This window comes from Dermacentor variabilis, chromosome 3 (assembly GCF_050947875.1).
Source record: "Dermacentor variabilis isolate Ectoservices chromosome 3, ASM5094787v1, whole genome shotgun sequence".
NCBI lineage: Eukaryota > Metazoa > Arthropoda > Arachnida > Ixodida > Ixodidae > Dermacentor > Dermacentor variabilis.
This window is the reverse complement of record NC_134570.1, coordinates 147,755,753-147,884,411: the sequence shown is the minus strand read 5'-3', so window position 1 is coordinate 147,884,411 and position 128,659 is coordinate 147,755,753. Positions and strand designations below refer to the sequence as shown.

General features: G+C 45.7%; 2 protein-coding genes across 4 annotated transcripts; one reads left to right on the top strand and one right to left on the bottom strand.

Moving 5' to 3' along the window:
* Window positions 1–9,353: 9,353 nt before the first annotated feature.
* On the bottom strand, window positions 9,354–67,071 carry LOC142576381 (kelch-like protein 17). 3 transcript variants are annotated; one of them, XM_075686490.1, is made up of 12 exons: window positions 66,289–66,304; window positions 65,259–65,376; window positions 64,297–64,373; window positions 53,905–54,155; window positions 48,163–48,284; window positions 43,985–44,206; window positions 40,281–40,397; window positions 32,962–33,175; window positions 31,282–31,426; window positions 26,134–26,390; window positions 23,666–23,921; window positions 9,354–21,976 (listed from the first exon to the last, which is right to left on the bottom strand). In XM_075686490.1, the coding sequence occupies exons 4-12, from the start codon at window positions 54,026–54,028 to the stop codon at window positions 21,739–21,741; spliced, it is 1,695 nt and encodes a 564-aa protein (XP_075542605.1). In that variant the 5' UTR covers window positions 54,029–54,155; window positions 64,297–64,373; window positions 65,259–65,376; window positions 66,289–66,304; the 3' UTR covers window positions 9,354–21,738. The 3 variants fall into 3 exon arrangements, with proteins under 3 accessions (XP_075542605.1, XP_075542604.1, XP_075542603.1); XM_075686489.1 differs by having other exon boundaries at window positions 64,301–64,373; XM_075686488.1 differs by lacking the exon at window positions 64,297–64,373 and having other exon boundaries at window positions 66,289–67,071.
* Window positions 67,072–67,502: 431 nt separating this feature from the next.
* Window positions 67,503–111,224, top strand: mRpL47 (mitochondrial ribosomal protein L47). Its single transcript, XM_075686487.1, has 6 exons — window positions 67,503–67,677; window positions 67,812–67,921; window positions 75,427–75,487; window positions 89,943–90,039; window positions 100,634–100,764; window positions 110,853–111,224. The coding sequence occupies exons 1-6, from the start codon at window positions 67,583–67,585 to the stop codon at window positions 111,142–111,144; spliced, it is 786 nt and encodes a 261-aa protein (XP_075542602.1). The 5' UTR covers window positions 67,503–67,582; the 3' UTR covers window positions 111,145–111,224.
* The last annotated feature ends 17,435 nt before the right edge of the window (window positions 111,225–128,659 follow it).

Here is a 128,659-nt window from a genome sequence, read left to right as displayed (position 1 = left end):
TTTTTGCAGGAGTGTAATCGATAACGCATTGTTTTTGTAAATGTTTAAAATGTTTTATTTTTGGTTGGAGCAATATTAACGCTTTATTTGGCTGGTTAAGCTCTGCACCAACGGGTGGCTGGACCGTGCCGACCGATCAAGCCGCTCACATATGTCTACGCTAAAGTTTCTTCATCAGCTTGAGTTTATGCCTCCAGCCATCCATCGAAATGCCCAGCTCACCTACCGGAATGACAGATCTACCGGAATGACAGATACGTTCGGTGCTGCAACAGAATGCTCGCAATGTACGCTTCTTCGATAGCTCTTGCTTGGGGTTGACTGCCAAGCAGCCAGGGCCAGATTAAAAAATATGGGGGCCCTGGGCTAATGCGCATGCAGGCCCCCTTTTCCTATACTGAACCCCCCCCCCCCCCGTCACCTGTTATGCTACTGGAAATATGCCGTGTTTCATTTTCATTCCACCAAATTAAAAAGAATGAAGTGTTATCAACGGTATTATTATTATTGTTATTATTATTATAAGGAAAACAACAAAACTTCCTTGAAACGCACGCTGTTGTAAACACCAACACATATGCTCACTTTGTGATTAATCTGCAGCGCATTCTGTTTTCAGCAAAAGCTAGGCTTTAAGGAAAAGTTTAGTGCACTCAAGACGAACAAGAAAATAGAAAAGACGACACAGCTCAGATGTCCATCCTTCTCAAGCTTGGCTTTCTTTGCATCACTAAGTTTAATCCCATGAGGAGACGCGTGGTTGTATCCAAAACATTCTTTATTAAAATTCAAGCATCAGACTGCAGTAATTGTTATAAACGTTACTCTATAAATATGCAATAGATATATACAATACTTAAGGCAACACAAACACCATCAGAATGCACTAAATACAGATGAAAATTACCAACTGTAGTTACAAAACATTATTTGAAAATATTTTCGTTAAAGGTAAGACAAGCAAGGGCGACACCAAATAAACGTGGCACTATCAAAAACAACAAAAATACAGTTCTTTATAAGCACGCTAAATATCACAAGAAGAACAAACAATAGACGAACAACGAAGATTTGCATATCTTGAATTACACTGCTCAGCGTTTCATTGGCAACGTGGAGGCTGGGAGGTGACACGACGAACTTATTGGAACTATTCATGTAAAGTGCAAACAGTTCTCTCTTAAAATGGCATCTTTCGCGCCTTCGCTTTGGCGAAATCAGATATAGTCTGTTCGAAGGACAGGTCGCGGAGGAGGTCGCTTTCAATAGACATGACAGCAAGCGAGTTCACCTTGTCGTCAAGGAGGCTCGAACGAAGGCAATTTTTTATCAGAGACAACTTGGAAAACGATCGTTCGGTCTCACATTCGGTCTCACAAGTACATTCGCAAAGCAATAGAAAGGTTCGGAAACACATCAATAAGCTTTCTTTCGTGCACCAACTTCATTATTCCCAGGGGACTCGTGTCCTGGCACACAGAGTTGTGCAGAAAGTTTGCAAACTGAACGATTTCAGCGGAAAATGCTGGCTAGAAATAATTTTTTGTAGGTTTTCACCAACTTCTCAACTTGCTGTGCCAGAGAGGCCGCGCTTCCAACTTCTGTCAGAAATTTTAAGAATTTGAACCTTTCGCAGAGTTCAGTGTAGGCAGCCTTTCGCACTCGCAAAGCAGAGCCTGGACTGTCAAGTACAACATTGTAGGTTTCTACGATAAACTTTTTTCTACCTTGTAGCGCACTATCGCTTTTTCCGTCTGGGTGCTTACTCAAAACAATGCGTTTGCCCTCATTCTGATAACATTGATTGGTACTTGGCGTGCATGCTCTCTCTTCGAAGGTATCAAAGAGAAGTCGCAAAGAATTAACAAAGCCTTCTAGGTAGCCCAGCAGGTCTACAGCAGTTGAAATGTCTAGGCCTGGTTTCTGAAGTGCTACGCTCATTTTGTCAAAACACTCCAAGGTTTCACTCTGGAAAATCGCCATGATTGCAGTCTCTAGTTTTGTCATTTTCTTGAAGAGAGAGTGTGCTTCGTTCCTAATGTCACCGTTTTCTTTCTCGTTCTTTGATATAGCTTCAAGGCAACACAAGACTGCATCGAAATTTTTCAGAATGGCCTTACATGATTCAGCGTGTCTTGACCGCCTGGTCTCAGAGAGACTTTTCAAAACAAGCTGCTGGCCAGTTCTGCCCATGCTGTTCAAAAGATACCTCCATCGCTTAGGTGAGGCAGCAAAGAACACATACAGTCTCTGAATTACAGTGAAAAATTTGACTGCTTCAAGGCAACTGTCAACGCTACACGCGCCAACTAAGTTCAGTGAATGACCAGCGCACGGTACATAGACTGCCAATTAGTTCAGGTGTTTGATTTGAGCTTGCAGTCATTTATATTTTCCTGACATATTACTCGCATTATCATAAGCTTGGCCCCTAGAATCATCAAGTGAGATGCCATTGGTTGTCAAGAGGGACATCACGGTATCGAAAAGATACAAACTGGTATGCGATTCAATGGGAACAAATCCAAGAAAGCGTTCGTACACTTTCCCATTTAAATAGTATTGTAAAACAACCGACAGCTGATCAAAGTAAGTAAGGTCCGGAGTCAAATCAACAATTAAAGAGAAGTATTTTGCGTGTTTCACTTCGTCAACGAGACGTTCCTTGATAGCCTTTGCCATGTGCTTGATAAATTCATCATAAATGGTTTTTGACAGATACAATGGGTGACCTTTTCCTTTGTTCCTGTAGCGTTTGATGTGCTCCTCTAGAAAGGGATCAAACTTGGCAAAGTCCTGAAGTGCTCCCATATAATTGCCATTTCTTGCTGAACTAAAAATCTTCTCACTGCCCCTAAACGCTAGGTTGCGCTCAGCTAGAAGCTTAACTACAACAACTATGCATTTCAACACCTCTGTCCAGCAAGCGGTCTCAGTGACAAGATGCTTAACCAGCTCCTTGTCAATTGTGCTGCTCGAGTTAGAGCGGGCGAGCCATGCTGCCACGTAGTTCTGGTACTCGACGCTATTTTCATGTGTGCAAACCTTTCCTTCTGCTCTTTTCCAATCAGAAAAGCCGTGCGTGGTGAAAGCACTGGGGCTGCTAGAAATTGAAAATAGTTTGCACATGAAACAGTAAACGGAACCTCTGGACTCCAAGTACATTAACCAGTGTCGCTCGTACGCCTCCCCATTTACAGCCTTTCTGCATGGAAAGATGAGGTGACATATAACGTTTCTGAGTTTTGTATTGCCTTTCGGAAGACAAAAAATTTTCTGCCCAATTTTAAAAATACAAAGGCCCTTTCTCAAGGCATACACTCTGAAAGCTGTCAGTAAACACGTTCGGCCACTTAGCAAGGTCACTTCGGAGAAGTCTGTACTTCTCTGTTGCCGCAACGAGCAACGAGAAGCTGTCTCATTCATCCTCTCGAGGCACACTTTATGGGTGGGAACATGATTATTTGAAGCCAAACTAACAGGAAACAAGTGAGTCAGTTCTTGGAGTGTTGTTTCCTGGTGCTCGTCAGTAGAAGGAGGCTCATCGGGAAGGTTTGGAACCTGTTGATCAGGAGTAGTAGAAATTGGACGTGGCGGACCGGACACCTGGAGCACTGTGGCAGGGGCACAGCCAAGTAGCATAGACGTTGCTAACTCAGGAACAGGACAGGGTCCTGTTAGCATCGGTTGCTCAGAAATATGGACGACCAAGGTTGGCACCGTTTTCACAGGATCCAGACAACCAAGATGAATCAAACCTTGCTTCTTGCCAGGAAACCGTGGTGATGGAGTTGGCAAGTCCTCCGCAGAAGCACAGTCGGTACTATTGGGAGTTTGACACGGACTCTGGGTAGAGCGATCATACTGCTCCGCGGAAGCTGCATTCAGTAGGTGCTTTGTCATCTTTGGTAGCTTCTTTTCATGCTCTCCTCTTTCTAACTTCGCCTTTCGTTTAGACACACCGCTTTGATGCTTCCCACATACCGACCATTTTCGCATGAATGGATGCTAATTGTTCACCGGGCACTTCGTCAGTCCGACGCGACCGCAGGTGTCCAACGGTGGCCATCCCGATGATTGGCGCACGCTGCCTGGATGGTCCGTGGCTGGCCGAGAGTTGTGCGTCCCCCGAGAGATCTTCAGCGGGTGGTCTTATGCAAGCTTAACCGGCGGCTCGGGGCTGAATCACAGCCCTCGATCAACTTCCTTTTATAGACGCGCGCCGCGTCTGTCTGTTACTAGCGCCAAAGCAGGCATTCACATACGCATAGAGTTCCTTGTACAAATTCCCTCCTTCTCCGTACAAACTCACTCCTTCTCCCGTTCCGGTCTCGTCTTCCTATTGGCTAGGAGCAATCGTCTGTTCTGGGAGGTTCTCGATTTTTCTTTCGCCTCATCGACGCCGAGCGCGAGAACGAAGGGGAAAGGGCGACTCCTAGCGCGGGAGAAGTTATGCGTCCTCCGTCGCCTCTGAGTCATCTTTTTGTAGTTCTTTCTGGAAAGTTCGGCGGCCAGTGTGACCTACTTTTTCCGTCGAGCGCGCGCGAGGGTGTGCAGCCACTAGGCAGGAATGAGCCCTGGAGACAGGCCTTTGTGTCCGACTCTCCGACTTCTTCCTTCACTCTTCCACAATCGTAGCCTGAATAGTGAACATTCCATGCCCCATGGCACGCGGACAAAAGCACATGTGACGTCTTGTTTCCTTTCCTGTCTAGACTCTGCCATCAGACTCATCATCATCCGCTGTCGGACTCATCCTCCCCACCCAAATTACCATCACGGTAAAGAAAAGTCGAATGGGAGGCACTGTTGGGTACTGCAGCAAATCCTTTCCATGAGAAGGACAGTGGCAGAACTATTTGAGAGGCGGGGTGGTGACGAGGGGCAAGTGAGATTTAGGTCCTCATCCTACATTACATGTTTTAGGTGTTTCCCCCTTGCCCCTCCTCTCCAGACAGCACTGGACAGACGGAGTGACAGGAAACCATGAAAACTCTTCCAAGCAAACACACCTTGCTTCATAAGAAAGAGGGCACCACAGGGGTGGCGGCGGATTCCTGTTTTTGCAGCTCAACAAGCTCTCCCCAAAAGGCTAAACGCATGCTGTTACATTAGGCGGGGGGCCCCGTCTGCTCGTTCTGGTTTTCTCGCTTCATACATGTCGCTTGAAGTTCTGTTGCCCATGGTTCCATATACTAAGCAGGTTAGAATAAATGGGCCCCCTTCTCCTACTGTGCGAGGTGAGGCCCTGGGCTGCAGCCCCCTTAGCCCCCCCCACTCCTTGATCCAGCGCTGCAAGCTGGCGGAGAGTTTGGAGAGGCTTCACGCGCTTGCTCCTAGAAAACCGGAAGTTGACAACACGATGTGCCATCATGACGCAGAGCCAGTGAAAGCGGAGCTTTACCCCGATCTCTCGGTGAACGAGTTGAGGAGAAAATGCATGTCTATAGAGGAGGGTAACTTGTAATCATCCGTAGCTTTCTTAATACGAGTCCCTTCACACAAATTGTGGTACGAATGATTAACTTTAGCTGTACCCTACTTGTTTACAAAATCTGTCCGAACCATTTCAGGGACCTTTCAACACTGTGCGCCCAGTACTTTGCATGATGAACCACATGCATGTTATCAGCTTGACATAGCATTCTGGACAAAATATTGTAGTGAGTACAGAGTTTTCAGAAAAGGAAACGCAAGCAAGACACACTCTTAAAAAAGTTTGGACCCTTTGGGGCTTATCTTGTCCAACCACAATAATCACCATCTGCCTTGCTCGCGTTTCCTTTCTTGGGGACCCTGCGCTCGCTACTTTCCTGTTAAGAATGTTCTTTCACGCAGGTAACGTGCATGCCATTCGTTATCTGGAAGTACTGGGCACACAGCGTTAATGAAAACAAATGTGGACAAGGCAGATGATGATTATCGTTGCGGGCCAAGATAAGCCCAAAGGATGCAATCTTCTTTGAGAGTGCAGGTGACGATTATTTTTGCGGGACAAGGACACACCTTGAAAGGTGTAAAAAAATGCGATTTAAGAAGGAAAGTGGAACAGAGCCGAGTGAAGTAAGGATCTTGCTTTGCCCAGTTCTATGCATTCGCCTACCAATGTTTCAGACACAGGTGGGGCCACAAAAATGTCTAAACACTGTGGCAGTCCGAAACAAAAAAAAGGTTCAATGGTAAAATCAATTTAGTTTTTTGCAACGCGAAAAAATTACTTTATGGAACTCTGCTGTAGTTGGACATAATTGAAATAATATCTACACAAAATTTCATGATTATTGAGACACTGCATGCAGATGTCGAGACCACATGTGTGCTTTTGACCACAAGTTTGCCTTTCTCTCAGCCTGATGTGCGTTGTCTCAAAGTGCAGATATTGTGCGCAGCAGTGTAGCCAGCAGGTGGCACACAGGGCACGTAACCCGTCAAAAAAAATGTTTTTGCAAGCACGTCAGTTTGATAAATTGAGCGACACACCATACGTGACACTAGAGATAGGTTCAATGGAGCAGGTTGCAATGCTGCGGGAAAGTTTGAATACCACTGAGCCGATACGAAAAATCAGGTATGCGAAAAATTTATTTGCAAGACATTCGTGCTGTGTGTTTTCCTTGTGCATATTTAGCCAGCTGGTGGCACTCATGGGAAAGGTGCAGCTTGCCTATAAAATAGTCGCCATTCAACCCAAATATACCAACACATTTCACCAGGTCCACAGACAATGTTGGATTCAAAGTAGATTCGATATATAAATGCGTAAGCATTTCTATGCCTGCCCAATGAGAAAACCCATCCGTCCGTCGCTTAAGATGATCACTTTCAAGATGGGGCTCGCAGCAGCAAGCGAATTCACCTTCGTGCTGCCTCTCGCTTCAACGCAAACTAAGTGGCGAGAACACAGCAATCATGAAGCTATCAGTCGCCACCGCAGATCGCTTTCAAGATAGGGCCCGCACGGCCACGCCAAAGGCAGTGGCTGCAGGAGTACGGTTGATCACAGTTGATAATGGTTTGCATCGAGAGGAGGCAGTGTCATCGACCACATCTACGTACGAGGTCCATCAAATGTGATGCTGTTCAATTATGTCATGTACGCCCACGTACATGTCATGTACATGTACAGGCGCCCAAATCTTTAACTGGCGCGCGCGAGCGGCGACTTTTCCGTGCGTCAGCGCCGTATGACGGGGCGCGGCTGCAAAGAGTCTGAGGCTAAGTGCATACGGACAAAGCGCGCTCAGCTGGGCCCATCGTCTGCTAAGCTGTTTCCAGCCTCGCCCCGTCATACGGCGCTGACGCACGGAAAAGTTGCCGCTCGCGCACGCCAGTTAAAGATTTGGGCGCCTGTACATGTCATGTCCACGCGTCAGCCAGTACTCATCTTCCACAAAGCAGCACCATCATCCAAATGCACCGTCATATAACATTAGTGAACAATGCGTCTTCGCCGTCTCATGCTCGGTTAACATTTCGGTGTCACAACCACACTCCTCCGTGTCACGATTATTTCGCAGCGTTTCTTGCAATTACACCAAACACAGCAACATATGATGACAGAACAGCAGGTTATTAGTAGCAAATGCTTATGCATCATTTAAATAACTAGCACAGAAGATTCTGCATATAATTTTATTCACTTTCTCTTTATGGCGTACTGTTCACTTAACAACAAACTTATAACCTGGAGCCTAAGTGCTTTCTGCTTTACAATAACTAATGCCTAACAAAGTGTTTAAAGTTTTCATTATATCATGCACCTAAATTTGGTGCCAGAGCGATTGCCTAGGGTGCCCATATACCTTGGAACAGTGCTCCATCCTTGTTCTTTATGGCTGCCATTTCAAATCGCACCTCCTTGCCCCATGTTGATTTTGGCTAAAAACCAGAAAGCTATTTGGCAAAGTATGTTGTTTGCCCCCCTCCCCCCCCTCCCACACACACACTTTCGAAAGCTGGCACTACCGGCTGCACACTGACAACTCCAACAAAATAGCCGAGGTGAAGTTTTCTCTTAGAACAGCGGCCGCGCAAGTATTGCTTCTTTATTACATATCTCCTGCTTGGGCAATGAGGATTGCAATTTGTGCTTCGAGCGCAATCTGCCTTGCATGCCTGCTTTGCAGAGGATGCTGCAGATGAATGTTCCCCACCAAAGATAACTTTCACCTTGTGCCGCTTCCATCATCCCAAGTTCCTGGCAAGTCCAGCCATCGTTGAGAACACAAAGATAGCGTTGATATTTTACTTAAGGGCAGGGAATGGGTCCGGGAAAAGTAATAGTATAATTTTCCAGTCCCTAATGGGTCGCTATATAATTGATTAATAGTCAGATGTGTTAATTATCAAAAAACTATATCCGACACATTTACAGGCTCTTTATTTTATAGCAATGGTAATCTGCAAACGTTATATATATATATATATATATATTATATATATATATATGAGAGAGGGGGTCAGAAGAAGGCTTGCGGCTTGCCTCCCCCCCCATTTCAACTCGAGAACTAGTTGCTACAGCAATGCGACAAATATTGTCCATTGTGTTCAATAGCGTGTTGATACTTTACAAGCACTTTCTCATTTAACTGTTCACACATTTTACGTACAAATCGGCTCCCTATAAGTAAGCACCTGAACTTATCACTTACCTTAATGCACATGTGCTTATTAACCATATATATATAACCTTTCACCACTTGCTATTTTATTGGTCTTGTACAAGCCAGTCTCTCAACAAGGTGGCTGAAGGTTTGTACAAATGACCAACGGAATGATGGGGCCAAACAACCGTACTTTCAGTAGTGGCTAAACCGTCATTGCAATTTCTGCGTTAGAAGAATCTCCACAATTTAATTTAAATAAGCATACCACAAGGCAAACTTAATGGAAACAGCTATTGCTAGGGCTTTCATATTAATTATGACAACTTGGGTTTCTTTAATGTGCACCTAAATTAGAATACAGCATCATTATTGTACATTGCGCTCTACTAAAAAAGGCACACACATGCCTCGTACACTATTCCTATATGGTCACAACCATATAGGAACATACTGTGGCAATATAAACCCATTATCAGATGGGGTCATAAGAGACTATGCAGGTTTTCCTTCCCAATGAATATAAGCAATATGGGTCACAAGTTATTTTTTCAGTAGGGCGCACCCACAGAAATGTACTTGCAATGGCAGGAACGAAACCTGCAACCTCATGCTTGGCGGCAGAACTACCAGCATGCACTGGCGGGTACATACCGGTATGTAGTTACATGTACCCGTCAAAACTGTGTTTACTGCACAAAGTGTAAGGAAATGGCCGGTACACTACAGAAGAAAACAAATGCGCAGAGGTACTGTTTCACAATTTGCAAATTTATTCACTCGAAGCAGTGTCCAGCACTGCCAAAAGGGGTTTTGTAAATACCGGGCATGTTACACACAATTTCATTCCAGGTTACGAAAAAAAAAAAATATCTTTGTACACCGTACACAGGGCAAAGGAATGCATTAGAGAGGGACAGTGAGAAGTGTTCCACAAACACTGTGTTAAGTAAAATGTACGCAGAAAAAAAAAACCATCAGTTTAAGTAAGATTTGCGCACATCTTTACGTCACACGAACCAATGTACAACAATGCACAAATAATTCAGCCAAAGCAAACCCATTAAGATCTCATTTGCTTATCAGAGAGACATTAGGAGCCTTTACTAATGATGTCAGTGGCATTAGTTGCTGCTGCACTGTGCACTTATGTGCCACAAAGCTGTAAAAAAAAGAAAAAGCAGGCACCCTTGTATTTTGCCCAATGCAGCTGCTTGTAAAAGTTTGCCAAATGTGAAATCTGTGACAAAAACCTTGCAGCCTAAGCATAGAGCAAGTCATTACGCAACTGCATCCACATTCAGTCACACCAGGGGTATTTGAACACTGAAATTTTCAAACACCGACCTCCCCCCCTTTTTTTTGCTTTTAAAAGTAGGAAAAGAACCATGAAGAACAAGCATGGTAAAAAAAAAGTAATCTCATGTGTTCCGTTAAATAGGGTAATGCTGTTGGGAAGTCTGTTCAACTGGGTGGTTTCACAAGTGGCCTGCGAAATAGATGCATGGGCCCTTTACTGAGGTACGCAGCCTGTAACGATTGTTTCTACCTCGCACTTTTGGCCAAAAACACTGAATATTGATTTCTCAAACTGAACACCGACTCGTAACAAATATTTCACTTCTATTTATAACGTAGAATAGTTGTACACTTGTAGCGTAAACCCTTGCAAGTTACTTAGTCCCTATGCCACGCTGTGTACTCGGGAGATGACAAAATTGCAACTTTTTCACACCTTCTGGTATTTTGGAAGCTTCTGCGACCAGCTGACCGTCCACTGTAGACTAATGGAATGTGCAAGTGTGCTGTTTGTCTCGCAGGTGAGAAGAGACACGCTTCATGGAGATGACTTTCCCAACAGCAGCAGCAGTGTTGGACAATTAGAACATAAGCTAAAAGTTCTTGCAATAATATCTATTTCTCCAGAAAGGATCTTTGACTTGAAGAGTGAAACATTCCTTTCACCCCATTTACTACAACAGTTCAATGGCTCAAAGCTCCCCCCTCTCACCCCTTGCTTGTTGGCCAACCTTACTTTGGTAGGTGATCTGCATAGACTTAGAACCGAGCTATGTTCATAAACATGAAAATGTCGCTACAAGCTTGTTAGGTTCCTTTAAATAATTTGTTTTAATAGATGTCGAAATTTACCTGTCACTCAAGATTTAGGAAAGGTGTAGGCACTAACCTAGGCTCGAGCTGTGCCAAATTCTAGTCCACCATGAATTCACAGCAAGGGTAGGTTAAACATACCAAATTGTGTGCTTAAAAGTAAATTTGATTATTGGTATTTTACGCATGACATTCGCATGCCTGTTTTATGGGAATGAACTTGCTAATCAATAACACTAAAGTTAAGGTCAGTCGCTAATGCAGGTACATACTCTTAACGTAAGCAACTCGCAAAGCACCCATGTACGAGACACAAATGTGACAAGTTGTCCCCCACTACGGCGTGCCTCATAATCAAATCGTGGTTTTGGCACGTAAAACCCCAGAATTCGATGCGGCACGTTAGGGGCGACATTTAAGAGTTACAAGTAATGGCTTCCCACACTCGCAGGTACAGAGCATGTGCAAAATTTTTCTGCCATTAATTGCACAATCACCCAGCTTTGCAGCTTTCTACATGTCTGTTCAACGCACTGGCACAGCTGCAGCTGGCATGTGCAGGTACAGCAACATTAAAATGAGAAGCGCACATTAGAGCGTTCCCTTTAACAGTTGACTGCACTGTAAATGCAGGCTCATTCTGAAGGGAGAAAAATTAAACCGAAACTGGTACATTCAAATGTGCATTAAGATTTCTTGAGAGACTTTGAATGAGAGCCAAGCATAAAAGATTCTTTGTGTTGCATTTGCCACTACAAATTGCGCTTCGCAACCATAATGTACTTTCCTGTCGCCTACTTTCGCGAGCTTATTCAAGTGCACTGATGAGTACCAGGATTGTACACTGATGCCGCAAAGGTGCTCAAAGATGTTATTTAAAGCCAGTTAATGTTTCCTTAAATTGTGTCTTTATCCAGACGGTGATGGATATTAGAAAAAAAAATATTACATAAACCCAAACGTAGGATGAAGCACAATACTGAAAGTGCTAAAGTAAAATTTTCACCAATGTTTTATGTGACAAATATGAACATCCATCGAATTTATTGACACAATGCTCAAAAGATCCTTTTTGTCATGAACAGTAATAAACAGTGCTAACAGATTGTACAGAAGAATCAAAGGTGCTCCAAAATTATGATTTTTTTTAAAATTGAAGTTTATTCAAGTGTGACAGTTTATCTGCATTATCTGCTTACAGTAGAGCTTCATGTGAACTTCAGAATTTTATTTGTCTGATCTACTCATTGGTGTTTATTAGGAACCAGTTCACCCAAAATAAAACTTTGTTGCTGCTGTTGGTCATTCATTCCATCCTACGAATGCACTTTGTATGGTAGCTCATTCCTGCACACGGCCTGCAATATTGGAACTTTAAAAGCTCATTTAGGTTCCCGCTAGAATGCCTGAAAATCTCCCAATATAGAAATATAATACAAGGTGCGATATTCATGAGCAAATATCAAACAAGTTCTCGTATTATATGCAGACAGGTTTTTAGAGCTGCTGGCCTTACCAAATTTTTTCGCACGAAGTTCCTTGTTTGTCAAGTAAATGTGCATGCAAAAATGCTGCATGGAGGGGCAAGAACGTAATATTTTGGTGGGTTACAGATTTTACTAGGCTAACAATAGTGGCAGTAGTTCTGGGTGACCCAACTAAATAAAGGCAGTGTGAATACTGAGCAGTTCTTGTTTTCTGTTGCACTTCGACTTTTACTGAAATCGTTCTTCAATAATCAGATGTGATGTGGGGGCTTACACAAACAGACGAAAGCATGTTCAAGCTCACTGCACATATAAAATATACACATTCTGTGGCTCAGTTCCGACATAAAAAAAAACAAAAAAAACATTTGCTGCATGGGGCAGTGTGTGCTCGGTTACTGGTTGATACCCACACGTATGCTTCACACAGATTTCTCAACATGCAAACAGACAAACAGGTGGACCGAGTTCCAGCCGAAATCACCGGGCTTTCCTTTCAAAAGTGCGGTATTTTTCACAAAATTCTGACGCCGTTCAGCAGATGACCAGATTTGCGGTTGATTGACTGAATTGCAGGGTTTAACATCCGAAATCGCAGCACAACATCATTCTTGTGCTTTGCCCATATTTAAATGCAGCCACCGCGGCTAAGAATCGAGCCTCCAACCAGTGGTGCTGCAGGGCTTGTGAAGCGAGTGTTCCGATGGTCAGGCCATAGGCACACCATCCTTCCAAAGTGCCGGGGCGTTGGAGCAACATGTGTTCTATAGGTTGCTGTGGAAACTGGTCACGCCCATTAGCTTGAAAACTTGTGGCAAGGACTCTACATACATAAGCGTGGTGATTACACGCACACACACACGAAAAAAAAAAGAAACAGGATAAGCACTGCTATATATTGTAAGTGTGCACATCTATTCAAGTAAGACCGTATGGCTTCTCTTCCTCTGTTCACATTCTAGATGGGCACACCACAGTGCACCTGTACAGGTGGTTCAGTTCCACCAACGAGAGTGCACGGACAACACACAATTCTCTCCACGTCATCACACAGAACACACATGTCACACAACGTACAACACACGCAAACTCTGCGCAAGCTCTGAACGTGCTGTGCCTTGGGGCACAACTTTCGAGCGGGTGCGGCAAAGTGTAGATTGCTTCTTTCCCAGCCATATTTCAAGGACACATACTATATGTTATGCACACACACAAAAAAAAGGGCACGGCGCTAAAGCTCTATCACAGCTCCTAGAAACAACAAGCTTCGACCAAATTGAAGATTCACTCAAACAAAAAGATGTGAAAGTAATGTGCCATCTATAGCTTGCTTACAAATGCTGCAGGCAAATCTTTACTATTACGCGAGCTAATGGTCACCTGTCATATAAGGGGAAGAAAATGAGCCCACTAAAGGCGTGGACACGAAGGAGGTAGGTCGAGGACATTTGAACGTAGAAACATAGCCCCAATTAAAATAAACTCTACTTGGAGCATTGGAGCTCTTGCACTGGAACCATCACTGAGACATGCAACCATGTTGAGACTCGGTGTAGTGGGGTAGACGAGAAATGTGTAGTTTATAATCCTAAGCAATCAAGACGACAATACACCGTATCTAAATGCGCCCCAAAAGTATAGCTCAGAGCAGAGCATACACAGTATCCAGTGTCTAAAAACAAGCTCAACATACCCGAGGTGAATATGAAAAAAAAGGGGGGGAGGGGAAAATAATTATACCCAATAGAGGGTTCAACTGACAATTAACTTTGAGACCATTGTGCATGAATAACCATAAGACCACTTCTTTTGATACACTGATGCCGAATGACTTTGAACTTCAAAGAATGGGGAAAAAGAAAGCAATCGCAGACAGAGAGAGATGCAAAAACGACAGGAATGCGCAACTATGTTAGTGTGAAAACTGTTGCACCGCCGTGTTCTTGTCGTTCTTGTATCTTTCTTTGTCCATGTATTTTTTGGCGCTGTCTTTATGAACCAGTGGCAACTATCCCAGTTGACCATATTCCTAAAGGGGGAACAAGAAATCTGCTTTACAGTTGCACGTTGGAGGGAATGTCAAAGCTGAAGGACATTACCTCATGTGACTACTACTGCAAGGGGTGGGTGGGAACGTGACGGGGAGACAGCGGTGCATTTCCTCTATGAAAGGCCAGCGGTCCTGGCATCTGAGAAGCATGACTAGATGTGCACCGCTTGGGCTAGATAAAGTCAGTGCGAAGGTAGAACCAAAAGTGCACAAGGGTACATTGCAAAGAGGCGGGTGACAGAAATTTCTTTCCCTTTGTATTTATGTTTTCCCAAGCAATGGCCCGAAATGCCCCCCCCCCCCCCACACAGCAGGTGCAATAATTTACCACACATGCGATGCACGACGAAGACACGGCAAGTATAAAACGGCAGCTTCATAAGGTCACCGGGAAGTAGAAAAAATTTATCACAACCGTTGGTTCCACAAAAAGAACAAAGCATTTTGAAGACACATCACAAGGAGCCTACAAATGCTGCAGTGCGCCAAGAACAACAGACTAGATGAGAAACTGCTCGTTACAAATTGCTTGCAGGTGGTTGCGACTTCCGTAGCGCAAATGGGAAGGCAAGGTGCGGTAAAAAAATGGCTGAATATATGTCTTGCTAGTTGAGCTAAGCGAGTGTTAGGTTAATAGGTTAATTGCCCCTCAGGGCTGCCCACAAATACAATACCACAGACCCAGGAAAGGGGGATGGGGAAGGTCGAATGTGTGCAAGTTGTCTTGCAGCTAGCCTAAGCGCACAAGACTACTGCAGATGCATTACCGGCCCGGCACACGTTTTACTTTAAAAAAAAAAAGCGCAAAGCCGGCAGTGAAGGCGCACAACATCCAGGCCACCTCTGCCACCGGTGGCTGGGCAGATAGCCAAGCACCACAAGATGTGTTGGTCCACGCTGAAACCAAGCGAATGGTTTTGGTACGAGAAACATGTTCGGTAATTTACTGTCATATTCACGAACTGGCCTCGGTTCAAAGCCGTTCCTCGACTGCTGAGTGCAGCGCTACACCGGTCCTTCACCGAGAAAAGCACTGCTCTTCAACAAGGCTCCTCAGCAACTACGAGTTGCTTGATGAACGCCCCTCCATTACAGTGCATCTGAGTAGACGCCAAGAGCAACCAGTTACAACAGTTTGACTCAGTAACGGCCGAGGAGCGTTATCCAAGCACAGCAACTGTCGTTTGAGAGGCGACGCTGCCGTCATCTTCTGAACGTGGAACCTTGAGCAAAGGAGCATTCTGGAACACGAAAGGCAGTTCAGATTTGGATGGAAAGCTTACCACTAACACGTCGGGACTAGGTTCTCATACGTCGAACATGGAAGGCAGATTTCACACTCTCTGTACCTCAAAGTGAGAGCTCTACACTGAAGCATTAGCTACTACTAAGCTACTTAAATATGGATACTGGACACATGGCATTAGAAACAGCTGAGTGCAGTGTGTTTACACGAGTGGTTCTGTACAAAAGACAATAAGCTGCATTGAAATCGTAACAGCCACAACACAGAGCACCTACTAAAACTACTTTTGATTTCCCCGTTCCATTTCTCATTCGGTATACGTGAACTGCACCAAGTGCACAATAACGTTAGCTGACAAGACTGTGGAAACATAGGCAGAGCAGAAACAGCAAGACATAAGTCCGCCAACATGTCTAGATGTTGATCCTGAAAGTCTGCAGTGCTAATGGCAAGTCATGCCACCAACTCTCGCTCTGCATGCAGAACATGAGAGACGCCTTTCTTTTTTTATATATATATAAAGGCCATTCAGGGCAGTTAATGCGAGTGTCAGTATATTGGTAGTCAAAGGCTCTTATGCACCAGAAGAGACAGACAGGGCACAACAAGCAGCAACTTCTACCAGTGCACTTCACTGAAAACTGCCTGCATGGCCGAGGACCCCCGCGATCACACTGCTGTCCTTGTAGACAGTGGCGACAACATGTGTGCAATGGAGGAGATGCTTGCACATGTAATACTCGCAGATGAACAAGTAGATTGACATGGGTGACAAATAGGCAGTGTAGAAAGCGAAGTGGACAGAAACCATCAGAAGGTGCACACAAGACAAGTGCTCATTTTAACTGTATCAGCGAATCCCTTTCGTCCACTTTCTTTTTTTAGCCGTTTTCTAGCTTTGCACACACATCGTTGAAAGTGCTCACAGTGAACTTGACCTAAATGGTTTTACCTCTCCCTTTGTCCTCTATGTAGGGCCCAGTGTTGCCACGTTTGCAGATGTTCTGCTAGGTCAAGCACATCTACAGGTTGTTTAGCGGCAAAAAAAATTTGCGTCTACAAGACATTGAACTTTTTTAGCAAGATTTCAAATCAAGTTTTTCGTCGTGGCTTCTTGTTAGATATATGGAGGTACTTGGTGCATAGAATATCATGAATGCTGCTTTATCGGATGGAACCTTTGGAAGAAAATGCACTGACACCACCTTGTTGTGCCCTTTGTTGCGCATCACTACACGGACAGCATGCTGTACTTTCACTCCATTGTGAACAAAAGACCTGTACAGCGCCCAAAATGTCAATTAAAAAAAAAAATTCTCCCTTGGAGAGTGTTAGTTCTTTTCTGTCAATATTTGCTTCCCACCAGACAACGTTTCGTCGAACCCATGACTATAAGAACACAGACATTTTAATATCTGTCCACAGAACTGATGTAGCTCAATCTTTGAAAGAAACATTTTTTTTAAGCAGATACAATAAGTACTGTGTCGTAGACACCAGCAAATGTGGCCCTGCACCAATCTAAGTACTCGTGTTACTTCCTATTATTTCCAGTTTCTATTGCAATTTGACAATCACACTACTTAGTGTCTGATTAGGATTGTTAATTTCTTGCCACAATCTCCCACAGCCAATTTTTAACATATTCACAAACCAGGCTTAGCGAATGTCACTTCCGAATGTTGTTTTAGCAGAATCTTCGCAAAAGCGGCAGCACTGGTCGAGGCGAAACTTCCTGGAGAGACTTGTAAATGTAGACTTTTGCGGCAGTTTGTGCAGCACCGAATGTGAAAAGCAAAAGCAGCTCACCAAATCACAAAATTCTGCACCCTTCTCTCTCTCTCAAGGCCTGAACCAGCAACTCAACCACTGCCTCCCCATCAGACTTTTTAACGCTCTGCACTCGCGACAAACTGGATGCACACCCGAAAACTTTCGTCCACAAACTCTTTTCTTGCAACATTTGACGTTTGGGACAACGGCCCATCCCACAGTGCGAGCAAAAAATGGCCATGCCACACAGTCACACAGACAAAAGCTTTACAAGAGGACACGTATGCTCCTGGGACTACACCTTCACTGCTCGCAGATTCGGTATGGGGTCGTCATCTCTCCTTGGGCACAGCAGGAGCAGTGGTGAGTCTACTGATCATAAACACGGAGGTCACCACACAAATCACTGCAGACACACACTATGGGAAAAAAAATAAAAGGCCACGACGGTGGCCGTTGGTCTAAGCTGTGCTCACTGCAGTCAACGGTGCTCCACTCACTGCTGAAGCGACGAGATATGGAAAATGCCAATTGCCGATTTGGAAAAGATCCATCTTTGCATTTCTACCCATGCCAAACTGTGCGGCTGCACGTAGAGCTATTCATCTTCGGGAGCAGCTCGTGGTTTTCCTCCGCTCCATCGAGAGCTTGTCCTTCTCAAATCTTGACAAATTACTCCTGTCTAGATAAGGATGACCATTAAACGAGAAAACGGGGAACAGACAATTTTTACAGGCAAACAGACTGGTAGCCAAACCGCTGTCTGAATTGACTGAAACCGGCAGCACTATGATCCAACTGCACGCAAGCGTACGTGGTCAAAATGAGCTAACGCATCCCTCGACCACTACTTAATTCGTGCCTGCTATAACACAGAAGTGGGAGGGAGGGCCTGCACCGATGCACCGAGCACAGCCTAAGCAAACAGGAAAGTCATCAAGTGTTATCACAAAAGATGATCAAGCACGTTCATCTAGGAATCTAGCACACATCGTCACCATCGTTAAACCTCTCGTACTTGCATAATACTGCATTTCAATACTTGCGTCATGCCAGTTTTGCTAGCTTGCTCTGGCTACAGCAATACTACTAAAGAATGTGATTCTTTACTTTTGTCAGTCGGTAATGGCAGAAAGGAGGGCAAGAATAACCAGCAAATTTACGAAAGACGGAAGGGTGACAATGAGCTACAGTTTTTGAAGCGGTAGGAGTGGTAGTAAAACAGACAGCTACGGGTATATAATTTTTGCAACAGTGCAAATGTGGGCTTGAGTTCGTCTTTTATGTGGGTGCGGGCTCAAAGGCCCTGCAGTTTCTCCCAACCTTTCTTTCATTCTATTCTCATTCTGCTCCTGCAACACTATACCTAGGCTAGCGCGATATGTTACCATCAATGGTGCCCGAAAACAATTGGATCTTGTGCAGCATGTGCTGGCCATCAATGCTTCTAAAGCTTGAAGATTACAAAGTCACTTCAGGCTTACTGTTTTGTAAATGACAAGCTAACAAACTGTTTCAGGAGGCTAGAAAGACGCAGTGCACACGCTTGCTCGCACCTAGGAACATTGAAGACTGCAAAGATGATGGTAGATGGTGGTCGACTACATGCCCTGTGCAATGAAAAACCAAAAACAACGGGCAGAAAAAGCGCACGGATACTTCTCTTTTTCTTCAGAAAATCAAGTCCGAACGCCCAAGCAAATGCAACACATGGTGCTCAATACAGCAAAGCAAACTCAAAAAAAAAAAAAAAGAAGTTATATACAGGTTAGCAAAGGGCGTACCGGGATGGCACCTCACTCGGGAGTTTGAGGACAGAAAAATCAAATCAATGTGGAATGTGACAGGAAACACTGCAAAAGCTTCAAAGCACAATGTGCTGATGATAATAATAATAATAACAACAACAATAATAATAATAATAAAAAAAAAACATGCTGCACATTGCTGGCCAGGTGACAAAAAGCAAAGGCTGTATTCTTGAGTGATCGCTTTTGTGGCCACTTCTGCAAGATTTTGCATAACTTGGCACCCGGCGTATCGGCATATATGGCTGACCGGTACTGTGTGTGGCAAGCTTGCCATCTTCACACTGGACACCGACGCACACAGCGTCGAGTCACACGGAATTTCACGAAAGTGATTATATCGTCGAAAGTAATTGACTGGTAATGGTGCTCCAGATGAGACTTACACATGACTGGAGCATAAGTCAGCCATGGTCCTACGGTGTATCGTTCAGGCAGCCTCGTTCACATTTTTCTCTCTCCTGCTTGAAGATATACAGACATCTAGGCGACGCAATGCAGTATGGCTGTGCCATAATCCTGAGGTGTATGAAACAGTGCCAATTAAAAAATGTTTAGTCTATGCCAAAAAATATTCTCAGTTCTATAGTGAACCAGGTGAGAAACCTAGCAGTGCCACGCTAACAGCCCAACATACAGGCTTCTCTGAATTTACTAAAAGATCTTAACACGAAACGTCTGCAGTGCTTTCAAGCAGATATTGTCCAACAAATGCCTTTGCTTTAAGTAGGACACAATTAATTTAACAGTAGATTGGCGCAAGAACAAATAAGAATGTCATGCATCGTCATCATGGCATTTTAAGTTTTTGCTTCAAGTTCTCTTACTGTATAGCAATTTATTTGCGGAAATATGCTTTGAACAGAGCGCACCTAACTAGTCTTTATTATTACTATCTTTTTGCAATGTGTTTGTGAAATGCCATAACACAATGCCACTCCTACTTTGTGAGCTTCGAATCGTGGGAATATCCTCGGCACTCGTGTTTAGCACACAAGGCTTTATTGACAACATAATGTCTTTGGAAAAGCCAGACAGAGCTTTCATGTGTTTTTAGTGGCTAAGTGAGATGGTGTCATTCACAGCACAAATGAACTAAGCTCAGCGCCATCTGGGTAAAATTCCCATGCATCAGATGCATTTTCCAGGGTACTTTAGCTGACTAAGCGCTAACCAAGTCGTCATGCCCAGTATGTTTGACATGCAAAATGCAAAAAGAAAGAAAGAGCATTCTGCCAGATGTACATGCTCGTGTGCACATAATGTGATGAGCACACAACAATACAGCCATAATTTTAAATGCTTGTGAATGCCTGCATGTTTCATTCATTGCAGTAACAGGGTAACCTTAAAAACATTGTTGCGGTATTTCACTCTACATTCAAACACTTTCAAGCGCCAACAATTTGCCCATCATATCTAGAAAATAACATGCCTAGTCGAACATAATCGTAATCAAGCTTAAAGTTCCCTTTGGAGATTACAAACACAAAATTTACAAAGCTTCGAATTAAACGCAATAACATTATGCTTTGAAACAATAAACCTGAATAAGAAAAGTGCAGAATAGTCTATTAAATAAGTTAACAGGCCTTCCAGCTTTTAACAAGTATTTACAACACTACTTGGGAAACAAAAATAAAGACAGGAAGTACACAAAGCATAACAAAATTCCATTATGAGAAAAATCACTTTCTTTTCTCTCAACCGCTAGTATAAGTTATGGTAAGAAAAAATAATGTATGTTGCATCGACCAAAATATCAGGTTGGGAAGCTACTCCCATCAAAGACATTAATTCAACGACTCACCGGTATCGCGCATAATGCACTGTCAAGCACTCACAAGTGCTTATACCATATCGAGCACTAAGTGAGAGGAAACTCTTTCCATGCTCTCATACTTCACAAGCTAAGACAAAGGCCAGGCAGCTGGCATCTGGCATCGCTTATTGGTTTACTCTCTCTAGACTTCAGGAGTTTCGGCAGAAGATGAATGGGGATGATCCAAAGCACACATCTTCCTACAAAAAACACACTAACATGCACTCCTAACATCACACATGTGAGACGTGTCCATGTGACAACTAGGTGGGTGAAGCAACAGATGATCAGGGAATGTACATGACGAGGCCCTAACTTTCCAACCAGCGAGCAGCCAGCTTTTGAAGACTATTGACGCTAAGGGTCTCGCACCTTAGTCACACTAGAACATCTAACAGAGCAGCCATTCGTCAGAGAATGGCTCTGAAACACACGCACAGAACTATCCCTCGTGGTTGAACTGGTTTTCACTCGGGTATGAAGGTGCCGAGGAAATGGGAATTCTCGAAGGTACCACTCGCAGGTCATACCTGTGAGTCAACATTCAGGACGATCACATGTAATGCTGCTAAACTAAGGAAGTGACGTGAATGTTTGAAGCACCCAAACCGAGAAACTCTGCGCTCTGCTGAAGAACGCAGAATTAAGGCGATCCCATTGTCACATCGCTGTGGGTCACGTTGGCGAAGTGGTGGGTGAAATGCAAAAGCTGACTCATCCTTGGCAAGCAGTGAGAGCACTGCCAAAGCACAACAGTTTCGACGCTGTGTGGCCCCCATACGCAACAAAAAAACAATGCGCTTCAGCAAATCATGAGAAAGGCTGGAAGCATGCGCCTCAGGGCTCGGAAGAGGCGCCAATAACCGAAGCAAATGACGTAGAGTTTGCGCGTTCCAGTATGGGGCACTCTAGCACGGCAGCGCCGACACTACTTCGTCGAAGCATCATGGCAGTGACGAGCATCCACTTGTTGTGACGCGGGTCGTAGCGCTCGACAGTGTTGAGGCTTGAGCTGCCGTCATTGCCACCGACGGCGTAGAGGAAGCCGTCGGCTTGTACCACCTCGTGTGTCGTCCTGCGTGGAGAGATCGGTTTCGGTCAAGGAAAAGATTTTCAGCTCGGAGCTGCCATTTGCAGTTTGGTTTAAAGGTTGTCTGGACCCGTGATTAGCTTTCAGTTCAATATGTGATGAATCACTGCCAGATCTAGAGGGGGACCCTAATGTCACGAAACATCCTGGGTCTGGCAAGTCAAAAAAAAAAGCATGAACGAAAACCAGCTGGCAAAGCTGCTTAGAATCCCTGCACCACCTCTTCATGAGAATTTAAGAAATGATCAATAAAGTACAGTCAACTTCAGTCAATTTGAACTTGATGGGGCTGACAAAAGCAGAAGAATTATCCTGCACGTTGAATATGTCAGAACGGGGCAAGTACTGCCGAATGAAGTAGCAGTTTGTAGTGTTTGGGAGTTTCTTTCCCCTCTTTTTTTAAAGAAAAGGAAAAAAATCAAGCAACAAACCACTGCTTCACATGGCACTTGCCTGATTTGGACATGCCCCAGAATCTAAAGAGCAGCCAGTTTTTATGAGCTCAAAGTAAAAGTGAACACAGAAATGATACAGCTCCTAAGCAAAGTGGAAATCCAACATGGACACAATTTTTAATTAGATAAATGTAGCATACCTCTGATTTGGGCAATCAGAAAAAGATGAAACCAGCAAAGTTTACCTTCAGACTGGTAATTTATTTACACTTAATGTCCTTCATCATTACTCTGATACAACACTTAATCGCTCCCTGTGGAACACGTGTCGCCTCCCATAATGCACATTTATTGAACCCCACAACTAGGATGGTAGCCCACGCCAAGACTAACCAATTTGCTAGTTTATCCGGTGGTGCATGCAATTCTGCAGAATGCCAAGAAGACCTGACTTGACTCTGCTGCGGCTAGTTTGGCATGAAAAATAAAATGTTTTGAATGAACTTCTATAATCAAAAATCAAATCCTACACAAGAACTTGTTCTTTCACCATCTTGTGATGACGATGGTAATGAGTCCGAGTGGGTTGTTGCAGATGTCACGAGTGATGTTTTATATCTGACTGCACCGTACAAGAAATTTTCGGACTTAACATGCTTTTCAACAATGCACACATTAGAAACGGGTAAGTACGGGAATTGTTCATTGCGAGCTGCCAGTTGTCGTCTGAACATCTTTCTAGGGTAGGCCAAAAATGGGAGTTTTCGACAGGAATCAGATGCTGCAGCCAGTTAGGTCAGGACTGAAGCAACCATTTGTGCCAGGTGCATTCGTTCCAACCAACCGTGTTCTAAGTACTCAGTGACAGTCAATTTCAGGATCTAAATAAAGTTTTGGCTCATGGAAATGTGTGGGCATGGTTGGGATCGACCCAACTAAAAAATCGAATCAACCGAAGTCAAATTAACGAAAACCTACTGTATTACTATACACTTGCAAGTGTTCAGACACCTAGCGTGGCAACGTTCTCAAAACATTTCCCATTAAAAAAAAGCATGAAATTGACAAAAACGCAGCAAAATATGCAGTGTCGCATTGAAGATGTTCAAAGAGAAACTTGGTCCATTTTTCTTCCGTTAATAATCAATGTCTTTCACCCAAACGTATGCAGATACAGTCTGGAAGAAACACCCAATTGGTCTCCCAGATTTGATTACTGTTTTCCTTTAGTAAGCATTCGAGAAACAAGGAGGTAACAGAAGAGAAATGAGTGACTTACCTGCGGGAGTGCATGGAGCCGACGTGGTCCCACATGTTGGCGGCCAGGTCGAAGCGCTCGGCGCTGCTGAGGCAGAGGCTGCCGTCGTTACCACCGACAGCGTAGAGGGACCGGTCCAGGACGGCCACGCCGCAGCTGTTGCGCCGGCTGTGCATCGACGGCAGCAGCCGCCAGCGGCCCTCCCGTGGGTCCAGCCGCTCCACTGACGACTGGTAGTTGGCCCCGTCGTGGCCCCCCACAGCGTACAGGCAGTCCTCTGCAAGGGGACACTGTGCTCACTCACAGGCAGAGACTCGTGCCAGAAGATCCTTTTGTCTTGCCAGATGTTGAGCTTAGCATGAATGCAGTTAGTGTTTGGGAAGCTGAGCATCTGTGCGCTGATTAGCTTGTCAGATTCAGCGTAGTTTGTCTTTAAAGGATGTCTAGTGCAGCTTGATTAAAGAAGTGACATTTGTAGGTAGATAAAAAGACGACTTTGCACAGCCAAGAGTCGGTCAAGGAGCAAGAGTCATTTTTTTTTTTAAATCTGTTTACACCATTGGCCAATGAAAGCAGCTTTGAATTGGTGGCTTCAAAGAGTGTGGTTTTTTGCCTGCCTGGTGGTTGACCACATTATAATCATCCAACATTGCACAGGCAGACTGCTGCCTGCATGTGGACGTGCCTTGCAACTTGATTGACTCGACGACATAAATGAGTGAATGTGAGGTCCACGAGCAAGGCTCATAGGCCAGTGTTCACTGCTTCAATAATGGCCATGGACTGGCCATTTTCTTTTACTGTTGAGTGCCATCTGTATAAATGCAGTAGTTGCCAGCCACCACATAATCATATTCTTTGCTGGGCCTCCCAGCAAAATATACTCCCATGCAATCCAATAGAGAAAAAAGTCGCAGTTTCGTCCGAAAAGCGAAGCATCGTTTGTGATAGCAAATTAGCGGACAGCTATATGAAGTAAAGATAGTAGTTTAGTCAGCCGTATAAACTTGTAAACATAGGCACACTAACTAAATTAACAAGCATGGTGTCAAGTGAGCATAAGCAAACATGAACGCACCTGACTCGACAACCGCGGAAATGTGCTGCTGGCATGAGGAAATGCAACAGCAGTAGAGAGCGAAGTGACATTTTTACTGTCTACAGCTTCAACGAAAAGTGGGTGCCGAGAACACACAGCACGCACAAAGCTACGAGCTGCCGCCGTACCTAGACTCTGCCCCAATGCAGATTGCTCTCAAGATACGGCCGGGCAACCACGTGCAGCTGCCACATGCGAATTTGCCGGCGGAGTTTAATGCCTCCTCTCTCCCTCCTTCCCCTCCCCTCGGTGCCTCACAACAGTGGATGCCTCATGCGCCACAGAAGACGGCGCACTTCCTCTCTGCTTCCGCCCCTTTCGCGCAGGCGAGATTGAGCCACGAGCGTCGTCTCCCCTCACATGCTTTCACTCGCGCATACAGCACAGAGTGCATGGCGACGATGTCATCGCCCTCTGACTTTATACGAAACCTGACGGCAACGACGGCAGTGCACTTGGAGTGTCCATATAATTGCTATCGCAATAAAAAAATACAGCGCTTTGCATGCAGATATGGCCTAGATAGCAGCAAGTATGCAGGAGGTAAGTTTCAGCTTAGGTGACCTGCCAAATGACAGCCTCCTACGAACTGTTGTTGGTAGTGATTGCATATGGCATGAGGGAGCAGCGTCTTATCACGGGAGTCTTGAGTAGTGTTACCAAAACGCAGCGATTGCTCTAGCTGTGCAACCGTGCATCCATTCAGCAGAGTTAAGGTCGTGAATTACAGGAACTAGAAGCGTTGTAATTTTAACACAAGATTAACCAATCTGCACAAAGAAAATCTATTGGTTTTATCTACCATAACTATAGTCACAGTTCCTTACTGACACAGACACTGCAGTCGCTCACTAATTCTCTAAAATTCTTTTACGTCACCATTAACTCCATCTGTGGCTTTTGTGACTGCAACTGTATCGTACTCACTCAAAAAAGTTGTACTAGAAAAAAAAAACGGAAAAGAAAATTTGTGCGGAAACCATCGACAATGACTCAATGTAAGTGAATAACCAAACGCTTCAAGATAGCTACTCACTATATTAAAGGAATGGGGCACTTGACAGTGCGTATTTGTTGCAATGAGGACAGTTAGATAGCGTTTGTTGTTTCACTGCATAATTTCGTAGAGAACACAGGTGTTAACCAGCACGTCTGCTGCACTAGTATAGGTGGACAGCACATGCGTCTCAAGAGTGCTTGTTGGTGTTCGGCAACAAACATGCCACCCCGCAACTCTTTTGCATGAGCACACACACCCTTTTCACCAGTGCCTTTGTATCGGCGGTGAAAGCCCAAGCTCCAGCTACCAACCGCCGACAACAAAAACAGATGAACAAGCCAAAGAAAGCCGTCTGCTTAAAAATGTTTCTTGCACGGACAGCAGACGCACCGAGGACGGCTAGGCGGCAGTATCGCCGACGATACTCCATGGCAGCCACGGAGGTCCAAGCACCAACGAGGGGGTCAAACTGTTCCACGCTGCTCAGGCAGGACGTCCCGTCGTAGCCACCAGCCACATAGATGAGGCCACGCAGGGCTCCCACTCCGAGGCAGCTGCGTCGGCTGCCCAATCCCGGGAGCAGTGACCACGTGTTACGCACAGGGTCGTAGCATTCCACCGACGACAGGTCTCGTGTGCCGTCGAAGCTGCGAGGCGGGAGCAACAGGAAAATGGCGAAATTGAGCAAAATGCAACCTCACTTCCATTACACACCCTTGGTTTAATTAAGAGTGGCTAAAGAGAAAAATTCATCTGAAGGGTAATAGTACATTACCCTTCTACAATACCAGTAAAACCACTAAACACACAAAGAAGCTTGGCAAGTAAGAAAAGATGCTAAAACGAAAAACGGGCAGCAATGCCGCCTTTAAGATTCCGCACCAGCTAAGCATGATGTCATGGATTTTGACGGAGTGTGTTCAGGCCTAGCTAATTCTTTCATCAGTCAAGGTGTACTACAATGCATTAAAAAAGAGCAAAATATTAAACTTGACAAGGTTCGAGAAGTTTCGCTGCAACACAATGGCCCAGCTATTAATAAATACTTAGAAATTCATGATGTCACAGTGACGTACTAGCACTAAATTTCCGAACTTTGATCTTTATTTACGCTCCTAACATCCAACCTATTACTGTGAAGTTGATGAAGAGTTTTGAAAAAATAACTTCTCAGTTTAAAGGGCCCCTGAAACGGTTCGGACAAATTTTGTAGACGCGTAGGGTACAGCTTAAGTAGAACATTCGCACCACAATTTAAGTGAAGCGTTACGTATTAATGGAGCTACAAGCGATTAGAAGTTACCCTCCTCCCTAGCCATGCTTTTCCTCCTCAACTCGTTCGCCGAGCGAGCGGGGCTAAGCTCCGCCTTCACTGGTTCAGCGTCACGATGCGACGTCACATCGTCCACTTCCGGTTGTTTTGGAGCCCGCCCACGCCCGCGCGAGACCGCTCCGCTAGCCGCTTGGCCGTCGACCCCAAGCGAGAGCTATCGAAGCAGCGTGCGTTGCGAGCATTCTGTCGTAGCGCCGAACGTGTCTTGTATTCCGGTAACCACAGGCAAGCTGGTCATTTCGGCAAATGACTGTAGGCATAAACTCAAGCTGATGAAGGAACTTTAGCGTAGACGTACGTGAGCGGCCTGATCGGTCTGCACGGTCCATACACTTGTTGGTGCAGAGCTTAACCAGCCAAACAAAGCACTAATATTGCTCTAACCAAGTGTAAAACATTTTAAACATTTATAAAAACAACGTGTTAATGATTACACTCCTGCGAAAAATACACACCAGCAGCAAAGAAGAATACACTTCGTTGCCGCTACTCTGTATGGTTGAGCTCTGTGCCACCAGGTGGCTGCACCGTGCAGACCATTCGCATTTGCCCTTCTGCTCATCTCATGGCTCATCCCGTTACGGCAAAGTCAAGCGGCCAGACTCTGTCCCCTTGCGCTTGCGTTTTCCCTAATACCGGACTCGCGAAACGCTATTGCGTTAGTAATCTTCCGGTGTAAAGTGACGGCCACAAACGCGCAAATCCTGGCGCCGATCGGATAGCGGCAGTCCGATGCGCAGCAGCCAATTCACTCGTATGATGCCTTACAGAGGGACACGATGTCGCAGCTTGGCATATTGCCAGTCGCTACGTTTGCAGTCCACAAGGCAACAAAGTCGAATCATAGTGCTCGCGAAAAGACTGAGACCTACTCTGACCGCGGAGCTCTCTTCAAAATGGAGTACGTTGTAACACAAGCAGACGACACACGCTGTGTGCCGGAAGTGCTTAAGTGTACTGAAAAATTATTCTTGTGCATTCTCTTTATGTTACTTTCTTTTCATAAAAACAAATTAACTAACATTCCAACTATTACGAAGATCATTTGTTTATCATAAAATTGGAAAAATTATCGATCACGCGCCCTTGTCAGCCAATCGGATAGCTCGCCCCACTGACGTCGTATGGGCGATTTCGGTCATATGGGTAGGGGCGGCTTAAAATTCCGCCGAGCAGTGTGCTGCGATCGGCAGCGATGTGCACTTTGAAAACCTTATAATAAATTACACGCTTTACGCGGAGCACTTAGATGCGCCAATTAATGATCAGAAGGACCTACTCTAACGACTCAGTACGTTTGTAGAAAATCGTCAAAAGCGTTTCAGGGTCCCTTTAACTTGATTTCGCGATTCTCTTTAGTGCCCTTTTAAGTACCTAATTTTATTTCCATGAGGCATCACTGCAAATGAGTTTTGCAATGCCTGCACAAAGAGCGTCATCAAGTGCAGCCGGCTATGTACCATTTGAGTGCGCAGTGCTTGAAGCACTTTTCTGCGAAATTAAAACGCCTCATTGCAAGGCGTTATAACGACCACAAAATGGTTTCCATTGAATGTTAGAGAATGATAATAACACTGAGAGTATCACTCAAACAATGTTCTGTAACAAAAATTTCAATGCTGCGCATCACATCAAAGACTACGACTGGGCGACTAAACACTACACCACTTTTCAAGTCTTAAACCTTACACGTCGCACTATATTACTGCAATGGCCACAGCTACATTCTGCCTGCCTATTCATCGTGTTGCCCTGTGATATGAGTATTGCGGTTTCCAGCAAATTTTGATGTGCATGTTCCTGCATTGCATCTTGCTGCACTTGGTCTAGCTTGACGAGTCTCACCCGTCGCAGTAACTCAGTAGACATGACATTGTGCAGACGAGCAGGAGGTCACGGGTTCGATTTTGGTCGTCGCGGCCGCATTACGATGGGTATGAAATGCAAAATATGCTCATGCACCCAATGCATCACAGAAACATTGGGCCACTGAGTCTGTGCCCAAACAGACAACTTCGGCGATGGGTACACGCCACTGGGTATGCAGCCATTCTGGGTCAATCCTGCGCCACTGTGACAAGTGCTACGATGCCTCAAATGTACAGTAAGATCACATTAATTTGGATTTCATGGAAAAGAACAAAAAAAAAATGTCTGAATTAAGTGAATGTAGAATTATCAAGGGTATCAAGAAAATAATAAAGAAATGCATACTGTGTTAACACGCTTTTGCTTACTGAATTAATCAGAAAATCCTGTATCTATGTTGCACAAAAGAAGTGCGGCAGCTGCAATTCTCATCATCTCGTGACTGACTGGCACTTGCAACATCTTGCAGTGGCAGACTTCCTAACTTCCTTTGCAGCGCGGCTATGGCAGCATGAGTCTTCATCTGAAACATGCTTTTCACTATAATGCGTACATCCCGATTACTTTTTCATCGGTGAGCTGGTAGCCAACAGATCGTCCATTTATCCATGCTCTTCATCCTTGACAGCTTCCGGCATGTTCGTGAGATGAAACGTGCTACCATCGTGTTTAGTCAAAACGGGTCTACTGCTTGTGACCTCTGCAGAACAAACCACAGCCGCTACCGATGCGATCGTGGACGGTTCTGATCATGGACGCAGTTCTGAAGGCACGTGGCTGAGGCATGCATCTGGTCAAAACGAATGTTTGCCGCAACCGCTGTGGATGAAACTGCATCTGCTATCGACACGATCATGGTTGGTGACTACGGAGTTATGAAAGCCCACGACTGACGTGGTGTTACGCACTGTGATAAACGCAAGTACAAAGACTATAAAGCCACAAATAGGCATGAGGCATTCTGGCATCCCTGTCATTCATATAATATTTCTGCTGATGACTATGATGATTTGGGCTCTGCAGTTTTGTTTCTGATGGACACCAGCGCCCCCTATTACTCTTTTGCATCACACATTTGTGGCGTTCTGTGCTCTCCGAGCTCTGAGAGTTGTCCGAATTAACCAGTGTGCTGCCAAATACGTCCGAGTTAATGAGAGCTTGGTTTTATTAAATGATGCATATGCCTGTCAGGACCAGAGGACGAGTCCCAACTATCCAACTTTCCAAATTAACGAGGGTCGAATTAACGAGCTTTTGATGTATTTTGATAGATGTTGTACTTCTCTATGCACTCATCAACATTTTCTCTTGACAAGCATCACACATCGCCTTAGTGACACCTTGCTAACTCAAACAAGCTTCGTGTCATTTGAATTCCAACATTGCATTAGACCTACGTGTGTTATTCAGCCTGACAAGTCTGGTGAGGTTTGGTCTGACGCTGGGCACACAACTTGCACCCACAAACATACACACAGGCACACCACACATAGAGAGAGTGGGAGCAGGCCTGCCAGGTCTTCGGGAGAAAATGTAGCCATAAATTGTCAATAAGTAGCCAGAAAGTCACCAACTGCGGCAAAAACTTTAATTGGTAGGCAAGGAAGTAGCCACGGTGCGACAAACCAACAATTCTGAATTTTTGAAGCAGAAATAAAGAAAATGACCTGTAGTTTTCTCCTGCACTGATGGCAAATGAAAATAAAAGAACAAAACCAACGTTATCACATATTATTGTATCATAATTTACCATAATGACTAGCTGACATTCTTTGATAATTTCTGCTGAACACTTGCATGCTTTCTCCTGTCTGAAGTGGTGTCGTCAGTTGCAGTAAAATAAACTCGCTGCACGCCATCCTTGCACCACTATGACTTCCAACAAACATCCCTGTTGCAAACTGTATGACGTCATACAAGTTCTACTCTCCCTGGTATGCAATCACAAGCACCTTTAAGAAACGTATACAGACACTGGCACCTGTAATGTCATGGTTGCCATGACGCGTCTTTGGTCGTTGTAGTAGCTTCTGGTGCGAAGAAGCATGGTCTTCGAGATTCACTATAGAGGTTAATAAGGGGAAAATGAGACATCCACTCAAATGTAGCAATTGCTACAAAGGAAACCCATACGGTTTCCTCGAAAGAAAAGCTCCGCAGTTCAACAAAAATTCGTCCTGGTCCGGGACTTGAACTCGGTACCACCACCCTTCCGGGGCAGCCGCTCCGCCATCCGAGCTATCCAGGCAGCTAGCAAATGGCAAGGCGAAGTCGAAGTGTATACTGGTGGTACCTGCTGTCAGAAGGGCAATCAACAGGACAGTGAGACAACTCACCCGCCAATGGCGTACAGCATTCGGTTCAGTGCGGTGATGCCGGCTCGAGACCTCCGGTGGATGGTAGGTGCAAAAGAGCTCCAGCGGTCCGTACGTGGGTTGTAGTACTCACACTCACTGTGGATGGCAAACAGTGAGCCTCCACCTGGTACGACAGAAAAGGCACACGAGAAGGCGCGGGGTAGTTGGCTATGTAGCATTGACTGGTATAGCACAGAAGCGGGAATAAGAGAAAGAACAGACGACTCACAGTGATGACTAAGATGACGAATTCATGACTGACAATCAATTTTGTTTATTGAAATGAGCACATGCACTTATTACAGAGAAGGAATGAAGAACAAAACATTTATGAAGTATTAAATGACAATTATATTCGCACAATAACTAGGATTACGCATATGAAATTTCCTTTTTAAGTAAGGTGACTGACGACATGCTCACAGATCTCATGATTCTTTTGTCAATGAGGTGATGGATCCAGATGTCTGTTGATGATGATGGTGTTTCCTGATCTCCACCTTGTCACACAAGCTCTTTTACACTAGTAGCTGAAAGCAACTAATCCGAGTGCCCGACTGTAGGAACGCTGTGCCTTGTCCAGTGCACGTGTAGATTCTGAACTCCCCATCTTTCTCTCTCTTTCGCTTCCCCATCCACCTCCCCACGTGTAGGGTAGCAAACTGGACAACCTTTAGTTGACTTCCCTGCCTTCCCCTCCCCATTTCTTCTCTCCACATTGTCAAAGGATGTATGGCAGCTGCATGTTTATTGTTTCTGTTGCCTTGAGTGCAATATGTATATTCCCTTGTTTCAAGAAAAAAAGACATCCATTAGCGAATGCTGTGTGTCGTCCATTTCATAATGTACATGAAATTCAAGCTTGCATTAGCATTGCCCAGTACAAGTGGATGGCAATCAAGATCATATTTAATCACATATCTGCTCACTTCATGTAGAAAAACTACAGTATGAATGCGTTATGAACTCTCAATGCAGTGTGTTTACAAAAATTTTGCGAGACACCACACACTGTGGTAAATGGTGTAAGCAAAGCTTTGGGGAGTTGGCAATGGTGAAATGGTGCAATACGATAAGAGATGTGGCACAGTATTCCCTTGCATCTTGTGAGGCACGTTTCAGCGACGAATGCTTCCTGCAACCATCCACGGCCATGGTGGCGGCCCTCACAGATGCTTGTGGAGAAACGCGATGTAGTGGCACCACCAACCACAGCATTTAAACTTTCGGACGCCACACAGAAAGCTTCGCTAAACATGGCCTCCCAGCTGTAGCCAGTTGTGCCCCCAATGAAACTAGGATTTGGGTTCAACAGATACAGTTGTGAATGAATGATGATAGAACTGCGCAGGCTCCTTTTTTTTCCGGTGTAAAACCTTTCTAGAAGAGTCTTTAACTAGCGGACAGCCAGGTACAGCCATCAAACAAACCCCTGCAGATTCTATCAAGTGACCTGCCGATAAGGTATCGATCGGTTTAAGAAATCTACCCAGAACCCTGCTACTGATCCACATCCAATACCAGGTAGGTAGGCAACGAAAGCTTTGCTTTAAAATGAAAGCTTGCAAGGAAGATTGCGCTATGCCAATTGTTGCACTGCCGAACAGGAAGCAGCTCTACTTTTGCTCAAGGTCCCCGGGATTAGACTGCGGGGCTCACCGACGGCGAAGAGGTAGGAGCGGAGGCCCTCGGGCCTGCGGTGCGAGGTGCGCGGCCCAGCCATGGCAGCGCGCCGCTCAGGCATCAGGTGGTAGCGCATGGCCTCGATGAGCAGGTCCTTGCTCTCCTCGCTCGAGCGCACCAGCGGCTCCTCGCCCACCTTGGACAGCAGGAACTCCCGACGCATCAACGGCAGCCGACAGTGCTGCAGCAGCTGCGACAGGGCCAACACACACGATGACATCATCACATTCCGTGTCCGTTGCTGGACAAATGCCTCCCCCCAATGGTCTGCACTTACTCCTGTCTTGCTTCAACTAACTTCATCTTACACCTACAAATTTGCTAATCTTGTCTCACCTAAAAATCATCTGCCATTCTCAACTATATCCCTTTCCTTGGCAGCCACTCTGTTATGGGCCTTTGGTTATCTGCTCTATGCATTAGATGACCTGTCCAACTTGTTTTAATTAAATACCTAGCATACTGCTTCAACACTCTGCATTGCTCATAACTCTGTTCATCCAATTTGCAGAAGAGTGAGCTTTCTTTTTTTACTGCACCACATGTTCAGAGATATCTTGTGTGAGCTAAGCTTGCATAACTAGCTGGACAATACACCTAATTAAAGGTGGGCAAGTACTCAAATATGCAAATATGAATCAAGCAGTGACTCCTTCAATGGTTCAATTTACAAAATCAGACAGCTACTTAGTTTTTCAGAGAATTTCTGTCGCTCGCTACACGACTGCCTGCAATGAGCCATACAAGATTTTCTGCACTTGTCGTGTCCTGTGTCATTATACCACAATGTCACCGAATTACAACTGTCAGAGCAGCACGGCTGAATGAATCCGAGGCACTTGCAGATGATGAACATTCACTGGTGCCATGTGAGGTGCACAGTATGTTGGACAATCTACCCAGCAAGGACCAAAGTGATTTCACTGTGGTGACTGTGCAAAGTTGCAGTTTAAGTGTGAACGACAGTTTCACGTTGTTGCAATGGGCGTACTGCAGGTCCTAGTGTCAGCAGCAACATCAGATTTTAGCATGTAATGTGCACTACAGTTAAACCTAGACATAACGAAGTTGGTAAAATCAATGATTTGCTTTGTTGTATCGAAATTTTCTTATATTAATATATAATCTTTTATACAAATAATTAAAGCCGCTGGTGGATTTTTCTTACACGGAAGGAGCCGCAAAATCTTGCGAGTTATCTGGCACTCGGAAAAGCAAATATAAATGAGAAAACAAAATCATTTTGCTGAATTTGAGAGTTGGTGATGAAAGATATGGTTCTATGCCGTGCTGACGATATCTTCGCGTCGGTGGTAAAAAAAGCGAAAGCCAGCCACGCTTTCGCGTTTACTCCGGCCTCGTGGCTCATAGTGTGTCCTACAGTAAGACGATGCTATCATGAAAAGCCCTGGCAGCAGGGAGCGAATGCTTTGTTGGCCTCTAGTTTGAATGAGTCTCCAAAGCTCAAGATTACGCAGCCACCAGCACTAAATGCATGGGAGGACAGCGCACGGTGCCTAGCTATCTCAGCTCGCCAAGTCTTTGCACACACGGCAGACGATCTCTACACCAGGGTGCATGGGCACGCTCAACCAAGTGTAGCCACAGCCACGCTATAAAGGGAGATGCGCCAACTCGCTCCCCCCTCCCTTCCTCGCGTGCACTTGATCGCGTTAGCATTAGCTGTAGTGGCCAGATGTAATTAAACCACTTGACCGTCTGCCTCCATGATGTTTCCATTTATGGTCTCGGTGACAGTGAAATTTCGTTATATTGACGCGAAATAAGTTTGCACGTGATGACACGGGACCCTTGAGGCGAGAGCGATGAAGTTGGTGGTTGCGCGCGCGCTCTCCAACGACCAGCCATCGCTAAAGGAGACGTTTTTTTGCCAATCTGTCGGTGGTAAACTGTTTTAGTTGTAATAGTTGGGTGATATTTCTAGTGGAGGTGCGGGGTACGGTCGATGTTAAGATCTCTGGAGCATACCCCAGACCTAAGCCCGGCGAGTAGTTCAGCCGAGCTTACCCCTGTGCACGTATGTGCCAGCCGACGCCTCCAGGGACTCCAGCTACAGCACGGTCTGCTACCAGAACGAACTGGAATGACGAACCAACCACCTCCTGCCACTCCTGTAGCATCGCACGTTGTCGTCAATCACATACAGACGCTGAATCTGTTCTACGGAAGCCGGACACATCTACATGTGTCCTTATCGTCATGTGGGGATCCGTGGATTCTCTCCGAATGCACCTCGTCCACGACCTGATGAGCGGCCGCCAGAAATAGAGAGTTTCGTCGCGAATCGTCGCAATTTTGATCAGCGATGGCAGGAGCCCGTTCGTCGTCTCCTGCTTGTTACAGGTCACCATCACCAAGCCAAGCTTTTACTTGCGGCGCTATGAGACGCCGCTCGCCTAGCCCGGCAGGTCTAGAAAACTGAGTTCAGCGACCTCTGGAGGTGAGGCCGCTGACGACGACCGTACGCAAGATCCTCCACTACGACGACAATGACGAAAGCAGAACAACGCAGACGTACAGACGGAGTCAAACAGTCCCGTCACCATAGACGAAGAAATAACGGCGTTAATCGACACTGAAGCGGACACTTCAGTTATGAGCATGGACCTGGCCTGCAAGCTGAAGAAAGTTTCTACCGAGTGGACTGGGTCGCAGATTCGCACTGCAGGAGGCCATCTGCTAACCCCAGTAAGAAGATGCACAGCACGAGTGAGCATTCGTGGGTTTACATACCTCAGAGATTTCGTTATCCTCCCAAGCTGTTCGAGGGACCTAATTCTGGGAATGGACTTTCTGCAGGCTAATGGAGCTGTGATTAACTTACAAAAGTCGCGGGTAACGTTTTCGACGGCGAAGGCCTTAGCAGAGAGCAGCACTGACGACACATATGTCAACGCCTTGAGGATTGTTGACGAGAACATCACGGTGCCGCCAAGGAGCAGCGTAGTGACCCTCGTCACCTGCGACGCATTCGACGGCTATGAGGGTATTGCCGAGGCAAATATCCCGCTGCTGCTCGAAAGACACATCTGCATTGCCCGAGGCCTTGTTCAAATACAGCATAAGTGCTCGCAAGTTTTGTTGACAAACTTCAGCCTTGAGTATCAGCACGTCCCTCAAGGTACAGCTGCGGCATTCCTGAACGACATTGCTGACTTCTCCGACATCGGCACGTTACAAGTGACTTCACCGGATGCAACAACTCATGCCAGCCTGAATACCCGCGTCCACATTAATGCTGACTTAGCAGATGTACAGAAGGATCAGCTGCTGGGCCTACTGACAGAATTCTCCGGCTGTTTGTCCACGGAGTCCAAAGTCCAGCGCACTTCCGTTACGCAACACCGGATCGTTACAGAGGAGTCGGCGCGGCCTGTTCGTCAGCATCCGTATCGCGTGTCACCTATGGAGCGGGAGGCGATTAAGCGTCAAGTTCAAGAAATGCTAAATGTTGACGTCATCCAGCCGTCGACAAGTCCGTGGGCATCGCCTGTCGTACTAGTAAAAAAGAAAGACAACACACTCTGCTTCTGCGTTGACTACAGACGGCTTAACCGAGTCACCAAACGCGACGTTTATCCCCTGCCACGAATCGATGACGCTTTGGACCGTCTGCGTCATGCTCAGTTCTTTACTTCGTTAGACCTGAAGTCAGGCTATGGGCAAATCGAAGTGGACGAGTGTGACCGTGAAAAAACCGCCTTCGTGACTCCCGATGGACTGTACAAATTTAAAGTGCTGCCTTTCGGTCTCTGTTTCGCTCCTGCTACGTTCTAACGAATGATGGACACTGTACTCGTTGGACTAAAGTGGCAGACGTGTCTAGTGTACCTAGATGACGTTGTTGTGTTTTCCAGCATGTTCGATTAACATCTCGCTCGGCTACGAAGTGTCCTTACTGCAATACGCAAGGCCAACCTCACCATCAAGCCTGAAAAATGTTACTTTGGCTTTCAGGAACTCAAGTTTCTAGGCCATGTGGTCAGCTCCCAAGGAGTACAACCACACCCAGAAAAACTTGCTGTCGTTGCAGAGTTTCCTCGTCCTAAAGACAAAAAGGCTGTTCAGCGGTTCCTGGGCCTCTGCACTTACTACCGTCGTTTCGTTGAAGGCTTCTCAAGGATTGCTGAACCGTTCACGAGACTGACACGACAAGATGTGCCCTTTGCGTGGACGGAAGACCAAGAGCAGGCCTTCACCAAATTGCGTAAATGCCTTCAATCTGCTCCAGTGCTGGCGCATTTTGATGACACCGCGGCAACTGAAATACACACCGACGCCAGCAGCGTAGGACTCGGGGCCATTCTGGTTCAATGGCAAGATGGCGCAGAACGTGTAATTGCGTACGCGAGTCGTAGTCTGACAAAAGCAGAAGTTAATTATTCAACGACCGAAAAAGAATGCTTAGCAGACGTGTGGGCCATCAGCAAGTTCCGACCCTACTTATACGGCCGGCCATTTCGAGTGATCAGCGATCACCACTCGCTCTGCTGGCTTGCCAATCTACGAGACCCGTCAGGTCGCCTCGCTCGTTGGAGCCTCCGCCTCCAGGAATACGACATAACTGTTGTCTACAGATCCGGCTATAAGCATGGCGACGCTGACTGCTTGTCACATTCTCCTATTCCCTTGACATCCTCCGACTTGGAGCTAGATTTGCCGTTTTTTGGTGTCGTCGACGTGGTGCGCATGGCTGACTATCAACGTGCAGACTCTGAGCTGCTTCCAGTCATCCGATATCTCGAGGGAGTTGACGTTCTTGTCCCACGCCCACTTTCACGAGGATTGACGTCGTACTGCCTGCGAAACGATGTCCAGTACAAGAAACATTTCGAGAACAGCCAGGAAACGTTCCTTCTCATCGTTCCGACGGCACTGCGCGAGGAAGTTTTACAAGCGTGTCACGACGATCCCTGTGCTGGCCACTTAGGCTTCGCGAGGACATTAGCACGCATACGGCAAAAATACTATTGGTCACACCTATTTTCGTCGGTTCAGCGCTATGTGCGAATGGGCCGTGACTGTCAGAGGCGTAAAGTTCCACCCGTCAAGCCTGCCGGCCTCCTTCAGCCTTTGGATCCGCCTCCGGCGCCGTTCCAGCAAGTGGGAATGGACCTTCTTGGGCCGTTCCCCACGTCATCCTCGCAAAATAAGTGGATAATCGTGGCAATGAACTATTTAACTCGCTATGCGGAGACGAAAGCTGTGCCGTGGGGAACTGCTGCTGGAGTCGCCAGCTTCTTCGTCCACAACATTGTGCTTCGCCATGGTGCACCCGCTGTACTCATACTGACCGCGGTGCAGTGTTTACAGTGGAGTTATTGCAACAAGTCGTCACACAGATGCACACCGACCACCGAAAGACCACATCCTATCATCCCCAAGCTAACGGCTTAACAGAGCGCCTAAACAGAACATTAGCCAACATGCTCTCCATGTACATAGATGTGGAACACAAAACATGGGATGAAATTTTGCCATACGTCACGTTTGCTTACAATACCGCTGTGCAGTAGACCACCGAGTTTACGTCATTCGAGCTTGTTTACGGACGTCGTGTTACAACCCCCTTAGACGCCATGCTCCCGATAGACCACGGAACCACAAGGAATAACACCACTGAAGATTTCGTTGAGAAAGCCGAGGAAGCTCGCCAGCTTGCTCGCAATCACATCCGCACCCAGCAGAATACTGACGCCTACCGTTACAACTTGACCCAACGGAATGTCCAGTACTTACCAGGCGACCGCGTGTGGGTGTGGACACCTATCAGACACCGTGGGCTCTCAGAGAAATTGTTGCGCTGCTATTTCGGCCCCTATGAAGTTGTACGCCACCTCAGTGATGTGAACTACGAGGTGGTGTCTCAAAGCTCTGATCCTGGTTCGAACCGACGCCGTCCCCGTGCTGAAGTTGTCCACGTAGTACGGATAAAGCCGTACTACGCACGCGAGGGATGAGCAACTCTCACAAACCGCTTCAGCATTGTGTACATTCCTGTATGTTTTTTTTTGTCTTTTCGTGTTGGCACTCTTGCCCATAGTGCGTGCCCGCTGCCCTTGAAGCGACCAGGCCAGTCACTTTTGAGAGGGGAGCAATGACGCGAAATAAGTTTGCAGGTGATGACACAGGACCCTTAAGGCGAAAACGACGAAGTTCGTGGTTGCCTGCGCGCTCTCCGAGGACCAGCCATCGCTAAAGGCAGAAGTTTCTTTTGCCAATCTGTCGGTGGTAAACTGTTTTAGTTGGAATAGCCGGGTGACAATATTGAAATCGTATATAAACACACTTCGTTATATTGAGGTTCAAAATACATGGTGTTCTATAGACAAGAACTTGTAAAGAATGCAATACTTCATTATAACGAGAATTTCATTATATCAAAGTTTAACTGTAATGCATATGGCACCTTTCACTTATGCTTTCATTTTACATGCTATGCTGTGTTCATGGAAAAAAAAAGGCATGAGGCGCAAAGAACAGCAATGTCAACTTTGCTCAGTTTAAAAGCTGCGCGTATATCAACATTCTTGAAACACACAGAGAAAATTATAAGAAAGAAAAACATGAGAAGCATTATGATCAGAAGAATATCACATTCACTCAAAAACATTTCCTTAGGCAACTTTATTCATAACTGAGAAGAAAAACAGTAGCACACACACACACACACACACAAAAAAAAAAAAAGCAAGGACGAGACAACTACATAGGACTGTGTAAAGGACAATGTAAGTAGTGTTCTTGTGTAGTCATCTTGTCCTTGCTTCTTTCGTGCTACTGTTTTCCTTGTCAGCCATGGCATTCACAAATAACTCTCTGGTGCTGAAGCTCCCACAGATATTAAAGCATTTATGTGGTCTTGCTTCCCCTTGAAAAACGATGCTAAAATAATGTCTTAATACTGGCACCGACCATCTGCATTGCTTTAAATTTTACCTTCAAGCATGATTAAGTCAAGCTATCCTAACAGTACTTAGCATTAATGCAAAATAAAGTAATACAGAGTACACATAACGTAGTGTTATGTGAAAACGCTTCAGAGCATACAGTAGTATCGCTGCATTGTTCATAACAATTCTGCAACAAATATGATTTCCAGCATTAAACATCTAAGCGAATATTTAATACCCCTAAACTGCAGGCCGCCAAGGGTCAGGGCAGGCAGGAGGAGATTATTACTGTTTACTGACGGTAGGATGCATAAACAGTGGTGTCAGAACTAATTGCACATGGCAATTTATCTGCAGAAGGAGATGTCAGAAGAGCCTCACCTTGCCAACGTACTTTTCCCTCTCAGGCAGATTGTGCTTGATCCAGGCCACAGTGGCCTCATAGACCAACTCTTCCGAGGAGACATTGAGCTCATCGCTGGAGATCAGGTCTTCCACCTGCACACACAGCACGGAGCCACTTTCAGACACTGTTGCCGGCAAGAAGGGCCCACACAGTTGCTTTCAACGCAAGCCTAACCAATGACCACATCTGTGATGGTGATTTCCTGCCTCAAATGACCAAATGAAGGTTTTGAAACCACGGAAACCTTGCTGTGTATATACTGACTCATGATGCCATCTTGAGAAAGACTTTTAAATGACCCAACACGACCCACCTGATGGATTGGGCAATGGTGTTTCTGTGCAGTTTAGCCATTTAAGTGCATGGAAAGTCCACAAAAGTTGCGGTGCTGTATGCTTCATTGCCTCCAACTTTTAATTGACCTCTCATAAATGCTTCCAAGATTTATGAAACAATATTCACTTCACGAGTTTTGTTTCAGGCATAGTATCTTTGTATTCCCGCCCCCCCTCTCTGCAATGCCTGACACAGTGTTTTTGTTAAATAAATAAATAAATAAATAAATAAATAAAGTCAACAACCAAGTACAATGTCATGAGGAAATGATGAAATTTCAAGGTGGCACTGCCAATTTTGAAATAATTACTGGCACACCAAAGCTCTGATCACAGAAACAGTGAACAATTCGCAACACCACAAACACAATCTGCCAATCCAGCTCAACGTAATATTTCTGTTCAGTGTCCCTTAACTCTTTTCCTACCATGGGGAAAATACACATTTGTTGTAGGTTATGCCAGATTGCTTTTTCCTGAAGGAACTACTTCACTAAATATTTTATGTAATACATAAACAAAAAGCAGAATGAATGTACTTTTCATGTATAAAAGCTTTAACTAGATATATGTCATAAAAGAGATTTAAATTGCCAGAATCAAGATTATGGGATAACACTGAACAAAGTTTGCAAAGACACGCTTGTACACAAGTAAAATATGTAACAAAAATTATGAGATGTACAACATGTATTGCCGTCTAACGGGCACCATCTCCAAAGAAATCAAAATTTGAAATTGAACAGGGGTCACTACAAAAATTGTAACTGCAAGCACTACAGTTAAGGGTGCCAGGCTGCGGCTGCCGACGTTCCGGGCTGGTTTGCATTGTCATCGCTCTCGGAGTCCAAGTCCAACGAAAAGGCAGCATCCTCACTGATGCTGCTGCACGATCCATCGATAAAATGAGCTGCAGATGCCGTGGAATCACAAGAGCTGCAATCTTTCTAAGTGCGTGCAGCGCTCCCGGAGGCAGCCATTCTTCTCGCTTTCTACTTCGATGATCGCAAAACTTTGGAGCGCGTTCAAGAATTACTGTTTCCCGAGAAAAAAATCAAACGGCTCAGAAAACAAAAATATAGTTATCCTCCTTCGCGTCTGATGGTGAAGTGTGTCCGTGAGCGGCGAAGAAGGTCTCGAAAGAGGCGTTTCAAACCATTGTTGGCGTACTAACGACGCAGTGGGAGTGGTACGGAAAGAGTTAATCCCCTTAACAGCCAACACTTCCAACCAAAAAAAAGTTACCACAATGGTGCTCAGAGTTTTAGGACTCATGGCTATAAGCTATGCCACCCAAAGCTGCTTTGGTGGATAGTCTAAAATTGACGGACACAGTTCGATACTGCCATCCGTTACACCCAATATTAACTGTGAAACTGTTCTATATGCTGTTTGTAGAAGTCCCTGTAAACAAATTCAAAATGTACTTTACGACACATGTTTGTCAAATGCCCAAAAGGTAATGTTGGATGAATTGAGGTCATTCCTTTAAAGGAGTTTTGAGACACCTACCATTGTTCATTAGTGTTCTTTTTTGCACAAAATAAGAGTTCAAGTCCTGCAAACTTCATAACAAAATGCCCTCGGTAATTAACTAACAGAGTGCCATAGCAGAGTGCCCTCGGTAATTAACTGTAATGGGTGTTTCTACGAGCCAGTTTCAGTATTGGTACCCGGAAGGTCAATGCGTCACAACTCCTCAACAAGCTGGTTCGCTCCTTTCCTGCAATCACTGTGGCTGACACACGTGAGCTCAGGGAGAAAAAACGTGTGGCACTCTAGCTATTTTCTCTACATCGTTGTTCCCAGCCTTATTGCTAAGCAACGTTGCCAAATTTTGTTTCGCACAATGACATCACAAACGTGTGGACGAGACCAACGTTAGGATGAAATCATTGTACATTCCCAAACATCTACACTTGTCAAGTGTCATCCCTTCATGTGCAAGAAGCATTTGGTAGATGTTTTTTCAACTTTGAAGATACTTTGATCAGTTCGAACACTAAAGCTTCGGTTAATCTAAGCCCCACCTGCGCCCCTTTGCATGCAGCAAACATCAAAAACTTCAGAACACAGCAAATTTGGCAGACGGCACTACTGCATTCCTAGGTGACGACAATGATGGCAGCAACCTGTCCTGCAGTGACGATGACGACTGGCGCTGTGCCTTGAGCTACGCCTCTTTGTCAGTGGCAACGACAGTGTTGAGGTCTGGGGGACACTAGCCAACAAGGACACAATAATTACTGTATTTATTCGAATCTAGGCCGAAAGTTTTTTTTTTTTTTTAAATAACCATATACCAAGCTCTATGGTGGGCTTATATTCGAGGATTCTAAAGAACATGCCAGTTTGTAATTGAAAATGATAAATATGGTGCATAGCTAGTGCCACCTAGAAAAGTCAGTATTGCGGCCGCTATTAGCCGTGCCAGTAGCCAACTGAAGTACACAAGCGACGTCGCTATTTTGACTTGCGTCATATTGGTGTGCGGCATAGACCATAGCATGGCGTTATCGTAATGGCACCAAACATGCAATGCCACTATACTGCTGCCATAGAGAAAGGATTGTGCCACTTTCAAACGAGGAGTGGTGCTAGCTGCACAGGCATCGTTGAACATTCAAGCCGAGCAGGACTTCAGCATCGATGAGAAAAACATCCATCGTTGGAGGGGGCAACAGGGGACGCTTTCTGCTCGTGCCACAACGAGGAGACGACAGAGATAATGAAAATAAGCATGTGATAACAAAGAAGAGCTGTTCACCGAGATCGCAACGTGTTTCGATGCGCCTGAGCAGTGCTGCACTGTCTGCGCCATGCATGGGCGTGCGGACACAACATTGCGTGCGTTGGCAAGCGTGCGTGTGGTCTGAACTACAGCGACGAAGCTAGCAGCAATGATAACGCAGAGCTCGGCATGTTCATATTAAATAAATGGTGTTCTCAATTTGTGAACGCTGTCGTCACTTTTTTGTCGGCCTACATCTGAGGTAATTTTTTACTTTTTCTGGCTTTGGACATTCGGGGGTCAGCTTAGAATCGGGGCCGGCCTAGATTCGAGTAAATACAGTATTGCAATACTGTCCTGAAGTAGTTTGTCGATGACAACAGACTGCTTTAGGAATTAAAAGATTTGAATATGATCATTTCGCTGTCATTTCTCAATTTAACCTTTTGAACAATTCGAACCAATTTTGCAGTCCCACAAGAGTCGAATTAACGGGACTTCAGTTGACTGTGCGCTCTTAATGGGTTGTTAAATTGTGCATTTCTGTTCCCAGAATGTGCAGCCAGGGGGTTGGTGGAAGAGTGAGAGAGTGACAGAAAGAGAGAGGGGGAACCTGCGAGAAAGGCAGCATGAGGAACTCGTCGGTGTGCGCCACCTCTCGGAAGTGGTGCAGGGCGTATCGGTGGCTCTTGCCCAGCAGGTCGCGACAGGCATGCGTGTCGGCAAAGCTGCGGATTCCCAGGCAGTTGGACGGGTGAAGCTGTCCCAGCAGAAAGGCACAGCAGGCCTCGCGCACGCTGCCCACCTGCAGCAAGCTGGCCGCGGGCAGCAGGCTCTGCACGGCACAGAGAGAATGGCGACGCAAGGGCAAAGTTAGTTACGCATTTCAACACAGTGCTGCCCAGGACGCCTCTTGCATGAGTGGGGAGTACAAGATATACAGGGCAAATTAGGCAGTTCACAACGCACGAAAGGAACTCGGCGAGCGTGAACGAAGGTATTACCAGCGTAAATTCAAATGCATATGGATTTGAAACTACAACGATGCACTTTTCCGTTTCCAGGTTCACCTGCGTTTGTAACAGCAGTTTGTGATTCAGACTCCAAAACGTACACTTGGGACTACTTCACACTTAGAAACCATTAACAGACCAGTTACACATTGCTCTTCTATGTAATTACAGTAAAACCTCGTTAAACCATACCAGCTTAAACAGTAGTTTCGTTTTAAATGTAGTAAAGTCAAATCTCCGACTCAGCAGCCATTGAACATAGCGTGTTTTGTATCCGCATAAACCGTACCAGCTTATTGTGTACGTATTGTTTAACATGTAGCGTTTCCACTTTCCGTTGCGCAAACACGGCTGTGCGTCGTCTCCATCGGGCGGCCCGGCAGAACAACAAGCCTCAGAGATCGGAACAATGACCTCCAAGCACCCTGTGCATTTGCATGTGAAGCCACATCAACATCGACATCATTTCGGCGGCGCGCCAGAGGGCGTTGTGGCGTTGCGCAAGTGAGGACTCGCGTCATGCCGCAGCTCAGATAAAAAAGATGCCAGATGTTCAGCATAGAAGAAAAATTAGACATCGTTCGTGCTATCAAACGTGACATGAAGAAGTCGGTGCTTGCACGCGACAGGGATCTGCTGTTGACTACGGTGTGTGGCATTTGGAATGCGAAGAAGTTGCTCGGCAGCGCTGCTGCGACCGCGAAGAGATGTCGGCTACGAGGTTCGACTTTTTGTCATGGTTGCCTCTGTTGCTGCCGAAGTGTCGGCTAGCAACAGTGATGAGGACGACACGGAAAGTGACAGCACGGGCAATTCAGGTCCGACAGTGGCAGATGCTGCGCATTACGTCAGCCTCATGAATGCAATCGTCGCGACGAGAACAGCACCCCGCAATGATAAAGGTGCCCCGCGACTTCCGCAGTGCTACCGCACGCGTGCACGGAGACTACGAAATGCCAACAAGGAATCTGCCGTGCCAGTGTTTGTCGAGAAGAGGGGGCTGGCTGAAAAGCTGCCTCACAGCTTCAGTAAGTTTGAGGCCGCTGTCGTCGCTGCTAGGCTGCCGCGGCATCAAACGGAAATAACACTTTTGTAGCGCGAAGTGAATACTGCATGTTTTGACCCTTTCATCGCACTCTGAGTTCCGTTTTTGACAGGTAAGTGGTCGATCTCATGCCATTTTGATGAAACAGTACTACTGTTTAGTACATACTTTTTCCGAGCTCTGGCCAACTACGGTTTAACGCGGTTTCACTGTACATGGAACAGGTGTTCTAATTGGCCATTTTCTGTTCATGTTTCAGTTTATGAAGATCGTACATGTCCAGGTAAAACGTTCAGTGTTTGATAGGGGAGCCAATATAACTATTTAAGCATCTCAGAGTGGGAATTGAAAGAACATGTTCAAAGCATGATACTAGTGTCCAGCGGACTCAGGTCTAGCAGGTGTGATGTAGTTTCTGAGCAGAGGGAAACGTGGACACTTAATCCGAGTAAGAAAAACCTTCACGCTCGACATGGGGACGAGTACACAGAGTGAAAAGCTGGAGATAGGAATGATCGGAACTAGGTAAATGATACAATCAGCCTGTCACTTTTCTGCACTCTCGAATATTATGGCAGCATGCTTTATATTTTAGGCTGATTGAACCCGAGTGCTTGGAACACCTTCATTTGGTTAATTTACAAAGCTGCGCTCCAGCTTCCACACTTAGAGGCACTCTCGCCTTTGACCTGTAAATGCATGATCCTGGTAATGCAACCATGATCCAGCAGAGTTCTGGTCACATGGCTGCCGCAACTTCTGTTATAGGCACAATTGGCCACAATTGTTATTGGCCACAATAGTAGCGCATAAGCTATGCATGTGTATGCCTTGTTTGTCCATGATGTTTGTTTACAATGAAAGCAGCGCTTATGTGTTTCCACTTCCAGCCTCTCATTGCCAAGGCAAGCTGCTCAACGATTGGCTTACGCTCACTTTGTCTTTGCTCTACAGCGAACTCTGCATTGTTGTAACCTTAGTTACAACGTGGTAAGAACCAAACGAATGCATACTAAAAATGCTAAGGTAGATCACGACTTAGAATAAGAAAAAGTTACAGTAGCTTGTTTTTATTCTAACAATGTTAAACAAAGATTTTAAAACTACCACTTCCTAGTTCAGGCTTCAAATTTGCAGTAAGATTGAATTTTTAGCTAGCGATGTTCAGTAAAGCAACTTTTGCTTTGTTCATCCGTAGAAAATGAAAACCCGCTGTTGTATGTGCACTTCAACATAAGATAAGGGAGCTTCTGCTGAGACATGCTGTGGTTTTACTGCCAGCTGACAACTAAATAGTACATGTTCAAACCAGGCAGTCATGCTAACCTTTTTATTTTTTTTTCATGTTGGGGACTGAAAGATGCATACTTGATGCAACCCTGAGGGTAGTGCTAATTCTGTTTTTGTTAGAAATGGTACACTGAAGAGGCATATATGTACTAGCTGGCCAACACAGGTCAGTCAGCTAGCCATACACAAATGCACAAGACAGTAGATGCGTGCCGCGGAAAGACAGCCGTCACTGTAGCTCAATTGGTTGAGCATCACACACATAATGCAGAAGGTGTAGGGTTTGCCTCCCATCGGAAGCAAGTTATCTTTCCACTCACTTTCATTTACATTCGCCTAATTATTTCTACATTTCAGTTAAACATAATTAACCTCTCCTATCGTATTTTGGGCTTCACTGTCTGTCCGCTTCAAGTGGTTGTCACTAATTTGAAATCACATTTTTGTCAAACTGCACGATACCACATTGCATTTGCTTTGGATGTGCGAGCACACTTCTCAACATTGGTTGCCATGGGCATCAAAAAGAAGTGGAGCTCAGATTTTTAAAGAAGCAATACACGGGACGCTACAAGCTCATTTCATGACTGCAACAAGCACAGCAGGCGTGCATCAGAGACGCCGCAGCCTCACCCTCAACACTGTGCCATAAGCGGGAAGGAAAAGCAATCGGCAAACCCGACAGTCTCATCAAATGACGTCCAGTGCCCTCAACGATGGATGACAGGCCCGTCGCGTCATGACAGAAGACACAATGACGCACATCGCCAAGCGCGGTTCCTGTGACGAGGCGGAGCAATGCGAGAATGACACGCAAGGTCGCAGAGCAACGCAAAACCTTCCTGTCGGTTCTCTGTTCATTACTGTGCTTTGTGAGTGAACACGGTTGAACTTTTTTGTACAGATATAAAGGTAAAAAATCTGAAGGTCGATGGCTCACAGTTTGTCTGCACAGTGACACCTTTAAAAAAAAAGAAAGAAGAAAGCACGAGCTGCACACTGTTATTTGTGATAGCTGCAACCTGCAAACTGCAAACTGTTATTTGTGATAGCCTTGAGACAGCATCTCAAGTGAAAACTGACTAGATGTGGCAGGCAGAGAGCACCATCCACATGTTTTAAATTGTGACTACCTCACAGGGATGGTGATGTGGACAAGTTGAAAGTTCAGTATAAACACTTGTCTCGTGTTCTTCTTTGGTTGTCCCTGTTCGTTTGCCCACTTCTTACAATATTCATGCAGGGACAGGTGTGGAAGCAATACAGTTACTACTCAACAAACCTTCGCAATGTCACAGCATGCGGAATTGAGACAAAAGTCAGCAAAGGAACACCAAGCAAAAGTTAATTAAGCAGCTCTTTAGAAAAGGCACTAAAGTATGAGTTCTGGAAGCCAGTCACAGGCTGCCAAGCCAAGCATACTGAAAGGACGGATGCACGCACCTGGACATTGCTCTCAGTGATGACAATTTCGCCAGTGTAGGCGAATTCGACGAGCTGCTGCAGGGCAGAGAAGGCGATGTCATGAAGCACCACCTCAGCCTGTGCCTTCTCACACATGTCACCTGGAAGCACGAAGACAAATGAACTTATATACAAAACAAATAAAAGCAAGATGTCGTAATTTGCACAAACATTCCAATTTAATTTGTCTCGAAACACACACACATACGAAAAGAGAGGGAATGTTGTTACAAATCACAACCACTCATGACACCCAGGATTTTTCATCCTGCCGTGGTTAGTGACGCCGTGATGGCCCCTACTGCGTCATTTGCAAAGTCACCAGCGTGACCTACGAGACTGCTTGCTAACTCCTAGGTCTCCATCTGCCACAATCTCAAGGGACGTAGTCCACGTCTTGTGCCTTCAACCGTACCACTCTCAACTCGAGCCCTGATTGGTTGGTTCTGCCACTGGCAGGTAATGTCACGAGTAGTTGCGACTTGTGACATGCTGATGATGCGGTGGTCAGAGCTTGGTTGACGACAGTCTCACCATCTCTGGTGCACATTCTAGCCTTACCATCGCTGCAGTGTTGCGTAACTTGCCTAGTAAATACGTATATACCATCTTACACGGTTTCTTCCTATAACAACATTACTACAGTATGGCGAGGGATGGTGAGAGGGATTTGGAGAACACCCCTGAATAAAGAAAACATTTGTTGATAGAAGCTAAAGGACATCAGACTTGGTCAATCCATGAGCGACCATCAGTCCTGAATGGTTTAAGAACTGTGCGGAACTCTGAGGAAGCAGCATTTGTGTTTCCTCAGAAAAAAAAAAAAAAAGAGATGACTTATGCATGCTCATGCATTAAAGTTGAAGAAGAGTGAAGACTAACAGATTTATTTCAAGTGCATGAAAGATAAAACCAGGATAACAAACAGCAAAGACTGAAGTTGTAGTGGCTAATGAAACAAAAATTTTTTTTTTGCTTCAACACTGACCCTTTCACACACTATGTTAATGTTATGCTAATTATGCTAAATGCTATGCTATGTTAATGTGAATGTTAATGCAACTACACTTGCAGACAACCTTCTTTGGCAATGAAGTGAAAGCTATGGGGACGGAGCTTTTGCACGTGTTACTGCACCAAGTATTCCGACAGCGATTGATGGCACTTTCGATTTCTCGGAACATATACTGAATCGGTGTAGCTTCCACGCGCGACAGTTTCGCGTTTGCCCAAATGTGGAAAAGAAAGTCAGAAAAGTAATTCAAATTGATTACTTGGTAGCATATTTTGTCTTATTTTTCTGTTGCAAATAGGATGTTTATTGATTCTCTTCCTTGGCTTAAACAATTGTGAATGAGAATGTGGGACACTTTTTTAGGAGTGCTGTTACTCGTGCACACTTTGCCTCTGCAACTTGCCCTTCATTGCTATGAAAAATCATCCACGAGTATAGGTCAGAGGTAAAGAAACCTGCCCATCATTGGGCATATCCTCTTCCAATTTGATAATCAGAAAAGTAAAGAAAAGAAATTCACTGTCAGTATCGACATATGAAACTGCATTTTTCTCGTTGCAATACGGGTTCACTTTCAATGCTTTTGCAGAGTCTTTTACATACTGAAAACTGTCCTCTCATAACAAACAGATTATATTTACACCCTTCAGTGCACCGGGGGGTTGTAGCTTCAGTGCTAACAGTATCTCAAATATTTTGGTGAAGCAGCTAGTGCACTTGGATAAAAGACATTCAATTCAATTCAATTATGGGGTTTTTTGTGCTGAAACCATGATCTCATTATGAGGCACGCCGTAGTGGGGGACTCCAGAAATTTTGACCACCTGGGGTTCTTTAACGTGCACCTAAATCTAAGTACACGGGTGTATTCACATTTCGCCCTCATTGAAATGTGGCCACCGTGGCCGGGATTAAAAGACATTCACATAAACAAGAATGCCGAAGACTCATCAATGCCTGTGTATGTCCTCATCCCTCATGTTTGTGTGAACATTCTTTTTTCCAAGTGCGCTGCTTCACCGAAATCTGGCATCACTCCCTGGCCTGTCAGTACCAAGTAATCTCATTAATAATCGAAGAAGGGAACAGCATTCTTCACAGAAGGGAGGCACGTGATGTCCAATGTCTAAGATGTCTCAATCGTGACTTTCGGTTGCAGCTCTCACTTGCGACTGCCTTTACCAAAAAGGCATTTCTGTCAGACAAGCACTGCAAGCTTCCAGTAGAGCAACATAGTAGTACTTTCGTTTTGATTCATTCTTGTGCTCTTAATCTTCCCCTGCTCTACTACCTTGCCTACTGAAACCGAAGGGCAGTGCCGCTATCAACCACTAAACCGAGCCGATCACTATGCTTTACTGATGATTGTCTGCCTGTTGTTGGCTAATTTATCCCTACCAGATACTCTCGGCATCAGTCTGAGTGAATCTGTGATGTGAATCTGCTAGTCAATGGGCTGTGCCGTCATGCCCTCGGCTATGAAAAAAATAGGCACCAACACAAAAAGACATGCACAGAAGAGCGTGACAGCGCCAGAAACGAATGAAAGGCCCTTGACCAATCTGTTTTGTTCATTCTGCGAGTGCCTTTCGGATAAGTATTGTTTTTCTGAAAGTTGTGCAAAATTATCAAACAGGAAGTTGTCTCTAGATTTGATGTAGTCAAAGAAAGAGTGATTGAAGTGAAGCACACTGGTGAGTAAAGTGGGATGAAGTGAAAAATTCACCACTTACATGCCTTTTACTTGGCAGCAAAGATGGCAGACACTCAGTAATGTGAAGAAAATCGGGCAAGTCGGTAAACATTCATGACACAACTAAAGGCATGGTAAAGGAAAGGATGAAAGCAAGTAATAGAACACTAGAATGGCTTTCAAATTGAAAATTTATTTTTAAAATGCGCTATTTTTAAAAGGGGCATGAAAGAGCAACTCTACTAACTGAATTTAAACTGATAGAGTAGTCTGTCAAAACTTTGGTATCAGACATTTGGTAGAAAAAGGTTGATTATATTACCACAGAAAAAATTTGGAGGACGCTTAAGCTTCGCCTTTAAGAGTAGAACGCGATAGCATTCAAAGATCCCCGACTGCGTGTTGCGCTTCCTGGCAGCTAGAGCATATGTAACTGTAATGTTCACCGGGAAACGCTTGCTGCAAATTCTATGCATGAAGGCATGCTTTGTGGTGGAACCATGGCCTTTTGAGTGGGCCACGATGCGGCGGAGGCTAGCGCCAACTAGAGTTATTGCAAGGAACCGGGCGCACCGCTCCGTGGCCCCGTGACACCCATCGCGCCGGCGCACAAAATGGCGGCCACCGCGGCTGCTCTGTGAATGCCGCGGCCGGTTTGTGTGTGTGAAAAGTTTTGTTTTTAGTTTTTTGCATAACTGAATTATGTTTTCTTGTGTAGTCAAATTACATTCCGAGAGCTATCATGCTTGTAGGTTGCGTGCAAGTCGTAGTTTACAATTTTTCTGTGTATTTTAGCTTGAGAAATTCAATTAGTTCAGTCAAGTCCTTCCATCACATGGAAGGCCTGAGTAAAGGTGGTTCGAAAATCTTTCTGCCAAACTGACGTCTGGCACCGGATGCCGGCAATGGATCTTCTGCGACGCGGGCTGCTTAACGCTATCGAGCTAAAAATAAAGGACGAATTTCCCTTTCTTAATAAATACTGAGCCAGAGCATCAGTGCCGGGGTGCAAATACATTATTCGGACTTCAAAGCACTTCCTAGTGGTTTGGGCCATTTTGGTGCTAAAGAAGTTATCAAAACTTGGTAGCACGAGTTTTTGGTTGCATGAGGAACTTCAGGGTGCCATGCTGCTACCCATCTTTCGATCTAGAGTTGTTTCTCCTCCTCCTCCTCTGATGGTAAGGATGGTCAAATTGCTCTTTCAGGGGAGTTGCTGATACACCTCAGAAGGCATGCTAATAGCAACATTAGGTTTGTTCTCTCAACTTTCCTTTTTCTTTTCTTGATTTAATTGATTTGCGTTTGTTCGCTATAAGAAAGTTAGCTATTATAAAAAAACGCATGAAATTTTCCAGTTTGAATTTCCCACCCCAACCACAGTGCCAGCACATCAGTATGATGGCACAAATTTCAAGGTGCTTTCGCATTTTGGAACGTTTTTATCATAAAAGAGCACTAAAAACTAACTAGGTTTGTAAAGGTGAGGGCCCTTTCAAAAGTAGAACAGGCTTCATCGTAAGAGACGGACAAAGCTGTTGGAACCAGAGACACAGCGCATCAGTTTGCCTTCTGCTTGATTTTCAAACTCGTGCACTTCCTGTGTGGCACGCACGCTTCCTTCTGTTCTTTGCATGCTGTTCCACATAGCAGATGATGCTACTTGAAACTAAATGTTCAACAAGGTTGACTCGTTGGCTTTTCTTAGAATGCAATGTAATTAATCCTTTTTAGTTCAGAAGCTATTATGTACTTAGTCCCGAACAGGGACAGTTCGAATCTCCTGACATTATGCAAGGACCTAGTGCAAGAACCTAGATAACTTCTTGAAGGGCAGAGGCTTGGGCATTATGGTAGTTCATTTTAAAATAAAAACATTGCGAGAGAAGGCGACAGTCAAAGAAAGAGGCACACAGTGCTAGGAACGCACAGCGCTGTCTGTGTCCTTGTTTGTTGCTGCCTCTCGTGCAGTTATTTTTACATAACTTGTCTTTTGTGGTTGTGTCTTTTCCGGCATACAAAAGCTCCACTCATGGTAAGAGTAACGACTCTGGAATTCCAGAAGTGTGGCTCACCAATCGTGCTTAGCAATCCTCTTCAGCATCTCATCAGGCCCATTTTAATAATTAAAAATTTGAAGGTTTTACATGAGATTAATCAATTAAAAATCCAATATCTATGAGGTTTAGCTGTGATGGACACTATAAAAACCTTAAATAATGCATATCTGTTTTCAAGTGTGTAAAGTTTGCGGACTACACAATGCAAAATGTAGCATATGCAAGAATGCTTGAGTGGGTTTCAAATGAATGTTGCTGTCGTTGCATATTCTCTTGATGACTACATGCATGAAAAATGAGTGATGACAGCTAGTAAAATAGATATCCGCCATTATGCTACTTTGTTATGTCTGTTCCACAGATGTTCTTATAATTCATTGTTTCCTTTTCTCTCACTATAAATTCCATCTCATACATTTCATCGGCTCCATAATTGCTTTAGCTTCAGATGCATTTTGGCCACACATGATTATTAAACTCTGCTGCATTATGCTGTAAACCTTTGGGGTTGCTTCTCCCCATGATATTGCGTCAATATTTGATTCTGTTAAGTTTGATGAAGAGCACTATGTCATATTGTTGTGCTAATCACTGTGCAACAATATCAGTCTAGTACTTTATGTCCTGCACCTGCGATATCTGCTCCCTTGGTTTGCATAGCTTGCTTTTTTTTTTAATTATCAACCTTTATTTATTTTTAATATTTCTCTGCTGCACATTCTATTTTTTGTTTCCTCTATTGATTTTATTCTACCAGAAACCCCCTCACTTAACGTTCTGTTGGAGCCTGCAACACACTGTGAGTACTAAATAAATTTTCATCTGAAAGTCACGGCTAACGCTGCATTACTCATCTTCATCTGTGTCTGTACTGTGTTGCTAGCTACATAAGGGTTAGGGAACCACTGATGACAAAGAGGAAAAGCAGTGGAAGAAGGTGGACTGCACTCAACTGTTAAACATGGCGTGGAAGTAGGGGCTGGAGCCGGCCAGCACGAGCCTGTGCGCCAACAGGCTCTGGTTGCCGGCCACCAGGCGCACATCGCACAGCTGCCCCTTGAGTTGCATGCAGTGCATGGCCTGGAAGGCCTCGCGCAGATGCGCCTCGTGCACGTGCCGGCGTTCGTAGCTGCTGTCCCCGCCGTTGCCCACAACACTCAACAGGCTTCCCCCACTGCCACAGTCGCTGCTGTCCGCCAGGGACCTGTGCACAGGGACATCGTGAGCATTAATGTAGTCAACATTTAACAGAGTGATGAATTGAGGTAGTTGTTGTACGTTCGTTGTTATTGTGCTACGTACAGTGCAAACTAATGGGGACCAGATGGACACGAAATGAGAACGAAGATGCAAAGTGACACAAAGAAGACACAAAGAAACGCACCCTACCAACTAATTTGTCATATTTAGACTTTTTCATGTCAGTTTGTGTCTTCACTACCATACAGTGTCCATCCTGTCCCCATTAGTGCCTACTGTACATACCACAATAACAATGAATTAATATAATCAACAGTTCGAGAAAAACTTGCTTTTGTTTTGATCAGGTGTCATTATTTATATTATTCCAACAAGAATGATATCCCCTTGTGACCCAACAAAATCCTAGCGACACAACGCCTTTTAAAGTCAGTTCTTACAGTCAACTGGTCTGTTAGGATTCTGAAAAAGTATATGTTTGATCAGATTGCATGGGCACATGCTCACATCAGCACCTTTATATATGTTGATAGACAGTTCATTTCTCTTGTTTGTTAACATAAAAGTGACTCGTTTTTACTAAACACAGATAAAGGTTTAACATCACATGGCAGTTCCTTGCCTTTACTCTTCATGCTGGATTGCCATGCCATCTGGTGCCATTTCAAATGTCCAACACATCCACTTTTGTTATCGGCGACGATGCAGAAGTAAGTCTTGCACAAAGTACACATTTTCTCGACAACCAGTGGAAACAAAACTATTACACGCTTCACCTATTGTGTCGTCTGCATCTGCAGTCGAACCTATATTAACAAAGACAGATATCATAAAGTAAATCTAATAGTATCAGCGTACAACAAATGTATAGTTATAACGAATATTGAATATAACGAAGCTATTTTTACGTCGGATGCAACTTTGTTATAGTGAAGTTCGACTGTAGTTTTATGTTAGACAAGATTATTTTAGCATATCATTCCTGGTTTAACTTTGAAAATGATGAAAGCTGTTGTCCATGGGGGTGGGCACAGAGTCTTAGGACGATATGGGCGCTTCAGCTGCACTCCTGGCGTTGTCATTCCTCTATCGCACAACGTGTTCAAGGAGACTGAGGGATCTAAATATCTTTTTGATGAAACTTTGACTCGTTTAGAGACTGCTTTAACTGTGAGGAGGGGTGTGGCTTTGCCTACGGGGATACTCTACATGTCTTATCCATCTCAAAAGTTCAAAGGCCGTAAAGCTGTGCTATGCTTGCTGGTGCCGATTAGCCTTTGCAAGCAGACGTCAGTTGAACCCTAGAAGTTTCTAAGCTGTAAAGATCTCAGCACCAGTCACTACAGTGTTGCTTACACAGTTTTACAAGACATTTGGCTGTGAACATTCTGGCCTTGGAATTTTTGTGACACACAGTTTAAATCAGTAGTTTTAACAGCTCTCTTTCTAGCTTTTTTCTGACATTAGTCTATCGACGCAAGATAGCACGTCTATGCTTATTCCACAAGTTGTACTACCATTTTCAACATCTGTGCGAATCACTTCTACCACCAGCACGTTCGTCACGACGTCTGTTCAATTCACTCAGTTTACAGCGCCTGTATGGATCCAACTGCTGCCTTCAATAAATCATTTTTACCCACAGCAATCCAGGAAAGGAATGCACTCCCAGATGCAATTGTTAGGGAGCATGATCCTGAAGAATTTAAAGAGCGGTTGCTTTCACATTTTGGAAACTACAATTGAACGATTTCTCTTTTCATTCCAAGTGTTGTTGCATTTGAAGTTGCCTGTACTCCCATTTTGTTTTGCTGCATTACTTAACCTGCGTTATTTCAATTCATTCTTGATGTAACATTTTTGACTTATGTATATCTATGACTCCCCCCCCCCCCCTATGTAATACCCTGTAAAGGGTCCTTAGGGGTCCAATAAATGATGATGATGATGTTTTGTGTCATCTGCTGTCAATGACCTTGCGTTTGTTAAAAAAAAAAAAGGTAGAAAGAACATAAAATAATGAAATACGATCTGGGAGGATTTCAATTGCAGTTCTCTGAGACAAGCTGTCACAGTGCAATTACAGGGGATGTGATTCTCTTGGCAACAGGATTGTAAGCAGCAAAAACAATGAGAGGGGCCGACCACCCATCACTGGCAGCAGACGCTTTTTTGTCACTCAACACAAAACTTGCTTGGACAAGATTCTGGAAGGTCAGGGGAGGAGGAGGTTCCTAAATAGCAGGAAATAAATGGGCCATCAATACCGGGTATTTCTATGACGATTTTAAGGTAATAATTAGAAATAGCCGTCTTGAAATACAAGGACGGTTCCTTCAGAGACATGCCATCTGTGTGCTAGTAAACAAAAATCATTAATTATATTTGAAACTGTTAGTTTCAGCAAGCTCGCTGTAATTTGATACATGAAGCGAGCCCTCCATACAGGCCATATAAACTTTTGGAGCTGGAAAAATGCGAATACCTGTGGAACTGCGACACAACAAACTTCGGCTGTCAGAGCACGTGAAACCGAAACTGGGAGGCTGTAGCGAGTGCAAAGCCATGCCCCTCGAGGCAACATTCTGCTTGCAGCAACCAGTCGCAGGCAGCCAGCGCACTGTGACAGCGAGCAGCACGAAGCTGCATCATGCTGACTGCTAGCTGCTGGGTGATGTAAGCAGAACGTCAATAGACATGGCTTTTTCTTATCTTTTTTTTTTCTATTCCACTTCCAAACTAATGTGGCCGCCATGACTGGGAATTCAACCTGCGACTTTGTACTCGTGGGGGAAAAAACAATTTACATGTCAAAACCACGATATGAATATGAGGCATGCACGCCATAGTGGGAGACACCAAATTAATGTTGATCACACTGGGTTCTTTAACATGAAGCTTAACCTGAGTATATGTGCGCTTCTTCATTTGGCCCCATCAGAATGCTGCTGCCGTGGCCAGGAGTTGAACCAGTTACCTTGCGCTCAGCTGTGTCACATCATAACCACTGCACCACCACAGTGTGTGAAAATACTGCTCTCTACAGTTGCTACAACTTTCTCCCACAAATGTAACAAATTACATTCAAATCAGTTATTCAGCAGCTGCCTCATGAGAACATTTCTGCATTTCACGTGTACCCAGCTGAACTGGGAAAGGTTGGCCCCGAGCTAGAGCTTCCCCATAAGTTCTCATATGAAAAAAGCAGAATTGTCTGATCTCTATTGTAAACATTCACGCACCTCTGCATTAAATGAAGGGGGACACCCAGTGTTACGAAAGCTGAGGACAGAAACAAGAGCTCTTGCACCGTAAATAACCACTGAGTGCCTTCTCACCACTGCCTCTGCATATGATCAGGAGTGATCTACTTATAACACGCATCAATCTAGCAATGGTGAAGGGATGGCATCACAAAATACGAGAGCTCTTCCTCAAACGCTCCCGTTCTTTGACAGCCATGTGCAGATGGCTCAATCACGCATGACTGAACGCACGCGGGCCTGCCACGGAGCACGCAAACCCATTACCACACACTGGCTCTCGCACAGCATTTCCCAACAGGGGGTGCGACGGACTCGCAACTGTGTATCTGTTAATGCGACAGCCTCCCTCTCACATTTTTCGTACTTTCTCTCCCCCCCCCCCCTCTAGTTCTACAAACCTATAAACGCTCAGCAATGCCACACTCTTCGTAACATCCCGTGCTGCCTGACTGGACGGAGTTGTGCAAGGGGCAGCAGGCTGCCAGCTACGAATCATTCTGTAGCGAGCGCATAGAGGCAATTGTTGGGCATGTCGTACCCAGAGCGCCAATTGCTCCAGTATCATGCAGAACACAATGGGGCCCCATCCGCGCTCGCAATTAATTTTGCTGCACACGTGCTGCAGGCACATTGCGACGGCTTCCCACGGGCGAGCATTGGAGAGCTGTACAGAATTCTTTTATTTGCAACTGGTGCGGGGAAAAGCAAATGATAGGTCGCCCCTCTTCAACAAGCCCTCTCTTCCTGTAAAGAAAAAAAAAAGAAAACCAAATCGCCCCGGAAACTACCACTGTGAGGCCACTTATCGTATCATCGCAGCTCCGATTTTCTTAACTTCGGAGGTTTACAGTTTTACTTCTTTTCAGTCTGTTACTCTAAATTATGCTTTCATTATTATGTGTATTTATATCTGTACACTTTCACTTTCACATATTTTTGCTATGCTTTGCATTTCTGAATATTGTACTGCTCATTACACTCTAAGTGCCCCTCCACATTTTAATGTACACACCTTCAGGGTAAAATAAATAAACAAACAAACAAACAAACAAATAAGTAGTCTGCACCCAATGAACCTACAACAGAGGGGGAAATATCTTGGCTTAAAATAGACAGCTTTCGCCCAACAGTCTACAGCGAGCACTTTCTTAAAAAATTTACTGAAAGTAAATTTTTTCTTTGTCCTAGATGTGCACACATCTACAATTTGGCAAGGTGTCGTCCACGTGCTCACAAATCTAAGCATCGGCTACTGCGTGGCGCTAATACTGCCCGCTTCACTTGTTTGCATGTCGAAAGTCGACAATAATGGCTGGAAATAATGCTCGTGCACAGCAGAGATAATTTTAGAACCAATTTTGCTGCACGATCCAGTCGCAGTAAGGAGTTACAGGTGCACCTAGGCCTCACTTCTTAAACCGTGCCCAGAATAAGAGTCATTTTGACTCTTATTTTGACAGCCACTCGAGCAACTTTAGCTGTGACAGGCACTCTCGAAATTTTAAACCATGCATATGCCAGCTCTCAAGCACGTAAAGCCCACGGCCTACGCACTGGAAAATGCAGTCTGTGCAAGAGCACATGGTTTCAATTGAGTCTTGCTGTTATAATGCGTATTATCTTAAATGACTCTATCCATCAGAAGGAACTGTGTGGCTACAAATTAATTGCATTCACTTAAACAATTTGTCACAACTCAGCGTGGCCAAGTTTCTCAATATAATCTAGCGGAATGTGCATGAAAGACTGACTGGATGTCCTTAGCAGTCATCTCCCCCGCAGTTTCATCTCTTCGCCTTCCCCAACTAGCTTATCAGGATTGATGACAAGCTTTAATTTCTAACAGGACTCTGAATGAGGAAGTTACAGAACTGCTCAAGAAAACCTGCTTTGCGTGTTTGCTTCTTCCTTTATTTCTTTTCAAGTGAAAGGAAAAGAAGCGTGCGCAAACATGTCGCTATACAATAATTATATTGCATGTTTTCTTTTTATTTAATAAGCCCCCTGTCCCGTGCACGAAATGAAAAAGTAAAGTCTTCTTTCTAGAAAACGCTTGCTTCAACCATCCCCAAACGTAGTTTCCAGCTTTAATTGGCAGCACTGTCATCAACTAATGTGCTCAGACATAAAACTGAATGCTCAGAAGTAAGCGATCCACTTAAGCTAGTCAGCCAGCATGAGAAACACAAAAAGAAAATATGTGCAAACAATAGATAACCTAAGTCCATGCCACTGTGTCTGTATATATTTTTTTAATTTATTGTTTATTCGTGATACCCTGTACATGCAGCTGTGCTAAACATAGAATGAAATCCGACTAATCTGTTTATAGAACTCAGGAACAAAGTACAGATTCGGGCCAGTAAAACTTCCAGGCCTGTAAAGCCCTCAGGAGGAAGAAAAGCACATTGACACCACAGCTGTTACATGGCTCCAGATTCTGTTGCACATAGTAGCACTATTCCATGTTCCACGTGTTTGCTTGTTCTAAGAGAGCAAGCATGAATGAAAGATTTATTACGGGAAACAATGATGTATTATGAAGGTTTAATGCCAAGAATGTTAACACAAGTACTCTTGGAGTTGTCCTAGGTCATCCCAGGTTGGCCTTATTGTGCAATGTTAGTTCTACAGTTGACCAATTCTTTGACAGTAATGAGCGAGCGTTTAGCTGGCCGGTCAGCGCTTTCTAATGACGCGCAATGAAGTGATCAGCAAGATCTTGTTGATCTCGTTGCTTCGTGGTGTTAGAAGGTACTGAATGGTCGGCCAGTCGACGCTCACGCAGCATTGTTAAAGAATCGGTCAGCTGTAGCTAACGATGTCGTACATGCTAGTATTATATCACTCACGACAGTCATCTACTCTTGCTTAACCAAGTTTCGCATGAACTTCATGTGAAAATAAATGGAACATAATGAGGCCATTGTTACAGAATGCTGGATGTAACAATCAAATTAAATTTTTAGAGGGTGTGTGAATAGCAGTCCTTGAGACCAAATCGAATACGAATCGAATACTAGTGCCATAAGTAAATCGAGTTGAATATTTTTCGAATACTTCGTGAATAATGCACAGCCTTCTTACCAACAATTTTCACACCCTGGTATTTACAACAATGAAACGTTTGTCATTACAGCGAACATTAATAAGCATGCTTTATTAGAAGCGAAAAGGGGCACTAGGATCAACTAAGCAGATTGTTTGCGAAACTCTGGGCTCTTCAGAGCATACAAAGTCATATTATCACCTAAAGTTAAAAAACGTAACATTGCGGGCCAATTATTATCTGTTAAGTTTGCTACCAAACCAGACATGTGTTTCGTCTACAGTGACCGCAGAGAGGAAAAAAAAAAAATCACTTTTTCTCTAGTTTGGAGGGTTGTGGCACATGGAGTCATTATTGCATAAAGTTTGCTGCAATTAAGGTTCTTTCGATTTAATCTGATGAGAGGGCACAATTGCTGTATTCTTTTTTTTTAATGCGAGGGTTAGTGCCTCAGGACATACAGGGATATGGGATGCAGGCGAATAAGGATGCTGCATTTATAAATAATATCAAGCAATACCGACTGCTGGATGGCATGTCCAAACAACATTTTAGTGAGAGTGATTGTGTTTAGCCAGAAAAGTTTGGCTGGCTGAGAGATGCAGAGTGCTGCAAAACATTGCATCCACAGTGGAGGGGATGACGGTTATCGCATTTTTGCTTTGATTTCCTGCTTTCATACGGACCATGACGTACAATATCCAAAAGTTACTTGGAAAATGTTTGCATTTTCGAGCGGGGACTATTGGATTCAATTATCTAACTGTATAATGAGCATTTAAGTCAAGGATCCAAACGAATAGTAGGACAATATTTGAGCTTGAAGTTTCGAATATTTGCGCACCCCTACTATTCGTCATGAAGAAGGAATCATGCTTGCACTCATGGTCCACTAACTGCTTCAAGTGCCCACTTGTTCCAACTAGGAAAATAAATATATTTTTGCACATTCACAAGCTGCTCAGTTTGAAGGACTTTCAACAGTAATTGTGTGTTCTGAATGAGATGAGCAAACAGAGGTGCGCACATATTCTAAACACTCAGATAGCAAATCAAATGGCATCTTATCCGATCTGGTCTTCAAAATAGTCAATGTTCATAGAGAGAAAATTTCCCTGAATGTTTGGAAATGTCAACTATGTGTAACTTACATAACATAAAATTAGACCAGAAGTGGAATAAATTTTATCCCGATATGGACAATGTATAGGTGTAAAACATGAGAGCATACATAGAGGAGCAGACTACCTCGTTCGAGAGCATAACACTTTACCAGCTATGCAGCGATCCTTCGCACTCTCCAAGTACATGCAAACAAAGCTCTCATTTGTTCTTAATGCTTCATACATGCTTTTAATAAGCAATGCTTCATAATATGCAATGCCATGACAGAAACTTGCTAACATTATGAATACATTTACAGGCAGATATTAACTCCTGAAGACGTAACTATAGTTACTACAGTAGTAATGCAGACCTAGCGCAACTCAGCCAGCGGTACAGTGGTGTAAGATTTGTATTCGTTTATTTTCATTTTTGTTTCCTTCCTTTTCTCTTGACAGACTTGTCTTGTGCACCCGTCCATCGTGACAATTCCTCATGACTTTCACTTCATGCACTTTTATTTCTTGTTCTTTTTCTTTGCCTTTTGCGACATTTTCTACACTTGCTAATGTTCCTCAAAACACTTAAAGAATAAACAATGCAGTTATAGAGAGAGTGCTAGGTTTACAATACCTGGGCATCTATTTAACTACACTTCTAACTTCGCATACACATAAAGAATATGTAACAAAGAGGGCATTTAAGAAGTTAGGACTAATTAAACCTCATTTGTATCTTGTGAGCTCAGAAACGAAGCTTCATGCTTACGCATCTGTCATCAAGTCTTTGTTAGAATATGCATTGATATTGTGGCATCCAAGTACTGTTACTTTACAGAACTGCATTGAATCAGTACAGAATAAGGCAGCGGTAAGGCTTACATTTTATTCATATTCACCCTATGTGAGCATATCAATGTTAAAACATTTCAGACCTTAACACTCAATGCAAACATTCACGTTTACCATTCATTCATTCTTTATATTATACTGAGACAACATTTGCAGCCGACTGCATTAAGCTAGCAAATCACATTTCATCCAGGTGCAACCACGAACATAAAGTGCAACCGATATTTGTTCGAACATTAAAATAACAATGTTCACCCTTAGTGCAAACCATAAACAAGTGGAATGTGTTACCAGAAAATATTGTCACTTGCAGTGAAGCGGCTATTTTTCAAAGGGAACTGCTGGAACGTCTTGAGTGATGGCTGTTCTTATGTTTTTTAGGACAGTAGAACCTTTGTTTTCTTTCCCGATATTTTTAATCATGTACATTTGAACGTGTCCATTCAACCTTCATATAATACTGTATATTAGAATACTGTATTTACCACTTATGGGATTCATATCAGTGTCCTGCTTTTCATTTTGTGTTCTAATTGTTATTTAAGCACATTTAAAATTGCATAATACTTTATCTCATTGCACCTGCTTTAATTATGAATAAGATTATGAACATGTTGTTAAACTTCCTTTATACCATTATATTTACTTAGTACAGAATTCAAAAGGGTTTTTCTTGTTTTTTCTTTTGTTCAGTTATTTCTATGAATGACACGATTTTGTATTGCTCCCCCCCCCCCTATGTAATGCCCTCCAGGGCCTCTAGGGTACTTAAACAAATAAATAGCTACGAACAGCCTTTCTTACATTACTTTTGAAAATGCCTGTCTATTAACCGAAATTATTCTATATTCGATTTGCTTCTGGCATTATTTGATTTGGTATCAAACATTACTTTGGTACATGTGTATGAATAAAGCATTTTTCCACTACACTTCTTACTCATATTTATTTTTTCTGCTTCCAGAAGTGAAAGAAAAAGAAAAGGTCTATATTCCCTCTGATGTTTGAAGTCCATATTTTTCATATACTCGCATTTTAATACAAAAACGTAGCTATCTGAAAACCCATTTTTAAGTATTCCTTGTTATCTATTAGCATCCCTCATTGTCGCTGAGGCCATGTATTGAACGCGAGAAAATATTAAGGCCCTGCATACACGCAGAACAGCTAAGCAGTTGCGGCGTGCACTGATATGAGCTTCAACTTCCGTTACTCTCTTAAAGATAGTGAAGACTACTATTTGCTATGGCAAAATGATGCTGCCCTACACGGGTGTCCCACGGCACACTTTCTACCGTGACCTGGATCGAATTTCTTGGTCGTGACTGGCTCCTTTGCACACGCTGTGGGAGGGAGCCAATCATGCTCGGTCGCAATCGAAAGTTGCCGCACAATGCCACTATTAAGTTGATGATAGTCAGGTATGAACATTTTGGGCGCAGGAGAAATGCCGCTTCCATCTGTCTTCCTTCTCGGTGCTCGATGCATGCTCAACGTGTTGAATTCTTGGTGCAACATTGTGCAATTCTGAAAACTAGCCGAAATATGGGGCAGGCACTCCACACGCGAAGAACGGGTGTTGAAGATTACGTAAAAGTGAAGGCTTCTAATTTCTCAATAATGCGTGCTTGCTTGGTATTCTGCTGCCACACTGGCATTTTGACGTTCCATCCCCATTGGGATATGCGGAAGCCACGGTTGGGAATCAAACCCTTGACCTCGGACTCAGCAGTACAACGCCAAAGCCCCTACAGCGGATATTTCAAATGATGTATGCGAAGGTAGCGCAGTGTGCAAGCGTGATCATTAATCGCGGACATCAATGCATCGAGGCATGTGTTTTTTTTTCCCTATCGAATGTGAATGGAGACTTACAGACCTGTCGTTTTTCAGCCAGTCAACACGCACGTGCATGTGTGTGCTGTATTCGCTTGTCAAAATTTACCCATGACCTGCAGGCAAAAACATGCATGCCATTTATATATGGGCTATAGTGTCCATTACAACAATCTGCAGTTCTGGGAGTACAGCTGGAGGCATGAATTCTGATGCAGGCATTAAGCTGCCTTGATGCAAAAAAAGTAAAAATAAAGAATGCCACAACACCTACCTGCAAAGTGTGTGTGTGCTTATACAATGACAGGCGCACATTATTTCTAGTCTAGGATGTGTCCAGATGTACATAAGCTCCGGTATGTGTGCTTGTAGCATGCGTGCGGGCATTACTAACACGCTGCTCGAGTTTCCAAGTGACATGAACAGTGGTTCCAGCATGTCTAATTCTGGTTTTAACTACATAACGAAATACAAGCAGTGTTGGTTGTGTACTGATGTGTATACTGATGCCCGGGCACGTTTAGGTGCTTTAGCCGGGAAGTCTGATGGAAGTTGGCATTGACTAATATTATCAGCATGAAAGATATGTGCAATGTTAACACTGGTTTGGCTGTCATTATCGTAACGGCAGAAAGACAAGTGTTGCTGTAGAGAGACCACAAAGATTTTTCTGGGGCACAGAAAACAATCAGTCAAACAAAAAATTTCTTTTTTGGCAAGTGCACTGTACCTATCTACGTTGGCCCTGCAGTTTCTGAAGCTCGATGTTGCAATTGCGCTATTTCCAAAAAATCAACACTGTGCTCAGCTTTCGACGTGTCTTGGGTTTCTTAATGCATGTTCGTCGTGTAATATATATGTATATTTTGTCTGCCAAAACTCAGAACAGCAATTTCAAGATCTCACACGGAATTTCCTTTTTTGGGCACGCAGCCGTTGCTACCACGTATCTGCCACTACATATACAACAGGCCCATGGTAATTGCGGTGTAAGCACTCACCTGGGTCCCTGCTCCGAGTCTTTCAGGCTGCCTGGCCCCCTCGCCAGCTGGGATCCGCGCAGCATCCTCGCGTCGCCGCCGCTGCCTTCGGGCATGCCGGGCGGTGTCAGGCGCATCCCTAGCCGAAGACCAAATTGCCAAAGGGAGCCCGCTAAGGCCATGACCGTGCGAGCACAGGCGCCAGAGAGGCGCGCGCGCGAGTGCTATTTACGCTGCCGGCGATCGGATACTCCTCATTGTTTCAGCTCCGCTGCTGTCATCCGATAAGGGGCAGCGATCGAATAGCGCAAGCGCCGCGGTGGATTCGCCGCTCATATCACGTACAAATGTGCATATACATCGCTTTCGCGCACCTATCGGATACAAGCACATGCAACGGTGCAAAGAAGATGAAGGACGAAGCGCGCTCCAGTCGTCGGGATGAGCGCGTTGCATCTGCTGGCCGACTGAACGCGGAAAAGGCACGGGGAACAAAAAACAAACGATTGCACTCGGCGGGCAACGACTCCGAAACTGCAAACAAACTCCCGATATATCAGCGTGCTCGCTTACTCTAGCTGCTTGCGCCGCGCGAAATAGCGGGAGAAAGGTGCACACGGCGCTTTCGATTGCACAGGCAACATGCCTTCGCAGCTCAAGTTAAAGAGAGTACGCGAAAGCATCAGGCGAACGGCCCATCGCAGTTTCTGATTATGCACGAAATCCTGCGCCTGTAAAACTAAACTGAAGGACACACGCGTGCGTGCGCGGAGCGCACGGACCGTTGCGCTCGGGCACCAACCCCAACCAACCCCAACCAACCGCTCCGCGCGTTACCATTTTTTTTCTTCATCACCCGCATCAGGGTTCCGCCCTCATACCCAGCGTGCATTTGACGCGATGCGCGGTCATCGAGTGGTCCCGGCGGCGGTTCAATGAACCCACGCGCGATGCGACAAAGGGCCGTATGCAAAGTGTGCGTATCTCATTCATGCCTAAAGCGCGCGTGTAGTGCAGCTAAAAGAATGTGCAGGCCACGAGAAAGGCTCACCACGGTGTGTGCCGGAGCCGCCGGCCTCGGCCTCGCACGGGGCACCGGGTTGCGCCGGACTTGGGTGCCGATCAGCTGGGGCGTCCTCGCGGCTCCGGAAGCGCCCGTGCTCAGCGAACGCGCGAGTTCAAAGTCCGGTGGCAGTCGACGTTGGCAACACCTGTTCCGATGGAGCGGGGGGCGCCGCGCCTCCCTTTCGCAGACACCGCCCAGCAGCGGATCGATCGCGGCTGCTCGCTCGCGGAGCTGAGCGCGCCGCTGCCGTTCACGCAAATGAGTTTCGCTGGCGGGCTGCTGTCAAACGCTGCGGGCTCTTGCCGCGCTGCACGCCGCTTTGTGGCGAGGAATGTCCCTCCTCCGCCGCCCTGCCCGTCGCCGGTGCAAGTTCATTGCACCGACGACGCACTACGGACCACAGTCCAGCCTTTCATGCGCGTCGTACACCTGACACCGTGCTCGCTTGCTTCCACTGCCAAGCGGCAGCGGCGCACGGCTCCGCACGCCAACTCAAGCGGCACGACATAGAGCTCGCATCCGGCGCGCGCGCACGGAGGCAGGCTGTAGTAGTGGCAGTACAATGCGTTGTGTTGTACGAAGGACAGGGCGGGGGAGAACTCCGTTTATTACCGCCAGCCTTCTTTTTCCTTCCGCCACGCTTCGCCTGTTTCCGACAGCAATCAAGGTGATCGAGCGCGCCGTGGGATCGCGCAATTTATGATCGACTCCCCTCGTGCCGTTGCGGCGCTTTCGTTTTCCTGGTTGCTGTCGGCGGCCAGATCGCGGTTATTACGTTATTATCGGAGAAAAGCGGTGTCCTTGCATAACTTAACGTCACACTACCGCGCCATAACCTCATAAAAGGGGGTATTGTCGCGCGCGGGAAAGACATGGGAAAAGATAGTGATGGTTAGAGCTAGCTTGCACACAGTTTCATTACATAAAGAGGGGCTTCGGTCAGTTCCTGGTATTCCATTTTCGTTATTGTCTGGGCTAGTATACTATACTGCCTCATATAAAGCGGAACACGTCGTCCAGGAACGCACAGCAGCAACTTGTACGCTACGTTACGTAGCAAGTACGTAGTACATTACTGCTTACGTATCGCTATTTATGACCGCTAGATGGCAAGGACAGCAATACAAATTCCACACAAATCAACTGTTTCATGCCTCCATAACAAAATAGTGGGCAGCGGTGGGGTGGAACGTCTGTTGACAATCTCTCTACACTTTATATAAACGCGCACGCTTCACGCGTTTAAAAGGCGTCCTGCGAGGCGCACTAGTCCGGTAAAATGAGTAGTTTAAACAAATGTGCAGGTCTTTGTAAGTTATTATTTAGCGGCGTCGCCACGAAGTCATCTGTGAGTAGGGCTGTGACCCTGAACAGGTGACTTTTATTCAGCTTGTAATATGAAGCTCGACGATCCACAGCACATGGCGTCGTAATTTGGTTTCACTGCATGTTGCGTATCTATTTCTCTTGTCCTTCAATATAATGCTGCGCGTATTTTCCTTTCGCAGGATCGCTCAATCATCCTATGGCGCATCTCTGCACACGTCATGCGCCCAGCACGGTCTGATGGAATTTTTTGAGCCAAAGGACAACTGGGGCGCCGACGAAGTTCGATCAGGTTAGACTTCACCATTCGTAGAGCTTTCATTCCTGCCAAAAGGTTCTAGCATTAGTCTGAATAAGGCAGGTAGAGTTATTACAAATCGTGGCAAAAAATTGCTGTGCTTTGGCTATTGAAGGAGAGAAACACTTTTGTGAGGTCCGGGTGGTGATAAAACGCTATAGTAACGCAATCAACCAGTTTTTAACGTTGCCCGTTGTTGGTAAGGACGCCGACACGTAGTACAGTACACTCTAGTACTGCTGCCGGCAGGCTTGTCGAGAGCGCTTCAATGACGTGGTTTGTGCTGCACGGGCAGTGTCTGCTGATAACGCGTGGTTTCAGATCGCATCTGAGCATGCGCCACCCCAATGATGGGACTCTAGCTTGTCAACTCTTCCGAACTTTCCCTAAAGTTCACGTATTCGAGCTCATTTTACGTATGTTGCGCCAAGTTTACGACACAAATTCATTTTTCGAAATAGTTGCGCTCATTGGTCACCGATCCTTCCGTTGGAACACTTCTGGGGATGTATTCTCTGACGGTCACTAGATATCGCGTCAAGTGCGCGCTGATTGCCTGGTTAAGCAAGAAAAAGAAAACCAATTCACCGACGATTAAGGTACTCCCTAATCGTGAAAGTTAAGTGCAGGTCTATACGTGTTTTCATTTTGCGATATATTGGCTGACGCGGACAGCCTGTCTCGCGCCTCACGTTGCAGATGAGCTAAGTGTGGTGCGACTGCCGCTCCAATCTGGGGATCGCGAGAGCCAGCGCTTTGGTGACGCGTTTCACAGCCGCTGCCGCCGACAGACCTCCCAGACAACTCTATGCTCAGGCCATCGTGGCCGCACTACGCTTTTCTTTTCACGCTATCGCCATACCTTCCTTCCGCCTCGTGGTTCTGCCAAGGTCAATTCACATGGTCGCGAAGGCGAGGCCGAAATGCGGTTCCAAACCAATGAGCCATCAGTTTGAGCCATGCCATTGAAATGCGACTACATCTCGGAGGGTAAAACAATGTTTGTTGAAAATTATGCATCCAGTATGTCACCGATGAAAACATTTGAAAAAGTACAGACAATGTCATCAGAATAGGAAAATATATAGTCATGGGCTGTTTTCTTCCATCCATGAATACGATAGATTTAGGTGCACGTTAAAGAGCCCCAGGTGCCTCGTAATCAGAAAGTGGTTTTGGCATGTAAAACCCAATAATTTAATTTTTTTAACGAATAGTTATGTGCACGAAACGATGCAGGCTTTCTGAAGTTTGTTCCTGGTGACGCGTGCTGAGGTATGCCGAGATTGTACTACTGCATTTAACCCAGTAATGTCATCAAAACTCTCTTATGTGTAACCATCAAATGTAACGTCACTATATATGGTACTAACCTTACAAGAGTTCATCAGTAACTTTATTTCACTGCCTTTTCACTAAATATTATGTTTTATCTATCACTTCAGTACTAGGAAAAGAATTACAGGGGGCACGCATGCTGTGTTAGGGAAGATTAAAGCGTGGTTTTTGCAATTTATTTCAGTGTAATATTCATTTTGTCTTAACACTGAAATAACTTGTGCGTTGGTACTAAGGACACATGCGTATGGTACTTAGTTCAAAATCTGGGTGAAACCATTGCTATGTATTCATGCAAAGCTCTCAAGGCTTACCAGTGTACTACGTGCCATTATGAAATGAGACCTATAAATGCAGATGAGTGTATTCAGGATACATTGTGACGTGATGTTGTGGGGAATATTCTCACTTACTTACACTTCATTTTGTACTCTTCTGTGCTCTGTATGTACGATGTGATGTGAGCTGGTGTGGTAGACAACTTGGTGCAAGAAGCCTCGAACGGCAAACGCAGATTTTTTCCACTGATAAATTGCCCCCGCGAAGTGTAGATGGCGCTGCCGTGCCTCCGCAGGCCGCCATTGCAGGGTGCATGGGCTTCTATGGCAGCTTAGCTACCATGTGCAGACATATTTTGGTTCCGCTGCACCCTCCTCTCCACTTTTCTCCATGTGTCTTTCATCTCCCTCGGCAACTGCATTTGCTCTTTCGTCCTTCGTTTGTTCGCTCGGTTACGCTGCGGGACAATGCCGACACCGACGCTCTCTGCAGGAATGGTCGCCTAAGCGCTGCACTCTAAAACCGCTCGAATCACACAATGCGCCGCGTATTACTACACGGAAAAGTGATTGTCTGATATACATCCCCAGATCCACTTCTGATGGTCTGTAGGTGAAAGGACACCACAGAGCTGCTTGCTTTATACATAAAAATTCCTGAAGCAGGGGATATTGGCAACAGCATGCAAAGCCACTGGAAAAGTAACTGGGATCTAGAAGAGATGTGTTGCTGGTTAGTCTTTGCTCTTCCAAGTTTGCTGCTACTTGCATACTGCCTCTAAAGGTACATAGTCAGTAAAGTGCTCATGTATACTTCAAAAAGCATATATGTCCTCAGCGCAAGATTTTAAAAAAATATTCTGCAGATTCAATGCACATTTTGGAATCTATGTGAAGCGAAGCTTCCATGGAGCTGTTAATTAAATGGTATAAAACTGTTCATCCTCAGAGCATGTTTTGAGTCATAGTGATTATGTGCCTGTTTACCAAATCAGGTTGCTGATCGGATGATGCAGTAATCGCCACAATGTGACCCACGTGAACTGTGCAAGTGCTGCGGGTTTCTGAGATCGGCCCACTTCTCAACACACTGTCTCTGTGATCAGCCCGCTTACGCTCTTTGCGATCAGCCCTTATCTCGAGGACCCTCCCAGCTTACTTAGCAAGAAGCAGACTTAGCAGATGCGTAAAACTGAGAAAGAAGGCATAGAAAGCTTTACCTTAATAAAGGAACTACACGCTTGAAAGATATTTGCTGCAGTGCAGGATATTTAGGTGCTGTCTGTTGTTTCACTGCGTGATTCCCCAGTGAACAAAGCTGGCCACCAGCACCGCTGTAGGGGTGATACAGGTGGGACTACACATAAGTCGATTCATTGTACGAGTGCTGTTCTTCCCGTGTGTGATCTAGTATTTACCAAGACAGCAGCAGCAGCCTTGGTTGGCAAAGTCTGGGGAAGGTTCACACAGAACATTAAAAAAGCATGCTGTTCGCCCCTTTCCTTGTCATATGCACGGGATTTCTGAAATTTTAAGGTTCACAGGTCGGCAGATATGGGACGGCCTTCACCTATATCATTATGCCGATCACAGTAGCTTCCGCAGCTGGGGGTGAGATGTGTGGTGTCAGGCAAACCATCGCAAGTGTTTGCCCTTACTCTCTCTTTCTCCGCACCTGTGATCGCTGGCGAGGGCAGTGAAAGAGAAGCAAAGGTCACACATCCCAGCGCGCTACCCCTAAATGTCACACAACCACATTCATCATTGCTCTGACAACTGGTTACTATTGTTCTTCATGCAATGCAGCCTCCTTTTCAGTGCACAGTTTCAATATTTGCTGCAGTCCCTGGCTGCTGGATCTTAGGAATGTTGTCGTTGCCTAGTGTGTCGCGAAACAGTGTCATTGAATGAGCTGGACAGCACGAAGAGCATGATGTGCACAATCATTATGGTGGATTGTTATGTACAACGAGGACAGGTTCACATTCTTTTCGATAGAATAAGCGCCAAAATTGACGGCACACAAGAAGAAATACAGGCAGGACAAGGCGCTACTTGCAACTGTTTATTGAAATGACAAGTGGCTGATTATATAGCCATGAGGAGAGGAGAACAAAAAAAAAAGAGGTACACTGAATATGTGAATGCGCACGTGCGAGAACACTGAAGATAAAGGGAAGCACGCTTAATCTAAATATAAAACTTATCTAAAGACATGCTTTCATTCGTGTATATATTCAAAGACGGGGTACTGACACAGTTGTCCCCTCTTTTCTTAATCTCGTTGGCCTCCAATAATTCACGCGCAACAGAATCTTTACTTTTATACATGATTGTCGTATCATGAAGCCTCGCTTCACATACCCGTTCATCCACATTTCCACAGGCCTTGCAATGAAGCGGCAAGTTAGAACCATATCCATTTTTCAATGAAAGCTTATGCTCCCGCAGGCGTTCATTAATACATCGGCCAGTTTGGCCGATGTATTAATAGAGTCCAGCAGGTGCTTGCCTGTCAGCCGTGTCTGGTTATTCTGGCCGCCAATAGATGGCGCCACACGCGGACGTGCTTCCTCTTGCTGTTGTTTGCTAGTGTTCTAAGCAGCCTCCGCAAAGCACAAGCCATGCACTTGCACGTTCCCTTTCATAAAGGACCACCACCATGTACATAACCAGCATGCCGTCGCGTCTTTGTGGCTCCTGTTTCATAATGGCAACCTCGATCTGTTTACTTTTTTTGAGACAGATTCACTTTATGTTATTCTCTTTTTGTTTGTTTTCTTAGTGCAGTTGATACCTATAGTTTGAATAAGGTCATTTATGTTCTATGATCTTGTCTCTAAATAAAAAAACTCACTGTTATTATTACCGTGATCATCTTGTTTCTCGTGCTGTTCAGCTCATTTGGCGATGTCGGTTCGAACATTCTTATATTATTTCTATGGTCAAGCCATCATTGACTGTGACAAACTACCAAGCTCCATGCCTGAAAGCAAATGCACGGGGCATGAAAAAGAATGATAACTAGATTGGTAGAACAGTGACGAAAGTGAACACTTGACGTCAGACTGGCTCAAGGAAGAAAAATTTTAGAACAGTGCATACCTATAACGCCGTTTCATAAATAGCAGGCAATGCTATGAATGCTATAGGGACTTCTCCACTCTCCGCATTTGCGACCAAAGAAAAGTGCGCCACATATAAATAAAGTTATAAGGATGCATCACGCAGTGGGATTTAACATTGTTTAATAATTTTATGTTGCAAAATATAATGTATTTATAGAACAAAAGGCATTGCTGATTTGTCTTTATTTACCACCAACCGAGCGGGGGTCACATTTCTTTGACAAGTCATCACAGTGCACTGCTGCAATTGCAACTAAAACATAGTATGCCGCATGCTGGCAACACAAAAGTACACAAATAATAAGTGATTTGGCATTACTTTATGTAGACGACTTGTAGTTGTAATTTACGTAGCATTTATGGCATACAAAGCTTCCTACTGGCGCGGAGTGAGCCTTCTATGACCGCACTACTTAAATATCTCTTGCTGCATTGCCTGCACAGTCTGAAATGAAGTATAGATAGAGTTATCTTTGCTACTGCTTTGCAGTCTTGCAGTGCTTTCATTGGCGATTGCAGCACTGGAAGCCATGGTGATCAGCAAAATGAAGAAAGTGAAGGCAGTTCTACTGCTACAGTGGCGAGTGTTCAAGACGTAAGCTATGTTGAACCAGGTGTTGGCCATGCAGCATAAAGAATGCCATTTGACTGCTCTAAATTAACATGATATGGATGGTATTACACTGTGCTTCGAGGCTATTAGTAAGCTAGGCACCTATCGCATCATTGCACAACCTTGAACCACTGGTGGATAGACGCAGTGTGAGTGTGCTTTCCAGGTTTGACCAAGCTCACCGATCATCATGGGTCATTACGGTGTCCTAGGCAGAGCGCAATGCCTTAAAGCAGGTACTGCGTCTAGATGGACACCAAAACTATCGCGGCCGTACTGTACCTAGAGTTGCAATCAAGGTTTGCTTGTGCAATGCACCAGTACGGTCACACAGGGCAAACCTTCATGATGATCAGGCACAGCTTGTGTGCAGAAGTACTAAACAGCCCCGCCCTCCTGTTTTGACCAACTTTTGCATAAGCTAGCGAAGATTTCATTCATGTTTAAATGTGTTATTCAAGTAAATGTCTCCATAATAATTAAAGGACACCTATACCACTTTGACCTTGAAAATTTGTTACGATGTGGCAGCTGTGGAGCAGTCTAAGATGAATATACAACCATAAGCACTTTTTGAAATGATGCTTTAATAGCAGATTTACTGGTGTTGAATGAATGGCTTTGCTGCCACCGTGGTTTCTCTCTCTTGCCTTGGCTACTTGCCCTCGCAGGTGCACTCTCCTTGTCCTCGCATACTCTCACCAACTCCTTGCAGCGTAGCGAAAGCTACGGTTCTTGACAACCCACAAGAAAGGCTAGTCCATTGGTTGCCTTAAATTGCCTTCTGTGCGTTGTCGACTGAATGGAAGCTTCACAGAAGCACCAGTGGTACATAATGGGCGAGAAGCTCTCTGCTATCAGAACACAGCCAGCTCTTGTTATGCTGGCGCTATTGTCCCTTGTTGACCGATCAATTGACAGTTTTTACCCTGGTGACCTTATGCACAGGACCCTGCTGGCATTACACCATGCAACCGCAACAAAGGGACTGGAAGAGCTAGGAGAGGAGCACAAGATTGTTTTATGAATTTGAGGCTTACCCGCGATGCATAGTGCTGCCATATTCACCAAAGATGTTCATCGCAGTTTCTGCGCGCTATGTGCGTGTTCATTTAAAAAGTGTTCGTGATGTCGGAGGTGGTTTTGGGGGGCCTTTGAACAAAAATTAACAGTTATGGTTCCACCAAGTGATGGCCAGTTACAGATTGAAAAATGTGGGGTGCGGGCCTGACATCAGGTATTGAGGTTGATGTTGGGAGAAACCAGTGAAGGCCATTACAAGTGATCCCACTTTCAGAAGTTGCCAGACCACACCTCGAGTAGTTGTGTAAACAACCATCGCACTAAGCAATGGGTTCTTTCTTTCCGCAGATGAAGTAAGGAAGCCTTGTAAGCTGTAACCGCAGATAAGTTCTGCCGGAGTCGCTCTAGATTACCTGCCACCAGGTAGACTTAGTATCGCCCTTTGCTGAACTTTCTCTGCCCACATAGCATTTTCGACATAATATAGTAAACTTGGCTCAATCAAAGAACAGTATACTTTCTGAAAACGAAGTACACGCGTTTACTCCTTACTTTGTGCTACTCTCTAATTCGATTCCTTTCAGATATCTTCTTCTGCATGTGCCATCAAGTTGTATTGGAGCAGCTAATACTACCTAAGGCCTTTCATTTGTCACGATAGAGGTTCTCACAATTGCCTGCAGGGGGAAAAGCTGCACCGTGGTACTGTTGGCTTGTGTGGCAGTTCTGGGAGAGGAAAGCTTTGGATACACATCAATGGTGAAGAGCTAGAGCAGATGAAAGACGTGTGGCAACTTATTTTTTGTCTGTCCGAATAGTTTAGTCTCGCCTAAAGCGACGTGTAGGCACTGCTGGATCAAGACAGGAAATATCGACGTTTAGAATATGGCTCAAGCAAAAATGACCAATTGTCAACTGCTGTGTCCTTCTTCACCCTTCTTGTGCCGAAATCCACTTACTCCACTGTTTGCATTTCCATGGGTTCCTATAGTACCTCCAGGCATTAGGTGAAGCTTAAGTTCGTATCAATTTTTACTTGTTTGTTTCTTGATGCCGCTTCCATTGATTGTACTGACAGCAGATAGCAAATTGCAAGTTGTTTTTCTATCTTGCCTGCAGGAAAGCCCTGGAGCAAGGATGAGCTTCGGATCAAAAGCAACTCGGACCTTCACAAGCTTTGGTGTGTGGCATTCCGTGCAGTCTAGTTATACCTTTTTAACATTTACTGTATAATAGGACTCTATTAATTTACGCACCATGAACCAGTTATGTTTTGTGATAGTAAAAAAAAATGCTGAGGCGAGCAAGAAATTTCTAATAATAATTACCACATTTGCTTAACGTTTTGTCCACAAGGACAGCTGATGCTTTTTGATCTGCTAGTGAAAACTAGAGACTTCTTTTTTACAATTGCTGTTATTTTTTGTGTAGCATGAAAACTCCATCATTTCATTTTCACATGTGTTTGGGGAGCGTTGAGACAATGTAGTAAATTCAGTACTATTTGTGTGCTGCTCAGAGTTCATGCATTTCATAGGCTTGAAGTGTAGCAAATATTTTTTTTTGTTTGAATAATGTGGGGCTGCAAATTTAGCAGAGGGTGTAGGAAGAATTGGCGGGCGGGGTGCAGAAGGAGGCAATTTTTGCTACACACTTGGAGGAGGGCATTGGTTTAGGTTTAAGGGCCTCTTTACAGGCTAGGGCATTGTAGAGAAGCAGGTCTGGTGAGGAGATAGCTTGGCGACAACCGTGTCTACAAAATAACGTCCCAATGTAAGCCACAAAAAGGGCTGAAAATTGAAATGGAATTCTCTGTGCCCTAATTCTCGGAGCAGCCAGTTTCACTGTAGCAGACACCCAAGTGTCACCTACAACATCGTGGGTCCTGCCTGCAGTGCACCATTGAGCGAGTAGCAAACAAACAACGCAGGAATTTCCATGAAATGCGCAGCTTGTAAAGACACCACCAGAAATTTCCTTCACTTGGTGAAAATAAAGAAAGAAAATAGGGGACTTGCAAGGCCATGAAAACCATTAAATCTTTTTCTGCAGAAGCTGCTAGTGACTTGCCTGGTGTTTCTTTTTCCTTGAGAGCCTCATGTTTGAATATTAAGGTAACCAAGTTTTGCCTGGCTGGTGCAGCTTGTGTTTAACTTCTCATCACCGAAATTTGTTTGCAAATGAATATGTGAACTATAGTTGTATTGATTGGTGCTTTGAGAACGTCCAAGAATGCTCTTGCAAGGAAATCTTAACTCGCAGTGAAACTATGGGTTTGCTAAGGAAAGCCGACAACAGGCATTGAGTGCAAGAAGGTGTGTTCATACCTTCATCTCCACCCACTGTGTTGTGACTTGTAAAGCAGCACATTTTATGCACATTGTATCACTTGATAAAACAGTCAGTATTGCAGAGAATGAACCTCACAGTGTGTGCACTTGAGTAGTAGAGGTAGGTATGCAGGCTTTTCAGACCGTTCAGTCTCATAAGGAAACATGTGCATGGAATTTTGTTTTCGAAACAGCAGACGGTGATGCTCTGATTAGATGTTTTCATACAACTGCACATGTCAGAGTGCAGAGTGTCTCATCAATCACTGCTTAGTGAAATCGCGACAGCTGGTTGTAGGAGGCCAGAGATCAGCTGAGCCTGCTGAATCAGACCACTGAAAAATGGCTGGCCTTTTTTACAGTTATTGTGGGGGGGCAGGGGTGGGGGGTGTCTAAGTAATTTGGGCTATGCCTTGAGAAAAGAAAAAGTGCAAAACAGTTAGTTTTCAGTATGATGCAGCACTTCTCAAGAGTTACGACTTTGTTCAACACTTTCAGGGTTATCAGAACCCTCAGTTATTGAAAGTGCAATACAGTTTGCAGAAGTTAGCCACAGGCATGATGAAAACTTTGTTTATCATGGGTGTATTATAGTGCTCAGTATGAGCTGCAACACGCAAGTTATGGATAAAAATAGTGGAGGGGTTGTTGCCATTTGAATCATGCTCATGCCCCCTGCTTTCTGTTGTCTGCTTTCTTCACAGAGTGATAATACACTGGCCCGCTGAATAGCTATTGCTCCATTGTGGATTAAAAGAACAAAACAATAAGAACAGTTATGGAGCTAGGGCAGTGTGCACCATGACGAAGCACGGTGTGCTGTGGGCTAAGAACTTGCAGCTGCTCTGTGGGCCACTGTATTATAATTTCACGAAGAAAACTGACAGCTTAAAGCATCATGGGGGTATGCGCATTTCTGGAATGGCAAAACCCTCTCTAGTTTTTTTCTCAAGAGTGTGGCTGTGGCCATGACTCGCATATTGCAACTCATATTGAGCATAATATAGTATATTGTAAAAACAATGCTATTGGACCTTGCCAAAATGTTTTTGATGAAGATGTTCTTTCTCTGAGAAATAATGTTTAATGTCATTTCTACAATTACTTTAGCATTTTTGCATGCAGTAGACAGACCAAGTTATGACAGCTAAAGTTAAGAGAAGGAGCGATTTCTTGATATAATAATAATAATAATAATAATAATAATAATAATAATAATAAGAGTTGATTATTACAAACCAAGGAGGCTTTTCAGTTTCTTAACATGAAGTGCACGGTGAGCCAAGCATAGCATGTAGGAACATATCGGGTATCTCAGTAAAGCCATATAAGTGTGATTTAAAAATAGGTTTTTTTTTAGATAGAAGTATGATTTCTTCATAGCCCTGGTGTAAGTGGTGGTGGACAGCAAAGAATGGGTGCATTGTGGCAAGTAAGGGGCTAGTTAATTAAAGCACCTTACTTTCTAACTATTAGACAGCTCATCGTAATAGAAAAATTAAAACATGTTGTCTCTACGTGTCAAGTCAGCTTCAAGATACTGAAAATTTGCCTAGCAGTTGTAGCACATTGAATTAGGACTCTGTGTCCACTCAGAACTGAAACTTTGGGGCTGAGGAGTGTGCACAGCCATGCCCTCGGCAGATGTATTTCAGTGATGCCAATCAGTGATGGAAAGCCAGCATGTGTGGGCAGCATGTGCAAGGCACAGCTCAAGTGATTCCTCATCGAAAGCATGGAGCAGTGTTGCTCGGTCACGGTGCACGGATGCGTTGATTTTCGATGCACTAGGCAGTATGTCGCAGAACTGTCACGAGCTGGATGTGAAATAACACTGCAAGCAAGGGGGCATTGTGCAATAAGAATAAAAGAGAAAAAGACGAGTTGGCTATATGCAAGTCTTAGAAGTTGGTGCTGTTTTGGAAGAAGTAATATCTGTTCGGTGCATCACATGGCTACAACAATGACAGGCCAAGTTCTGATTAATAAAACAAATTGATATGGTCATTACTTTTGTTGCTGTGAAAGAAACACCAGTTAAGCTGCACATTTGTAACCAGCTCAATGTTCATTTCAGTGTGTGCTATTCCTTCCTGCATTTAAGAGTGCCTTTAATTGCTTTTTGACAACTGAATCTATGCTTCCAGAAAGACAACAGTGTTCTTCAGTAATCAGTGAGGGGCTTGAAACTGATGTCCCGACGTGCAAGAACATCAATCCTCAATGAAGAGTTAGAGAAATTGCACATTCTTTAGAACACACTCCTTCCACAAAGAACAAGCATTGCTTCTTTCAAAATAGCACCACCTTTGGAAACTTGCAAATCATCGGCACAACCATTCAAAGTGCTAGCTCTTCTTGGCTTGTTGCTCAATTTTGTGTCGTTCGGGCCGTCTGCAGTGAGAGTAACATTTGAGAGAGGCGAAAGACATGCCAAAAAACCAATTAGATAGAAATGCTCAGTGATGTGATGCAAAACTTGGCACCTTGTAACGTCACCAGATGGTGTTGCCCTTCATGAATCTGGGGTGGTGAAACATACTGATTGTGCTCGCATTAGTGTCATAGAAGTTTTGTTGGGTCATGGTCATGGTGTTGAGAGTGCCGGTGACTGTATAATGACGACAGCGTGACACTGAATGAATGCATGACAATATGACGGTGATGGTATGATGACGATGGCATGATCACAATTGAATGTTGATAGCATGGTTACAATAGAACGACGAAGGAAGAATGACGTCAATGGAACAACAAAGGTGTGACGACGACATGACAACAATGGCATGATGACAGCAGCATGATCACAGTTTAATGGTAACATTATGATTACAGTGGGATGACAGTTCTGAAATGATAATGATTGTACGACAACAGCGTGACGAGAGTTGGTTATGACTCTGGAATGGCGACGACGGCATGACGAGAGCAGGATGATGAAGCAAGAAGGATGATAGAATGAGTACAATGACACCATGATGTCGGTATGACAAGCAAGGCGAGGACTGTATGATGATGACGGCATGAAAACGGTGGCTATGCCTTCCTTGGCATGCTCCTACACACCCGGCTATGCCAGTGTATGCTTAGAAAGTCGGCAAGCACTCGAGCATTGGAGAGGAGCATAGTAGTTTAAATGACAACGCTGTATGTAAAACATCATTTACACTGAGACGTAATGGAGGAAGCAGGACCTTCAGACCTCCAACTGATGCAGCGAGCTTGAGACCAGGAGAAAAATGCCTAGCCCTCACTGCAGTGAATGCTTAAACAATCGCATTATAGTGAAACCTCTTTAAACCATAGTTGGCCGGAGCTCGGAAAAAGTATGTACTAAACGGTAGTACTGTTTAACCGAAATAGCATGAGATGGACCACTTACCTTTCAAAAACAGAACTCTGAGAGAGTGTGATGGAAGGGGAAAAAAATGCAGCATTTGTTCACTTCGCACGACAAAAGTGTTATTTTCGTTTGATGCCGCGGCGGCCTAGCAGCGACGACAGCGGCCTCAAACTTACTGAAGCTGCGAGGCAGCTTTTCAGCCAGCCCCCTTTTCTCGGCAAACACTGGCACGGCAGATTCTTCATTGGCGTTACGTATTCTCAGTGCATGTGTGTGGTAGCGCTGCAGAAGTTGCAGGGCGCCTTTTTCATTGTGGTGTGCTGTTCTCGTCGTGACGATTGCATTCATGAGGCTGACGTAATGCGCAGCTTCTGGCACTGTCAGGCCTGAAACGCCCGTTCTGTCGCTTTCCGTGTTGTCCTCATCACTGTCGCTAGCCAACACTTCGGCAACAACAGAGGCAACGATGGCGAAAAGTCTAACCACGTAGCCAACATCTCTTCTCGGTCACAGCAGTGCTGCCGAGTAACTTCTTCGCATTCCAAATGCCACACACCGAAATCAACAGCAGATCCCTGTCGTGTGCCAGCACCAACTTCTTCGTGTCACGTTTGATAGCATGAATGATGTCTAATTTTTCTTCTGTGCTGAGCATCTGGCGTCTTCTTTATCCGAGCTTCGGCATGATACGAGTCCTCGCTTGCATGACACCATAACGCTCTCTGGTACATCGCCGAAATGATGTCGATGTTGATGCATCTTCACATGCAGACGCACAGAGTGCTTGGAGGTCATTGTTCCGATCTCTGAGGCTTGTTGTTCTGCCGGGCCACCCGATGGCGACGACGCACAGCCGTGTTTGCGCAACGAAAAGTGGAAACACTACATGTTAAACGATGCGTATACAATAAGCTATGCTATGCGGATACAAAACACATTATGTTCAATGGCCGCTGAGTCAGGGATTTGACTTTACTGCTTTTAAAACTGAACTACTGTTTAGGCGGGTACGGTTTAACGAGGTTTTACTGTACAAACTTATAACCATGGTGTCGGAACAAAATCCTTTTCGTTCAGGTTTAGAGGTCCCCTCACCAGGCCCCATAACAAATTTTGGTTATACGCTGGAAGTTGTTACGTGTCCTCTAGGGAGTGTTCTCTCAAAAGTTTTCAAATTGGCTCATTAATAGCCGAGATAGAAATATTTCAGTGCCGCGAACCCATGATTTCAGCAGGCGGGCTCCACTGCCAAGGAAGACGCTCTCTTCACTTGCCCCGTCTAGCCTACACAAGCGAAATTCCTTCCCTGCGTTCTCCCATACCGGACCTCAAGGATCGCGCGACACATACATCACAGACCCCCGCCTTCATTTTTTTTCTCCTCGCATATTTTTTTTTTGGCACTACGCACGTCTGCCAACGGCGTCGTGCGCGAGCTGTTGTCTCGTTTGCGCAGTGCAGGATTTTGCACTCTGTGCACAAGGAAACATGACTAGCAGTATAATTCAGTGCTACACGAATAGTGAGGCAGAACAAGCGTATCGCAGAGCATGATCACGCACTGGAACACGGTAGAAAATGACATAGTTTCGGTGACCGCACGACTGTGGGAACAAGCAGGCGAAGCGGAAGTACATCTCTCTTGCTTTAGTGGGAAAAAAATAAAATAAAAACTACGATGACGTTTGTGTGTTTTTTTATTTCTCTAAATTTTAATTTGTCAATTCAAGCAACAGATCGCACAAATAACAGATGTTGTCTTGAAGAATTCTCGAAGTCGCATGTCACCACGAGTGACGTCACACTACGGACACGACTACGTCACCGTCTGGCTTGGAGTGCGGCGGCCGCGAGGAGATGGAAAAATCGCGTTCGGTTAGAAATTTCAAATCTTTTTTCAGCGCTTAGCGAAGTAATACTTTGCAGACACGATTGTTATCGTGCAATGTATGCTCTGCGCTTGTTAGCTCAAAATGGTCAGACCTGGTGGGGCCCTTTAAGGTTTGTTCCACTGAAAAAAGTACTGTTTCGGTTCTGCTCTGGAATGAAAAAAAAAATATATATATATCTGTAACGGTTCATAACGATTTTAATTCATGGCTCGCATGCAAACATCTTCAAAGCAGAGTAACGATAAAAACATAGTATTTATTTTTCTCACTAAGTGAATTCTGAATTCTGAGATCATGCTAATTGCATTGTGTCAAGGCACTGAGCATGATCTCAGAAGCAGCACGTCATTGAATGTACTCACCAAAATGTGAGACCGCTGTTCTAGTATAATGAACTTAAATGAGCATTAACAAGTGATAAAACTACGCTAACAACAGCATTGTACCTGTAGAAAAAAAAAAAAAACATAAGCTCTTCAGTGTGCAAGCCCTAGGTTTTCCTATGTTTCACCGAATGGCAGGCTTAGATTAGTGGAGCACTCGACCGCATATAGCTTGCACTATCCCTGCCCGAGGTACGAGCTAATGCTGACGTTGCCTGACATTGGTTGTTTCGAATTGCTGAATTTCCCCTTGAACTGAATAAAAAGATATTTCGGTTTCAATCCAAAGCAAAATAATAACATTTCAGTTACGTTTTTGTTGCAGTAAAAAAAAAAAAAAAAGATTGTTCTTTTTCGTTTATTGTTTTTGTTTTGTTCCGACACACTGCTTATGACCGTCCAGTTATTTTTTATCTTTTGTTCTTATTGAGCACCACCCACACACTAGTTTTACATTCACATCTACAGTGGGACATATCTGCGGTATGCTGCCTAATGCTCAATCAATGCAGCCTCATGCTGTGACTGGTCAACACTGCTTCATAATATCGGTGACTAATCACTTGAGCAGCGTCATGTAGACAGCCGCCATTTCAGCAGGCTTTCTGCCGCTTGCAGTTTTCAAGATATACAGTCGAACCTACTTACAACACTAATTGAGAGCTATTAAAATTTCATTGTTATAACTGGGTAGCGTGAAAAATATCAACATATGGGGATGGCAGAACTGTTGTGAGAAAGCTATAATGGCGAGGAGGACAGTGCCCTTCCCAACTGCCTTCGTCCATCCGGCTGCTGGTTGTGTTCACTTGTTTAACTAACTTTGCTTCCTGCGTGCTCCGATCGCATATAGCAAGCCACGGCTGTCAGCGTTCAGAATGGCACTGCTATAAAACTGCAAAGAGGGTTCATGGGCAGCAACCAATATGTAAGCTCCGCTGAGGCATCATTATGATGACCTCAAAAGGGGCCTTTTAAAAAATGCAAGAAGGTTGCCACAGCACCCTGTCAGCTTGAGAAATCCTGAAAAAACGTTGGGGTGAGGTCGCCACAAGCATCTCACCACCTTCGTACTTCTCACTGGCTTGCATGAGAAAACCCCATGTCCGACAGACAGCCTTGCTTGCTTTATGCGAAGCTAACTGACATCTTTTTCCAAGGCATCCGGCTGCTCCACGTAGTGCAGCAGAAGGTTCCGCACGAAAACAAAGCCCTGGAGGGACTGAGTCATCTGCTGGGCCTCTTGCGATGACAGCTCTGTTGATGCAGCCTGCCCTACCACGTCATCGCTGGTGCCGTTGCTGTCCGATGCAAGTGTGTTTGCGACGATCGCCTTATCAGTTAGAAGCACTTCGTTCCCAAATCTGTGGCAGTGCACTTTCTTTGCACTGGCAAGATCATGCATTGCCGTCTTCCGTTCGACTATCTTCCGTTTCGACAGCGAGTCAAACGAGAAACCATGTGGCCAGGAACGACTTTGACGCAACCAACAAAGATGAGCGCAATGGACTTAATCAGTTGGCAGAACTGCACACAATGAGCGGTCAGCAAGCAACCTGGGAACAGCACAGTTGGCGTGTCCCTTAGTGTTTCGAACGGTAGCGCGGCATAGAGCTATGGGCGCAGCCCATTTGTGTTTGGAGGGTTGGAAGGGTGATGAGAGAGAGGCGTGCAAGGCTGGCGATGTGGAGAAGGCTGGAAAATGAGCATGCGGCAGCTGTTGGGGCAGCAGGCCATCGTGCAGTGGCTCCAATTTCAATTTTTTTTTCTTTTCAAGGATTTCGCATTTCGTTACCTTTCATCACAGACACCCAGTAGCCAGACTTCATCATTATAACCAATAATGCAGCATGGGGGCATTGTAGTGAGTGGGTTATTTCACCATATAAAACATACAAAAGCTGTTGGTGCAGCAGCTTCTCGTTGTTATAACTGATATATTGTTTAAACCGGTATTGTTATAAGTGGGTTCACCTGTATGATGTGACATGTATGGACAGCTCACTTCAATTTTCCCATTTGCAATGAGCTGTCTAACAGTGAAATGGTTAATTAAGCAATGTCAGTTAATTAGCACCGTAGTTGCCATGCGTTTGCTTGTCCTCTGGTACCACTTACACCAGGACTCAGTCCCGAGCAGCTGCGAAGCAACTGACCATGGTGGCAGTCAGACCTGTGACGCAGCAGAGGGTGCTAAGAATCTCTGGGTTCGGATAGTCCGCCATTGGAATCTGAACCTAGCAACGTTTAACGCTAGAACGTTATCTAGTGAGGCAAGTCTAGCTGTGCTATTGGAGGAATTGTCGGGCAGTAAATGAGATATAATAGGGCTCAGTGAGGTTAGGAGGACAAAAGAAGCATATACAGTGCTAAAAAGCGGGCACGTCCTATGCTACCGGGGCGTAGCGGAGAGACGAGAACTAGGACTCGGATTCCTGATTAATAAGGATATAGCTGGTAACATGCAGGAATTCTATAGCATTAACGAAAGGGTGGCAGGTCTTGTTGTGAAACTTAATAAGAGGTACAAATTGAAGGTCGTACAGTTCTATGGCCCTACATCCAGTCATGATGACCAGGAACTCGAAAGCTTCCATGAAGACTTAGAATCAGCGATGGGTATAGTAAAAACAAAATACACTCTACTGATGGGTGACTTCAATGCCAAGATAGGCAAGAAGCAGGCTGGAGACAAGTCAGTGGGGGAATGTGGCATAGGTTCTAGGAATAGCAGGGGAGAGTTATTAGTAGAATTTTCAGAACAGAATAATATGCGGATAACGAATACCTTCTTCCGCAAGCGGGTTAGCCGAAAGCGGACATGGAGGAGCCCGAATGGCGAGACTAGAAATGAAATAGACCTCATACTCTGCGCTAACCCTGGCATCATACAAGATGTGGACATGCTCAGCAAGGTGCGCTGCAGTGACCCTAGGTTGGTAAGCTCTCGAATTAGCTTAGACTTGAGGAGGGAACGGAAGAAACTGGTACATAAGAAGCCGATCAATGAGTTAGCGGTAAGAGGGGAAACTAAAGGAATTCCGAACAACGCTACAGAACAGGTATTCGGCTTTAACTCAGGAAGAGGACCTTAGTGTTGAAGCAATGAACGACACTCTTATGGGCATCATTAAGGAGTGTGCAGTAGAAGTCGGTGGTAACTTCGTTAGACAGGATACCAGTAAGCTATCGCAGGAGACGAAAGATCTGATTAAGAAATGCCAATGTATGAAAGCCTCTAACCCTACAGCTAGAATAAAACTGACAGAATTTTCCAAGTTAATCAACAAGTGTAAGACAGCTGACATAAGGAAGTATAATATGGATAGAATTGAACCTGCTCTCAGGAAAGGGGGAAGCCTAGAAGCAGTGAAGAAGAAATTAGGAATAGGCAAGAATCTGATGTGTCGTTGAGAGACAAAGCTAGCAATATCATTACTAATATGTATAATTGCTTAAGTGGATTGAATATTTCTTGCAGAATAGAACACAGTACGTTTCTGTTAATGATCATGACTCTAAATCATGCAATGTAACATCCGGTGTTCCTCAGGGGTCAGTCCTAGGGCCTCTTCTTTTTCTAATTTATATTAGTGACCTGCCTGATTCTGTTACTTCTAACATAAGGCTGTTTGCAGACGACTGCGTTCTGTACTGCGTAATTTCTAATGAGTCTGACTTCTCCGTTCTTCAATCTGACTTAAATAAAATTTCTTCTTGGTGTGATGCATGGCTTATGAAACTAAACATTAACAAATGTAAAGCAATGAGGGTGTCTCGAAAGATTAACCAGTCCATTTCTCAGGGCTATGATCTTAACGGTTGCCCTCTTCAGTTCATCGACAGCTACAAGTATCTAGGCTTCCATATCATTAATATTCTGTCATGGCAGAAGCATATCCACCATGTTATTAACAAAGCTAACAGTTCCCTTGGTTTTCTTAGGCGGTATTTCCGCCTCGCTCCTGTTCCGCTGAAACTACTACTATATAAAACACTCATGCGTTCTAAACTCGAGTACGCTTTATCGATATGGGACCCGTATACTTGCTCGTTACCACGGTCCATAGAATCGGTTCAGAACCACTCAGTTAGGTTTATCCTCTCAAACTACTATCGCTTAGCCAGCATTTCTCACATGAAGCAAATGCTTGAACTACCTCTCCTTTCTACTAGACGTCGAATTTCCCGCTTATGCCTGTTTCACAAAATACACTACACTAATAATGAGGTAAAAATGACACTTTTTTCACCACCGAGCCATTTGTCATTCCGTATTGATCATTGAATGAAGGTTAGGGTGCCTCAGTGTAAAAGCAATGTATACCTCGAAGCCTTCATCCCGAAAACAAATCAAGACTGGAATCGCCTTCCCGCATCCATCGTCACTATCACAGACCATGATGTGTTCAAGTCGGCTATCTGTGACCATGTGCTGCCTTATTAGCTTTTTTTTTCTTTTTCTATTGCCACTCCTCTCTGTAATGCCTGTACGGCCTTGAAAGTAAATAAATGAAATATGGATGAGATGGTTCAAGTGGCTGAGGAATTCTGTAGAGACTTGTACAGTACCTGTGACACCCACGATGATAATGTGAGAGAGAATAGTCTAGAGGAATTTGACATCCGACAAGTAATGCCGGAAGAAGTAAACAAAGCCTTGAGAACTATGCAAAGGGGAAGGCAGCTGGGGAGGATCAGGTAACAGCAGATTTGTTGAAGGATGGTGGGCAGATTGTTCTAGAAAACTGGCCACCCCGTATATGCAATGCCTCATGACCTCGAGCGTACCGGCATCTTGGAAGAATGCTAACATAATCCTAATCCACAAGAAAAGGGACACCAGAGACTTGAAAAATTATAGACCGATCAGCTTACTGTCCACTGCCTGCAAAGTATTTACTAAGGTAATTGCAAATACAATCAGGAACACCTTAGACTTCTGTCAACTAAAGGACCAGGCAGGATTTTGTAAAGGCTACTCAACAACAGACCATATTCACACTATCAATCAGGTGATAGAGAAATGTGCCGAATATAACCAACCCTTATATATAGCTTTCATTGATTACGAGAAAGCGTTTGATTCAGTTGAAACCTCAGTCATGGAGGCATTATGGAATCAGGGTGTAGACGAGCCATATGCAAAAATACTGAAAGATATATGTAGCGGCTCCTTAGCCACCGTAGTCCTCCTTAAAGATAGCAACAAAATCCCAATAAAGAAATGCGTCGGGCAGGGAGACACTATTTCTCCAATGCTATCCACAGCGTGTTTACAGGAGGTAGGTATTTAGAGACCTGGATTGGGAAGAGTTGGGGATAAGAGTTGATGGAGAACACCTTAGTAACTTGCAATTCGCTGATGATATTGCCTTGCTTAGTAACTCAGGGGACCAATTGCAATGCATGCTCATTGACCTGGAGAGGCAAAGTAGAAGTGTGGGTCTAAAAATTAATCTGCAGAAAACTAAAGCAATGAATAGCAGTCTCGGAAGAGAACAGCAGCTTACGATAGGTAGCGAGGTATTGGAAGTGGTAAGGGAATACATATACTTAGGGCAGGTAGTGATTGCGGATCCGGATCATGAGACTGAAATAATCAGAAGAATAAGAATGGGCTGGGGTGTGTTTGGCAGGCATTCTCAAGTCATGAACAGCAGGTTGCCATTATCCCTCAAGAGAAAAGTTTATGACCAGCTGTGTCTTACCAGTACTCGCGTATGGGGCAGAAACCTGGAGGCTTACGAAAAGGGTTCTACTTAAATTGAGGACGACGCAACGAGCTATGGAAAGAAGAATGATTGGTGTAACATTAAGGCATAAGAAAAGAGCAGATTGGGTGAGGGAACAAACGCGGATTAATGACATCTTAGTTGAAATCAAGAAAAAGGAATGGGGGGGCATGGGCAGGACGTGTAATGAGGAGGGAAGATAACCGATTGTCATTAAGGGTTACGGACTGGATTCCAAGGGAAGGGAAGCGTAGCAGGGGGCGGAAGAAAGTTAGGTGGGTGGATGACATTAAGAAGTTTGCAGGGACAACATGGCCACATTAAGTACATGACCGGGGTAGTTGGAGAAGTATGGGAGAGAGGCCTTTGCCCTGCTGTGGGCGTAACCAGGCTGATGATGATGACACCAGGACTCAGAGGGAACTACACTTACATAATGGAACAACTACTTTAAATAATACCTATAGTGTTTGCTGATACGCCTGGTATGATAAATGACGATATGGCACCCAGTAAACAATTTGTACTGGATTGCTCTGGGCATTTGTGAAACTACCATCGACAAGCCGCATGCGTGCATAAGAAGTGTTGTGTGCAGTGCGTCTGGTGTATCATCTGCATCTTGAAGACCATATCATTACTTGCAAAAGGCATGGAAGTCACTTGTGCATAAAGGATGTCCCATCCTATCCATTCATGGTTAATTATATTGCCATCCTTGTGAACTGTACATAAGTTAGTTGTCAAAGGATAAGATCAAGATAGAGTGGCTTTTGTTTGTAAAAGTGTGTTTTTCCTTTTGCAGCCAGCCAGGCTAGCTTTATAGCAGATTAACCATAGAAAATTGTGCCCTTTGTGCTTGTATAGTGTATCGCTAGTGCCTTCACAATCACCCACTTCTGATACAGCTCTGAATACAAGCTGTGAGTTTGTGTGTTTTTAAATTTGGACCACCTTATCCTTAGATTTCGCTGGCGTGTTGTGTCTTCGAACAGCTGGCCGTAATTCCATTCATTTTGTGCATGATGATGAACCTACTTGTATGGATCCCTTGAAAAAAAGCTGTTAGCAAAGCAATGTGGCCACCCAACAAACAAAGCAATGTGGCCACCCTTCGTACAAGTATTTTCTCAGCAACTTCAACACTCTTCTGTTTCACAGTGCAACATGTCAGGTAAGAGGAACTGAAATGGCAGCACCAATGCAGAATACTTTTTGTTTATTGTGATAGCAATTATATACGGACGCTTGAGGTACGTCTGTACCGTCAGAACCATCGTCACTGTTGTCACCCCCCACCGTTCAAGCTGTCGTGCTGTGACGGTACTGACGTGCATGCATGACTCTCACGTGGAGGGTTGCAAGGTCTTGAGACATGTGCAGTGCGTTAGGCTGCAAGAGGGATGAATGCAAGTGAACTTGCTCTGCCAAATCGGCTCTACGGGAGCCAGGGCAATGCTCTGGCTTCTGCTGCTGGCATGCGTGCTCTACACATGCGTGCACATTAACTTTCCTGATGAGCAGCCGTGTGCAGACCACACTGTAGTGCGACAACTCGTCCGAGTGGAATGGACAGTAAAAATGTCAAGCTGAATGTATCTGACCCGTTCTCTGGGCAACAATGAACGCCGGTGGTTTTCCTGCGGTTTCATTCGTGCGCCGTCTACGCATGGTGCCTGCAAAGTCGTTGGCAGGGCTCCTTCATCATGCTACCTTTCTGAGACAGCAAACCTTGCTATTGCTTTCAGTGCTTCAGCTTCGGGAAAAACTGTCAATTTCTTTATTGTTTCTTCATGAGGGCGAAGATGTCAGTGGCGCAGTTTTGTTTCATAGTGACGGTAGAAAGTACGAGTGGTTTGAAAAATTTTGACGGTGGGATGTCACTTTGGGACAACATTGTTGAGTTTGCTTGTCATTGTTTTGTGTTTTTTTTCTTTTGTGGCCCTCTGTAGGTACGTTTTGCTTAAAGAGAAAAACATGCTGCTCACCATGGAGGAGGCAGCGAAGCGTGAAGTGGAGCTCTTCCCGAATCCTGAGCGTATTGACAAGGTAAATCTTGATGTGTCAGCATGCTGTGCCTGGCTTTTAGTCTCTGTTTTTTTTTTTTTTTATCAGTGCAGATGACTAGTCACTAATATGTCCTGAATGTAGTCCCTGCTGTCACTGATATTTTGGCCTCAGTGGGCATCATTAAAAGGTTGCAATAATGAGTCCGGAAAACCATATTCACAGTCTACCGCCATTTTGAAAGTGGCCATGAGAGCAGATTGGTGCATTTCTTCACTAAACTTTGCTTGCCTACAACAGGTGTAACACTTATGTCACCCTACCATTAACTATCTAGGAGCTTATAAGTTTATTGATATCATTTTATCTTAAGTTGCTGCTATGCACATATCTTTAATGACAATAAATGTTGCAACGATGATAGCTGCAGCCATAGGCAGAGAGTTTTCACTTTTCCAGGGGGAAGGGGGGGCTGGGGCCCAACCAGCTTTCCGAACCATATATATATATATATATATATATATATATATATATATATATATATATATAATCTCTTGCACTTGAAGAAACTTCGTGTGACCTCGAAGAATTGAGCGCGGAAGTGATGGCATTATATGAGTATATAAAAGACCTCATATTAAGAGACGGTTCAGTTTCACAGCCTGAGTCCTCTTGGTGGTGTAACCTTCCTTCGTGTAATTGTTGCATACTTGGCTATCACTAATACTGCATTGCCTTTCCGGTGAAACTGCAACCTTTCTCTCTTTTTTTTTCTGTGAGTCCGAGTATAAGCGCTGCCGCACATTGCTGCTGTTGATTCACATTTTGAGTGAATCTGGCTCGGCCTCATTTCGGTGACTGAGTAAATTATACAGTGTTCCCCAACTATCATGCATCAAGTCTTAAAAAAAGAGCAGTTGCGTTACTTGAAGAAAACTTAGTGCATATTGTTTCCAGTATAGTGGAGCAGCCGCCAGTAATTATTTTGTTACTGAGATTTAATTTGGTAATTGCAGTTAATTATCTCACTCGACAAGTACTGTCCTAACTTTCAAAATGTCAATGAGCCATTTGTAGGCACCCCGAAATGACATCTAACAGTGTTTTCAGTGACGTACTAATGGCGTACAATTTTTGCCGACTGGCAAAAAAACCTCATGATGTATGAAAAATACCATGTGAGTGCGCTTCCACCCGCATGATAAAGTAGTGCCCTCAAATAAGCTGATTGAAAGCAACTGCATTGCCTGTCGCAAACCCGAAGAGACAGCGCATCACCTTGATAATCGTACGGAAGGAGCACCAACAGCAGGTTTCGCGGATTCGCAGTTATTCCTTCCTCTCATTTCTATGTCACACTGATTATCCGTCTCTCAAGGCCGACTGATCACATTGATAACAAAAGCCCTTTGATAACGCGGCCGAAGCGCCACTCTGACCATGCAAGAAATGCGAAAAGCAATGTAATAGGCATAGAATGTTTCGAAATCCTGGCTTTGCTCACACCGCATCGAAAGAGTGCCCGCGAAGCTCCATTTCGCGCCAGAAACTTGCTTCAGACCAAAGCCAAATTAAAGTGACCATTTTATTTTCTTGAAAGTGTATACGTGCTGCAAAAACAAGGTCGTATAAAAAAATAAAAGCGAAATAAATAGACTGAGAAGCGACCAAAGTGTAGATAAAAGGCAAAACCACTGCGTTCAAGAAAGTAAATATGGCACTTCTAAATGAGCCCCATTGGCAGTCAGGACGTCTGCACACACACACACACACACACACACACACACACAAAAAAAACATGATTCCAGTGTGCCCTTATAGCTATGAATTTGTTGGCTCCGTTAAACACCAGCTGATGCCTAGAGGACGTGTTCGAATAGGTCTCCTTCTGCAGCAACGCAGTACTGAGTCCGCTTTCTTCAGTGGCTTTCTTGATGACCGTCGCTGGAATTCGACGGCAGACATCCGTTATCCTTGCCTTGAACTAATCTGACATCCATATTGATCGTGTAAGCACGACCTTTCACATAAGCTCAAAGAAAGAAATGAGTAGACAGAGGTCAGGTGACCTATCCGGGCAATTTACAGGCCCATGCCTTCCAATCTATTGCGCATGAAAAGTCGCATTCAGCCAGTGTCGTGCTCGGCTGCTGCTGTGTGCTGGCGCGCCATCTTGCTCATACCGCAGAAGTGGAAGATATGGCAGCGCAACTTCGCTGAGAAACTCATCCACCACTCCTTCAAGGATTTCGTACACGTAACGCTGTGCAGTCAGTGTGTGATCGAAGAAGATGGGACCGATTATAGCACCGGCGTAAATTCCGACCCACACGTTGAGTGACCACTGGTACTTTGACACTTTGACACTTCTACACTTTGATAATTAGGATAGTACATCTAGAGTTAGATAATTAATTACAATTACCTAATTAAATATCGGACCCGCCGTGGTTGCTCAGTGGCTGTGGTGTTGGGCTGCTGAGCACGAGGTCGCGGAATCGCATCCCGGCCACAGCGGCCGCATTTCGATGGGGGTGAAATGCGAAAACACCCATGTACTTAGATTTGGGTGCACGTTTGAGAACACCAGGTGGTCTGAATTTCCAAAGTCCTCCACGACGGCGTGCCTCATAATCAGAAAGTGGTTTTGGCACGTAAAACCCCATAATCAAATTTTCAATTAAATTTAATTAAATATCAATAACGAAAAAATTACTGGCAGCTACTCCACTGTACTGTAAACAATATGCAGTGGGTTTTCTTCGAGTAACGCATTGCACTTTATTTAAATCTTGGTGCATGATAGTTAATTGGGACACCCTGTATATATTTATGACCTTTACAATGCAACTGACGATGTTTCCATCCATAATAAATATCGTTAATTATTAGAAATTTCTTTTCATGTGTCATTAGCATTGCTTACTGGAAAGAGAAGCAATACTGAGACACACAACATTCACGTGCATTTCACAGACCGTTAATAAAAGACTGCCAAAGGGGTCACTGAAGTCTATAGGTCTTTTTCATGGTCAAAAAAGCATGCGAAGCAATTTGAAGGTGGGGTGAACATACAGCAACATGTTCACTCTCTGGGCATAGGCTATCTATACCTTTAGAAAAAATTTTTATTTGGCTACCTCCATCTCTGTCATCTCCATCAGTGCAGGATGCTTACATAAATACCTTGGAAAATATCTACAAAGATTCTATAGCTACCTTAATTCTACACAAGAAAAGCAGGAAGATACCTACAAAGAAAGGGGTCAGACAGGGAGACAATCTCTCTAATGCTATTCATTGCGTGCTTGGAAGAAATATTCAAGCTATTAAACTGGGAAGGCTTAGGAGTAAGGCTCAATGGTGAATATCTCAGCGACCTTCGGATTCCAGATGACATTGTCCTGTTCAGTAGCACTGGAGATGAGTTATAACAAACGACTGAGGACCTTAACAGAGAGAGTGTAAGAGTGTGGTTGAAGATTAATATGCAGAAGACAAAGATATAATGAATAGCTGGGCAAGGGAACAAGAGTTCAGGATTGCCAGTCGGCCTCTAGATTTTGTGAAGGAGTATGTTTACCTAGGTCAATTAATCACAGAGAACCCTGATCATGAGAAGGAAATGCACAGAAGAATAAAAATGGGTTGGATCGCATACGGCACACATTGCCAGCTCCTGACTGGAAGCTTACCATTATCATTGCAAAGTAAGGTGTGCAATCAGTGCATTTTGCCAGTGCTGACATATGGGGCACAGACTTGGAGACTGACAAAGGAACTTGAGAACAAATTAAGGACTGAGCAAAGAGCAGTGGAATGAAAATTGCTAGGCATAACGTTAAGATACGGAAAGAGAGTGGTTTGTATCAGAGAGCAAACAGGTATAGACAATATTCTAATTGACATCAAGAAAAAAGAATGGAGCTGGGCAGGTCATGTAATGCGCCGGTTAGACAACCGTTGGACCATTAGGGTTACAGAATGGGTACCAAGAGAAGCGAAACACAATAGAGGACAACAGAAGACTAAGTGGAGCGATGAAATTAGGGAATTCACGGGCACTAGTTAAAATCGGTTGGCGTAGGACAGGTGTAATTGGAGATCGCAGGGAGAGGCCTTCGTCCTGCAGTGGACATATAACAGGCTGATGATGATGCTGATGATCTCTTTCGAATATATAATAAACTTTGTCCTGTGTGTATATCTTAATATATTGTGTATGTGCATGGTGTTTACAGTGGAAATTTAAGACAATGTTGAAGCGAGAAAATACAGATGAGGCAGCCACCGCTGACGCTTCTAATGTGCTTTTCCTCCTATTGCCAGAATTTGCAGAAATAAAGCGATAGTATGAATTAAAAGCCGTGTGCGTCTGCGCCAACAATGATGCAGTAAGCTATTAGCCCCATTAAAATTTCAAGTGAAAAGGTCAAGGAAAGTCAAAAGAAACCTCAAATGATGTGGGTGACAAAGCTCTGGTAATGGCACTTTACGTGTGTGTGTGGGAGGGGGGCTTTGGCATTGCCTGGGGTTGGCTGAGCCTCTCCGGAAAGCTCGGGAGGGGGCTCTGGCCTTGGAGCCCTTGTCGTCGGTGCCTCGGGCTGCTGCGAATGCAGTAAATTTGTTTTACAGTCTTAAAACCCACAAATAAAATATTGAGCAAGCAGAAGTTCAAGAAAGAGCATTAAAAATAATAACAGGTGTATTTTACGTAGAATTATTTCAGCTTACTATGCACTTCAAAAATGTATCTTCCAAGTGCAGCCATGACTACTAGCATTGTGAGAGAGAGTGCACATTCTACGGCCGAATGAGTTGTGAGAACGCACTGCACCTTTAATGGCATTAAGCTTTAATGCCATTCAGTATGTCTGTGTGGCTCAGTGTGAATGGCGCTAAACTTAAATAAACTCAGCTGCTCATAACTGCACTCATGCAAGCTAAATTCAAGAAGTTTTTGTTGGCAAAACTTCACTTTTGGCTTCCATAGCTTTGGCATTGATTACTTAAAAGTGAATTCTTATCTCCAAGAAGTGTTCCAGAACCCCTTTAATAATGTAAATAACGGCTATGGAAGTCATTGGGGTTTCTACTGATGACCACTGATTGTACATTAGTTCATTTCTCGCAGAGTGCATACTTTGTTCTGTGTACATGAATAGGTCCAATGAAGAGAGCGTTTAGGTTCTCCGATTCTTAATGCTCTAGAACATTGCGACTTATTGCACTGCTACGGTACAGCTCTGTAGTAGCACTAAAATTTGGCGGTAACTTGAGTCGCTACACTCCATGCCGTTCCTTTCACCTGTGTAATTAAGTTGTAGTAAGAGTGTCTACGTTAGTGAAAAAAAAAAAATCTGCCTACATATCACTTCTGTATGTTTTATGTATTACAGTACAACCTAAATATAACAAACCTGGATAAGACGATGAGCAAAACGAGAACAAGGTGAAAGCAGGAGCCAACGTTTCGACAAGTGGACTTTTTTCTTCAGGGCGGTGAAAGCAGGAGTGAAAGGGCGGTGAAAGCAGGACTTGTCTTCTTCAGGGCCCTGAAGGGCCCTGAAGAAGACAAGTCCATTTGTCGAAACGTTGGCTCCTGCTTTCGCCGCCCTAAAGAAGACAAGGCCACTTGTCAAAACGTTGGCTCCTGCTTTCATCTTATTCTCGTTTTGCTCATTGTCTTGAATTTCCATCTCTCGCATTCCCCGTGCAAACCCGGATAAAGTGAATTATGATCTATATTAAATATGTGAAACTTGCTGGCCAGTACTTATGCAAAATGACTTCCCCATAACAAACTGGACGTTGAATGTATCGAACACATGGCCACTACTGCCAGTGCCATGAAGCCAGAAAATGTGCCTGATGCTTCAGGACACACATTCTATAGTGGACATGCTGTGCCGGCACTGTGCTGACATTTGGGGCAAGTGGGCCAGAGTAGGCGTACAGCAACTCATGCATTGAGAATGGCGTTGTTTGTGAAGCTCACAAAGTATTCTAGGCACACGCAAAAATTATTGCCCACTGCCATAGCCACATTTTTAATAAATAGTAGGGGTGTGCGAATACCAAATAGTTGATCTTGGATAAAATACTGAATAAAAAAATAAAGCTGAATATCAAACATCAAAAACACTTTCACAAAGTTTAATTCTTACACATTTTGGGCAAGAAAATGCAGTGCTGCGTATGCTCAGAAGTCTCCTAGCACTGCATAACAAGAATCTAGCAAGCTGTCAGTAACATAGGTCGATAGAAATAAAGACATACAGCACAGTCTACTCTTATAAAAGGCAACACCAGATTAGCATGACAGCACTGATTACATCTAAGTTCCAGTATGTGAAGGTCTGGAAAATATCTTTTTATCAGTATAATTTCTGTTAAATAGAACCAAGTGCTTTCTTTCCTCTGAAACTAATGAATTAGTGGTGCTCTGTTGTAACTTAATACCAGTGAGGTTCTCACTTCAATAGTGGACCTTTGTTTTGTGGCAATCTTTCGTTTATTGCACAGAAAGATTCGCTTTCCAGTTTTTCTCGAAAATGCAGAAGTGCTATCCCAAATTTTCAGCAGGTGGGCTATTGTAAGTCTAATCTACCCAACTGATGAAAGGACTGCGCATCATGTGACTCGCGTTACCGACACGGACAGTGAAGAGCAGACACCGTCCACTCCGTTTCATTGTCAATTTTAGTATATTTACCACCTGCCAAAGAATCTACAATATGCTAGGTCATAGTAAGTTCGTGATATACCTTTCAATGGCTAATGAGCCCAATCTTCACACTTTACGAAATACGCGCTGGTTATGTTGGCATTTTCTCTGTTCATGTCGCATTATCATTATGATGGGTCTTGTCGACTTGGACGTACCTTGTACGAACAGAGGAGACCCCAGCCGACGCAGTGCCATTCTGTGAATTGCAGCGTTTGGACGCTGTGTGTGTGATCCAAGCATAGGGTTGATGTCGAGGAGGGCTTACAGTGACGAAGTCCGCTGCCACGTCAACCGGAGCGGCCCATCCGCTGCGCACTCTGTGGTGCTTTTGTGCCAAAAACACCACAACACCAAAACACCAAAAGTAAAATGCTCGCTTAGGCAGCGTTGAGCATGAGGGGCTCTGCGGCACACGCAACATGTGGCACTGTGTCGTCATCATCATGATCGTCATAATCATCATCGTCAGCCTATTTTATGTCCACTGCAGGACGAAGACCTCTCCCTGCGATCTCCAGTTACCCATGTCCTGCACCAACCGATTCCAACTAGCACCTGCAAATTTCCTAATTTCATCGCCCCACTTAGTCTTCCGCCATCATTGACAGTGCTTTCCTTCTCTTGGCACCCATCCTGTAACCCTAATGGTTCACCAGTTACCTAACCTTTGCATTACATGACCTGCCCAGCTCCATTCTTTTTTCTTGATGTCAATTAGAATATTGTCTATACCTGTTTGCTCTCTGATACAAACCACTCTCTTTCCGTATCTTAACGTTATGCCTAGCAATTTTCATTCCATTGCTCTTTGCTCAGTCCTTAATTTGTTCTCAAGTTCCTTTGTCAGTCTCCAAGTCTGTGCCCCATATGTCAGCACTGGCAAAATGCACTGATTGCACACCTTACTTTTCAATGATAATGGTAAGCTTCCAGTCAGGAGCTGACAATGTCTGCCATATGCGATCCAACCCATTTTTATTCTTCTGTGCATTTCCTTCTCATGATCAGGGTTCCCTGTGATTAATTGACCTAGGTAAACGTACTCCTTCACAGACTCGAGGCTGACTGGCGATCCTGAACTCTTGTTCCCTTGCCCAGCTATTCGTTATATCTTTGTCTTCTGCATATTAATCTTCAACCACACTCTTACACTCTCTCTCTGTTAAGGTCCTCAGTCGTTTGTTATAACTCATCTCCAGTGCTACTGAACAGGACAATGTCATCTGCAATCCGAAGGTCGCTGAGATATTCACCATTGAGCCTTACTCCTAAGCCTTCCCAGTTTAATAGCGTGAATACTTCTTCCAAGCATGCAGTAAATAGCATTGGAGAGTAGATCTCTACAATGAATATATCGAATATTTGAGAAACTGAATAGTAGATATTCAGTTTGCCAATGGAATTATTCGAATGTTCTCTATTCAGTTTGATTCGGTGATATTGAACATTCTCAGATCCCTAACAAATAGGTTCTTTCCTTACTTTTTTCCTCGGTGCGACATAAGAAATCTGTATATAATGACGCATCACAAAAGTTTAGGTCCATTATAGGCGAGTTTAGGTATGTACAATTGCGTGATAGATTGAACTGTTTTTAGCATGTTAGCTTATTCATTATTTATTTATTTATTTATTTACTTATTTTACAATACTGCCGCTCTCAGCCGAGAGCCTAGCAGACGGGCAGGAACACTTTCTTTTGCCTACATAAATACACGTGCGAGCTACACAAAGAATGAAAAAGAAACAATATTCAACAAAATACAAAAGATAAAGTAGATAAGCTATACAACAGAACACTAAACAAAGCAGAATAAAATGAACAACAACCGGAGCATATCATAGTGAAAGCAAAAACGTGAAGTATTTGGCAACAAACAAGTGTATACATTTTTTTTAAGTACTGTTAGTTTAACATAAAGAGAATAGGAAACAAACATGAGAAGTCGTTAATAATCTCTTGTGATGAGCTCCAGTTGTGAAACGAACAGGGATAAAGAATTTGTCGCTGTTAATGACGAGTTAAGTTCATTCCATTCTCTGATTACTCGAGGAAAGAATGAGTACCTGAATGTGTCATTAGAAAAGGAATACTCAGTTAGTGTATGTTCGTGTTGATGCCGTGTTATTCTAGATTGCGAATATGAAATGTACCGGGTGATATCAATTTTATACTGACGGTGCAGCATTTGAAACAGAAATTTTAGTTGACCTTGTTTCGCTCTCGTCGATAATGTGTTGAGACCTGAGGAAGCTAAGAGACGTGAAGGTGAGTCATTAGAACGATATTTGCTATGAATGAACCTTGCGGCTTTTCTTTGTACAGCTTCAAGTTTAGCTATGTTAGTTGCTGTGTAAGGAAACCAAATTGTGTTAGCGTATTCTAAAATAGGTCTCACAAATGTTTTGTAGGCCAGAAGCTTAATGTTCGTTGGAGCGATCTTTAGGCGTCTTTTTAGATAAAATAGCTTTCGTAGTGCAGTAGTTGTAATATTAGTTATGTGTGTTTCCCAATTGAGGTTTGATGTCAGCGTTATCCCTAAATATTTCTGTTGCTCAACCATGGAAAGAGGCGTGCCATTAACGATATAGGTGAAATCAGAGGGTTGCTTTTTTCTTGTTACTGTCATTGCCACTGATTTGTTGACGTTAATAGACATTTGCCACTGGGAGCACCACTCGGCTAGCGTGTTAAGGGAATCATAAAGATCGAGATGGTCGTTATGGCTGTTAATTTCTTTATATATCATGCAGTCATCCGCGAAGAGTTTGATTTTGCAGCCTATATTATTGGGTGCAATTTCTTCAAATCAGTCTTCACGGAAGACAATGGTACACTCCCCCTTCTTCCACCATCCTGTACGTCATTGCTTGATCGTTTAATAATAACGGACGCCGGAATCCACAATCTTCTCCTCAACATTGACCCTAAGAAATCAAACAGGCCTGACGAAATTCCAAACGAATTCCTACAAAAATATGCTGAGTGGTGCAGTAGATATATGGGACACATTTTTCGTAAATCACTAGCAACTTCTAATCTACCACACGACTGGAAAAAGGCTAAAATAATACTGGTTATAAGTTATAACCATGTTCGAGTGCATTCGTTCTGTAGAGATGCAGAATCGTTACGGAATCCAGATCACTTTTGTGCAATAATGGTTGAAAAGCAGAAATGATGGGAATGTGCGAGGAATGTATGTATGTAGGGCAATAATGTGGATAATCACATTTGTTGACAAGAGGTGCAGTGAGGAAGGACTCAAAGATGATAGTCGGACAAGTTGCACCGGTGGACATATAATTAGCAACACTGCGCTCTTACAAAGCTTCAAGCTTAGCACGAATTTAGGCTGTCTTCTAATGCGGCACGGGATACGATGACGCAGCACACTGCACAGTTCCCATACCTCACCCACTAGCGTGTGAAGTCTGGGCGTCGCGACATACGGTCCAGCTGAGTTCGCTCACATGTGGCTGTACTTGTCACTGGCCCGATGTACGTGGCACAGATGGCTTGGGTCGCGTAGGTAGTGACTGTGACATGGTGATAATCCGCTGGGGTAGTGGCTCAGGATCCCTGGCAGTGCCGGAACTCCGAAAGCACAGGAACCCTGAGAGCACTGGAACTGGCCAGGCATAGGGCACGGTAGGACCTTGCCTCGATGGCCCGTCACGAGGCTGCCCAGCGGTACATCCCGAGTAGCCCTCTCGGGACTCGTTGTTCGAACCTCCTTGGCTCGTTCAATCCATGCCCGCAGCTTCCCGCTCACTTGTCTTCTGCTTCTTCCTTCTCTTTCACCAACCCTCGAGCGTGTCTCCTATTTTCCTGTGTCGTGCCACGTCTGCCATCGTCTTTCACCATAATACACTCAGGGTTCCTTTTTTTGTGATGTATTGCAGGTGAAGGAGAGCATGGACAACCTGGAGGAGGTGGTGCGCGAGCGCAACGAGGCGTACTACCTGCTTGAGACGGGCGAGTCGGGGGAACAGCCGTGGACACCCAAGGAGAACATTTATGGCTTCGTCTGCAAGTGAGCCACTGTTCTGCGCCATCCTGTTGCCATTTATCTTTATTCCGAGCAGGGACTGGTATTTCTGGTTTTGTTTTTCTCGATGCCGGCTGTTGCATGGCACTGACTACTGCTTACATGGAGGGGGAATTAGTTGACATCTAATACAGTAGCACCTCATTGATACGTTCCTGTTATGTATGTTTTCCCAGTGCCAGCATTCGCAATAGAGAACAAAAAAAATGACCCAATTGAGTTACACTCATTTTGTACAGGTTAATATGTTCCCGGAACACAATTTTTCGGCACCAACATTCAGTATGTCACCAAACTGCGATCATGTAATATGTTTTCTGGCCGCTAGATCCCATGTACACAAAAAAAGTGTATAGCTGCCTGACGTGGCAGCTATACACTTCCTCCCCAAAGCAAATAAACAGCAGTCACAGTGTTGTATTTTTTGTAATAAAGCAACAAGCCTTTGTGAAGCACAATTGTAAGGCAGCAGGGATTGCCCAGAACTTGTGTGGAACTGGTGCCTGCACGACATATAAAAAAGCAAGACACTGGTAATATGTGCTGCATTGTCTTATCGAAGCTGAGATTGCCACACTCTTTAAGGAGCACTGGCACAAAATTTGGCTTGCCTTTTTCTGCCTGAATAGGTAGTTGGCAACTCCGTAATCATGGTATGAGGCCTCAATTCCTTGCGTGTGCAAGAAATCATGGCTCATACCATTGTTTTATGCAACAAATTCGAAACATGCGTCAACTGGAGTGTGACATCTTGGCAGGGGGTGTGTTATAGGAAGGGTTCCTCTACACATTCAGAATAAGGCTTGTAGAGGGGGGGGGGTGGTTGGTATTCAATATGCAAGTAAATTATGGAACACAGCTTACTGGCAAACAAGACACACCGTATGCACTTTGAAAAAGGCTTGGGGTGCATCTTGTCCTCAAACAGTTATCGTTACCTGTTTTGCTTGCATTTCCTTTCTTGAAAACTCTGCGTTCTTTACTTTTCTGTCAATAATGCTATGTCAATCTGACAACGTGCATGTCATTTGTGACCTGAAAGCACCTGGTGTGCAGGGCTAAGGAAAGGAATGGCTTGCAAGAGAGAAAGCGATTATTGTTTGAGGTCAAGGTAAGCCCCAAAGAGTGCAGACTTTTCTTGGAGTGTGGTTGGCAGAACAAAACGCTCCACAAAGTGCACAACTGGCATAGGGCAACTTGCTCTGACACATCACAACGGAACCTGATAATCTGACAAAAAATGTCTGGTTTTGTCTGAAGTCCGTAATATCCAAAACGCCTCACTTCCGAAACTTTTGTCACGATGTCTGACAACTTTATTGCAAAAAGTGAGTGACAAATCCTAAGTAAAGAAACAAACAAGAAAGTCGCAGTTTTGACTGAAAGGCGAAGCATCGATTGCGGTAGCAAATTAAGCAAGATAAGCGTGGCAGCGGCAGCGAGTGAATTGACCTATGTGCTGTCTCTCGCTTCAACGTGAACTAAACATAGAAAGCACAGCGCATGCGAAACTGCCGGAACTGGGCACAGTTTGTCTATATCGCAGATCGCTTTAAAGATGAGCCCAACGCTTCGTTCACACCGCATATTGCTTTCAAGGCGCCCGTGCGGGCGTGCACTTTGTCCACATTGCAGATCGCTTTCAAGGTAACTGCGGCCGCGCCGTAAGCAGCAGCTGCTGGAGTAGAACTCCTGTCTCCCCCCCTCTCCCCGTGCCTTGCACATGAAAGACGACGACTTTTTCGTCCCGTCTTCTTCCTTCGCGCGCATGATATTGAGCTGTGATCATACACTGACCCTCGCAAGCCAGTTGTCAGTGTCGACACGGCAAAAGTATGCTTTATATGCCCGATATTGAAAAAAAATTCCGATAATTTCGTCCGCTGTAGCCGATAGTCCGTTGTAGTGTGGTTCGTTAAAAGCAAACTTTGTTGCATTAATAAAATAGGTAGAAGAAACTAAAGACGAAATATGGTCTGTTATATCCCAGAGTCTGTTTACGCAGGTCTGTTATAACGAGCGTAGACTGTGTTAGGGGACGGAGGTCGTGTGTGACACCACTCATGCAAGAGTCAGTGCAGGGGTTAAAGCCACATTGTGATCGTCTTGCCGAAACATTTAGATGGTAGTATAATGGGGGGAGAGGGGGGAGAGATGGTCAGAAGGGCACTGAGCATTCAAAGGTAACGACAGGAGAGGATTGCGCTTCAACAATATGCCATGCGCAGTGCCTATAGGGGCGCCACTGAAAGCCGCGTAGCGGCAGCCATTGGAACCGCAGGTGGGCTTCGCACTGGAGACGCCTGCTTCCACTGCAGGCATGACTGAAGTGTGGGCACACGATTTGTTACTTCTGTGGTGTCAGAGTGAAGGAAATCGCACTGTACAATAGTGGACATGTGTCCGACTTCATGGCTGTCTGGGACGACATTGTCTCCTTGTGCGCCAAGTGTTTGCTGCAGATGAGCATCAACAAGCTTGCCTATGAAGTGGAGCCGCTTTCATTATAACATCCCAGCCACTAATGGCTTCATTTGTTGGCCTGTGAACCAAAGCTCTTTATGCACACACTTGCTTGTTTTACATGCCGTGTATTTTTATAGTAGGTTGAGGGAGCACCATCGCGCCTGCGAATGGTTCGTACAGGTGCAGCCATGTGAGAGGCCAGCGATGGTAAATCATCGAAACCAGCACGATGAGCTTGAGAAAACTAGCACGTATAGGACTTTGGCAATAATTAAGGGTTGATTGCTTTAATGCTTGCGTCTTAACACTGTCTGCGCAGCATGGATTTCACATGTTCTGTCGTTAAAGATGTAGAGCATTTCGATGATTTCATGGGAGCATATGAGGGAGATATCAGAAGACGCCATAGCTGAAAATTTGCCTCGCTGGTCAATCAAGAGCGTATTGCTCTTATATATTATCTTGTTTAGTAGTGTCGCCACCATATTTACTATTATCGCCCTCGCACCCAAATGCAGAACTAAACCGCACGTCATATTGCTTATTGTAGGGCTCCGAGTCTGAATAGTCAATGCAGCGTTCATTAATTAGTTAAAAGAGTCTGTTGACACAATATTAGTGGTTTGAAACCAAATACAAAGCATGGTATTAAATATTTCTTGTAACCCACATGCTAAATTGAAATCATTTTCAAAGCAGAGACAACTATAGAGAAGCAACATGAACATATATTGACCCATTTCATGCATAAGGAGAAAAAGAGAACAAGCACTTGCTAGCACCACTAACAAGAAAAGAAAGCAAAAAAAAAATAAACTTGAAGGTTTCAGAATTGACCGCAAAGCATGACATAGCTGGGGTAAAAAGTGAGTGTGTACTAGTTGCAGACATTGGGGCTTCGAAGTTCAGGCGTTTCCCACTACTGCGAAGTGATATTAAGAGGCATTCAAAACGAGGTTCAATGCCCTGCCACAAGCCTGCAATGCTCACAGATGCCAGGTTGTTCAGACAACATGCAGATAGCTGAGGCAAGCGTAGATCGACCGTTCTACACCGCTGGTCAAATACGAGTGCCATCGATAGGTAGAGCAACAGCCGATTCTGTGCAATGCATAGGTGATTGCGTGAAGCTTTTGTGAAGGCACCGCCACCTGCTTTTTAAGACGAAGCCCTTTGTTCAAAGCGTCTAAACATAATGAGTACTTCACAGCTTTGCTCTGCATTCTCTGGCTTAGCTTTTCGAAATTTTTTTTCTCGTCTCATTAGTAACAACAACCTAATGTTTATTGTATCTTCTGGACTGTAGATGAGGCGACGAAGTTTAAACGACCCGCCGTGGTTGCTTAGTGGCTGTGGTGTTGGGCTGCTAAGCATGAGGTCACGGAATCAAATCCCGGCCATGGTGGCCGCATTCCGATGGGGGCGAAATCCAAAAACACCCATGTATTTAAATTTAGGTGCGTGGTTCTGGCACGTAGAACCCCATAATTTAATGATCCGAGTTCATCCAAATCCAAAGGCGCAGCGACATCAAGCAAGGGAAAAAAAGAACTTGTAGTAATCACTCTTAAACTGCAGTACACAAAGCGCGATTGGTTATCTTCTCCATTGAACAGCCGCGATCCACCGCCGCCGTTGCTCTTGCTCGTGAAGCAGCACCGGAAACTAAGTGTGTGCCTGGCAAGTTTTTTGTACATGTTGAAGCACCCAACTACGCAACTGTTATTTCAAGACATCGCTGAAGGCTTACAGAAGCGTTAAATCACGGTCAAGAACGGAAACATGACAGCACGTGCATAGGCGCTGATGGGAGCAGTGCCCACCCGAGTACGCTTTGCAGCCTTGGTGACAGGCGTCGTTGTTGGTGTTTTGCGCGGGGTGCATAGCTCTCCTGAGAGCCTCAAGGGTGTTGTGTGGGTGCTTATTTGGCTCCCTTTCAACTATGCCCCATACATAGTAGTCCATTGGGTTGAGCTCTGGGCAGCTGGGAGGCCACATGTTCGGAGTAATGTGGTCGTGGAAGTTTTTGGCCGTCCATTCTTGCGTGGTATGGGCGGTGTGGGATGGTGCAGTCTTGCTGGAAAACATACAGCCTCTCATGTGCTACAGCAGCAATCCAGGGCTTCACAACCCTGTTCAATACCTCAGTGTAAGCAACAGTGTTAACTCTGGCACCTTGGAGAAAAGAATGTGGAGGTATCACGTCTCCTTCACTGCTCACGACACCCAGGACCATCACTGATGCTGGAAATTTTGTGCGCATGAGAGTTGGAACATCCTCGGGGCCTTTGCACAGCCACTGATCATTTTTGTGGTTCAGCTTCTGGTTCTGGACGAAGTTTTTTTATTCGGAGAAAAACCACAACATTCCAGGCTCCTCTGGGTGTTTCAGTTTGGTCAGGAGACGCTTAGCTCTGGTCAGGCGGTTCTTCTTGGTTTTCTCAGACAAGAACTGTCTTCTCCGCATACCATAAGACTTTTAGCGAAGGTCCTCATGAACCACACGTCTGACAGTGGCCTCGTCAACCTCCACCTCCTTGGCGAGGGCTCTTATTGACTTGCGAGGGCCTTCATCAATGATACCTTGGATGCGACTAATGAATTCTGGTGTCCTAAGCTTGTTAGGACGCTGACACTGTCGTTTCCTTTGTGAAACAGCATCCACATCACCCTTGGCAGCCTCCAGTTCTTTCCGAACTTTGAACACAAATGCTCGGGCGACCGTCAAGAATGTTGCGATCTCTGAAACGTGTCCTGCAGCCAAGGACACGATAACTGCATGCCTCTTATTTGCCGAGCTAGCTGAAGTTCGGCCATGGTTACCTGTACCAAAAAAGTATTTGCAGTTATTATGTACCTAGAGGATGGGGGTCACGAAATGTGTGTTCTCAAATACCTGCTGCACCCTGTATATGTCTGCGAGGCTTGTGTCGGCTGGTGTTGTAAAAGGCTTCGTCTAAAAACTGGCTACGTAAACAATGTGTTTCTAAAGCAAAATTCTCATAAAAGGTTTTCATTCATGCATATTACATCCTCCAGTGAAGTTTACTCTCCTACAATGCATAACCAAGCGAACAAAAGCAAGAACAGACAACAAACTGTTCCAAAGCGAGCACGAATCTTGTCATTTGTCCTCCAACTTTAGCAGCCGCTGATACTTCTTACATTTGATATAATTGTACATGCAATAACAAGTTCTCATAATTAAACAAAACATGTTTTTGTGTAATAATAAAGCTAAAGCAGCTTTTTACATGCTGTTATAGTAGAAAATGAATCATTGTGAAAGACGCAACTGGCCGTCAATGTGTCCTGGCCCTCCGAGAATGATGCCAATCCGAAGTCACAATATACCGGCATTCCCATGCATACCACAGCACAGCAGCGCCAGATTTCCCTCTAGGTAATATAGTGAGAAATTCTATGCTTGTAACTAACTGCACTAGGCTGACTGGTGCGTGCATCAGTGGTTTGTGGCACTGTTGAACTGTGTTAAATTGGAAGTCACATCAGACATGAAAATGCCTTCGTTAAGTCTGATATTTGTTATAAGGGTAATTAATTACACGGTGATATCGGCAAGAAGCGTTTTAGATTTAATTTGTTATATCCGATAATTTGTTACATATTTGTGTTCGTTACATAGGCTGTACGACGTGACCGCCACCTCCAATTTTCATCATGTATAAAAAAGCCCTTCGAACACACTCTATAGCAGGGAGACACACCACATTTGGCACACAGTTTGAACTGGTTGTGTTAATAGACCGCATAATTAATGATTTGTTGCGTCTTCAAATAATACTGGCATCATGCTAATAAATTGAGAAAAGTGAAATGCAAAATTTTTTTTCAGCATTCGTTGAAAGGACACAATAGAGGAATGATGAGCTGGATTGGTTAAATATACTGATTGTACATGAGAAGCGTCACTTTTATTAAGAGCAACGTCTTGGTGATACAAAAGAGACAAATAAGAAAGACGGGGTTTATGTTTCCACATTAGCCTCTTGTGACATCAGGAGAGTTGGGAATTCTTTCCTTGGGCTATTAGTAGCTAACTGGCAAACAAGGATTATATTGCAAAAATGAATTGCTCAGCCTAGCCGACATTTTAGAACTCTATCTGAACAAAGATGGCCGAACACATATAAGTAATTGTCCGCTTTTTCGGGCTCCCCTAGGGACTTCAAAAACAGAAAAATCGTGCACTAAAAGAAAGAAGGAAAGGAAAGAAAGGGAAAAAACGCATGCATGCAGTAAACAGGCCATTTCATAAGTATTTCTTGGATGGAAAGGATCAATGACAAAATATCACACCACCGTAACTCTGCCAGTGCATTGTTGAAATGACTCGGAGTAAAAAAGCCGTAAAAAAAAACTAAATAAATAACAAAATAAATTAAAAAGTCGCAGTTTTGCTTTTAAGTCAAAACTAGCCAATAGTGATTGCAAAGTATTATACAACTACACGAAGTGAGGGTTGTACTCCATAGACTTTTTTTTTTCAGTTTTGACAAGGTGCGGTCCTTACACGGGACCGAACCTTTTGAAATGGTGCCGGTGCAGCCACCGACTTGTACCCACTCCCGATCTTGTACACACCCCCAGCTCTTGCCATGTAGCAGTGGCACGTAAAAGTATGCAGTGCAAAAAAATTTGCCGTTGCAAGCGGGCGGCATTGGTGCACCGAATGCAATTTCTTCTCCGTCAAAAATTTTTTTTTTTTTTCAAATTCTGGGCTGGCAAGTTGGGGGTGTGGCCCTTACCCAAGTGTGGCCTTTACACGAGTCTGTACAACAGTTGTATCGAGTCTATCGACCATATAAGGCACAATAAACATTCACTTGCTAATTAAATTAACGAGCACAGTGCCCATGCACAGGCAAACATGAACAGATCTCACTCAGTGACTGCAGACGCCCGCTGTCGCAATGCTGGCCTGATGAAGAGTGGGAGCAGGATTGAGCAAACGCTTCGTGCTGCGTCTCGCTTCTCTCTGAAGCAACATTGTGCCACCTCCAACATAAGGCATGCAAGAACACAGCGTACACGAAGCCACCAGCCTTTTCAGATCGCCTAGCCTTTGCATCCGCCGCCGATTACTCACAAGATAGGGCACATGAAGACACGCAGCTGCGCCATGTGTAGCAACGGGCAGGCTAGAACAGGAGGCACGTTCTCGCCTGCCCCCCTTCCTGCCTCACCCCCTTCCCTTTGTGTGCCCAACACTGGGTGAGCGAGAAGATGGCGTGTACCAAGCAACCATCCTTCTCGGCTCGCCCTCACACTTTCCGTCGCACCTACAGCCTACAACTCGCAGGGTGCGATAGGATCTTATCGCACTTGGAGTTCGTAGGGAGCCTCCTGCATGGCACAAAAGGACCACGCGACGATGCACCATACACCATGTGACCAAACAGAAATGGCTACGACTGTCTACAGCTGCCATCAAATCGGCATGCGAGAGCGTGGGTTTGAGGCTTGAAGAGAATCAAAATAGTGGTGGTGGTTGCTCCGATTAATGCTGTTGTGGACCTGCGGTCATGCCAGAAGGTCTGGAAAGTCGCTTAGCTATGTCTTTATACATTGGCTCTATGGGGTACATGGTGATGCCGCAAAGGCATCCGAATGATTGAGCTTGCCTGAAAAATTGTTTGTTGATGTCTCAAAATCAGTGGTCTCATGCTAATGTATACTGACACTGCAATTCTTATGTGAAATTCAAAACGGGTTGCTCTGCCGTTCCTTCGCTAATGGCCAAACTTTCTTTGTTTTTTTCTCAGCAAAATAAGTCAGAATAGAGATTTGAATACTTCGTAAAAATGCTTATTAACTTGTACTTGTGCTAGTTAGCAGGCAACGCTGCGAAAGCTATGTATGTAGTGTAGTCATAGAAGTCTCACCCTGCATATTTTGCAGTGTGGTAGTTTTAAAAAATAATCTGTGATGCTTTTTAAAGAATAAGTTACATGTGTTGCAACAACAATTTGTGGACGTAAGGTTGGATTGAATCATGCATGCTTTGTACACCTTTGTGCTTCTGTAGGCAACATGCTACGTTTTAGTCGTGACTGCAAGGGATGTGCTGTGGCTGCTGGTCACAAAAATGTGTCACTGCGCTTGTCGGGTGGTAAATATGTTCAGAGTTGCGATGCCTTCCGTGTAATATTTGTGGCATTCTTGTGACATAAATATATGACACTTAAGCTCTGTTTACACTGGAAAATTTCCATTCAGCAACAATGTCTGTGTCTGAAATATCTATGTCGCATGAGGTTGCGTGGTGTCACGTGACTGGAAAAATCCATTGTTGCGCCGATCAGTCCGAGATCAATTTTAGACGCTGGAAAAGAAGCACCACTTGCCATAAGCCAATCATAATGTGGGAATACGAGAGAACAGAGGGCATAGGGGCTGAAGCTGCTCGCGGTTGTAAGCAACCGGTTAACCCTTTTGCAAATAGTGCAGGCATGGCCAGTGTCATTGTTTACAAGTGTATTTGGTGATGTTTTGTGCATTTGTGCTGCTTTTCATGTGAAGAGAAGTCTGCAGGACAAGTGTACAGTGTAGCACGTGGAAGTTGTGTGCAGCAAAAAAAGCTGTGCATTGAGTGTGCATATGTGCTTGCAGTGTTGATAGAAGCCAAATCAGGCTTTCGTCCTGATTATATGCAGCTTTTTTTCATCGACTCTGTACTGTTGCGTGTGAGCATATTATGGTTATCATTCCATCCTGCTGTGAAGTTAATTGGTCTGTGAGTGAGGATGCAGTTTATCCTGTGCTGTGTATTCTAGGTATGATGTTATACTGCTGGTGAGCACGACCGACGTCATGCAGTACCTACCCTCTAATGCAGTCATGCATGCGCTGTAGCCTCTGTAGCTGCAAGCGTGGCCGATGCAGCGTCGTTGGCTAGTACGCCGTCGTTGTAGATACAGTGCGGGTGTTAGTGATGTTAAAGCAGCACGGAGCCAAGTGAGATGTTAGTGCAGTTCATGATTTTTATGGAAGCTTGTTATCGTGTCTGCCCACCTAATATAGTATCTGCGTTTGTTGTGTGTGCAGTGTGTTTCATCTTCTTGTTGGTAGACACGCATGAAATACTCCTGCACTAACCATGAATTCACTACAAACCTGCAAGGAGTGACCTTGCGAACTCTAGCACATCTCGTGAGAGTAGGTGGGTGGCAACAAGCACTTTGTTGTGTACAATCATAGATTTCATGCGAGTGCGTCTGTTTTGTCACTGACTATTGCACGGTTCCTTGAGTGATAGAAAGTTTCTAGGTGGGAACGCGCCATTAATGTTACATTGAAGTACGTGGTGCATACCTGCATCCTTTTTTCATATGTGATGCATTCGCATGGTATTCATTGCGAATGTGAGTAGTAATTAAGAGAAGTCTCTGTCCTTCATAGCATCGCCTACTATTTGTAAAACACATTGGACTCCAACTATTGCATGTTTCACTTCGGACATGGTGTTCGCAGCCAGTTTGTCGCGCTGGCACACCATTTCATCGCACCGGTAATAAGACAAATGGCGCTAATGTGGCTGTAGTCTGCGGTCGCTAACCAGTCTTCCCGGTTACTCTGTCACGCAGCTTTGCCCTGAAGGAGCACTTGATCCCGCGCAAGAGCAACCCCAAGGGCTACTTCCTGCTTTGGCGAGACAAGGACCTGGACGAGTTCCTCCGACTGTACCGTGAGAAGATGCAGAAGCGCAAGGAGTTCCACCACCGCTTGGCCCGGAATCGAATAATGCAGATCATCAAGCGTTTCCCCACTGTGGATCGTGCATTGCTGCGTGAGCAGTACCCGGATGTGGACATAGACAAGCTGGAGCAGATCGTGAAGGAGAAGGTCTACGTCGCCTATGAGCAGCAGGCTGAATGAATTGTGTCCCGCTCAGCACGTGTGAGGTGTCGTCGACGGTCGGCATTTTAGGAAATCAATAAATAACGAAATAACGGAGACATTGAGCCTAAATCAGCAGTACATAGAACTTTTACATAGCTGTTATCCCTTTGCTTGCTTATGCCATAATGTACAGTCGCAATCGCTCTAGAATCGCTGCTGGATGGATGTTATGAGTGTCCCCTTTGGAACGGGGTGGTGGCTTGTGCCACCAAGCTCTTGCTATTATACTGCCTAATGTCATACCTAGGTTACACAATAAAAAAGAAAAAGAAAAAAAAATAAATGCTATGAACTCCCACAACCAAATTTTCTGCGAACTGTGCTTTTGTACGTCTCAGTTTTGTGTCGTTTCCCTACTTTCCTTCCACCAATCCTCCAATCGCCTCTTACTAATCCCTATTGCGGACATGTTTACTTTTCCACTGCTCTCGCTGAACCCAAGGGCTTCAAGGAGGCCAGTGGTGCCTAAATCGACCGCTGGGTAGACGTCTTCACATTCTAATAAAACATGCTCCATAGTTTCGCTAGCTTTACTACAGCAAGCACATGCTTCTTCCTTATATCTCGCTTTATAAGTGCGTGTTCGCATTCCAATCTCGCTTCAAAAAGTAATGAGCTTCCCTTTGAGTTATCATAAATTGTTTCTTTCCTGATTTCGTTTTTTCCTCTTAAGTAGTTACTCAGGGCAGGTTTCTTTTCTATTGCCACCACCGCTGAGATTATTTCAGCCTCTCCGACTTTCCGCTTGACATTCTTTGTTGCTATGTTGCCCACCCTACAGGCCGCATACTTGCTAGTAAGCTTCCTAGTTCTTTTCTTCCACTGTGAATCAATGTTTTTCCTGTACAGATACCTGAACACACTCCCAGCCCATTTACTTTCTTCCATATTCCTCAGTTGTTCTTCATACTCATTTTTACTGTGAGCTTCCCTCACTTTAAAACCAGTCCAGCCCACATCGCCCTGCACAGCTTCATTTGTAGTCTTCCTGTGAGTGCTAAATGCAAGTTGACCCACTGACCTTTGGTTCCTATCGAGTCATGATTGTACCCCTGATTTAAAGCAAACAACCACATTTCCAAAAGTAAGTCCTGGAACAATTACACCTCGTACTTCGTACCTATTGTATCCCCATAGCTCTCTGTGCTTCATTATGGCTGCATTTCTCATTTCTCATCTCAATAGTGGATGACCAGTATTATTTGTGCCCCCTAGTGCGCAACTCTTATAACTAAGAAAAAAAGATCTTGCTAGCAAGCCTTACATGATTCCAGTGTGATGTTGCTTGCATGAACACGACTCAGTGTCCATCCTCAGCTAGCCATGTGCTGATGGTCTCTTCCTTTGAACAAGCTGTTGCAATATAGCAGACAAGCACAACTATGTTGAGGCACGTTAGGGTCAATAAGAGAACTCTAAATAGAAAAAAAGTGAGTTTAGCTGCACGAGTAAGTTGTTCTTCTACATACCAAAAAAAAAAAAGAAAATAATAACCACTTTAATGGCATATTGTTGTCGTTTCAGAATGCCCTGACAGCGCTGCAAATTTTGTGTAAAGGATCAACTAAGCTTTATTGCTAGCATAAGCGGGCTTCACTTTTGTTAAGGAAGCAAAATACCTCGTTGTTCTCGTAATACAGCTTTAAAGCTTCTTTTCACCACCTTTGTAGCGCAGCCAGAGTACTCTCAAATGGCCACCTAGACATGCCATTACAGTGAGGGGAAGCTTGATAGCCTTTTCAGGCGTCTCTTATTTCTGTTGATTAAAATCTCACCTTCAGGGCATTTCTCTCATCTTCAGAGCCATAAAAAGCATACATTCACAGAACAGAATAAGAATTTCCAATTCTTTGGTGTGTTCTGTCAGGTTTACAGAATGTAAGCTTCATGTGAAAAACTCCCTGCAGGAACATCAGATATGAGAATATCAACTATTTCGTGTGCAGCAAGCTCGAAAAGCACCTATCCAGCCACTTGGAAATTATGCCTGGTGTAACGCATAGTGAAGAACCATGAAAGAAGTGAATCCACTCTGACGACACGCACTGAACAAGAACACCCAGCTGTCTACCATGCCACTCAGTTTACCAAAGCATTTTGCACATGTTATTCAAACTTGCAGCTCAGTTCCAATCGGAGGTCTTTCAAGATGTGTCTTGCTTATGCGACACATAGTAAATATTACTTTCACCAATGTTTTTGCTGGTGAGGCACTATCTTGTCGTACACAGTGTGTACACAGCGGCTGAAAAGATTACGGTTAGAACAGATTCGAAATATTGACAGTCACTTGAGTATCTTTACATGATTGGAATCCACCTTAATGCACTTTAATTCACCTTCATTCACTTTACTCCACCTTAAGTAACCTTAGTCTAACTTGTTCTAACTTTAAATCACCATACTTCACTGTAATTCACCTCAATTCACATGAATTACTACTACCAATCAGCATTGTTATATCATTTACTATCATAGAACGACAGAAAGCTGAGCTAGTTGGTAAGGATTCATTATGCAAATAAAAGTGAGGGTGTAGGCGTGCGGCGTTCATGTTGTCCACTTCTCTACTCTTGTGTCCTGTCTGCACGCCTCACTTTTATTTATCATTTACTATCATCTCCAATGCTATTCACAGCATGTTTACAGGAGGTATACAGAGACCTGGAGTGGGAAGAATTGGGGATAAAAGTTAATGGAGAATGCCTTAATAACTTCCGATTCGCTGATGGTATTGCCCTGCTTAGTAACTCAGGGGACCAATTGCAATGCATGCTCACTGACCTGGAGAGGCAAAGTAGAGGGGTGGGTCTAAAAATTAATCTGCAGAAAACTAAAGTAATGTTTAACAGTCTTGGAAGACAACAGCAGTTTACGATAGGTAGCGAGGCACTTAGGGCAGGTAGTGACCGCGGATCCGGATCATGAGACTGAAATAATCAGAAGAATAAGAATGGGCTGGGGTGTGTTTGGCAGGCATTCTCAAGTCATGAACAGCAGGTTGCCATTATCCCTCAAGAGAAAAGTATATAATCGCTGTGTCTTACCAGTACTCGCGTATGGGGCAGAAACCTGGAGGCTTACGAAAAGGGTTCTACTTAAATTGAGGACGACGCAACGAGCTATGGAAAGAAGAATGATTGGTGTAACATTAAGGCATAAGAAAAGAGCAGGTTGGGTGAGGGAACAAATGCAGATTAATGACATCTTAGTTGAAATCAAGAAAAAGGAATGGGGGGCATGGGCAGGACGTGTAATGAGGAGGGAAGATAACAGATTGTCATTAAGGGTTACGGACTGGATTCCAAGGGAAGGGAAGCGTAGCAGGGGGCGGAAGAAAGTTAGGTGGGTGGATGACATTAAGAAGTTTGCAGGGACAACATGGCCACATTAAGTACATGACCGGGGTAGTTGGAGAAGTATGGGAGAAGCCTTTGCCCTGCAGTGGGCGTACCCAGGCTGATGATGATGTATTACTACAGAAGTCATACAAGATGCTGATGTCACCTTCTCCCCATTGTCTGTGTCGTCACATGCCCAACGACGCAGGCACTATCTACTCGTTTACTCGGCCAGATGGCTGTGGCTGAGCTTGGAAAGTCTCTGCAACATTTTACTGCACTGCAACAGCTCAAACAGAAGTTGCCTTGTAATCTATGATGTCGCCTTGACATACCGGTGCAGAGGTTTTGAAATTGTAAAATGGAAATTTGGCCTTTAGTTTCTCTTCTCATAAACAACATCTTGCTGTGATATGAACGAAAAATAACATTTTGAGAGAATACTTCATCAGTGTAAACTGATTTATAGTGTTTCTCTTTACTGCTCTTTTGAAACGTTCGGGCCACTAACACGTTCAGGTCAAACGAAGAGTCTAAGGGATGGAAGATAGTAAAATATAAAAGATGCGAGGAAAAATAGGAGTGAGAGCTCTTTTCTGGGCCTGATGGCCTTGGCAGACTTTCTGTTGCTACGGTCACACCCTATGGAACACGAGGCACTGGGCAACCCAGTGCCATACTACAGGAGGAAGAAAGAGAAAAGTAGAAGGCAGGGAGGTTAACCAGAATAACGTCCGGTTGGCTACCCTACACCGGGGGAATGGGAAAGGGAAAAACAAAGATCACAGGGAGAGAGAGGAGGGAAGGAAAGAAGGAAATTGCGGCAAGTTAGCTGACGCGTGTGGTTTTACAGAAATTGCATTAATAGTCGCAGGTGGTTGCACAAACCCATCGCCCTTAAGAAACACAAAAGCGCCTTCACCGCTTTATGGGCCGACGGGCGATGGGGGCGGTGTTCCAGCAGCACCTGCACAGAAAGCGGCCGATTGTCCAGTTTTTGGAAAGCTTTGGCAAGTTCTTGTCTCTCTAGGGCATATCTTGGACAGTGGCACAGCAGGTGGCCATACTACAGAGGAACTCTAAATGACTCTAAATGAGTATAGGCATGTAAAAGGTTCCTTGAAAAATGTTGGCTCTCTCTTAATCGAGAGTGGAGCCTGAAATGGCAACCAGCAAGGCAGATTGGTTGGAGATGATACTAGCCACAATCTTAAAATGGATGTAGTGCATGCTCGCAACGGCACACCCCACCGCACCATGCCATACTGTGCACTGGTCCATATGGATGCTTCCCAGCTAGAAGAAAACCGGCTGAATGCCGCACGACAGGCAGCGAAAGCCGCCAGGGATACGGCGTGCACCGTGTAGCTATGAGAATGAATTTAATTCTGGGGTTTTACGTGCCAAAACCATGATACCACGACTTGATTATGAGGCACGCCGTAGTGGGGGATTGGATTGGATAAATTTTATTAAAGGTCCTGCAGGATGCGTCTCCCACGCAGGGACCGACAGGGAGTGCCTGGCAGGGACTCCAGATTAATCTTGAGTACCAGGGGATCTTTAACGTGCCCCCAATGCACAGGACAGCGGCATTTTTGCATTTTGCCTCCTGTTACGTTTCGCCTACGACGCGCGGTATAGCCGGCGCGGATGCAGCGGACGCCGGGGCTTCGTTCAAAGCGGCGGACATTTTGGCCCGTTCGGCGCCGCCGCTACGCCTCCCCGCCAAGCGCGTCCAGGCATGTTGTGTCTTCGTGTGTGCGTGTGTGTGCATGTTGGTGCCCACGCTTGTCAAAGCGCGGCAGCCGGGGAGAGGAGCTCCTCCAACTGTGAAGCGAGGAGGTCTGAACGGCGCCGGCCCGGCGGATGCGTCACCTACTCGTCTCAACGTGTGTCTCAGTATGTCCGTGCCCCGCGTCACGTGCGCCTCTGACGAGACGTTCCTTCTTGCCCTCAACTGCGAGAGTATAAAAGCAGCTGCCCCCGGACGCCAACAGAGGCTCCGAATTCTTCCGTCGAGTAGCATGCTCTCCCGTCTCTCCACTTCGGTCGACCTGACCGGCCGCTCTTTTGCGATGCTTGAATAAACAAGTTGTTCTGTTAGCAGTCGACTCATGCTTTGCCAAGACCTTCGGATGCTACCAGCTGTGCCCCAGGCCGCCAGGCCAACGCTACCCTTGGGGCTTGCAACCCATTTGCAACAACTGGTGCCAGCGGTGAGATTGCAACAACTGTCTGCCAGCGGTGAGATCGCGACAACGGAGGCCAGCAGCGAAAATATGCGGTTGACTGTATGCTGAGCAGCAAAACGACCATCCGGGATCAGTGCAACGAGCCCTGTGTGATGACTGGTTGCCTGCAGCGGAACGACTGCGCTGAATTCTTGGCTGCGAGGTTTGGTGAGTGCGGGACTTTCTTCTTCTGAGTTTTGCCAGGCTTTTGTTAGTGTCAGAAACAGAGCTGGTAATTGTGGTTGTCGTTGCTGCCGGGTTAGTTTGCGGCAAGACAATAGTAGGCAGTAGAGAAAGCAGCATTCAGAGCAGTCGTGGATTTGAAGTCGTTGCGCAAACCGAAATTGCTGGAGCTTGCAAGAGAGTTGGGTCTGGATGTCTCAGACAAACTCAGAAAACCAGAACTGCTAAGGGCTATTCTTGAGTTAGAGGCTGAGGATGACGAGCTGTCGGAATGCCTTGAGACCATTGAGGAGAGGGCAAAAAGACAGGAGCGCGAACTTAAAGAGCAAAAAGAGAAACAGCAGCGCGAACTTAAAGAACAAAAAGAGCGAGAGCAACAAGAGAAAGAAAAACATTGGAGGACGCTTAAGCTTCGCCTTCAAGAGTGGAACGCGACAGCGTTCCCGTCGACCCGCCAAGGGGCATTGGGCTACGGCGCAGCGACTACGCGCCCCGCATCGGACGCGGTGAGCGTCGAGCAACGCAGCGTTCGGCGCGACAACGAAATGTGCGCCTCAGCAAGCGACGCACGCCTGAGCCTTAGAAACAGCTCGTTTCTAAGGTAACACCGCGTTCACTAGAGGCGCTTTTGTACCGCTTTGCAGCATCGAACTCGTGGCTCAGTGCTAACGTCTCCGTCTCACACTCCGGAGACCCTGGTTCGATTCCCACCCAGCCCATCTTGGAAGTTGCTTTTTATTTATGAAGTGCCTGCCGTGATTTATCGCTCACGGCCAACGCCGCGGACGCCGACGCCGACGAACGCCGGCTTTTCTGCGACACGAGCTCCTTAACGCTATCGCGTTAAAAGAGCGCGACCGTCAACACGCTTTGGAAATGAAGCGTCTCGAGGTAGAGATGGAACGCGCTCGTCATGGAAGTCAGGCACACGGTGCAGGAGAACGAGTATTGTTCAAAATGACTGACCTGATGCGGCCGTTTAAGCTTGGAGAGGACATTGGTTTGTTCCTGGTTAACTTTGAGCGAACGCGCGAGAAGCAGGGGTTCTCCCGGGAAACGTGGCCACAGCGCTTGCTCACTTTGTTACCCGGCGAGGCGGCCGACGTAGTCGCTCGCTTGAAGAGAGAGGAGGCAGAGGATTTCGACAAAGTGAAATCGAGTCTGCTAAAAAAGTACAGGCTGTCAGCGGAGGCGTTCCGTCGGAAGTTTCTGGAAAATGAGAAAGGCAAAAGTGAGTCATATACAGAGTTTGCCTACAGGCTTATGTCAAACATGCAGGAGTGGCTCAAAGAAGAGAAAGCGTTTGGTGACCACGAGAAAGTTCTGCAGTGTTTCGGGCTGGAACAGTTTTATAGTCGGTTACCTGAGAACGTGCGGTACTGGGTCTTGGATAGGCCAGACGTTGGTACGGTGGCTAAAGCCGCCGAGCTAGCCGAGGAGTTTGTGACGCGTCGGGCTCGCGGAGCTAAGGACGGTCAAAAGGGTGAATTTGGCTCCAAGTTTGAGAGGCCAAAGTTCACACCCATGAGAGCAAGGGGCGACACACGTAGTGCGGATGCGAGTGAACGCAGTCCGACCGAACGTAAGGAGATGGCGGCAGCCGAAGCCGAACGCAGAAAGCGGTTCGAGACGAGGCAAGCGCGCGTTTGTTATACGTGCCAGAAGCCGGGTCACTTTTCGGCGCAGTGTCCGGAAACAAAAACAAAAGTCGTGTTTTTGTCATTATGCAGCACTGACGAGAACATGAAGCTTCTCGAGCCTTACATGCGAGACCTCCTCGTGAACGGGAAAGAGTGCCGTGTGCTTCGCGATTCCGCAGCTACGATGGATGTAGTTCACCCCTCTTACGTAGAACCCGATATGTTCACGGGCGAGTGCGCATGGATCAAGCAAGCCGTGGAAGCTCATAGCGTGTGTCTGCCCGTAGCAAAAGTGCTTATTGAAGGACCTTTCGGAGCACTTGAGACGGAGGCCGCAGTGTCATCTATGCTGTCCCCCCCCCCCCCCCCCAGTACCCGTACCTATTTTCGAACAGGTCCGATCACCTCCTGCGCGAGAAGGGGCTTTCGTTTGGTGAGGCTAGCGTTCAGGCCTTAACCAGATCGAAGGTTCGGGAGCTCGCTGCAAAGGCGGTAGTTGCGGGGCCGACGTTGTCGAACAATGAGAAAGGGTCAGAGGCGCAGCAAGCTGATATTCAGAGCACGTCCGAACTGAATAAAATTGAGCCTGTAGCATTGAAGGCACCAGATACTGGAGAGGAAATGCCCGACACGGGAAAGTTAGAAGAGCTATCTGCAGATTTGCTCATCGCGCCTACGTCAGACGGACTTAATAGGTTGCTAAAAGTCAGCCGGTCGGCTTTGATAGCCGAGCAAAAAAAGGATGGCAGCCTAGAAAACATACGCTGCATTGTCAAGGAAGGTATCGCCAAGAAAATGCTCGTTTTGTGGAAAGAGGTGGGGTCCTGTACCGGAAGTATCTAGACCGCAGGGGAGTGGAGTTTGATCAGCTGATCGTTCCTCAGTGCTACCGTCAGGATCTGTTGCGCTTGTCGCACGGGGGTTCGTGGTCCGGACACCTAGGAGTTAAGAAAACTAAGGACCGTCTCTTTCAAGAGTACTATTGGCCAGGGTGTTTTCGGGACGCAGACCACTTCGTGAGGACATGTGACACCTGTCAGCGGGTGGGCAAACCAGGGGACAAATCGAGGGCGCCGTTGAAGTTGGTACCTATCATTACGGAGCCTTTTAGACGGCTCGTTATTGATACAATGGGACCTCTGCCGGTAACAACCACGGGGTACAGACAGATTTTGACTGTGATCTGCCCAGCGACAAAGTTCCCTGAAGCAGTGCTGCTTAAAGAACTCAGCTCAGTTGAGATAGTCAATGCACTACTGTCCATATTTGCGCGAGTTGGTTTTCCTGCGGAAATCCAGTCAGATCAGGGCACAGTGTTTACTAGCGCTTTGACGACAGCCTTTCTCGAAAGGTGCGGGGTAAAGCTGTTACACAGCTCAGTGTACCACCCACATTCGAATCCCGTTGAGGAGCTCCACTCCGTCATGAAGCGCGTGTTGAGAGCATTGTGTTTTGAACAACAAACTGACTGGGAGCTGTGTCTGCCTGGGGTGATGTTTGCATTAAGGACCGCGCCGCATGCATTTTCGCCAGCTGAGCTAGTGTACGGTCGCTCGCTGCGGTCTCCGCTTCGCATGCTTCGAGAATCGTGGGAAGGCAGGGGCGACGACCCAGTCGTGGTGGAGTACGTGCTTAGGCTCCTCGAACGCTTAAGAAGGGCACAGGAGTTGTCAGGTGAAGCAATGGCAAAGGCCCAGCAGCGGGCCAAGGTTTATTACGATCGGACAGCCAGGGCCCGTCGTTTCGAGGTGGGCGATGAGGTCATGATATTGCGCACATCGCTAAAAAAACAAACTCGACGTGCAGTGGGAGGGCCCAGCACGGATTGTTCAAAAACTGTCGGTCGTTAACTACGTGGTGAGTCTGCCAGGAAAGCGGAAAGCACAGCAAGTTTACCACTGTAATCTGCTCAAACCCTATAGACAAAGGGAAGCAGTGGTGTGCATGATGGTAAACGTTCCTGAAGAGCTTCCGGTCGAGCTTCCGGGACTAGGCTCAGTGACGAACAGGGAAGACACCGATCAAGTCATTAGTGGCTTAATCAGTAAAGCACCGCTGTCGCCTGAGCAGAAAACCGAACTACACCAGCTCTTACAAGAGTTTCAAGGTCAGTTCTCTGAGAGGCCTGGTAGGACTTCTGTCCTTACTCATGATATAGAACTTACCTGCCCAGAGCCAGTACGATCCAAGGCGTATCGGGTGTCACCCCGCCAGCACGATATTATGGAGGCTGAGGTAAAGAAAATGCTACAGCTCGGTGTTATTGAGGCGGGTGAGAGTGATTATGCCTCCCCTTTGATTTTAGCTGAGGTACCGGGCAAGGAACCTCGTCCTTGCGTCGACTACCGCAGGCTTAATTCCATCACTAAGGATAAAATTTATCCGATCCCTAACATCGAGGAGCGCCTCGAGAAAGTTAGTAGCGCTCAGTTTATTTCCACCCTGGATCTTGTCAGGGGTTATTGGCAGGTTCCACTTACAGAAGAGGCTAGTAGGTATGCGGCGTTCATTTCACCAATGGGAACGTTCCGTCCTAAAGTGTTGAGTTTTGGTTTGAAGAACGCGCCATACTGTTTTTCAAGCCTCATGGATAAAGTGTTGCGGGGACAGCAAGAATTCGCTTTACCGTATTTAGACGACGTAGCGATATTCTCCGCATCCTGGTCTGAGCATATGGCACACTTGCGGGCAGTGCTAACCCGCCTGCGCGAAGCGGGCTTGACAGTCAAGGCTCCCAAGTGCCAGTTAGCACAGGCCGAGGTTGTCTACCTCGGTCACGTGATTGGTCGGGGTCGTCGCCGCCCCTCTGAAATAAAGGTGGCCGCTGTGCGAGACTTCCCGCAACCGCGCACGAAGACCGATATTCGGTCGTTCTTAGGTGTCGCCGGCTACTATCAGAGGTACATCCCCAGGTACTCTCATATCGCGGCTCCCCTGACGGATGCTCTAAGAAAAACAGAGCCCCAAACAGTCGTCTGGGACGAGACAAGGGAAAGAGCTTTTAGCGCCCTAAAGAGCGCCCTAACAAGCCAGCCTGTGCTACGATCGCCAGACTACACAAAAGGGTTCGTTGTTCAGTGCGATGCTAGTGAGCGAGGCATGGGCGTTGTACTGTGCCAACGGGAAAATGGAGAAGTGGAACACCCCGTCCTGTATGCTAGTCGTAAGCTGACCAGTCGTGAGCAGGCGTACAGCGCCACCGAGAAAGAGTGTGCGTGTCTCGTGTGGGCCGTTCAGAAATTGTCATGCTACCTAGCCGGCTCGAGGTTTATCATTGAGACGGATCACTGCCCTCTCCAATGGCTGCAGACCATCTCTCCCAAAAATGGCCGCCTCCTGCGCTGGAGCCTCGCTTTGCAACAATATTCCTTTGAGGTGCGTTACAAAAAGGGGAGTCTCAACGGTAACGCCGATGGCTTAAGTCGAAGCCCCTAACGTAGGAATCAGCCTCAGAGTTGTTTGTTACTGATGTTTTTCTTCCTGAGGCAGGATTTTTAACATATTGCTTTTGTTTAGTGTTTCAAAGTGATGACGTGCTTTCTAGTGCAATTTTCCAATTTGTGGACGCGTTCTGAGTGCTGCTAGACTACTGTAAGGAACTAGGCAGTGGTATAAAAGGGGAAAGAGCCTGGCAGGGCTTAGTGAGGGTTGTGCCGTGCTTGCTGACTGAGCGGTTGAGTTTCGGCGTAGTTCTAACGCTTTCTGGGAACGAGAAACAAAAATGGCAACTCTCCCGAAGTCACTTCGCAGTGTCCTGTGTGAACCTGAACGTGAGAACGAGGCCTTCTCGGTGCGCTGCGCTCAACAAACGCTGAGGGACGACCGACTTCGGTTGTGAGCATCATCGAGCGACATCCCTCCGGACAGCGGATGCAGTCCCCTGACCATCGGGATCTCCTTCCCCCGGCGGGGCGGTCTGTTACGTTTCGCCTACGACGCGCGGTATAGCCGGCGCGGATGCAGCGGACGCCGGGGCTTCGTTCAAAGCGGCGGACATTTTGGCCCGTTCGGCGCCGCCGCTACGCCTCCCCGCCAAGCGCGTCCAGGCATGTTCCAATGCCACGTGTCTTCGTGTGTGCGTGTGTGTGCACGTTGGTGCCCACGCTTGTCAAAGCGCGGCACCTGGGGAGAGGAGCTCCTCCAACTGTGAAGCGAGGAGGTCTGAACGGCGCCGGCCCGGCGGATGCGTCACCTACTCGTCTCAACGTGTCTCTCAGCATGTCCGTGCCCCGCGTCACGTGCGCCTCTGACGAGACGTTCCTTCTTGCCCTCAACTGCGAGAGTATAAAAGCAGCTGCCCCCGGACGCCAAGAGAGAGGCCAGTGATGCCATGGCTGCTGATTTATCAGTAGATCTACTGATTTTTAAAATTTTCTGCTGATTCAGTGATAAAGCGCTTGAATCTGCTGATTTTCTTGCTTTTCTACTGAAACGAAAGCGGAATCTGCAACTTTTTCAGTACAGAGAAAGAATAGATGGATGGATGGATGGATGGTTATAGAGGTTATATTAATGTGATGCTACCTAGCGAGAGAAAAAAAAACGTGGTTGGCTCCGAGGTTAACATACATTCTTGCGTTTCCAAACTCGCAAACGTGGTGCTAACTCTGTCTTTGAGCAAAGTGGGGAAAAGGCATAGAGTTTCTATGCTCTATGGGAAAAGGTGAGGCGGTGAATTTGTGAAAGTGGGTGCATACCGAACCCCACAACTGTGAAACCACCATTATCATCATCATCATCACGACCAACCTATTTTTATGTGCACTGCAGCACGGAGGCCTCTATGGAGGCCTTTCCCAGCGATCTCCAATTACCCCTGTCTGGAAGATACTATACTCTAGAGCTTTCAGGTACTAACTACCATCTGACGCCTTTGAATAGGCCATCGGAGGGCTTCACTGTTTTTAAATTCGTGCTTGACAATGGCTCTCTGGATCCCCGAGTTTTTCAAAAGTATCGCTAAGAATCTCGGGGTCAATTTTTGTACTATTTCCTGGAAGCTACAATACTTCAACAGAGTACTAGTATAAGCGCTGAATTCGTGGACTCATAAACAGAGTTCAAAAATTGAAATTAAAAAATCTACTGATTTCTACTGATTTTTCCCGAAAAAATCTACTACTATTTTTTAATGTGTCGTGGCAACACTGAGAGAGGCTCCGAATTCTTCCGTCGAGTAGCATGCTCTCCCGTCTCTCCACTTCGGTCGACCTGACCGGCCGCTCTTTTGCGATGCAAGAATAAACAAGTTGTTCTGTTAGCAGTCGACTCATGCTTTGCCAAGACCTTCGGATGCTACCAGCTGTGCCCCAGGCCGCCAGGCCAACGCTACCCTTGGGGCTTGCAACCCGATTGCAACACTCCATAGAAATGCGGTCACCGTGGCTGGGATTTCATCCTGCGACCTCGTACTTAGCAGCGTAACACCATAACCGCTAGGCCATAGGTTAAGCCACCATGGTGTCTAGAAGCACCTGAAGGAGGCGCCACGTAGTGTGGCGCCATCTCGAGGTGATGGAAAACCCGTGCTGTGGAGCTCGCGAGCCGCTGGCGTTCCAACGCCAAAAGATGACAATGCAGTGTATAGTGTACCTACCTTTTTAAAGTCGCTATTGGAAATGACAAATAAAAGTTCAGCGTACTAAAAGTTACGGTTTGAGTGGTATTGTGAACAAACATTAGGAAGAACTCGGAAGCAATATTTTTTAAAACTTGTTTGGACAGTAACTATCGTATGTAATGCGTTCCTGTACAAAGAGTTGGTGGATAGAGACTGCATTTTGGTATGCTATGACTGGCTGCCCGGATGAATTCATTCGCCGCCAGGGGGCCGTGGAGTACTGACGTGCCTCACATGGGCTCCTGCGTCCTGCGCTGATCTCTACAGAAAGGCCACTCACCCCTTTCATTTTGCACCGTTAGAATCGGCAAGATTCAAGGAACCGGCGGATACCACCTACATTACATGTGAGTGCGTTTTGGTCAAGTTATCGAGCTTCATCTTCGCCGACCGCCCCGCGCCTTGCTACGCCTAACGCCCCTCGAGACCGCGGCGGTCCGCCGGGGAGAACACCTGTCGCACGTGCAGCAGGCACACGGCGCGTGAAAGGAGTCCGACAGCGCTCGATGCCGCACGAGCAACAAGCGTCTCACGTGCATTGTGAGCCGAAGCCGACGCATCCAACGCCCGAGGGTCGTTTCGCGGAAGATATGATAGGCTGCGTGTCGCTCTGAAGTCTCGGGCCAAGATGGTTTTCGCTTCGCCCGGAGAGCGGCCACCACGCGTTCGCCACCGTCGCCATGCCAGTTTGAGCCTGGTGACACTCGGCCCTGCATCCCTCGACGAACTCCGGGCAAGGGAGGACCTGGAACTTCGTGCCACTCGCATGCTGGGCCAGTGGCTCAGTCAACGGGCCGCCACCCTCGATCTCCCTGTGGATCCCCCCCTGCCTACTACCGCTTCGAAGCCTCTCCAGGACGGCCATCCAGTACAAGAGCCCCATGCTTCGGTCCCGCTCCCCCCCTCCGACGACGAGGACATGGATATGTCCAGCTCCCGGAAACGCGCCCGCGAGACGGAGAGCGAGGACGAGGAGCCAACCGGGCGACGTAAGCAGCCGTCGAGCTCTCCCCCCAGCCCGGAGCAGCACACGGCAGCCAGCTGCCATGTGCAGCAACCGGACCACGGCAGCGCCATTTCCCCACACTCGGGCGAAACAGCCGCCACCTCCTCTCCGCCTGCCGCCCAAGACGGAGGCCCTCCAAGAAGGGCGCGCACCACCTCTCGACATCCCGCCGAGTCTACAGCCGCCGCCTCCGCGTCCCCTCAGAGCAAGGGCGCGCCCGGAACCATCCTCGACGCGCCGTCTGCTCCTGATGGCGGCGCGTCCCCTGCAGCGTATGCTAGCGAACCATCTACAAATGAAAGCGCTGCCGACGAGATGGAGCTGACGGACGCAACACCCACTGCTTCATCACATCAGGGCCCTGATCACCCCGCGGCGCGGTTCCTGAAGGACGCACCATGCCAGCCTTCTTCGCGGCCGAAGCCAAAGGGGCAGAGGAAGCAGAAGAAGAGGAAGGAGCCTGCCCATGTTTCCCGTTCGTCTCCCGGGGCAACGGACGACTCGCGGCGCCCGCCCGCTACCCTGGTCACCCCCAGTGTGCCTACAGCCGCAGCACAGAGAGTGACACCATCCGCCCGCGAGTCCATCACGTCCGACTTCACGCTGGTGCAGTCAAAGAGGGACCGGCGCCGTGCACGGGCCCTGGCGACTGCTGCACTGCCGGTTGACCCTGCGGTCGTCGGTACGGTGCTCTTCCGTCCCTCGGCGCCCGGCGGAACCTTCCGAGGAGCACCGCGCCTCTCACTCGCTGCAACCCTCTCTTCGCGGCCCGGTGTTGCAGTGGTTCGCGTTAACCATAAGCGCAACATCGTGGCCGCCGATACTACCACCCGGGAATGCCTGGAGGAGCTGCTGGCAGTCACTGAGCTGCACGGAATTCCAGTGACTGCCCGACTGCCAGCCGAGCGCGGCAAGAGCACCGGCTTCCTGCACGGGGTGGTCGGGTTACCCGCGGACACAGACCTGCTGGGAGCCATCGAGTCGAGCGTTCCCGTGCTGTCGGCAACGAGGGAGGAGAGCACCATCACCATCCGATTCGCGGGACCGGTCCCCCCTGAACACGTGCGCCTTTTCAAGCTCGGGTTCAGGGTGCGACCTGCCCGGCCCCGTCCAGTGCAATGTCGGCAGTGCGGCCGCTTCGGGCACGTGCTGGAGTCCTGCAGATGGCCGACCGACTGTATCTCCTGCGGCAAAAGCCACGCGGAGGGCGCCTCCTGCGAGAAAGTCCGCTGCCGGAACTGCGGGGGCCCCCATAGGGCCGACACTCCCGCCTGCCCCAAATGGCAGGAAGAACGGGAGGTGGCCACCATCATGGCTTCCTCCACCTCGGCATTGTCGAGGCGTGCTGTCAGGGCAGCAGTCCGGGAGGAGAAGCAGCCACAGCAGTCCTCATCTTCGGCGCGGTCCTATGCGAGCGTGCTGAAGGGTCCCAGTCCTGCACCCAGGCATCCGGTACCAGCCCCTCGTGCCTCTCAACGCCAGCAGACACAGGATACTGCTGCTCCACCCGCCCAAACTACTATGGATCAGCTGGTAGAAAACCTGCTGCTCACCATGCAAGCAGTCAGCACCTTGCTGCCAGCTGACCATCCGCTCCGGGCCATCTGCCTGCAGGCAGTGGCATGTCAACAGCAACACAATCACCATGGCTAGTCGCACAGCAAAACGTCGGCCGCGCATCCTGCAGTGGAACGTGCGCTCGCTGCGCCGACGACACGCCGAACTTTCCGAACACCTACTTCTGCACGAGTACGACGTGCTCGCGTTGCAAGAGACATACACGCGCGACGGGGAGTGCAACTTTCCGGGATTTGTGGGCTACCACAGTGCGACCACCTGCGAGTTACGGACTTGCGCCAACGTGCAGTGCTGTGATCCGCTCCATCAACCCGGTCGCTCCCGCGCGTCTATTTACGTCCGTGCGCGTCTTGCCCAAGCCGTCGTTCGTGTGGCCGACATTGTGCCCACCTCCGTAGAGTGTGTGGCTGTGACTGTACGCGTTGGGGGGGTCGACACTTGTGTCGCCAGCGTGTACGTGCAACCCGTACGACGGTGGGATACGACCTTCATCGAGAGCCTCACCGCGCGCATCGGTGGTGACTGTGTCGTGTGCGGTGATTTCAACTCCCACCACACGGCGTGGGGAAGCGCCCACAGTGAGCCGAACGGCAGGGACCTGCTGAGTTCCATCCATGCTTCGGGCCTGCTAATCATCAACACCGGAAGTCCCACATTTGTGCGTCGGAGGGTACACGGGAGTGCGATAGACTTGTCGCTCGCGAGTGAGCGATGCCACTACGAGTGGGTTCGCAGCCCTGACACGCAGGGGTCGGATCACTATCCGATCTCTCTCGACCCGCTCGGCCTGAACCGCACGAGGACATGTACGTACCGCGTCACGGACTGGTCCCATTTTCGGTCCCTCTGCGCAATACCCCCTCCGGCAAATACAAACTTTCTTACGCATCTTACGAGGTGTTTGGATGCCGCTACAAAATCGTGCGCGGTGCCTGCTGGAACGCCGGTCCCCGATATCAAGCTTCTCAATCTGCGCGCTGTCCGTCGTCGCGCCGAACGCCGTGCCATCAAGAGCGACAAGGTGGAGCTTTGGACTTTATACAACCGCCTGGACGCTGCGTGTCGCCGTCACGCCAGGCAGCGCCGCAATCAGAGCTGGCAAAGTCTCTGCGTGTCATTGGAGGACACTCGCGACAAGTCGCGCCCTTGGCGCATTCTCGCTTCCCTCCTCCGTCCCAAGATCCCTCGCCATCCTGCACTCTCCATCGCGGTGGCTACGGGCTTGAGCACAGAGCAACTGGCCGAACTCTTCGCCGATGCCTTCGCCCCACCGCCACCGTCTGTGCGCCCAGTCAGTGCATCCTGCGAACTACCGCCGCACAACAAGGCTGAACTCCTCGCTCCCCTGCGCTACTTTCCTACGAGGGCAATCTTGGAGCACGTTGAGGTGCTTTGCTCGGCCGAGTTTACCCTTAGTGAGTTGCGCATTGTTTTGAACACGCGTAAACGACGCTCAGCGCCTGGTGCCGACGGACTAACACATCAGGTCCTCAGGAACGTCGACGCAGCGCAGCTCCCTTCCCTACTCGAGGCCTTCAATGCCGTCTGGCGCAGTGGCATTATTCCTGCTGACTGGAAAGAGGCGATCGTCGTCCCTATTCTCAAGCGCGGCAAAGCTGCCACGAGCGTCAGCTCCTATCGCCCAGTGTCGCTTACTTCGGTAGCCGGCAAAACTTTGGAGGCCATGGCTTTGCGCCGCCTTGAGTGGATTGCCTCCGCCCTCGACGCTTTCGCCTCTGAACAGAGTGGTTTCCGGCGACTGCGCTCAGCAGCTGACTCGCTCGCGGACGTCGTAGCTACGCTCGAGCACGCAGCAAGTCGCCAAGAAGCCGGATATCTCGTGCTGCTCGATGTGCAACGCGCATTTGATGGTCTCCCTCACACCACCA

Excerpts from the sequence above, each read along its gene's own strand:
- mRpL47 (XM_075686487.1), top strand. The coding sequence starts at position 67,583 with ATGAGTAGTTTAAACAAATGTGCAGGTCTTTGTAAGTTATTATTTAGC. Across the intron at positions 67,922-75,426 it reads CGCCGACGAAGTTCGATCAG|GAAAGCCCTGGAGCAAGGAT; the intron begins GTTAGACTTCAC and ends TCTTGCCTGCAG. Across the intron at positions 100,765-110,852 it reads ATTTATGGCTTCGTCTGCAA|CTTTGCCCTGAAGGAGCACT; the intron begins GTGAGCCACTGT and ends TCTGTCACGCAG.
- LOC142576381 (XM_075686488.1), bottom strand. The coding sequence starts at position 65,374 with ATGCGCCTGACACCGCCCGGCATGCCCGAAGGCAGCGGCGGCGACGCG. Across the intron at positions 48,285-53,904 it reads CTTCCACGCCATGTTTAACA|GTGACATGTGTGAGAAGGCA; the intron begins GTTGAGTGCAGT and ends TCGTGCTTCCAG. Across the intron at positions 23,922-26,133 it reads CTGCCGCCTAGCCGTCCTCG|AGGACTGCCTGTACGCTGTG; the intron begins GTGCGTCTGCTG and ends GTCCCCTTGCAG.